A 144179-nucleotide genomic window follows, 5' to 3' on the forward strand; every position below is an offset into this window, starting at 1 on the left:
AGTTAGTGCTGGGGTGACCCATGGGCGGATGCAGGGAGGAGCTGATAGTTTTGTGGGCACTGGTCATATTCAGTGCCAACGTATGCATCTCTATTCAGACTTAATTCTGCTCACAGCTATCAGCTATCTCCTTTTTAAATGCCGACGCCAGCAGCCTGGTCCCACCCTGGTTAAGGTGGAGCCCATCCTTTCGGAATAGGCTCCCCCTTCCCCAGAATGTTGCCCAGTTCCTAACAAATCTAAAACCCTCCTCCCTGCACCATCGTCTCATCCATGCATTGAGACTCCGGAGCTCTGCCTGTCTCTTGGGCCTTGCTACCCTAGAGGATCTGGATTTGAGCTTTCTACCTAAGAGCCTAAATTTGGCTTCCAGAACCTCTCTCCCACATTTTCCTACGTCATTGGTACCCACATGTACCAAGACAGTGGACTCCTCCCCAGCACTATCTAGAATGCTATCTAGGTGACGCGTGAGGTCCGCCACCTTCGCACCAGGCAGGCAAGTCACCAGGCGATCCTCACGTCCACCAGCCACCTATATGCCTAATGATCGAATTACCAACTACAACAGCTGTCCTAACCTTTCCTTCCCGGGCAGCACTTGGAGACATATCCTTGGTGCGAGAGGATAGTACATCCCCTGGTGGGCAGGTCCTGGCTACAGGAGTACTTCCTACTTCACCAGGGTTATGCTCTCCTTCTAGGAGACCTCCCTCCTCCAGGGTGGCACAAGGACTACCAGACTGGAGGTGGGACTTCTCTACAACATCCCTGTAGGTCTCCTCTATGTACCTCTCTCCCTCAGCTTCATCAAGTCTGCTACTCTAGATTCAAGAGAACGGACACGTTCTCTAAGAGCTAGGAGCTCTTTGCATCGGGCACACACATATGACATCTCACCAACTGGGAGATAATCATACATGTGACACGCAATGCAAAAGACTGGATAGCATCCTTCTTGCTGCTGGACTGCTGACTCCATCTTAGTGTTTTTGAGTTTTTCAATAATTTAAAACTTGCTACAGTATTAAGGATATTAGCCTAATATAAAAGTGTCTTTTAGTTTATGTGGAGGGGCATAATCGAACGCGAACGCCTATCTCCATGGGCGTCTATGTCCAAAAACAGGTACGTGAACAGGCGGGACAGACCGTATTTTTGAAAAAATGGATGTTTTTCAGCTGGGCGTTTGTTTTTTTTAGCGATAATGGAAACTAAAAATGCCCAGCTCAAAAACGTCCTAATCCGAGCCATTTGGTCGTGGAAGGGGCCACGATTCGTAGTACACTCGCCCCCCTGACATGCCAGGACACCAACTGGGCACCCTAGAGGTCAGTGCAGTGGACTTCAGACAACGCTCCCACATGCATAGCTCACCACGGGTGCTGAGCCCCCAACCCCCCTCCCCCCAAAAACACTACCATAGCTCTTAGGGGTGAAGGGGGCACCTACATGTGGGTACAGTGGGTTTTGGAGGCCTCCCATTTACCAGTACAAGTGTTACAGGTAGGGAGGAGATGGGCCTGGGTCTGCCTGGCTGAAGTGCACTGCGGTACCCACTAAAAGTGCTCCAGGGACCTGCATACACGCAGGCCTCTAGGACTTGTTGCTGCTATATAACATTGGCACAGCAGTTGACACCTGAAGACTAATCTCTCCGAAAACATCCTTTATTGGAATAAGCACGCTTACTCATAGTTAACTGCAGATCAGAGGTTGTGCCCCACTGGCAACGAGTCTCCCTGGTACTGAGATGAGTAGTAGATCAGAGCTGGCAGAATGCTGTACAATGCCCTCTTTCAGCCACATTCAAGGTAAGAACTAAGTTCTGTAACGTGGCTAACACGTGAAAGGGATCTAAAACTGGCTTGCAAAAATGGCCACTACCTCATGGACTACCGGAAACAAAACAGGGCACACTCTGACCCAGTAAGCAGGGGGAAAAGCACAATGGGAGTAGAGCCTACCAACTACCAACATCGTGAGCATTTGCCACAAGCTAGTGGAATCACGGAGCTCAATACCCTACACCCACCACAATGCATTGCTGATGTGACTCTGCAGTGCGCATAACATAAAAGGTGTCACACTCACCCAAGAGCCACATCAGAACCAGGGAAAGGCTGTCACAGGATAGAACACATTCTGCTGTCATAGAGGTGGGTACGGCATTTGAGGCTGGCGTAGAGGCTGGAAAAAGTTTGTAAAGTGGGTTTTTTTGGTGGGAGGGGGTTAGTGACCACCGGGGGAGTCCGGGGAGGTCATCCCCGATTCCCTCCAGAGGTCATCTGGTCAGTTGGGGCACTTTTTTGGGACCTGTTTGTGAAAAAAGGGTCCAAAGAAAGTGACCCAAAATCGCGGTAAAAACGCCTTTTTTTTCGATTATCAGCAAAAGACGCCCATCTCTCGCCTTGGCCAATAACCGCGCCCCAGTTCCGCCTTCAGCACGCCTCCAACACGCCCCCGTTTCCGCGACGGATTGCAGTTGGAAACACCCAAAATCAGCTTTCTATTATACCGATTTGGGCGCCCACGGGAGAAAGACGCCTATCTCCCGATTTGGGTCGCAATATAGGCGTTTTTCTCTTTCGATTATAAGCTGGACAGTATATTGTGTGATTTATTTAGTGCTTCCTTCTTAGATGGTAATGAAATGTATTTAAAACTCTGTAAGAGCATTCCTTGCTTGTTACCCTAATTAAAATAGCTGACTATAAATGAAGAGTTGTCTTAGGGGAGGGTGGGTGGGAATACTAAATTAGATCCTGCAGTGGCTGTTAGATTCTATCTGTTAATGCTGTGGTACAAAGCTTTTAAAACTAAGTGGAAAAGACTATGGAGATTAGTTGTTAAAATTTGCTTTTTATGTTTTTATTTTTGCCTAACACTAACCTACAATTCCTCCTTTAAACCCCAATCTTTAAGTTCCCAAGGTCTTTTTCTTGGTGGCGGTTACTTCAGCTCGCAGAGTCAGTGAGCTTCAAGCCTTAGTAGCTCATGCTCCTTATACTAAATTTCATCATAACAGAGTAGTCCTCTGCACTCACCCTAAGTTCTTAACGAAGGTGGTGTTGGAGTTTCATCTGAACCAGTCAATTGTCTTGCCAACATTCTTTCTCCGTCCTCATACCCACCCTGCTGAACATCAGCTGCACACATTGGACTGCAAGCGAGCATTGGCCTTCTATCTGGAGCGGACACAGCACTACAGACAGTCTGCCCAATTGTTTGTTTCTTTTGATCCCAACAGAAGAGGAGTGGCTGTCGGGAAATGCACCGTATCCAATTTGCTAGCAGATTGAATTTCTTTTACTTAAGCCCAGGCTGGGCTGGCTCTTGAGGGTCATGTCACGGCTCATAGTGTTGGAGCCATGGCAGCGTCAGTGGCCCACTTGACGTCACCTTTAAATCTAGACTGAAAGCCCACCTCTTTAACATTGCTTTTGACTCGTAACCACTTGTAACCACTCGCCTCCACCTACTCTCCTCTCCTCCTTCCTGTACACATTAATTGATTTGATTTGCTTACTTTATTTTTTGTCTATTAGATTGTAAGCTCTTTGAGCAGGGACTGTCTTTCTTCTATGTTTGTGCAGTGCTGCGTACGCCTTGTAGTGCTATAGAAATGCTAAATAGTAATAGTAGTAGTAAGTCAGCCACTATTGAAGAGATTTGCAAGGCTGCGACGTGGTCATCTGTCCACACATTCACATCTCATTATTGCCTCCAGCAGAATACCCGACGCGACAGTCGGTTCGGGCAGTTGGTGCTCCAGAATCCGTTTTGGGTTTAGAATCCAACTCCACCCCCCATAGGCCCTTTTTTATTCTGTTCCAGGCTGCATTCTCTCTTAGTTGGATAAGTTTAGGTCAATCTCAGTTATGTCCTCACCGTTGCGAGGCCCAATTGACCCTGCTCGTTGTTTTGAGTGAGCCTGGGGGCTAGGGATAGCCCACATGTGAGAACAAGCAGCCTGCTTGTCCTTGGAGAAAGCGAAAGCTACATACCTGTAGAAGGGATTCTCCCAGGACAGCAGGCTGATTGTTCTCAGCAGCCCGCCCACCTCCCCTTTGGAGTTGTTTCTTCCCTTGTCTTGTTATTTGCCTTTCAGGTGCTGTGGAGGACTTGCAGCTCATCTGCATATCCTTACAGCCTTCTCCGGGGTGACACCCAGGTCCACTCCGATCCACTCAGGACCTCCGCTCTAGGTGCCACTTTTCTCTTTATATCTAATCTTCCCAGTTGCTAAAGTACCTCAGTCATTTATGGCCCATATTCACATTCTCTTCCTAGCCCTGTCCCTTCCTAATCTTTTCCCTCACCCCCTACCTCTCTCTGCTACAGGAACTCACTGCCCATCCATCGACTTCATCACCTCACCTTCTCTCCTACCCTCTTCCTCCCTCTTGGCTTTTAATCTCCGTCTCTTTCTTCCCTCCATTTTGCCTTCCCCATTCCACCTAAATACCTCTCGCCTTCGACACCTTTATGGCCACACCTCTCCTACTCTCCTCCGCTCTCTTTTACTCCTTCTCTTACTCTCAGCCAGTGACATCAATCCCAATCCTGGCCCTCCTCACCAACTATTATCCCAACTCTACAGATCTCACCGCGACCTCTCTAACCTCATCTCTATTCCTCTACTCCCCTCCTCTTCTCTGCCTTTCTCTTGCGCCCTATGGAATGCCTGCTCTATCTGTAACAAACTTTCCTATATCCAGGACCTCTTTATCTCGCGCCACCTCCATCTGCTCGCCATAACAGAAACCTGGCTCTGCCCTGATGACTCTGCTTCAGTTGCAGCCCTGTGCCATGGCAGTTATCTTTTTTCACATACTTCTCGCCCTGCTTGTCGTGGGGGCGGTGTTGGACTACTTCTCTCTCCCTCCTCCAGATTTCAACCCCTTCTTCCACCTCAATCTCACTGTTTTTCCTCCTTTGAAGTCCACTCTATCCGCCTTTTCTCTCCTCTGCCTCTTCGAATAGCGGTCATTTATCGTCCCCCTGATAAGTCCCTTTCATCCTTTCTCAGTGACTTTGATGCCTGACTTGCCTTCTTCCATGATCCTTCCTCCCCCTCTCTATTCCTTGGTGACTTTAATATTCCTGCTAATGATCCTTCCAACTCTTATATTTCCAAGTTACTCGCTTTAACATCCTCCTTTAATCTCCAACTATGCTCCACCTCCCCCACTCATCAAAATGGTCACTGTCTTGATCTCATCTTCTCCTCCAACTATTCACCCTCTAGTTTCCTTGCCTCTGATCTTCCCCTCTCTGATCACCATCTTATAACTTTCACACTTAAATCTCCTCCCTCCCAGTCCCATCCTATCTTATCTAATTTATCTAGGAATCTTCATGATATTGACCCTTCATCTCTATCCTCCCATGTTTCAAACCTCCTCTCTACTGTGGCACCATCCACGTCTGTCAACGAGGCTGTTTCTTCTTACAACAATACTCTATCCTCTGCCTTAGACACTCTTGCACCTTTGATGACCCGCCCTATAAGGAGTACAAAACCCCAACCCTGGCTGACTTCTAATATCCGCTACCTACGTTCCTGTACCCGCTCCGCCGAACGCCTCTGGCGGAAATCTCGGGCCCTTGCTGATTTCTTACACTTTAAGTTCATGCTGACCTCCTTCTAATCTGCTCTTTTACGCGCCAAACAGGATTATTATATCCAACTGACCAACTCTCTTGGCTCTAACCCTTGACTTCTCTTCACAACATTGAACTCTCTCCTCAAGGTGTCCCTCCCCCAACTCTCCCTTCATTATCTCCTCAGACCCTTGCTGAATTCTTTCACGACAAGGTTCAAAAGATAAACCTTGAATTCTCTATCTCGCCACCTCTCCCTCCACTAGTCCGTTCCCCTCTCTCTCCTTCCGCTCATTCCTTTTCCTCCTTTCCTGAAGTTACTATTGAGGAAACTACACTTCTCCTTTCTTCCTCAAAATGTACCACCTGTTCCATCTCACCTTCTCTTATTCCTTTTATCTGTCACATTCTCAACCTCTCACTTTCCACTGCAACTGTCCCTACTGCCTTTAAACATGCTGTGGTCACACCTCTCCTTAAGAAGCCTTCACTCGACCCTACTTGTCCCTCTAATTACCGACCCATCTCCCTCCTCCCTTTTCTCTCCAAATTACTTGAGCGTGCTGTTCACCACCGCTGCCTTGATTTTCTCTCCACACATGCTATTCTTGACCCACTACAATCTGGTTTTCGCCCTTTCCACTCAACCGAAACTGTGCTTACTAAAGTCTCCAATGACCTATTACTGGCTAAAACCAGAGGTCTCTATTCCATCCTCATTCTTCTTGACCTTTCCGCTGCTTTTGACACTGTCGATCACAGCATACTCCTCGATATCCTGTCCTCACTTGGATTCCAGGGAGGGGAGAAATTAGTAAGCTCGACTCAGGAGAGAGACCTTGGGGTGTTGGTGTCGGAGGATCTGAAGGTGAAGAAACAATGTGACAAGGCGACGGCTGTGGCCAGAAGGATGCTAGGCTGCACAGAGAGGGGCATAACCAGCATAAGAAAGGAGGTGTTGATGCCCCTCTACAAGTCATTGGTGAGGCCCCACCTGGAGTATTGTGTTCAGTTGTGGAGACCGTATCTTGCTAAAGATGTAAAAAGACTGGAAGCGGTGCAAAGAAAAGTTACAAAAATGGTATGGGATTTGCTTTGCAAACAGTACGAGGAGAGACTTGCTGACCTGAACATGTATACCTTGGAGGAAAGGAGAAACAAAGGTGACATGATACAGACGTTTAAATATTTGAAAGGTATTAATCCGCAAATGAACCTTTTTCGGAGACTGGAAGGCGGTAGAACTAGAGGACATGAATTGAGGTTGAATTGGGGCAGACTCAGGACTAATGTCAGGAAGTATTTTTTCACGGAGAGGGTGGTGGATATGTGGAATGCCCTCCCGATGGAGGTAGTGGAGATGAAAACGGTAATGGAATTCAAATATGCATGGGATAAACACAAAGGAATCCTGTTTAGAAGGAATGGTTCCACGGAATCTTAGCGGAGATTGGGTGGCAACGCCGGTAATTGTGAAACAAAACGGGAGCTGGGCAGACTTCTACGGTCTATGCCCTGATCATGACTGAATAGATAGTGATGGGCTGGAGTGTAAAATTTAAGGGGCTTCGATGTCAGCTTCAGAACTTAGTACAAGAACAGTGCTGGGCACACTTCTGCGGTCTGTGCCCTGAGAAAGGCAAGGACAAATCAAACTTGGGTATACATGTAAAGTATCTTGTTGGGCAGACTGGATGGACTGTACAGGTCTTTATCTGCCATCATTTACTATGTTACTATGTAGAGCAGATACATATGCAGTAGCATATATTACAATTCCCATAGTAAAATTAGAATTTAGATGTTTATGCTTGTTCTCCAAGGACAAGCAGGTCATGTTATTCGCACATGTGGGTGACATCATCCATGTCGCTGGTGTGGAACGCTTTTACAGCATACTAAAACTTTAAGAGCCCACGACAGCATCCCCAATGCATGTGCACGAGTGCCTTCCCATCCTCTGTGAGAGAGCAGAACCATTAGTCATCATCTGCTGTGAGGAGAGAACTTGCTGCTTGTGTCTCCTCACATCGTTGGATGAGTGATTCCTTTAGAAGCTTTTTGTGCTTTCCCTATGGGATTTTTTTCCTGCCTAATTTTGTTTTTTTTTCCCCTTTTTGGGACTCACTTCTACTTTACCCTTAGTGGTTTTAGTATTTTTTCTCCCACTTATAAGTTTTCTTCTTTTTTCTCGAGCTCACAAGTCTCTTTTAGGCCTGAGCTTCGAATGGGATTTTCTCCACCTTTTTTCTCAGTGACTTGCCCCTTTTTCTGTCACTATCGAGTCAATTTGGCCATGGCTGTTTTCTCTTCCATGTCATTGAAGGTTCCCAGTGGCTTAAAGTGCTGTGTTCGGTGCAATCAGGCCATCTCTTGAACTGACACCTGTTCCTGGTGTCTCCAGTGTTTGGAACCAGACCACAACTCTACCAACTATATTCTTTGCCTGCATATTCAGAAAAGAACACAGTTGTCCAGAGAGGCTCAAAGAGAGACGCTTTTTGGAGCCTGGTCCAAATCATTGGCATCGACATTGGAGTCGGTGCTTGCACTGGTATCGAGTGCATTGGTCCCCCATGCCTGCAAGTCCCATGTCTGACATGGGGAGTGGCTGTGCATCGAGCAGGTCTCCACCTGCCTCAGTAATGCCACTGTGCAGGGCCCCTTGGGCCAGTCAGCATTAGACCCAACACTGAGGACGTGTGCGGATTCAGTGTTATCCTTGTCATTACCGGTGCCAGGTGCACGGGGGCACCGAGGGATCTGGTACCCTAGCAGCATCGGCACTGGGAGGAGCACTCCCCCTCCATCGAGGAGGTGCTGATGCAGGGGTCTCCATTCAGCTGGGACCAGGTACTACTACTACTACTATTTAGCATTTCTATAGCGCTACAAGGCATACGCAGCGCTGCACAAACATAGAAGAAAGACAGTCCCTGCTCAAAGAGCTTACAATCTAATAGACAAAAAATAAATAAAGTAAGCAAATCAAATCAATTAATGTGAACGGGAAGGAAGAGAGGAGGGTAGGTGGAGGCGAGTGGTTACAAGTGGTTACGAGTCAAAAGCAATGTTAAAGAGGTGGGCTTTCAGTCTAGATTTAAAGGTGGCCAAGGTACTTGAGTTGACCCCGGCAGTTCAGCAGACTGTCTCTGTACCAACACCCCAGCCTTTTCCAATGTTTTCCTTCGATGAGCTCATTTGGACCATTCTCCAGGAGCACTTGGCAGGGATACTCCAGTAGAGTGAACTGGCGTCAGGGGTGCTTGCGCCAGCCATGCCTCTAGCTGCTGCCTCGCAAGGCCCTCAGCCTGTAGTGATGTCACCAATGCCAGTGCCAACTGCGGTACAGGCATTCACAGCCACCCACACTGGTCCCCCTCCTATGTCGATGGAGGAAGCTTTGCCAGAGTCAAGGGTGGAGCCTGCATCTCGATGCCATTCCAGGCAAGGAACAAGTTCCTCATACTTGAGGCAGGCTCAGTCTCAGCCCTCCCATGAGGAGTTCTTTGCTGACACCGATACAGAGCGCTCATGGGCGTCTGATGAAGATCCAAGGTATTTTTGGATGAAAACTCCTATGGTATCCCATCAGACCTCTCTCCATTAGAGTAGAGATGGAAGCCTCCTCCACTTGAGAGCTTCTCCTTCCCAGGTTTTGTGAAGGAAGTGGTGACTGCCATTCCCTTTCATTTAGAGAAGAAGGACGAACCCAGGGTTGAGGTGTTCGAGGTTGTGGACTATGACTTTCCTCCTAATGAGGCTATGACTGTCTCTCCTGAGAAGGTCTTGTGTGATGTTCAGGTGAAGAAATGGGAATCCCCTCTATTGGTCTCTGGCCTCCCCAAGAAAATTAATACCATGTATCGGATCCAGAGTTCCTCTGGGTTTGATAAGCCACAGTTGCCTGTCATTCCCTGGTGGTGGAATCTGTGCTGAAATGATCCAGAAGTTCCACAGACTTTGCTTTGGCACCCCCAGGCAGAGAATCTCGAAATCTGGGCTCCTTTGGGTGGAAGATGTATCAGGCTTCAATGCTCATCTCCCGTGTACAGTCATACCAGCTCTACATGAGCTTCTACTTGTGGAACCTGGTGCACAGTATGACTGGTTTGGCAGATTCTCTCCCACCAGAGCAGGCCGAATCGCTTTCTCCAGCTGGCCAAACAGCAGAAGGCGTGTTCTAAATTCCTGGCATGGGGTGTTTGATATTTTTGATGTGGCATCCAGGATTTCTGCCCAGAGTATAGCAATGCACATACTGTCATGGCTGCATGTCTCTGACTTGGACCTGGTGGTCCAGCAGAGGTTGTTGGATGTCATGTGCCAGGGGGATAACCTTTTTGGAGAGAACATAAGAACATAAGCGTTTGCCATACTGGGACAGACCGAAGGTCCATCAAGGCCAGTATTCTGTTTCCTACAGTGGCCAGACCAGGTCACAAGTACCTGGCAAGATTCCAAACAGTACAATTTTATGCTGCTTATCCTACAAATAAGTAGTGGATTTTCCCCAAGGCTATGTTAATAATGGCTTATGGACTTTTCTTTTAGGAAGTTATCCAAACCTTTTTTAAACCCCGCTAAGCTAACTGCTTTTACTATATTCTCTGGCAGCGAATTCCAGAGTTTAATTACACATTGAGTGAAGAAATATTTTCTCTGATTTGTTTTAAATTTACTCCTTCCAAAAATACTACGGGGCAAGCAAAGTAGTAAACATGTGATTCACATCTACCCATTCTACTCCACTCATTATTTTATAGACCTCTATTATATCCCCTCAGCCGTCTTTTCTCCAAGCTGAACAACTCTAGCCACTTTAGCCTCTCCTCATAGGAAAGTTGTCCTATCCCCTTTATCATTTTTGTCACCCTTCTCTGTACCTTTTCTAATTCCACTATATCTTTTTTGAGATGTGATGACCAGAATTGCACACAGTACTTGAAAAGAAGGCAGGGCCACCGAGGGGGGGGAGCCTGGGTGATCGCGTCCTGACAGGAGCAGGAGAGAGAAAACTCTGGCGCCGGGCCTCCCTTGGAGGCTGGGGAGAACCCGGAGGAGCAAACAGGCTGGCGGGGTGGCTCTGCGACCTGAGAGAAAAAGCAGCTGCAGGGACAGGCCACGCAGCAGAGTGAAGGAGAGCAGCGCTGGAGGAAGACTCTTCTGCTGGTGGGGCCTTGGGATCCCTGTCAGCCAAGGTATTTACAGTTGTGGTAGGCAGTAGGGAGTGGGAGCGGCGGCGGCAGCGACAATTCTTGTGGATGGGGGGCGGCGGTGGGCCTTGGGCCCGGCTCAGTCTCTTGACAGACCTGGGAGAAGGTGGAGGAGGTCACAGACCTTATAAAAAACACACTTCACACGATATTCATCCAGCGGCGGTCAGCGTTTTTTAAAACATTGATCATCGCTGGTTAAATTATCCCCAAACATTCAGTGCATTCACTGAATGTCAATTCACCAGCAATGAATATTGGGCAGGACTTGCATAACCTTGTTTTGTGTAAAAAAAAAAAAAAAAAAGCAGCCCCCCCCCTTATTCCAATGACCCCTCCTTCCCTCCCTCCAGCTCATATCAAGAAGACCCCCTCCCCAACAAAACCCCCTGACTCCCTTACCGTGAAGGTAATCCTACAGGTTTACCTACATCTCTGGTGGTCCAGTGGGGTCATTGGGGGCAGGATCGCAGCCACCTTGCTCCTGCCCCTTGCAGTTCCTCTGTAAAATGGTTGCCACTGCCTCTTCATGTAATAATGGGGCTTACCTTCATGGTTGGAGGGGTAAAGGGTCTTGCGGGGGCAGATCTTGTTGATATAGGCCAGGGGAGGGAAGGAGGGGACATTGGTGTGGGGTGGTTGGCTCTTGAGCTGGTCCTAAATTAAGCCGCTTAGCTATGCAGGTGCCGGCACTGAATATTGCTGGCATCCACATAACCTGGGGCTCCTCCCCAGTGCAGCCCCCATCCCCACCCCTGATCTGCCCATTTTTTGTGTGGGCGGTCTCAGGATTTTCAGCGGCACTGTCCGGTTAGGTGCTGCTGAATATCTCTGCCCGCTTAAACTGCTTTGCATATCGTCCTCACTGATACCATTGGTACTCTCTCTCACCACATGCCTTCTGCACCCTCCTCAGGTCAAAGAGAGGTTCCTACTACTCTTAGATGCACAGATACACTCTTCCTCGCCCTCCTCAGCAGTCTCTTGTTCTTATCAACAACATGAGCCTAAGGCCCAGCCAGCTCCCCAGTCAAAACAGAGGACCAGTTTTTGACTGGCTTCAGCAGATCATAGCCGCCGTAACAATGACCTTTCCGGATGTCCTACTGGTGGGGGGAGAGGCTAAGTTTTTTCCAAGAAAGATGGCCCCTTGTAACCTCAAACCGTTCTTCAGATAGTCTGTCTTGATTACACCCTGTGTTGGTATCAAAGACCACCAAATTGCACTCCGAGAGCATCTTGCTTCAGCTTTCATCATAATGAAACACTTGCAGGGGAACTCTTTGCCTTACTAAAGGCCCAGGTGTTCAAGCTCATTCCACCAGGGGAAGAAGGGAAGGGATTGTATTCCAGGTACTTCTTGTCCCAAAAAAGACAGGGGGGATGCATCCCATCCTAGACCTAAGGGCCCTGAACAAATTCCTAGTCAAAGAAAAGTTCATGATGGTTTCTCTGGGCACCCTTTTACCAATGATTCAGGCTCAAGAATTGGCTATGTTCTCTGGACTTTCAGTACTGCATGTTGGCTTCCCGTCAGCTCCCAGAGTTTTCACCAAATGTCTAGCCAGTAGTCGCAGCATCACTAAGCAGATTGGGAGTCCATATGTTTTCCTGCCTGGATGATTGGCTGGTGAAGAGCACATCGAAGGACAGCACTCAGGAGTCCATGCGGAAAACTATTTAGGTGCTAGATCTACTAGGGTTCATTTTAAGCTACTCCAAGTCACATCTGCTCCCAGTTCAACAGTTGGAGTTTACTGGAGCCCTGCTAGACACACAGCAGGTGCATTCCTTTCCTCCTGTTCTGAGGGAGAACACTCTAGTTGCACTTGCCACTCGGGTTTGAGCCAGCCAGCAAGTCACAGCTTGGCAGATGTTGAGGTTAATAGGTCACATGGCCTCCATTGTGCATGTCACTTCATTGACACATCTTCACATGAGAACTGCCCAATGAAATCTAGCTTTCCAGTGGTTTCAGGCCTCTGGGAATCTGGCAGCTATCATCCGGGTAACACCGGAGTTGGTTTGGTCCCTCCTCTGGTGGACAATTCTTTCCAATTTGACCATGGGATTTACATTACAATTTCCTCAACCCCAGAAGGTGCTGACGATTGATGCATCCCTGCTCGGGTAGTGAGCTCACTTGTATGGGCTTCACACTCTTAGTGCTTGGTCATCTGAGGAGACAGATCTTCAAATCAACCTTATGGAGCTACGGGCAATCTGTAACGCTGTTAAGGCTTTCAGACATTCACTATTCAACCAGATTGTACTCATTCAAACAGACAGTCAGGTTGCCATATATTAAACCAACAAGCAGGGGAGTACTGGTTCACACCCTCTGAGTCAGGAGGCCATATGGATATAGTAATGGATTGTCCAGAACAGGATAGTTTTCAGAGAGGCATATTTTCAAAGCACTTAGCCTTCCAAAGTTCCATAGGTTTGTATGGAACTTTGGAAGGCTAAGTGCTTTGAAAATATGCCTCAGAGCCACCTACTTGGTGAGAAAATCCAACAGCCTGGCCAACAGACTGAGCAGGGTCATGTTACTTCAGCTCACAGTCACTGAGCTTCAGACCCTAGTAGCAGATCCACCTTATATAAAATTTCATCATAACAGAGTAGTTCTCCACATGCACCCTAAGTTCCTGCCTAAGGTTGTTTCAGAGTTTCAACTGATCCAGTCTATCGTTCTGCCAACATTCTTTCCCGAATCTCATGCCCATCCTTGCTAAAGCGCACTGCACACCTTGGACTACAAGTGAGCATTGATTGGCCTTTTACCCGGTGTGGACTAGGTCCTATAGACAGTCCACCCTGCTTTTTCTTTTGATACCAACGGGAATGGGGGTTGCCTTCGGGAAACGCACAATCTCCATTTGGCTGGCAGATTGTATTTCTTTCAGTTATGCCCAAGCTGGACTGACTCTTGAGGGTCATGTCAAGGCTCATAATGTCAGAGCCATGGCATCATTTGTAGCCTACTTAATGTCAGTCTCTATAGAAGAAATTTGCAAAGCTGCAAACTTGGTCTTCAGTCCACATTCACTTCTCACTGTTGCCTTGAGAAAGATACCTGACGTGATAGTCAGTTTGGACAGATAGTTCTATAGAATTTGGGGTCTGGAATCCAACTCCACCCTCCTAGGCCCATTTTGTTCTGTTCCAGACTGCATATAGTTTCAGGTTAATCGCTATTTCAACTTTCCATTGCAAGTTCCAATTGTCCTACTGTTGCTGTTTTTGGTGAGTCTGGTAGCTAGGGATTCCCAGATGTGAGAATAACATGGCCTGCTTGTCCTTAGAGAAAGCAATGAATCTTACCTGTAGCAGGTATTGTCCGAGGACAGTAGGCTGTTAATTCTCATACCCTCCCACATCTCCTTGGAGTGTTCTCATTTAGCTATTATATTGTACTGCTGGTCCCGCACTCTTGTGGTGGGCGGGAAGGCCCTCGTGTATGCACAGAGGGGACACTGTCATGTGCTTTTAAAGTTGTAGTACTCTGTAAAAGCGGTCCACATTGGCAATGTGGATGACGCCACCCACATATGAGAATTAATGGCTTGCTGTCTTTGGAGAAAACCTGCTACAGTTAAATACCTTTTTTATAGACATTTATTTATTTTATTTATTTATTTATTGCATTTGTATCCCACATTATCCCACCTTTTTGCAGGCTCAATGTGACTTACAATTCATCATGGAAACTGGAAATGGAAAAGAATATACATTTGGTTTTACAGCAGGTGTTAGGTGCATGATGGTGAAATACATAGTACTGGAAATAGAAAAGAGTATACATTTATGTTAGCAGAATTTATGCCAGCTCATGAAGATCCAAAATATGAATGACATGCCTTTGTAATACTTTTTAAATTAATACAAATTTTTAAGATCCTCAAATTCTTTTTAGTGTTAGGGCATCAGAGATTAAAAAAAAAAAAAAAAGGTCAAAGGTCTTTCCCAGTGATAAAACCTTGATTAGTATTTCCAGACGTACAAACTTTTCTCAATCATCTGCCCATTAGTTTTTAACATAAATACTGCTTCAAATGCAGGTCCACAACTTGAAAAGATAAAGAAAATGATTAAACAGCAGGCAAGTACTTATCTGTTGCAAAGAGTCAGAGTTCAAACCACCCAGTAAACACCACAGTAACATAGTAAATGATGGCAGATAAAGACCTGCACACTCCACAAAGTCTGCACAGCAAGACCGGGTGAAGTTTACTATTATTGCTACAGCATAGTAACATTCATTATCAATACATGATTAAACCAACAATCCAACAATATTGCTAACTACTAACATTTTACTTGCTAATTTCAACCTTAAGATATATTCCCACCCCCACTGAGCTACACATCACCTGCAAACATGTCCTAATCCGAGCCATTTAGTCGTGGGAGGGCCAGGATTTGTAGTACACTCGCTCCCCTGACATGCCAGGACACCAACTGGACACCCTAGAGGTCAGTGCGGTGGACTTCAGACAACGCTCCCACATGCATAGCTCCCTTACCACGGGTGCTGAGCCCCCAACCCCCCTCCCCCAAAACCCACTACCCACAAATGTACAACACTACCATAGCTCTTAGGGGTGAAGGGGGCACCTACATGTGGGTACAGTGGGTTTTGGAGACCTCCCATTTACCAGCACAAGTGCTACAGGTAGGGGGGGATGGGCCTGGGTCCACCTGGCTGAAGTACACTGCGGTGCCCACTATAAAAGTGCTCCAGGGACCTGCATACACGCAGGCCTCTAGGACTTGTTGCTGCTATATAACATTGGCACACCAGTTGACACCTGAAGACTAATCTCTCCGAAAACATCCTTTATTGGAATAAGCACGCTTACAGTTAACTGCAGATCAGAGGTTGTGCCCCACTGGCAACGAGTCTCCCTGGTACTGAGATTAGCAGTAGGTCAGAGCTGGCAGAATGATGTACAATGCCCTCTTTCAGCCACATTCAACGTAAGAACTAAGTTCTGTAATGTGGCTAACACATGAAAGGGATCTAAAACTGGCTTACAAAAATGGCCACTACCTCATGGACTACCGGAAACAAAACAGGGCACACTCTGACCCAGTAAGCAGAAGGAAAATCACCATGGGAGTAGAGCCTACCAACTACCAACATCGTGAGCATTTGCCACAAGCTAGTGGAATCACGGAGCCCAATACCCTACACCCACCACAATGCATTGCTGATGTGACTCTGCAGTGCGCATAACAGAAAAGGTGTCACACTCACCCGAGAGGCACATCAGAACCAGGGAAAGGCTGTCACAGGATAGAACACATTCTGCTGTCATGGAGGTGGGTACGGCATTTGAGGCTGGCATACAGGCTGGAAAAAATGTTTTTAAAGTGGGTTTTTTTTGGTGGGAGGGGGTTAGTGACCACTGGGGGAGTCCGGGGAGGTCATCCCCGATTCCCTCCAGTGGTCATCTGGTCAGTTGGGGCACTTTTTTGGGACTTGTTCGTGAAAAAAAAGGGTCCACAAAAAGTGACCCAAAATCGCGGTAAAACGCCTTTTTTTTGATTATCAGCTAAAGACGCCCATCTCTCCTCGACCGATAACCACGCCCCAGTTCCACCTTCACCACACCTCTGACACGCCCCCGTGAACTTTACCCGTTTCCGCGACGGATTGCAGTTGGAAACGCCCTAAATCGGCTTTCGATTATACCGATTTGGGCGCCCACGGGTCGCAATATAGGCGTTTTTCTCTTTCGATTATAAGCAGGATATTGTATCTGGATTTTCAAAAGGTTTTTGAAAAAGAACCTAAACAAGAAACTCCAGAAGAAATTGTAGAGTCATGGGATAGGAAGTAGTGTTCTATTGTGGATTAAAAACTGGTTAAAAGAAACAGAGTAGGGTTAAATGGTCAGTATTCTCAGTGGAGAAGGGTAGATAGTGATGTTCCACAGGGGTCTGTGCTGGGATTGCTGTTTTTTTAAACATATTTATAAATGATCTAGAGATGGGAGTAACTAGTGAGGTAATTAAATTTGCTGATGACACAAAATTATTCAAAGTTGTTAAATCGCAAGAGGATTGTGGAAAATTACAAGAGGACCTTACTAGACTGGAAGACTGGGCGCCTAAATGGCAGATGTTGTTTAATGTGAGCAAGTGCAAAGTGATGCATGTGGGAAAGAGGAGCCCGAACTATAGCTGTGTAATGCAAGGAGTCACTGACCAAGAAAGGGATCTAGGAGTCATCTTTGATGATATGTTGAAATCCTAAAATAAAAAAGTCCATAAGCCATTATTAAAATGGACTTGGGGAAAATCCACTGCTTATTTCTAGCATAGAATGTATTCTACTTTTTAGGATTGTGCCAGGTACTTGTAACCTGGCTTGGCCACTGTTGGAAACATGATGCTAGGCTTGATGGACCATCAGTTTATTCCAGTATGGCAATACTTGTTATTAGGATAGAAGACTCATGCATAAACTGGTGGGGCTGAATTTAGGACCCAAAGAAGGTAATCTGGATAAGAAGCTGGTTGACTAACAGATGACAGAAGGTGGCACTGACTTGGATGAATATATTTCTGAGTGACAATGCCAAAGGATTGGAAGGAACATCTTGCGAATGGCACGAATACATGCAACAGAGTAGATGCCACAGAGGGAGTGGACAATATGAGAAGTGATCTATAAAAATTAAAAGAACAGTCTCAGATTTTAAATCTGAAGAACTGCAGAGTGATATACTTGGGAAATAGAAATCCAAAGGAGTTGTTTGTGCTAGGTGGCAAGAGACTTTTTTTTTATGCATGAAGGAGTGATGCTGTCTAAGGATTTCAAGGCAGTGAAATAATGTGACATGGTGATGACCATAGTGATAAGAGAAAGGCATAATCAGCAGAAGAAAAGAGGTATTAATGACCCTGTAAAAGTCATTGGTGAGACCCCACTTAGAGTATTGTATTCAGTTTTGGAGACCATACTCTACTAAAGATACAAAAAGATTTTAGCAGTTCAGAGGAGGACGACAAACATGGTATGGGGTTTGAGACAAAGGACATACAAGAAGAGACTTTAATACATGCATATGAATACTCTAGAGGAAAGGCGTGATAAGAGAGATACAGATGTTTAAATAATTGAAAGGTATTATTATAAAAATGAGTCATTTTCAGAGAACTAGAGAACATGAACTGAAATTGTAGGATGGAAGACTTAGGAGTAACGGTTTGGTTTGATATGACAGCTGAAGTGGAGGGCAGCCACTCAAAACTCAAAGTCCTGGATTTCAAGCGTGCTGATTTTAGTAAAATGGGGGAATACCTGAGGAAGGAACTGATGGGCTGGGAGGACATACAAGAAGTGGAAGGACAGTGGCCCAAGCTGAAAGAAGCTATAAATAGGGCCACAAACCTCTATGTAAGGAGAGTACATAAAAACAAGAGAAAAAGGAAACCGATATGGTTCTCCAAGCAAGTGGCTGAGAAAATAAAGGCTAAAGAGTTGGCGTTTCTGAAATACAGAAAAACTCAAGAAGAGGAACACGGGAATGAATACCGGATGAAACAGAAAGAAGCCAAGAGAGAGATACGTCTGGCGAAAGCGCAAGTGGAAGAACAAATGGCTAGAAAGGTAAGGTGGGGTGACAAAAATTTCTTCAGGTATATTAGTGAAAGGAGAATGACTAAAAAGGGAATTGTGAGACTAAAAGATACTGTGAACCACTACTATGTAGATAAAGATGAAGAAAAAAGCAAATTTGCTAAATAGATACTTTTGTTCTGTTTTTACAGAAGAAAATCCTGGAGAAGGACGATGATGGACTGGCAAAAGTACATTTGAGAATGGAGTGGATATAGAACCGTTCACGGAAGAGTGTGTGTATGAAAAACTTGATAATCTAAAGGTGGACAAAGCCATGGGACCGGACGGGATCCACCCCAGGATATTGAGGGAGCGCAGAGAGGTTCTGGTGGGTCCTCTTAAAGATTTGTGTAATAAATCCTTGGAGACGGGAGAGGTTCAGAGGGATTGGAGAACAGCTGATGTGGTCCCTCTTCACAAAAGTGGTGATAGGGAAGAAGCTGGAAACTACAGGCCGGTAAGCCTCACTTCGGTTATTGGAAAAGTAATGGAAGCGATGCTGAAGGAAAGGATAGTGAATTTCCTGAAAGCCAATAAGTTGCAAGTTCCGAAGCAACATGGTTTTACCAAAGGTAAATTGTGCCAAACGAATCTCATTGAATTCTTTGACTGGGCGGCCGGAGAATTGAATCATGGACGTGCTATAGACATAATCTACTTAGATTTCAGCAAAGCTTTTGACACGGTTCCCCACCGGAGGCTCTTAAATAAACTGGACAGGCTGAAGATAGGACCCGAAGTGGTGAACTGGATTAGGAACTAGTTGACGGACAGACTCCAGAGGGTGGTGATTAATGGAATTCGTTCAGGTGAGGGAAAGGTGAGTAGTGGAGAGCCTCAGGGATCGGTGCTGGGGCCGATTCTGTTCAATATATTTGTGAGTGACATTGCCGAAGGGTTAGAAGGTAAAGTTTGCCTATTTGCGGATGATACTAAGATTTGTAACAGAGTGGACACCCAGGAGGGAGTGGAAAACATGAAAAAGGATCTGCAGAAGTTAGAAGAATGGTCTAATGTTTGGCAATTAAAATTCAATGCGAAGAAATGCAAAGTGATGCACTTAGGGAATAGAAATCCACGAGAGACGTATGTGTTAGGCGGTGAGAGTCTGATAGGTACTGAGGGGGAGAGGGATCTTGGGGTGATAGTATCTGAGGATCTGAAGGCAACGAAACAGTGTGACAAGGCGATGGCCGTAGCGAGAAGGTTGCTAGGTTGTATAGAGAGAGGTGTGACCAGCAGAAGAAAGGAGGTGTTGATGCCCCTGTATAAATTGTTGGTGAGGCCCCACCTGGAGTATTGTGTTCAGTTTGGAGGTCGTATCTTGCTAAGGATGTAAAAAGAATTGAAGCGGTGCAAAGAAAAGCTATGAGAATGGTATGGGATTTGCGTTACAAGACGTATGAGGAGAGACTTGCTGACCTGAACATGTATACCCTGGAGGAAAGGAGAAACGGGTGATATGATACAGACGTTCAAATATTTGAAAGGTATTAGTCCGCAAATGAACCTTTTCCGGAGATGGGAAGGCGGTAGAACTAGAGGACATGAAATGAGATTGAAGGGGGGCAGACTCAAGAAACATGTCAGGAAGTATTTTTTCACGGAGAGAGTGGTGGATGCTTGGAATGCCCTCTCACGGGAGGTGGTAGAGATGAAAACAGTAACGGAATTCAAACATGCGTGGGATAAACATAAAGGAATCCTGTCCGGAAGGAAGGGATCCTCAGAAGCTTAGCCGAGATTGGGTGGCGGAGCCGGTGGTGGGAGGCGGGGCTGGTGGTTGGGAGGCGGGGCTAGTGCTGGGCAGACTTCTACGGTCTGTGCCCTGAAATGACAGATACAAATCAAGGTAAGGTATACACAAAAAGTAGCACATATGATGTTGGGCAGACTGGATGGGCTGTGCAGGCCTTTTTCTGCCGTCATCTACTATGTATCAGGAAATACTTTTTCATGGAGAGAGTGGTGACACCTAGAATACCCTCCTGGTGGAGAAAAAAGCAATGAAGAAATTTAAAACTGTGTGGGGTAAACATAGATGATCCAGATATACAGAAAGGAGATACAATTAAAACAAGACTTAATGATCTCATGGCTATTGATGTACTATGGTGGACAGGAGTGGTGCGTAGATAGCAACTCAAGTAGTTGGGAGGGAAGGCCAGTGCTAGGAAACCTTCTACAATCTGTGTCCCAAAAATAGGAAGTCAGATTAGAATGGGCTGGAGTGGGCTTCAACATCAATTCCAGTAGATGGGAGGTGAGGTCAGTGCCAAGCAAACTTCTACAGTCTATATCCTGAAAATGGCAAAAAGGCAAATCAGAATCAAATATGCATATTAAGTACATATTTTTATTTATTTTTAGATTTTTCTCACACCTTTTTCTGTAGTAGCTCAAGGTGAGTTACATTCAGGTACTCAGGATATTTCTCTGTCCCAGGAGGGCTCACAATCTAAGTTTGTACCTGAGGCAATGGAGGGTTAGGTGACTTGCCCAAGATCACAAGGAGCAGCAGTGGGATTTGAACTGGCTACCTCTGGATTGCAAGACCAGTGCTCTAACCACTAGGCCATTCCTCAGTAAATAAGAATTTGCCATACTGGGACAGACCGAAGGTCCATCAAGCCCAGAATCCTGTTTCCAGCAGTGCCCAATCCAGGTCACAAGTACCTGGCAAGATCCCAAAACAGTACAATACATCTTATGCTGCTTATTCTAGAAATAAGCAGTGGATTTTCCCCAAGTACATTTTAATAATGGTCTGTGGACTTTTCCTTTAGGAAGCCATTCAAACCTTTTTTAAACCCTTCTAAGCTAACCGCTTTTACTACATTATCTGGCAACGAATTCCAGAGTTTAATTACACGTTGAGTGAAGAAATATTTTCTCCAATTCATTTTAAATTGACTACTTTATAGCTTTATTGCTTGCCCCCTAGTCCTAGCATTTCTGAAAAGAGCAAACAAGTGATTCACTTCTACACGTTCCACTTTACTCATAATTTTATAGACCTCTATCATATTTCCCCTCAGCCTTCTTTTCTCCAAACTGAAGAGCTCTAGCCACTTTAGCCTTTCCTCATAGGGAAGTCATCTCATCCCCTTTATCATTTTCGTCGCCCTTCTCTGTACCCTTTCTAATTCATTATATCACTAATTTAACCAATTTTTAATCCACAATAGGACTGTACCTCCTATCCTATGAAATCACAAGCCAAATATATTCTGTGTATTAAAAAAAGCTGAAAGGAAGCCCATGAGAGCTGGCATGGTTAAAAAGTGAGGTGAAGGAAGCTATTAGACCTAAAAGAAAACCCTTCAGAAAATGGAAGAAGGACCCGACCGAAAATAATAAGAAACAGCATAAAGAATGGGAAGTCAAATGCAAAGCGCTGATAAGGAAGGCAAAGAAGGACTTTGAAAAAAAGATTGCGTTGGAGGCAAAAACACATAGTAAAAAAAGCAAGAAGCTGGCAAATGAATCAGTTGGACTGCTAGATGACAGAAGGGTAAAACGGCACTCAGGGAAGACAAAGAAATAGTGGAGAGATTAAATGAATTCTTTCCTTTATTCTTCACCGATGAAGATTTGGGAGAGATGCTGACGAGTCTGAGAAACTGAATGAAGTCTCTATAAACCTGGAAGATGTAATGGTGCAATTTGACAAAATGAGTAGCAAATCGCTGAACTGGATGGTATTCATCCCAGAGTACTGACAGAATTGAAAAATGAACTGGTGGAACTATTGTTAGTAATATGTACTTTATCTTTAAAATCAAGCATGGTACCAGAAGATTACAGGATGGCAAATGTAATGCCGATTTTGGTTCCAGAAGTGATCCGGGAAATTATAGACTGGTGAGCCTGACATCAGTGCCAGGCAAATTGTAGAGGCTGTTATAAAGAACAAAATTACGGAGCATATTGTATATGCTTCCTATGCTTGGCCTGTTACTAAGGGCTAGGCCTAAGGCCTGTACTGTCAGTTTGGTTCTCACATTTAGCCTACTAACTCGGCATCTTGTGTAACAATCATTGCTTTCTCAGGAGCTGAGAACTGACACTTCATAACATTTGTTTGCAGCTGAGTATGTTTTTCATATAGGGTGGGTGTAACCTTGTAAGTTGCTAGGAATCAGGCTGAGGACACTTTGAGGCTCATTTTCAAAGCACTTAGCCTCCCAAAGTTCCATAGAAACCTATGGAACTTAGCCTCCCAAAGTGCTTTGAAAATATGCCTCAGTGTGAGTCTAACATGTCCAGAATGTTTCATTTGGGGAGGTAGACAGAGAGAGGACACAAGGGTATTGTTCTGGCTGTGCACGCAGAACTGACACAGAACTCATAAGTAATTAACCAATGGCCACTGACTGGGCACGTGCAAACACATCAGGAGAGACTGATAGAATACATGACCAATCCATATATGGTATAAGACTACCCAATGGTTCTAGTTTATGGGAAATCACATGATTTATGAGAAATGAAATTTGCAACAGTATATATGTGATGTCCGGGAGGTGTTAGCTGAGCAGTCCCTTGTCTTTCAGGATGCGCAGTACTGACTGACAACCTGCTCCAGGGAGAGAATTATTGTTTGTATTTTTGGCTCTGTGGGATGCTAATAAAGGTAAGTACTGGCTGCGCCTAACAGAGTCTAAGTTCTCTTTATTATTTTTCCAGCTGTTGGGGCTGTAGTGCTTTCTCACCCTGTGGGGGCTAAGGGACAGAAATACATAATATTCAAAAGCATTGATTCATGAGACAAAGAGGGGCATAATCGAACGGGGCACCCAAGTTTTCATGAGGGCGTCCTCGCAGGACGTCCCTGCAAAGGGGCAGGGAAACCCATATTATCGAAACAAGATGGGCGTCCATCTTTCGTTTCGATAATACAGTCGGGGATGCCCAAATATCAACATTTAGGTTGACCTTAGAGTTGGTCGACATAAATGTTGAGATGGTCGACCTTAGAGTTGGTCGACATAAATGTTGAGATGGTCGACCTTAGAGAAGGTCGTCCCCGGTTTTCGGCGATAATGGAAACCGAGGATGCCCATCTCAAAAACAACCAAATCCAACTCATTTTGTCATGGGAGGAACCAGCATTCGTAGTGCACTGGTCCCCCTGACATGCCAGGACACCAACTGGGCACCCTAGGGGGCACAGCAGTGGACTAACTGATTCACTAACTGAATGGAAAAAGCCCTTCCCTTAGCGATTCGGAAAGGAATTGGCATGCATGAAGGAAACCGCATGGAAATGAGCTGCTCACTGTTAGTTCATTTGCACATGATTTCCTTCAACCTTCAATAAATTGCCGTCTACAGCCTTAGAAAAATACAAGTCCAGGTTGGACGTCTTTTTAATTTTTTTTTAGAGTATGGGTGAAGGACGTCCTTCGCTATGCCTCCGTCCCTGTGATGGCAGTTGAGGATGTCCAAAATGTGAATGTTTCTGTGAGAAGGATGTCCATGCCTGGATGTTTCTGTGAGAAGGATGTCCATACCTTTGCTATGCCTCAGACACTCCCTTTATTTATTTGGATTTTGGATCACAAGTAGCAGCAGTGGGATTTGAACTGGCCATCTCTGGATTGCAAGACCAGTGCTCTAACAACTAGGCCACTCCTCCACTCCACTCCCTTGAAATTTGGCCATCCCTGTTGGGTGGGGGCCAGTTCAGGACGTCCAAAATGTTTGAAAGAAGGACATCCACGCCTTCGCTATGCCTTCACTGACATACCTGAGTATGACATTTTAGGCTGGCAAAAAAAGTTTTTATTGTTTTTTTCAGGGTGGGAGGTGGTTAGTGAACACTGGGGGAGTCAGAAGAGGTCATCCCCGATTCCATCCAGTGGTCATCTGGTCAGTTCGGGCACCTTTTTGAGGCTTGGTCATAAGAAAAATATGGACCAAGTAAAGTCGCCCAAGTGCTTGTCAGGGATGCCCTTCTTTTTTCCATTATCGCTCGAGGATGCCCATCTGTTAGGCACGCCCCAGTCCCGCCTTCGCTACACCTCCGACACACCCCTGGGAACTTTGGTCGTCCCCGCAATGGGAAGCAGTTGGGGACGCCCAAAATCGGCTTTTGATTATTCCGATTTGGGCAACCCTGAGAGAAGGACGCCCATCTCCCGATTTGTGTTGAAAGATGGGCACCCTTCTCTTTCGAAAATAAGCCTGAAAGCCAACATGGTGAAGGGAAATCTTGCCTCACCACTCTATTACATTTCTTTGAAGGGATGAATAAACATGTGGATAAAGGTGAGCTGGTTGATGTGGAGGGGCATAATTGAACGCGAACGCCTATCTCCATGGGTGTCTACGTCCGAAAACGGGTACGTGAAGAGGCGGGACAGACCGTATTTTCAAAAAAATGGACATTTTTCAGCTGGGCGTTTGTTTTTTTTAGCAATAATGGAAACTAAAAACGCCCAGCTCAAAAACGTCCTAATCCGAGCCATTTGGTCGTGGGAGGGGCCATGATTCGTAGTACACTCGCCCCCCTGACATGCCAGGACACCAACTGGACACCCTAGAGGTCAGTGCGGTGAACTTCAGACAACGCTCCCACATGCATAGCTCCCTTACCACGGGTGCTGAGCCCCCAATCCCCTCCCCCAAAACCCACTACCCACAAATATACAACACTACCATAGCTCTTAGGGGTGAAGGGGGCACCTACATGTGGGTACAGTGGATTTTGGAGGCCTCCCATTTACCAGCACAAGTGCTACAGGTGGGGGGGGGGGGGGGGGATGGGCCTGGGTCCACCTGGCTGAAGTGCACTGCGGTACCCACTAAAAGTGCTCCAGGGACCTGCATACATGCAGGCCTCTAGGACTTGTTGCTGCTATATAACATTGGCACACCAGTTGACACCTGAATACTAATCTCTCCAAAAACGTCCTTTATTGGAATAAGCATGCTTACTCACAGTTAACTGCAGATCAGAGGTTGTGCCCCACTGGCAACGAGTCTCACTGGTACTGAGATGAGCAGTAGGTCCGAGCTGGCAGAATAGTGTACAATGCCCTCTTTCAGCCACATTCAAGGTAAGAACTAAGTTCTGTAATGTGGCTAACACGTGAAAGGGATCTAAAACTGGCTTACAAAAATGGCCACTACCTCATGGACTACCGGAAACAAAACAGGGCACACTCTGACCCAGTAAGCAGGGGGAAAAGCACCATGGGAGTAGAGCCTACCAACTACCAACATCGTGAGCATTTGCCACAAGCTAGTGGAATCACGGAGCCCAATACCCTACACCCAACCCTACACCCACCACAATGCATTGCTGATGTGACTCTGCAGTGCGCATAACAGAAAAGGTGTCACACTCACCCGAGAGCCACATCAGAACCAGGGAAAGGCTGTCACAGGATAGAACACATTCTGTTGTCATGGAGGTGGGTACGGCATTTGAGGCTGGCATACAGGCTGGAAAAAATGTTTTTAAAGTGGGGTCTTTTGGTGGGAGGGGGGTTAGTGACCACTAGGGGAGTCCGGGGAGGTCATCCCCGATTCCCTCCAGTGGTCATCTGGTCAGTTGGGGCACTTTTTTGGGACCTGTTCGTGAAAAAAAAGGGTCCAAAAAAAGTGACCCAAAATCGCGGTAAAAATGCCCTTTTTTTCGATTATCAGCTAAAGACGCCCATCTCTCCTCGGCCGATAACCACGCCCCAGTTCCGCCTTCACCACGCCTCCAACACGCCCCCGTCAACTTTACCCGTTTCCACGACCGATTGCAGTTGGAAACGCCCAAAATCGGCTTTCGATTATACCGATTTGGGCGCCCACGGGAGAAAGACACCCATCTCCTGATTTGATTCGCAATATAGGCGTTTTTCTCTTTCGATTATAAGCAGGATTGTGTATCTGGATTTTCAAAAGGCATTTGACAAAATACCTCTTAAAAGACTCCAGAGGAAATTGGACGGTCAGGAGATAGGTAGTATTCTATTGTGGATTAAAAACTGGTTAAAAGATAGAAAACAGAGAGTAGGGTTAGACTGTCAGTATTCTCAAAATAGAAGCGTAGATAGTGGAGTTTCCCAGGGGTCTGTGCTGAGACCTTTGCTTTTTAACATAGGTATAAATGATCTTGAGATGGGAGTAACCAGTGAGGTAATTAAATTTGCTGATGACACAAAGTTATTCAAAGTTGTTAAATCGCAAGAGGGTTGTGAAAAATTGCAATAGGACTTTATGAGACTGGGAGAATGGGCATCCAAATGGCAGATGACGTTTAATGTGAGCAAGTAATGCAAGGTTCCTCATTAGGAGTCACCAACCAGGAAAAGGATCTAGGCGTCATCCTTGATGATACATTGAAACCCTTTGCTGAGTGTGCTGTGGTAGCTAAGAAAGCAAATAGAACATCTATATAAATAAAATCCCCCCTCAAACGTTCTGAAGCTCACTCCGTGGCAGTGAAGCACACTCCTGTACTCTTTGTAGGCTAGGCTATGAGGACCACTCATCCTCACTCATAGACCCGCCCTCAGCCACGTCCCATCTGCACATAAAAAGCAACCTCAACGTTCTAAGCTTTGTGGCTTCAGGGTTTGTAAGTTTGAAGCTCCGTAACCACTTTTTTTAAAAAAATTTTATTTATGCATTTTCAATTTATATCCAAAGCAAAACTTTGTCCAGAAATATCAATAGTTAACAAAATAAGTACATACAATGGGAAAATCCCTTGAAATAAATTCTATATTAACATAGTCCTCAATTAGGAAGGGGGCTGAAATACATAAATCTTATAAGAGGATTAGGTACTATTAAAGCAACAGATACAAAGAAAAAGATGGTGGTTCCTGGTATGTTACATCAAAACTATTACAAGTCCATACTTAGAAGCCCTTATGGTGGTTTAGGAATTCTTGCGTTTAGGAAAGATCGAAGCTGTAAAGGTTAAAAAAAGTGGTATGTCTTAGTCTCATAGAACACTACACATTTACAGGGAAAACGCAGTTGAAATTTAGCCCCCAATTGTACTGTCTCTTGTCTCATTAGCAAGAATTTCTTTCGTCTTTGTTGTGTGGCTCTTGATACGTCCGGGAAGATTTGAACTTTTTCACCCTTAAAAGTAACCGAGGAAGTCTGTCTCAAATATAGCCTTAGTAGGGCTTCTTTGTCCGCAAGAAAGACAAATGATACCAATAATGTAGATCTAAATTCAGCTTCTTCTTGAGATTGTTCAAGGAGATCAGATACATCAAGAGCCTCAGAAGCATGTGCTATGGTTTTTACCTTTGAATCTCTCATGGGCAAAAATAAAATTTTTGAACAGGAGGAAGGAAGATTACCTTCAGAATACTTAAATACTTCTACCAAAAATTTGTAAAACACATCTCGTACAGAAGTATATTTAAGAAAAGGAAAGTTTAATAATCTCAGATTTAAACTCCTACTCCCATTCTCCAAGTTCTCTATCTTTCTCTGCATCAAGTCCACACTTTGAGAAAGTTTAAAGTCTTGATCTTTTATTTGAGATATTGAAGTTTCACACTTTTGTAAGGTTTTCACTTGGGTGGCTAAATCAGTTTGAAGAAGTTCAATTTTTAAAGAATTAGCATTTGAGTTTGTGACGAAATTAAGGCACACTTTATGCAAGGATTCCATAGCTCCCCAAAGGGATTCTAGCGTTACCTTTGATGGCTTCTCCAAAGGCAGCAGGGGCGTTTCTGGACAAGCTGTTTAACAAAAGATTGCTGAGCGGCAGATATATTCTCCAAGATGGTTTCCTCCGCCTTCTTTGGGAACATTTGCCTGATTCAAATCTTCGCGGGAAATTCCCGCTGCAGGAAGCACCGTCTCTCCAGGGGTGTTCTCCCTCCCCGACTCTACTGCCGCTGTCTCCAGCAGAAGGGCGGGACTTCCTCCCGGATCGTTTCCTGCTTCACGAATCTGGCAGGGACTTCGATGGCTTAGCGATATTTCGCTATCCAAGCCCGGACTCCTCTCAGACATGGGCAGCGGAACGCCCTGGGATGTAACCGGATCCATGAAGTCGGTTATAGGAGGCTGACTTCGGTTCAGGTCCGTGGAGGGTAGGGAGATACCTCCTCGCACTTTTCCTTTCCGTTTAGGCATAGTATCAAAAGTAGAAATAGATAGAAATTAGGAAAATTCTCTCCTGCTCCGTTTTCAGCGTCCTACCAGACCGCCATCTTAAGACACGCCCCACCACCACTCTGTAACCACTTTTACAAACCATCTAACTCTGCCCCGCCCTCACGTCAAAACGTTATGACGTCGAGGGCGGGTCATAATGACCACAACTACACTAAGCTAGGAAGCCCATTGCTTGATCTCTCTTTTCACTCCCCAACGCAGCCGTTATTCCCATACACTGTAAACCAAGCACGCGTCGCCCCCCCCAAATCCAAACCCCCCTCTCTCACAGATGCCCGTGCACGTCACCCCCCCTCCAAAAACGCCAAACCACTCCCATCTCTGTCTCACACATGCCTCCACCCGCGCAACGCCCCTCCGCTCCCCGACATAGGCTCCGCCCATCCCCAGTACGTGCACGTCGGCCCCCCCCTCCAAAATCGCCAACCCTCCTCTACTACCCTCCCCTCCTCTTACCGGAGTCTCAGCCGCAGAAGTGAAGGGCAAGGTAGTTCGGAGATTCTGCTGCCTTCCGTTTTGTTCGCTATGAGCTCTGTGCCCTGATTGTCTGGTCCCTCCCTTGCACAAACAGGAAATGAGGGCAGGACCAGACACAGAGCTCATAGCGAACAGAACGGATGAAGGCACCAGAATCTCCGAACTACCTTGCCCTTCACTTTTGCGGCTGGGACTCTGGTAAGAGGAGGGGAGGGTAGTAGAGGGGGGTTGCTGATTTTGGAGGGGGGGCCCACGTGCACGTACCGGGGATGGGCCTATGTCGGGGAGCGGAGGACCTTGCTAGCGCCCGTTTCATTTGTGCCAGAAACGGGCCTTCATTACTAGTTAGGTATTATTAGGAAAGGAATGGAAAAAAAATTGAGGATGTTATCGGTCCATGGTGCAACCGCACCTCGAATATTGTGTTCAATTCTGGTCGCCGCATCTCAAAAAAGATATAGTGGAATTAGAAAAGGTACAGAGAAGGGCAACGAAAATGATAAAAGGGATGTGATGACTTCCCTATGAAGAAAGGCTGATTTGGCTAGGGCTCTTCAGCTTGGAGAAGAGACGGCTGAGGGGAAATATGATAGAAGTCTATAAAATAATGAGTGGAGTGGACCTTGTAGATGTGAATCATTTGTTTACTCTTTCCAAAAATACTAGGTCTAGGGGGCATGCGATGGTGCTACAAAGTAGTAAATTTAATATGAATCGGAGAAAAGGTTTCTTCACTCAACATAAGTACATAAGTACATAAGTAGTGCCATACTGGGAAAGACCAAAGGTCCATCTAGCCCAGCATCCTGTCACCGACAGTGGCCAATCCAGGTCAAGGGCACCTGGCACGCTCCCCAAACGTAAAAACATTCCAGACAAGTTATACCTAAAAATGCGGAATTTTTCCAAGTCCATTTAATAGCGGTCTATGGACTTGTCCTTTAATGTAATTAAACTCTGAAATGCATTGCCAGAGAATGTGGTAAAGGCGGTTAGTGGGATTTTTAAAAGGTCTGGACGGCATCCTAAAGGAAAAGTCCATAGACCATTATTAAATTGACTTGGGGAAAATCCACTGCTATTTCTGGGATAAGCAGCATAAAATGTATTGAACTTTTTTGGGATCTTGCCAGGAATTTGTGACCTGGATTGGCCACTGTTGGAAACAGGATGCTGGGCTTGATGGACCTTTGGTCTGTCCCAGTGTGGCAATACTTATGTGCTTATATGTGATTTCCTGTAGCTTCCAGCTATTTCAGATCTGCGGCACTGAGTATAGATTAATCATCTGCCTCTTAAGCTGTCAAAACTTTTTTATAAATATTTAATTTTTGTTTCTTCCAGGTACTTGTGACCTGGATTGGCCACTGCTGGAAACAGGATACTGGTCTAGATGGACCATTGGTCTGATCCAGTATGGCTGTTCTTATGTTTGTTTGTTTTGTTACATTTGTACCCCGCGCTTTCCCACTCATGGCAGGCTCAATGCGGCTTACATGGGGCAATGGAGGGTTAAGTGACTTGCCCAGAGTCACAAGGAGCTGCCTGTGCCTGAAGTGGGAATCGAACTCAGTTCCTCAGGACCAGAGTCCACCACCCTAACCACTAGGCCACTCCTCTTAAATTGCTCCATTACATCTTCCATGTTTTCAGAGATTTGTTTCAGTTCCTCTGATTCATCAGCATTGAATACCATTTCTGGCACTGGTATCTCTCCCACATCTTCCTCGACCAAAGCAAAGAATTCATTTAATCTCTCCACTGTGGCCCTGTCTTCCCTGATTACCCCTTTTATCCCTCGGTCATCAAGCGGTCCAACTGATTCTTTTGCCGGTTCTTGCTTCTAATACACCTAAAAAAGTTGTTCTATGTTTTTGCCTCCAACGCAGTCTTCTTTTCAGAGTCTCTCTTTGTCTTCCTTTTCTGCGCTTTGCATTTGACTTGTCATTCCTTCTGCTGTTTCCTATTACTTTCAGTCGGATCCATCTACCATTTTTTGAAGGATTTTCTTTTAGCTCTGATAGCTTCCTTCACCTCACTGTTTAACCATGCTGGCTGTCATTTGCCTTTCTTTCCTCCTTGTTAAATACATGGATTATGTCTGGTCTGGGCTTCCAGGATGGTATTTTTTGAATAGCATCCACACCTGATATAAATGTTTGAGCATCTCAGCTGCTCCTCTAAGGTTTTTTTTTTTTTAAACCGTTTTTCTCATTTTATCATATTCTTTCAACTTAAAATCCATAGTCAGGGCTGTGCCAACCCAGTAAGCGGGGTAAGCACCGCAGGGGGGCGCTTGCCTTCAAGGGTGCCGCGCTGGCCGTCGAGTTGTATTAAAAAATAAACTTTACCACATTGGCGCGTCGGCGCCCATGCGCATGCGCTGCTGCCTTTCCACTCGCAACGCTGCTGCTAACATACTGCCGACATGAGCGCCGTCCGCCGGTGGCCCATCTGAGTCTTGGGGAAGGAAAGCACAGGGGTTGTCAGTTTGTTTTCATAGCTGTCCCCAGTGTATAAAGGAGGACAGAAGTGTGTTCCCTTGCTGACTGTTGTGATCAGGGGTTGCCCGACATCCACAGCTGCTCTCCAAGGGATAGAGTGAAGGAATAGCGGAATGCACATCACGGAGACCTGATCCTGTGACAGAGAGAATAAAAGAGTGAAGCTGTTGTCACAGGAGGATCTTTATTGGGGAAGGGACCTGGAAGCAGTAGAGTTGGTGAGAGCTTAAGGAGCAGGCGATAAAACATCCTTCCAAGGTCTTGTTGATTAACCTGTTCAGCAAGGCAAAATGAAACAAAAGGGGAGGTAGAGAGAACTCCAAGGAAGCAGAGCAAGAACTGTTATATACTTAAAAGTGGAAGAATTGATACCTTGGGCTTAATTGTTGTCCAGAATCAATATACTTGGAGATAAAGGCTACAGAGTCGTACTGAGCAGGATAAAGTTACCGGAAAGACCAAGGGGCATTTACAACTCTCCAGTCTATGAAAAAAATGTGACTGATATTGGAGTTTGAGATGAGTGACAATGAAATGTGAGTAACACTTGAGTTTGGGGTGAACGACACTGAAATATGAGTGATGTTGGAGTTTGAGTGAATGACGTTGTTCAGAGGAGACAAAGGGCTTTTTCTTTGCTGAAACAATTTGATTCGTGTTGAAACTCTGAATTTGTTTTATGGACTATTTGTCTTTTGGTTTACAGAATTTTTCTTTTTTATGTACATTAATAGAGAGCCCATTAAGAGTTTTCTTTTAATGTATTTTATTTTAAAGCTGTAACAGTCTCCAGACCCTTTTTGCAACTTCACTGTGCCAAATTACCATGTGCCATGTGAGAGAAAATTGAAACCTTTGAATTATAGTTTTGGCCATAGATCTTACTCTGATGATTATGTACCTGTCTCTGAGGTAACCCTCACCCTCAATACATGAGAAATAGCTGAAAAAGTATTGCAGGGTTTTATTATTTATTTATTTTAATTATTGCATTTGTATCCCACATTTTCCCACCTATTTGCGGGCTCAGTGTGGCTTACAATACATTGTGAATGATGGAAATACAATTTGGTACAGTACGATTATGGGTTACATTGTGAAGAGTTATGGGAAGACAAAGTCAAGTTTGTGGTAGGGATTACCACAGCTTTTTGGCAAATTTTTCCCTTTCTCTTACTCCAAGTAGGCAAGAGTATCTTAGATAGAGGTTCTCAACATTTGGTATATGTTTCATCTCCATTTCATCTCCACCACCTGCGGGAAGTGGTGGAGATGAAAACGGTAATGGAATTCAAACATGCGTGGGATAAACACAAAGGAATCCTGTTTAGAAGGAATGGTTCTGTGGAATCTTAGTGGAGATTGGGTGGCGATGCCGGTAATTGGAAACAAAACGGGAGCTGGCCCCTCCGAAGGGACACCACCTTGTAAGTGGTGGAGGGGCTTCCGTGTTTCAATGACTCAGAGGGCTATGCTGTAGGGTTACCCATATCAGACAGGCCTCTGAGAAGAAACCAGAAAAAGAGTGTCCCAACCTGGAGGATCCAAGATGGCGTTGAGGGAGGACGTACGCTAGTTGAGTTCCCGTTTTACACCAGAATGCCTGAAGAAGAGGGCGCGCTCCCCAGAGAATGGGGAAGAGAAAAGGCAAAGTCGTGGTGCTGTCCTCCTCGAACACGGCTGGGGTTCCCACCACTTCTCAGTCTATTTTGGAGAGATTCGGGGTCATAACGTCGGGGATATCGGTTCTTGCTTCGGGGAACAGCAAGGCTTTATTGCCGAATCTCAGTGGAGGGAGTGACTTTGAGTCCCCCTGTTGGCACGACCCCTCCAAGACCCGGAAATAGTAATGCTTCGCTATGGAGGTAAATAATGGAAACGCCCGAAGTACAGTGGGGGAAATAAGTATTTGATCCCTTGCTGATTTTGTAAGTGTGCCCACTGACAAAGACATGAGCAGCCCATAATTGAAGGGTAGGTTATTGGTAACAGTGAGAGATAGCACATCACAAATTAAATCCGGAAAATCACATTGTGGAAAGTATATGAATTTATTTGCATTCTGCAGAGGGAAATAAGTATTTGATCCCCCACCAACCAGTAAGAGATCTGGCCCCTACAGACCAGGTAGATGCTCCAAATCAACTCGTTACCTGCATGACAGACAGCTGTCGGCAATGGTCACCTGTATGAAAGACACCTGTCCACAGACTCAGTGAATCAGTCAGACTCTAACCTCTACAAAATGGCCAAGAGCAAGGAGCTGTCTAAGGATGTCAGGGACAAGATCATACACCTGCACAAGGCTGGAATGGGCTACAAAACCATCAGTAAGACGCTGGGCGAGAAGGAGACAACTGTTGGTGCCATAGTAAGAAAATGGAAGAAGTACAAAATGACTGTCAATCGACAAAGATCTGGGGCTCCACGCAAAATCTCACCTCGTGGGGTATCCTTGATCATGAGGAAGGTTAGAAATCAGCCTACAACTACAAGGGGGGAACTTGTCAATGATCTCAAGGCAGCTGGGACCACTGTCACCACGAAAACCATTGGTAACACATTACGACATAACGGATTGCAATCCTGCAGTGCCCGCAAGGTCCCCCTGCTCCGGAAGGCACATGTGACGGCCCGTCTGAAGTTTGCCAGTGAACACCTGGATGATGCCGAGAGTGATTGGGAGAAGGTGCTGTGGTCAGATGAGACAAAAATTGAGCTCTTTGGCATGAACTCAACTCGCCGTGTTTGGAGGAAGAGAAATGCTGCCTATGACCCAAAGAACACCGTCCCCACTGTCAAGCATGGAGGTGGAAATGTTATGTTTTGGGGGTGTTTCTCTGCTAAGGGCACAGGACTACTTCACCGCATCAATGGGAGAATGGATGGGGCCATGTACCGTACAATTCTGAGTGACAACCTCCTTCCCTCCGCCAGGGCCTTAAAAATGGGTCGTGGCTGGGTCTTCCAGCACGACAATGACCCAAAACATACAGCCAAGGCAACAAAGGAGTGGCTCAGGAAGAAGCACATTAGGGTCATGGAGTGGCCTAGCCAGTCACCAGACCTTAATCCCATTGAAAACTTATGGAGGGAGCTGAAGCTGCGAGTTGCCAAGCGACAGCCCAGAACTCTTAATGATTTAGAGATGATCTGCAAAGAGGAGTGGACCAAAATTCCTCCTGACATGTGTGCAAACCTCATCATCAACTACAGAAGACGTCTGACCGCTGTGCTTGCCAACAAGGGTTTTGCCACCAAGTATTAGGTCTTGTTTGCCAGAGGGATCAAATACTTATTTCCCTCTGCAGAATGCAAATAAATTCATATACTTTCCACAATGTGATTTTCCGGATTTAATTTGTGATGTGCTATCTCTCACTGTTACCAATAACCTACCCTTCAATTATGGGCTGCTCATGTCTTTGTCAGTGGGCAATCTTACAAAATCAGCAAGGGATCAAATACTTATTTCCCCCACTGTAGGTTAGGATTTTCACGTGACCCGAGGAGGTCCTGGCGCAGCATCGACTCGGATAATAAACTAACTGGGGGATTGGAGAGTGAGCTCTTCCCCCCGAAGATATCTGGAGTGGTTTCTGTGGAGAAATTGAACTTGGTGAAGCCAATAATGTCATAATGGACGTACTATAGGAACTGCAGCAGAATGTGAATAACTCTCTTCTTCAGATGTTTAAAATTTTTCACTATGTGAGTTAAAGAATTTATATTAATACTTATCTAACAAAGTGGAAATCCAAGATATAACAATAGAGACTTTGATTACTGAAATGGCTTCTCTATGAAAATCAGATAATTTGGTAATGAAGAATAGTTATCTTTCTTGTAAAAATTAGAATTTCTGGAGAACCAATTAAGGGAAAATAACTTGAGAATGATAAATTTACCTGTAATATCCTATATATCAGCTACTGAATTCTTGAATAAATATTTCCCTGATACTTTGCTAATACCTTCTGATAGCCACCTTTTGGTGACTAAAATTATATTTTCTTTAAAATCTTCTTTATCAGAGAAAAGAGATGTAAGTTTAACTGACATTTTGGAAAATTCAGAAGTTATAGATAGAGTTATATTATTAGTGAAGTTTGTCTTTGATTTAGATAGGAACCATGTTTTGAAATTGTATTCCCGATACATGGTTGATAGTTTTTTGGGTTCAAAGATGCGTATATTTGCTGACACATCAAGGGAATCACAGACTGGGAGGTGTGAGGTCTTGGCTTTTAAGCCAGGAATCATTGCCCTAGGTGGGACCTTCCTAGCGTGATCCCCTTGTAAGTGTTTTATTTCCTTATTACTTATTTGTTTGAACCTAAGAAATTATAAGAGTTTGTGGAAACAGATGAAGAATCCTCTGCAGCAACTTCCTTCAGTTACCACTGTACCGGCTGCAATAACCGATTAACCTTCCTCCCTCAGAAAATGTGAAGTGTAAGATTAACCATTTTGAGTTTTTCTTATTTTCTTTAAGATTGTTTTCCTGATCTTGGATCTTCCAATTGTGGACAATTATGTAAATATATATTGTTGAGAGAAAATGTTTTCCTTTTTAAATTAATTTCTGTATTTCCTTACATTTATGTGATAAATGTGAATGTGATTAAGTAAAATGATAAAAAAAAAACGGGAGCTGGGCTGACTTCTATCTGTTCTAGAAATACATTTGAGTTTTAGGCTCGGCCCTCTGGAGACTCGCGTATTTAGCCACTCACTCACTCACTCTTTTTTCTTACCTCGACTGTCAAGTGTGACATTGCTTATTATTGAGCTCACAGCTATGCTGGTAAACAGTTCCCTTACCCTGTGCATTAGGAGGAGAGAACTATGATAGGGCTATGTGCCTTGACAGTCGTGTTCTGCCTATTAATATTAAGATCATGGCGTGGTTTACTCAAGGTTAGCATATTGGGATTTTAATAATACACTGTTCATGGTGTCTTCACTGTGCTGGAATGGATGTGTTATAGAACATTGGACTAATCTAGGGGGGTTGAAGACAAGACAGCTTGTTGTTTAAATTAGAGAAGCCTATCAAAGATGAAAAATGCTTTGGAAGGTGAAGAATGTAATTATGTGACTACAAGCATGTGTTATTAAGATTTGCCAAATCGCATTTGGTACTAAAGCTTTTGTTCTCGTCTCTCCTGAATTCTATTAAACACCACATTAGGTGCTCAAGTGGTAATTTGGAGGAGGAGTGGCCTAGTGGTTAGGGTGGTGGACTTTGGTCCTGAGGAACTGAGTTCAATTCAGGCACAGAGATAGCTCCTTGTGACTCTAGGCAAGTCACTTAACCCTCCATTGCCCCATGTAAGCCACATTGAGCCTGCCATGAGTGGGAAAGCACAGGGTACAAAAATAAATAATTGTCATATTTTCCTAGTACAGGCTGTGGAAGAAAATGTACCAGATATGTTTATGCTAATATTTTGGGTTCTGCAGAATAGTTTTCCCCTGTTTGGAAACTTAAATCGTGCAATTCTCAGCCGGTCACCATGTCCACAACTCCTTTCTTCTTATGGGCCTCCAAGCTGAAGTTGAAAATGAAAGGCACTGTTGACTTTCCTCGTAACAATCTTCTTTGCAGGTATGACTCCTGTGAGAACGTTACCTGGATATCAGTAACTGGATAGTCAGCAAACTAAGAGGAATCTCAGCCCGCTAAATATTGTAGGTGACTTCTGTGGCTAAGTTATCTGCATAGTCTGAAGAATAGCAGGACATTGTTATGATCATCCCAGCTACTCCATACCTTTCCTTATGCAGATATCTGCCCAAAAGTTACCCATTTGCTCAACCTGAATTTTCAACTGAAGGGACTTAATGCAGTTAACAGCTACTGTTGATCCAAAAAGTATCATTTGAGCTAAGGAAGTGACATGTTACCATCTGTTTATGGAATGTGTCCTGTTTTAATGTTCTGGTATTAAGACTTTGTCATTAAGCATCTTCCCCTTGCTGCCCCCTCGAAAAATGAAATTCTAGGTGTAGCAGGCTACCAAATTCTGTTTTCTATGTAGTAGAAGAAAGAACATTCTGGGCCCCTGATTCAGAAAGGTGACGTTCAAATTTGAATAAAGGGAGGTCTAGCCTGAGAAAGTGGCTCAACAGAAATGAAGCTTCAATTTTTGGAGGGAGGTATAACACTCTTTAAGGGAGAGCCATTGTCTGTTCCTGCCTCCAGCTGGTCAAGTAAGGAACAGGTAGAACATTAGTAGAGTGATATAGGGGACAACCTTTCAAAATGATTGTGGGTACTAAAAGCAATATAAATTAACCTTAGTGCACACATAAAGGAGCTTGTTCAACATTGGTGTGGGGTGGTGGGCTCAGCACCCACTACTTCCACAGATCTGGCTTCTATAGTAGGTGGGCTACCAGTCGTACGCAGCGCTTTACAATTGAACATGAAGAAGAAAAACAGTCCCTGCTCAAAAGAGCTTACAATCTAAATCAGGACAAACACAGGGGGGGGGGGGGCGCCAACTGATAGTCTGCAGGGGGGCACCGGAGACCCTAGGCACGGCCCTGTCCATAGTTCTGGAGCCATAGCAGCACTCTTCCACTTAAGAGTTTCACACAGAATAATGTTCTGGTATAGTCATTAACAAAACAAACTCTTCTTTATAAAGATCCTTCAGGTCAACTACTCTCATCTTAAACGTACAAGTTGTTTTCCTTTATTCAAACCAGCTTTTACCAGAATCACCAAGTTCCTTTGCATTTCTGTTTCATTCTGTACACTAGCTAGTGCCTCTGTGCCCCAAAAGAGTCAGTTCCCCAAAGGACAGTCAAAGGCAGATGTTTCATCCTGGTCTGGCTCTAGAAGTTGAACAGTTTTATATGCTTCAGGTTTCCAGTACCACATGCAGCTTGTACGATTTCACAAAGACTTATACGACTTTTAAACCTTCCTTTCTCAGCAATCTTTAGACAAACAAAAGTACCAGCAGAATGCTTTGAGTCTAACTGCCTTTTATCTGCTTCACTGCAGCCAGTCTAAGCAGTTATCTACCCATTAGTAGTAAAGTAGTAAAGCCTGTACTCTATTACCCTTCCTCTCACTGTTCACAAGCACATTCAAAAGAAAAACATTAAAATAAAGCTTAAATGGTTCCAAAACAAACTTTGTCTTATAAGTGCCTTGCATTGGGAATTTAATTGAGTCAGATTCCTGATCTACTGTGCTGTATTTCCATCTTTTCAGGGGCTGCTTCTGGCTAAAATGGCTGCCATGGCTTCTCTGCAGCAGGAGGTCACACCCTCTCCTTCTGGGGCTCTAGAGAATAACCTATATCTTTCCAAGAAAATTGCTTTTACTCCTCCTCTTCCCAACTCACAGGTAAGCCTCTTGAATCAGTCATATTAGGAGCAGTTGTGTCTCTGCTACATTAGTTTGTCAGGCTCTTCTTTTTTCCAGTCCCCAATGGTATAGTTCTCAGGAATGCTGTTTCCCCCCCCCTCCCCCCCCACTTACAGCAACAGGGAATTCTCTTTTTCCTTTTGACTACTACTTAGAGGGGCATAATTGAATGGGGCGCCCAAGTTTTCATGAGGGCGTCCTCACAGGATGGCCCCGTAAAGGGGCGGGGCAACCCGTATTATCGAAACAAGATTGGCATCCATCTTTCGTTTCGATAATACGGTCGGGGACGCCCATATCATGAAATTTAGGTCAACCTTAGAGATGGTCGTCCTTAGGCCGTTTTTGAGATGGTCGTCCCGGTTTTCGGTGATAATGAAAACCGAGGACGCCCATCTCAGAAACGACCAAATCCAAGCCATTTGGTCGTGGGAGGAGCCAGCATTCGTAGTGCATGGTCCCCCTGACATGCCAGGATACCAACCGGGCACCCTAGGGGGCACTGCAGTGGATTTCAGAAAAAGGTCCCAGGTTCATAGCTTCCTTACCTTGGGTGCTGAGCCTCCCAAACCCCTCCCAAAACCCACTCCCCACAACTGTACACCACTACCATAGCCCTTAGGGATGAAGGGGGGCACCTGCATGTGGGTACAGTGGATTTTGGAGGGCTCACATTTACCATCACAAGTGTAACAGGTAGGGGGGGATGGGCCTGGGTCTGCCTGCCTGAAGTACACTGCACCCACTACAACTGCTCCAGGTACCTGCACACTGCTGCGATGGACCTGAGTATGGAATTTGAGGCTGGCATAGAGGCTGGAAAAAAAGTATTTTAAAAGATTTTTTTGAGGGTTGGAGGGGGTTAGTGACCACTGGGGGAGTAAGGGGAGGTGATCCCCGATTCCATCCGGTGGTCATCTGGTCAGTTCGGCACCTTTTTGATGCTTGGTCGTGAAAAAAAATGGACCAAGTAAAGTCGACCAAATGCTCGTCAGGGATGCCCTTCTTTTTTCCATTATCGGCCGAGGATGCCCATTTCTTAAGCACGCCCCAGTCCCGCCTTCGCTACACCTCCGACACGCCCCCATGAACTTTGGTCATCCCTGCGACAGACTGCAGTTGAGGACGCCCAAAATCGGCTTTCGATTATGCCGATTTGGGCGACCCTGAGAAAAGGACGCCCATCTCCCGATTTGCATCAGAAGATGGGCGCCCTTCTTTTTCGAAAATTCACCTGATATACTTCCTATCAAGGCTAGCTAGGGTTAGGTCCAGTTTCATATCACACTGTGTATCTTTATGTGGAGAAACTGTGAAAATTCACCTATATGAAAGCTGCACAGAATGCTAACTGAAAATAAACTTTTCGGGGCGGGTATTCAAAATGATTTTAACTGGCCCTGTTAAATTGTTCTGAGCAGGTCAGGAGGGGATATTTGGCAGCCTTAACCAGGTATTGTCACTGAATATCAGGGCAGTACGGTTTCAGAGGCAGGAGTTATTCAGTGCTGGTGCCTGCATTGCTAATCAGGGCGTTAGGTCTGTAGAAATAGTAGTCCTGTCTTTGCCTTGTTAGCTATGTGGGTATTCACTTAACTTCCAAGTACTGGCACTTACTCAGACATTTTTGCCAGTACCCAGATTATCTAGGGCTAAATTAACCAATGACAGTGTTTATCAACTCTGACCACTCTGGCCCAATATTGATCGATTACTCCTTTTTCAGCTTGTTAGTAGTTTTGGTTTTCCTTTATATATGCATAATCCTACTTTTTGCTGTTGCTCACTGGCCAGTGTCCTCTTTTTATTCTGTTTTCACATTTGAATGTGACTCTAAATTAGAATATTACTAATTTAGCTAGCTAAAATCTAGTCAACTAAATTGAATGCTCAGCAGTTTTTTAATATAGGGTTCCTAGAGAGTGGAAACCTTGATGCAAACTGAAAAAAATACCCTGACAGTATAAAGCCACCTCCACCTTCCAGCTCTGGAAACCCTGATCTTAATCAGGAGGATGTGATGAGAGAGTCAATCTTCATCTGGGCTACTGGAGCTCAAAAAGGGGTTATCATAGGATTTCAGAGTGGCCAATCATGTGGATTGGAAGTGCCAAGGTAATGTAGGGAGGGGATTACTGAGTGTTAACTAGTCACACCATGTGTGCCTGGCATATGGAGGGTAATTTTATAAAATGATGCCTTTTATAAGAGGGCAAATATACACCTACTAGTATAAGTGGCAGAATTCACACCTACCTTGTAGGTTCGGACATTTACATCTGCTGTCAGGCAAGTGTAAATGTCCATGCCAAGATTAATCATGCATGTGTATAAATTAGCTGTATACATTCTTGCACGCTTTGCACGTGTTTTGCTCAAACTTCACCTCTGCGTGTACCTACTGGCAAAGTACACACCATCATGTCATTGCGTGTACTTTTCCTCCAGTCAGTATTTCATGAGGTCATGTGGCCACATACACGCAAAATGACTTTATACAATTATATCTTAGGCGCCTAATGTTTATAATCTTCAGAATGGCTAAATTTAGCTTCTTAGCTCTGTGCAAGATTCGTGGGTGCCACTCACTGCTGAACCTCTGATGTCAGTCAGCTATAATTTTTAAAACTTGATGCCTTTGTAGCTATATTTAACTGCATAGAAATAATTAGATTTGTAAAGGGCTGATGCAGTCACCTAACTCATAAATTTGGATGGCAAGAGCTGTTGCAGCTATTCTCCGAGGACAAGCAGGCTGCTTGTTCTCACGACTGGGTGACGTCCGCGGCAGCCCCCACCAACCGGAAAGAAGCTTCGCGGGATGGTCGGCACGCAGGGCACGCCCACCGCGCATGCGCGGCCGTCTTCCCGCCCGTGCGCGACCGCTCCCGCCAGTTCCTTTTTTTCCGCGCCTGGAGAGAGTCGTGTTTTGCGCTCTCTCTGTTCAGCCGCCGGATCGTCGATCGCGTTTACGCAGATCGTGCTTGTTTAACTTTGTTTGTTTTTTCGGTTCTCGTTACCGCCCGGTTTCTTTAAAAAAAAAAAAAAAAAAAGAGAAACCCTGCGCGTGTGGGACACGCGCTCCCTTTTTTCCCTCGCTTCCAGCGGGGACGCCACGTTGCGGCCTAGTGGCCGCTCGGTCGTTTGTTTTTCGTGGTGTGATTTTAGCCACCATTGACGACTTTGACTTCGCCGACGTGATTTTTCCGTCGATGTCCTCGAAGGTCCCGAGTGGATTTAAAAAGTGTGGTCGCTGCGGCCGGCCGATCTCGCAGACCGACACCCACGCTTGGTGCCTCCAGTGCCTCGGGCCGGAGCACAATCTCAAGTCGTGTTCTTTGTGTCTCGGTCTCCGGAAACGGACTCAGGTTGCGAGGCAAGTTCTGCGGGACCGTCTTTTTGGAACTTGCGCCGGCCCCTCGACGTCGACCTCGACGGCATCGGTATCGACGCCCGGCCCTTCGGTACCGGTATCGATGCCCGAGACATCGGCACCGATGGCAGCGACCCCAGGAGAACAGGTCCCGTCGGCCCGCCGGTCCGCCGGTGAGAGTGGGGGTGAGAGGCCGCGTGGGCAGTCGGCCCCGGTCACGCCCTCAGCTCGTGGCCCACGGGACCGAACCCTGTCTGACCCGGTACCTCGAGACCGAGGGGGATCGACCTCTTCCTCCTCCATGCCCTCCGGCGCCGGTGACGTGCATCGGAAGAAAGATAAGAAGCGTCGTCACCGGTCGCCTTCGGTGCATCCCGAAGAGGAGGCGACGCCGAAGCGTCATCGTCGTGAGGAGAGGTCTCCATCGGTGGTGGAGGTACCGACGCGTCGGGGTTCCGGCACCTCGGTGCCGTCTCCTGGCCCCCAGCAGCTTCCAGCACCGACACCCTTACCGGCCCCACCGCCTTTCCCGGCAGCGGGCCTGGACGAGTGCCTCAGAGCCATCCTTCCGGGGATCCTGGAAGGGCTGATGCGCCAGGCTGTGCCGGCGCCGGGGGTGCTTGCGCCCTCGGCGCCGATGACTGTGGCGCCGGCGAGCTCTAGCCCGGCGCCAGGGCTGTCGACACCGCCGCCGCTTGCGGTGCCGGTCTCGACCGCCACGCAGGTGGAGTCCCCGTCGACGTCGATGGAGGGAGCTCCGTCCCCGCCGGCGCGGGAGTCCACCGCTCGACGACACCGAGACCTTGGTGCCTCGACGTCGAGCCGGGCCCGGTTCAGGACTCAGCTACATGAGCTAATGTCCGATACCGAGGATGAGGACTCGTGGGGGGAAGAGGAGGACCCTAGATATTTCTCCTCAGAGGAGTCTACGGGCCTTCCCTCGGACCCCACGCCTTCACCGGAGAGGAAGCTCTCACCTCCTGAGAGTCTCTCCTTTGCCTCCTTTGTGCGGGATATGTCTATTAGCATTCCCTTTCCCGTGGTCTCTGTGGAAGAGCCGAGGGCCGAGATGCTCGAGGTCCTCGACTATCCATCACCACCTAGAGAGTCCTCCACGGTGCCGCTGCACAATGTCCTGAAGGAGACGCTGCTCCGGAACTGGGTGAGACCATTAACTAACCCCACCATTCCCAAGAAAGCAGAGTCCCAGTACAGGATCCACTCTGACCCAGAGCTCATGCGGCCCCAATTGCCCCATGACTCAGCGGTCGTGGATTCTGCTCTCAAGAGGGCACGGAGTTCGAGGGATACCGCCTCGGCGCCCCCGGGGCGGGAGTCTCGCACTCTGGACTCGTTTGGGAGGAAGGCCTACCAATCCTCCATGCTCGTGACCCGCATCCAGTCGTACCTGCTCTATATGAGCATCCACATGCGGACCAATGTGCAACAGCTGGCGGACCTGGTCGATAAGCTCCCGCCGGAGCAGTCCAGGCCTTATCAGGAGGTGGTCAGGCAGCTGAAGGTGTGCAGAAAGTTCCTGTCCAGGGGTATTTTTGACACCTGTGACGTGGCATCTCGTGCTGCGGCCCAAGGTATAGTGATGCGCAGGCTCTCATGGCTGCGTGCCTCTGACCTGGACAACCGCACCCAGCAGAGACTGGCTGACGTCCCTTGCCGGGGGGATAACATTTTCGGTGAGAAGGTCGAGCAGATGGTGGACCAACTGCATCAGCGGGAAACCGCTCTCGACAAGCTCTCCCACCGGGCGCCTTCAGCATCCACCTCCACAGGTGGACGTTTTTTCCCGGGCCCGGCAGGCTGCACCCTATTCTTTTGCGAAGCGTAGGTACAACCAGCCGGCCCGAAGGCCTCGTCAGGCACAGGGACAGCCCCAGCGCGCTCGTTCTCGTCAACAGCGTGCGCCTAAGCAGCCCCCTGCGCCTCCACAGCAAAAGCCGGGGACGGGCTTTTTGACTGGATCCACGGGAACATAGCCGCCCTACAAGTGTCCGTACCGGACGATCTGCCGGTCGGAGGGAGGTTAAAATTTTTTCACCAAAGGTGGCCTCTCATAACCTCCGACCAGTGGGTTCTCCAAATAGTGCGGTGCGGATACGCCCTGAATTTGGCCTCCCTGCCTCCAAATTGTCCTCCGGGAGCTCAGTCTTTCAGCTCCCATCACAAGCAGGTACTTGCAGAGGAACTCTCCGCCCTTCTCAGCGCCAATGCGGTCGAGCCCGTACCACCCGGGCAGGAAGGGCAGGGATTCTATTCCAGGTACTTCCTTGTGGAAAAGAAAACAGGGGGGATGCGTCCCATCCTAGACCTGAGAGGCCTGAACAAATTCCTGGTCAAAGAAAAGTTCAGGATGCTTTCCTTGGGCACCCTTCTGCCAATGATTCAGAAAAACGATTGGCTATGTTCCCTGGATTTAAAGGACGCATATACTCACATACCGATACTGCCAGCTCACAGACAGTATCTCAGATTCCGCCTGGGCGCACGGCACTTTCAGTATTGTGTGCTGCCCTTTGGGCTCGCCTCTGCCCCACGAGTGTTTACCAAGTGCCTCGTGGTGGTAGCGGCCTACCTACGCAAGCTGGGAGTGCACGTGTTCCCATATCTCGACGATTGGCTGGTCAAGAACACCTCGGAGGCAGGAGCCCTCCGGTCCATGCAGTGCACTATTCAACTTCTGGAGCTGCTGGGGTTTGTGATAAATTACCCAAAGTCCCATCTCCAGCCATCCCAGTCTCTGGAATTCATAGGAGCGCTGCTGAATACCCAGACGGCTCAGGCCTACCTTCCCGAAGCGAGGGCCAACAATCTCCTGGCCCTGGCTTCGCAGACCAGAGCGTCTCAGCAGTTCACAGCTCGGCAGATGTTGAGACTTCTGGGTCATATGGCCTCCACAGTTCATGTGACTCCCATGGCTCGTCTTCACATGAGATCTGCTCAATGGACCCTAGCTTCCCAGTGGTTCCAAGCCACCGGGAATCTAGAAGATGTCATCCGCCTCTCCACCAGTTGCCGCACTTCACTGCTCTGGTGGACCATCCGGACCAATTTGACCCTGGGACGTCCGTTCCAAATTCCACAGCCCACGAAAGTGCTGACGACGGATGCATCTCGCCTGGGGTGGGGAGCTCATGTCGATGGGCTCCACACCCAGGGTCTGTGGTCCCTCCAGGAAAAGGATCTGCAGATCAACCTCCTGGAGCTCCGAGCGATCTGGAACGCACTGAAGGCTTTCAGAGATCGGCTGTCCTGCCAAATTATCCAAATTCGGACAGACAATCAGGTTGCAATGTATTACGTCAACAAGCAGGGGGGGCACCGGATCTCGCCCCCTGTGTCAGGAAGCCGTCGGGCTGTGGCGCTGGGCATGCCAGCACAGCATGCTTCTCCAAGCCACATACCTGGCAGGCGTAAACAACAGTCTGGCCGACAGACTGAGCAGAGTCATGCAACCGCACGAGTGGTCGCTCCATTCCAGAGTGGTACGCAAGATCTTCCGAGAGTGGGGCACCCCCTCGGTGGATCTTTTCGCCTCTCAGACCAACCACAAGCTGCCTCTGTTCTGTTCCAGACTTCAGACACACGGCAGGCTAGCGTCAGATGCCTTTCTCCTTCATTGGGGGACCGGCCTCCTGTATGCTTATCCTCCCATACCTTTGGTGGGGAAGACCTTACTGAAGCTCAAGCAAGACCGCGGCACCATGATTCTGATAGCGCCCTTTTGGCCCCGTCAGATCTGGTTCCCTCTTCTTCTGGAGTTGTCCTCCGAAGAAACCGTGGAGATTGGAGTGTTTTCCGACTCTCATTTCGCAGAACGACGGAGCGTTGCTGCACCCCAACCTTCAATCCCTGGCTCTCACGGCCTGGATGTTGAGGGCGTAGACTTCGCTGCGTTGGGTCTGTCTGAGGGTGTCTCCCGGGTCTTGCTTGCCTCTAGGAAGGATTCCACTAAAAAGAGTTACTTTTTCAAGTGGAGGAGGTTTGTCGTTTGGTGTGAGAGCAAGGCCCTAGAACCTCGTTCTTGCCCTGCACAGAACCTGCTTGAATACCTTCTGCACTTATCGGAGTCTGGCCTCAAGACCAACTCAGTAAGGAATCACCTTAGTGCGATTAGTGCTTACCATTATCGTGTGGAAGGTAAAGCCATCTCTGGAGAGCCTTTAGTCGTTCGATTCATGAGAGGTTTGCTTTTGTCAAAGCCCCCTATCAAGCCTCCTACTGTGTCATGGGATCTCAACGTCGTCCTCACCCAGCTGATGAACCTCCTTTTGAGCCACTGAATACCTGCCATCTGAAGTACTTGACCTGGAAGGTCATTTTCTTGGTGGCAGTTACTTCCGCTCGTAGGGTCAGTGAGCTTCAAGCCCTAGTAGCTCATGCTCCATATTCTAAATTTCATCACAACAGAGTAGTGCTCCGCACCCACCCAAAGTTCCTGCCGAAGGTGGTGTCGGAGTTCCATCTTAACCAGTCAATTGTCTTGCCAACATTCTTCCCCAGGCCGCATACCCGCCCTGCTGAACATCAGTTGCACACATTGGACTGCAAGAGAGCATTGGCCTTCTACTTGGAGCGGACACAGCCCAACAGACAGTCCGCCCAATTGTTTATTTCTTTCGACCCTAACAGGCTAGGGGTCGCTGTCGGGAAACGCACCATCTCCAATTGGCTAGCAGATTGCATTTCCTTCACTTACGCCCAGGCTGGGCTGACTCTTGAGGGTCATGTCACGGCTCATAGTGTCAGAGCCATGGCAGCGTCGGTGGCCCACTTGAAGTCAGCCACTATTGAAGAGATCTGCAAGGCTGCGACGTGGTCATCTGTCCACACATTCACATCTCATTACTGCCTCCAGCAGGATACCCGACGCGGACAGTCGGTTCGGGCAGTCGGTGCTGCAGAATCTGTTTGGGGTGTAAATCCAACTCCACCCTCCAGGACCCGAATTTATTCTGGTCAGGCTGCACTCTCAGTTAGTTGTTCTTCGTAGGTCAATTTCTGTTGTACCCTCGCCGTTGCGAGGTTCAATTGACCTGGGTTATTGTTTTGAGTGAGCCTGAGAGCTAGGGATACCCCAGTCGTGAGAACAAGCAGCCTGCTTGTCCTCGGAGAAAGGGTATGATACATACCTGTAGCAGGTGTTCTCCGAGGACAGCAGGCTGATTGTTCTCACCTACCCTCCCTCCTCCCCTTTGGAGTTGTGTGTTTCATCTTTTGCTAGTCATTCAACTGGCGGGAGCGGTCGCGCATGGGCGGGAAGACGGCCGCGCATGCGCGGTGGGCGTGCCCTGCGTGCCGACCGTCCCGCGAAGCTTCTTTCCGGTTGGTGGGGGCTGCCGCGGACGTCACCCAGTCGTGAGAACAATCAGCCTGCTGTCCTCGGAGAACACCTGCTACAGGTATGTATCATACCCTTACCCCATTAGTGATTGTTATGAACAGATTATAAACCATTGGACAGCTCTAGTGCTTGCTTCAGTTTTAGAGACTACTGTGGCTAAGAAAATCACTGTTAGCATAATCCCTTAAATATTGTGTGGATGATATCATGAGCCAATGAGGGATACTTACTGCAAATGAATGTATTCAAGCATAAATAATGTATTCTTCCTTATATTTTGTATAACAGGGTTCCCTAAAACCTGATTTGAAGAAGGATAAAGTTGGACAAGATATCATCAAAATTGGGACCCGATGGAGAACCTCAGGGGCAACCTCAACTTTGCTATCCTCTACTACATTTCTAGAAGATGTTATTACTAAGTTAATAGCTACTATGTTTCCTCCATCCCCTGGAATGACAGAAAAAGAACACCAAAGTAGTTTATCGGAATCTGCTTTTAAAGAAATAGTTCAAAAACTAAAACATAAAGTAATGACAAAAATTCCACAGCATGGAATATGGGATAAAAATAATTCAAATGTTAAGCAATATGTTCATTCACAAAGAGATGTTCAAAAGGTGACTGAATCCATATACAATAATATTTTGCAACTCTATGAATCTCAGCATGCAATTCAAGAAGATGTTACAAATAGCTGTGGAGTTATTTTTGACAGTTTAGCCAGTTCTATAATCATAGAAATTTATCAACATCTCCAGCCACATTTAGCTGGTGAGGCGTTACCTCTCTCGTGTAGCTCATCAGCAGACAACACCATTGATGAAGTTACTGATATTAGCATTCCTTCAGAACAAAGCTCACCCTGTAATCTGCAACAAGAATCATCGTCAACTGCAAATGTGTATCCTACCACATTTTTGGAGGATATTATTTCTGGACTTCTATCTAAATTATTTTCTTCTTCAGATGATGATACTGAAGCTAAGAGCAGGATGAAATTAGAACATGATCTCAGTGTAATGGCGATAAAATTAGTTGTAAATTCTTTGTTAATGGAGATTACAAAAGCTCAAATTAAAGTTACAAACAAAGTTGAGAAAGCACATGATCCTCTACCACAGAGCAAAGATGTTGAGAAGATTGTTGACTCAGTCTACCATGATTTTTTAAGAGAATATGGTTCTCTGGAAGCAGTTTATAGAAATATAACTAGAGATGATAATATTTTTGCTAGAAGAATGACTGGTTTGTTATTAACAGAAATTTCTGATTATCAGTTGCAGCTACTTCCTTCTCTGAACATATTGCCTGAACCATACACAGATTTAAAAGCAGATAATATTGTTCAGAAAGTATTAAATGATATAAACAAGACGAGCAATCAAAGTGAGCCTTATTTAGAAAATACTAGAAAATTTGCTTCTACAGTTTTAGAAGATGTTACAACCAGACTTGTTTCAAAAATTTTCCCTTCATCTTCCAACAATGCTACAATTGCAGAAGACCGTGATGGAAAAATAGACTCAGATGTAAATAGGTTGGCCTCTAGACTTATACAGGAAGTGATGATGGAACTGTTAAATCATGATGTTTGGTGCACACATGATGAAACAAATAAGCAGTATCTGCATTCAAAAAGAAATGTTCGAGATGTAGTTGACTCAGTTTGTAATAATATTTTTGAAAAGTTTGAATCTCAACAAATAATACAGGGTGAAAAAACAAGTGGAAACAAGTTTCTGGTTGAAAGCATATCTAATTTTTTATTAAAGAACTTGCCCAATTTAAGCCACCTTTGTATGAACTTCCCAATATAATTACAGGTGCAGCAGGAAAAAACATTGATGAAAGACAGGTTGCTGATCACTTTTCACCATCTTCAACCACAACTCTGGAGGCTAAAAATATTGTTCAGAGAATCTTAAGTGACATTGGTGAAAGTGGCAAGCAATATAGCTCTACAACTACAGACACCTGTGAGGAACAAGCCGAGTCACCTACAAGTGTTAAAGCTGTTAGTGTTGTTGACACCGTTCTTCAGGAGATGAAGCAGCCTCTTGTTGACACACTTAATATAGTTGAGTTTTCTTCTGCAATTGTAGAAGAAATTGTAGCCAAATTTTTATCTAAAGTTTTTTCTAGCTGTTCTAATTTAATTCAGAGCACAGAAAATGCTTTACTAGTATCTCAGTTGTTTCAAATAACAGAAAAGTTATTGAGATGTTTGCTAATTCAGGTTTCAGATCAAGCAATACATATTAGAAGTTATGCACGATGCATGTATCCTAAAGATAGCCAGGATATTGAAAAAGTAGTTGACTCTGTTTTCAATAGTGTTGTGCAGATATCTGGATCCCCTTTGTCTGTTTACAATGACTTATCAAGCGACAGTGAGACTTCAGCTCAAACAGTCGTTAGTTTACTAATAAGGGAAATGTCTCACTATCAGTTTCAGCAATTGCTTTCCCAAGAGTCATCATCTCCATTAACTGCCAGTCTGGACATTGATTATATAGTTCAAAAAGTTCTTTGTGAACTTGGAGTAAGGAAAAAGAAAAATGTGTTGTATGAACCATTTGTAGAAGAAATTGTAAGCAGGTTTTTAAACAAAATGGTTTCATCTTCTAATTACCTTGAAGGCAAAGAGCTCAGAAAAATGACCCTTGATGATGAATTGAGTACCATAGCCTCAGAGTTAATAAATTCAGTATTGAAGGGATTGTCAAGAATTGAAATTAATGTTGTCAGAGCTGCAAATGAAGAGCGGATTTTACATCCAGAAGATGAAGAGTTTATTGCTTTAATAGTTGACTCCGTTTACCTTAATGCCTTGCAAGAATATGGATCTGCTTGTGAAGTTTTTAAGAACCTAACAAACAGAAACAAAGTTTTTTCTGAACGAATTGTCAATCTAGTCATGAAAGAAATTTCCAATTATCAGCTTCAGCCTTTTTTTAGTGAAACTGAGTTACAAAATAAAGAGGATGTCTGCAAAATCATTACTTCATGTAGCGCAGCACAATCACCTTTAACAACGGGTGCAGAAAATATGTTCATTCAATCATGGAAAATTTTCAGATCAGGAAGCAGAATTATCAGTAAAAATAATTCCTTATATTAGAGAAACACCAGTTACAATAGATCCATCTATTATTTCAGAACATTTAGCAGTTATTTCAATTAAAACTCAGCTTTTTGACACCCTGAAAAAACAGTGTTGGGTTCAGACTGGAATGAGTTTAGTACAGCTAAGGAAAGCTTCTGCATCTGGGAAAAATATTTTACCTAAAATTATTGATACTTCACCACTTCCTCTTGACCTAGTGCATGAGAGAAAAAAGGAAAGGCTGTGCTTATTAGACAGATCTGGAAGATTAGATGTAAAGCCAAATGAGGTATGTGCTTAAAAGTTTTTTTATGTATGTTAAGAGCGAAGGTTGTTAATCTTTTGTTTTACTTCCTGAAAAATAATAAAACACAGAAACCATGCTATTAGCAGATATTTTGGAGGTAATTGTAGGAAGGCTTTCTGTGTGCAAAACTGAATTTTACATATGGAAAGAGCCATTTCTAAAATGGTATGGTGCATATATGTATGAATGCATGCGTAGGCAATAATCCTAAACATACCTTTAAACATTTTTAAGTGAGTGTTCCCAGTATGGAGTTTGGCAGAGTTTATGATTTACATGTATTTGCAGAATTTAAACTATATGGTGCTCATTTTCAAAACCCATAGATTTACAAAGTTCCATAGTTTGTAAATCTATGTGCTTTGAAAATGTGCCTCTAAATGTAATAATCTGGGTAGATAAGCATGTCTGTGTTTAGGTTTAAATTTATTTGATATGCTGCTGTTCCTAATATATAACACAGCAGTTTTCAAATCAAAAATAAAACAAAGGAACTCCAATATCGGCAGGACAGTGAAATATAGAATAGAGCATTCACACCAAATCACTAAAATAAGAAAAAAGGTTAAAATGTTACTCAGTCAACCAGTGCAGAACATAGGTGTCACGACTGTGGTCGTTACCCCATTTTCGGACTTGCCTTGTCATCCGGTGATCAGCTTCAGAGGTGGCTCCAGTCTGTTTTTTCCTTGCATTGTTGCCTCTGCTACCTCTTCTGTGTTTTAAGCCTCACTCTGGTGTTCAGTGTGTTTCAAGCCTCTTTCCTGTAGTCATGACATCATCAGTGAAGGCTTCATAAGGAAGTTGAGGACATTCATTCAGGGCCTTTGCTTAGCCAAAGGTTTCCAGGTTTGTCAGTGTGCTTGTGTAGCACTTCTGCCTTGTTTCCTACCTAGCCTGTGTGCCTGTGTGGGCACTTCTGCCTTCTTTTGTTTGCTAGTGTGTCTTTGTGGCATTTCTACCTTGGTTCTTATTTACATAAGTACATAAGTATTGCCATACTGGGAAAGGACCAAAGGTCCATCAAGCCCAGCATCCTGTTTGCCTGTGTGCTAGGGTTAGTACTTCTGTCTTGGTTATTGACTGTTTGCCTGTGTGCTAGGGTTAGCATTTCTGTCTTGATTTTGCTTGTTGTTGTGTGCCTGGTTGGCACATCTATTGTGTCCCGTGTGGCCCAGCCTTGAGTTGCTTTTCTGTGTGACCTCCCTTTTCCCTTTGAGTGCCCATGTGGCCCAGCCTAGTATTCTGCCTTGCCTGGTGTTCTGCCTAGTCTGCCTTGCCTTGAGTTCTGCCTAGCCTGCTTCTGCCTATGTGTACGTGCCTTCTCTTTAGCCTTCTGCCGTTGTGCTTGGGTTTCAGTTTATCCTTGTGGCCTGTATGAGAGGGCTCTTGTGTGCACGGGTTCTAGTTCGGCCTTGTGGTCCATTTGAGTGCCTTTATTGTAGCTTTACTTGGCTCTGCTCTGGTGTACCCTGTTCCTGCCTAGTCAAGCTCTGCTCCTGTGTACCCTGTTCCTGCCTAGCCAAGCTCTGCTCCTGTGTACCCTGATCCTGCCTAGTCAAGCTCAGGTCCTGTGTACCCTGTTCCTGCCTGTGTGCTTATTGCACTTCTAGTCTGTTCCAGTCTTGCCTGTTTAATCCAGTTCTGGTTGGAAGGTCCGCCTGCTGCTGCTGTTCATTGGCAGTGGCCCAAGAGCTCATGTTTCCCTGAATCCGTGACAGTTTGCAAAGACCCCGCGCTAGCGGTTCCTGCGCAGCAATGCCAACAGAGCCCATTCAAGTGAATGGGACTTTGTTGGCTCATAGTGTTCTACCATCCAGTGCTCGCCTTATCTCCCTCCATCTCCAAAAGCTAATCTAAACAAGCTTTATAAGGATAGTTCAAGGCAGAGATTAGGTGGATGAGAATTCCAAAGAGAAGGGACAATAAAATAAAATGCTGAACGTCTTATAACATGAAGTCTAGCCAGGGATACCGAAGGAATATGTAATCGTCAGTCATTTAGTGAGCGTAATAGTCTGGGAGGAGCATATTAGGTTATCATTGATGATAAATACAGGGGGATTCCAATGGCTAAAGTTTTATGGGTTAAGGTTAAGTTTTTATGTTGAGTGTGGTAGGTATGTGAAACCAATGGTTTTGAATATAAAAAGGTGTGATGTGATCATATTTCTTAAGCTCATGCAAAAATCCGTAAAGCAGTATTCCTTTTTTTGACACATGTCCCATTAACAACAAGTCTATTATATACAATATCCCAAAAACTATGATCTCCCACAGAAAACCAAGGGAACCCCCCCCCCCCCCCCCCCCCCCAAGATCCCCCCTCTAGAAATCACTCTTGTTTAAGATGAGTCCAGAAGTTCCCAACGTGTAGATAGGTCCTTTATGAAGCCGTGCAGCAGTGAGGGACTCCATAAGCACCATTCCCCTTAAGCTCCCCTTTTATGGATCTAACATAAGAATAGTGTGGAACTTCCAACATCTAGCCAAGATCTTCAAGCAGCCGGTTAACACATGTGCATTTGTACTCCCAGAGAAGAGTGTTCCCAGCTCACTCCCAATAAGCAGACTTCCAGTAATGAGGAGACGGGTTGACCCAATATCACATGCATTTCTTGTCCTACTTGTCTACAAAGCCTTTGAGTAACCGGGCAATCCCACCAGAGAGAAAATAAAGTACCAATTTCTCCACATCCCCACAAACAGCTGTTTGAACTTACAAGGTTCAGTTTTAAAGAGATGAACAGGGGAGAGGTGCCAGCGGAAAAGGACTTCAAATTAGCCTCCTTATTAGCAGCTATTGAAAACCTATGAGCACCCAATAAAATATCTTTCCATTGTACTACAGTAGACTCAATACCTAGGTCTTGCTCCCACACCAGCATATACCAGGAAAGCATAAATGGATGAAATTAAGTCCCTTTCCCCTGTATTGGTCAACCATAGTACTTCTCACCTGTTTAGTGGCCTACCCCAAACTGCAGTCCATTCCTTTTGGCATGCAAAATGCCTCACCTGTAAATAATTGTAAAACTCCCTCTTGGGGAGTCCATACTAGTTCTGCATTAGAGAAAAGTTTTCAAAATGCCTTGGTCCAATAACTGGTAACAATAAATCTATCCCATATTTATCCCAATCTTTACCCATCCCCTCCCCTTCATTTCCCAGTTAACAGGGGTTAATACAAATTTGATCTCCCGCCCTCATTTTCCACCATAAAGTAAGCAAATGTTTCATTAGTGGTTAGCTATTTCCTGACTTATAATACCAGGAAGGCAATTAAACATCTACAGCAAAGCTATAAAATATTGCCTGCAACATAGTTTTAAAGGAGTTCCTCTGGAACCCACAATGTATGCCTCACAGGATGTAGAAAAAAACCTCAAACTTAAGTGACAGGTTTAAACAATCTGGGCAATCCTGTTAACAACTATTGTCATCACTACTACTACTACTACTTATCATTTCTATAGTGGTACTAGACGTACGCAGCGCTGTATACTTGAACATGAAGAGACGGTCCTTGCTCGACAGAGCTTACAATCTAATTAGGACAGACAAACAGGACAAATAAGAGATAAGGGAATATTAAAGTAAGGATGGTAAAATAAGGGTTCTGAACAAGTGAATAAGGGTTAGGAGTTAAAAGCAGCATCAAAAAGGTGGGCTTTTAGCTTAGATTTGAAGACGGCCAGAGATGGAGCTTGACGTACCGGTTCAGGAAGTCTATTCCAGGCATATGATGCAGCAAGATAAAAGGAACGGAGTCTAGAGTTAGCGGTGGAGGAGAAGGGTGCAGATACATCAGTACTATCATTGGCATTAAAAAAAACCTATCATTCCCCAAGCACAAAAGCACTGTGGGCAACACAGGAAAAAAATCCAAGACTTCACGTGCACCTTGAAATGCAGTATCTGCAGTTACACTTCGCGGGGTGCCAATAAACATCCTGCAGTTCATAAATACCTTCTGAACTGGTGTTCCAATAATTAATTGAAACTGCAAGCAAAACTCCCAGACTGCACAACAAATTCCTGACAACGATCCTTGTTTCGCCAGACCTACTGGCTGCCTCAGGGGGAAACTCCAGCACACACTATATGGTGGTGGACTCTGGTCCTGGGGAACTGAGGAACTGAGTTCGATTCCCACTTCAGGCACAGCTCCTTGTGACTCTGGGCAAGTCACTTAACCTTCCATTGCCCCAGGTACAAATAAGTACCTGTATATGCAAGCCACATTGAGCCTGCCATGAGTGGGAAAGCATGGGGTACAAATGTAACTAAAATAAAATAAATATTCAAATAGCTAAAAGCTACAACCGGAAGCTTGTTTTCCTGTTCCGGCCCATGAAGTCACCAATTATGTAACTTCTCTTCAAAAAAATATGAATTCAAAAAAATGCATCATTGTTCCTTCTGTTGGACCTTTGTTTTCACATCCCCCTGACATTTAGACCAGGGCAATATATGTATCACAGCACATCACAGTTCTCTAAAACAGTGTTGACATTCAGTACAGTGGCAAATAAATGGGTCCTCCCCACGACAATGATTAACATTGTAGCGATGTTCAGATAACCAAACTTTTAATTGTCTAGTTGTCTGACCCACATACACAAGCTTGCATGAACATATCGGGACATAAGGGAAAACTAGGTTCTTACCTTGATAATTTTCTTTCCTTTAGTCACAGCAGATGAATCCATTAACTGATGGGTTGTATCCGCCTACCAGCAGGTGGAGATAGAGAACACTGAAAGCACATGGTGTTCTAGGACGCCCAACCCCCTCTGCCTTCAGTATATGAAATTTCCAAAGCAGAGTGAATAAAAAAAGGCAATATAACATAAACTTTCCTCACAGAGAACAAACGCCCCAGAACCGGGGCAATAACCAAACAAAGAAGGGATGTTATCAACCTCCTGCAATAAAAACAGCATGTAGAAACTCTGATAGCTTGTCTTCAAGTACTCCTGATGAGGAACAATGTCTGTATGCAACATCTGTACAAAAACTAAAGTCAGTCAGGGAGGGATCATGGATTTCATCTGCTGTGACTATGTTATGACCCCGGTAGTAGTGAGCCCCTGTGCCCCGACTGAGCACGGCAGAGATGGAGTGACGCCGCGCTCGGTCAGGCAGCCAGACAACCCCTAGCTTCACCTGGGAAGCGACCACCGTTAACCAAGAGTTGAGCTCCCAGCTGCAGGTGGCCACCAGGACTTCTGGAACCGGCAGGGTTGCACAGCGCTGACCAGGCTGACAGGCAAGCAGACACAGTCCAAGTAATCCGTAGGGCAAAGAATAGTCAAGTAGTCCAAGGTCTAGGCAGGCAGCAAACAAGCCGTGGTCAGGAAAACAAGCCGAGGTCTGGTACACAGGAAAACAGGAACTGAGGAAAGCCGGTAAACAGAACTCCAGCGTGGACCTCTGAGACAATTGAGGCCGAAGCAACGAAGGACTGAAGGCAGGGCCTTAAGTAGTGGAGGAATTAGGCTCAAGCATGTGCAGCTGATTCAAAATGGCTGCCCCCTTCAGCAGAGGTGCCTACATCCAAATATGGGCTACTTCCTGACCTCGTTACTCCAAGATGGCTGCCCCCTCCTGGGCTAGCCAAGATGGCTGCTGTCCTTGATCCAACCAAGATGACGGCTGCCAGAAACAGGAAACAGAAACAGACCCATCCTGGAGAAACCACATCCAAAATAGCCGGCTATCTCAGCCGGACCGCACCTCGCCGGCGAATTAGCTGCACAGGCCTGGAACCAGGTGAGGAACGTAACAGACTAAAGGAAAGATACAGTAGCATCTATTCCTCTGATCACCAAATTAACGGAAGGAATGGTGACCAATCAACTCATCAACTACTTAAATAAATTCTCCATCAGGATTCCGGTCTAACCACAGCACCGAAACAGTATTAGTTACTCTCATGGCTAAATTTAAACAATTGATCGCAACTGGTTACAACATACTTCTTCTACAATTTGAAATGTCCAGCGCTTTCGATATGGTTGATCATGGAATATTACTACACATCCTTGAATACTTGGAATTGGAGGCAACGTCCTCTAGTGGTTCAAAGGCTTCCTAACCACACGATCTTATCAAGTGATATCTAACTCGACCACCTCAGACCCATGGACACCTAAATGTGGAGTTCCCCAAGGATCCCCCCTCTCGCCGACTCTCTTCAACCTAATGATGACACCCTTGGCTAAACTATTATCCAACCAAAACCTCAATCCATACATATTGTAACCAGGCGCCTCTCTTGTGCAGCCAGGGATAGAACAATCTCCTCTAGCCACAGGCTCCCTCCTGGAGTTTCCTACCAAACTCAAGGCCATCGTTGGGAAATTCCATTAATCCCATTTCCCAGTATTTCTCCCTTGGGGCAACTCTCCCTGGTTCCCCACCACAATGGAAATACTGCCAGTTTTTCACCGTAGCATGGGCAGCCTACTCTTTCTTCAGCTGTCTCACACCCCTGCTCACAGTGTACCTGGACTTCCCCTACACCATCAGGACTACTTTTATCCTGTCACCTGGGAAGTCCTCCACCTGGGCCTACCCCCCCCCTTTCACTTTCCTAGAGGGTTTACCCCTCTTACTAGGACCACACCATTATCCTGCAACTGGGGTTTTCCTTCCTTGTCCAGGCACCCATCCTCCCTCTTGGCACTTTTTAGGTTGTGGCCTCCCCTCTCCCTGGGACATTGGGTGCTCTCCCTGCATCGGGTTCCTCCTGACCCTCTTCCCTGCAGACACCTCTTTTCCCCTTGGGTTCCCGGCTAACCATGAAGTCTGCCCCCGAGGAATGGGTCACCTCCGGACTCCCATGGCCTTTGGGGCTTTCTCTTGCCTGCCATGTCACTTAACCCCCACCACTGACTGTAGGATTTCCCTCCTCCCAGTCTCCAGTTCATCCTCTGAACTGCATACTGCCAGACACCACTCTCCAACATGGCCCATTTCCCCCACATTGGTAACACTCTGGCTCAATTACTTCTCTTCTCCTCGGGGTCCTGTCTTCCCCAGACACCCCTTCAGGCTTAAACAATGTCCCAACAGTCCCTGAACAACAGTCCCTTCCTCCAAGTCCCAGAACCTGGATCATGGTGTCCAACTCTGCCATGTCCATCCTTCTGCTGGCGACTGGGCTCCGGCTCCCGAGCCTCCGGACGCTCTCCCCGGTCTGAACCGTCTCCGCCTTCCCATGGCTCCGACGTCCTCCTCGACCGTCTGTTGGAGGCAGCCTGTAAACAAGAGAAATATCCAAGTGCGGACTGTCTGTTTCCCTGGCCCTACACTTGCGCTACCTTCTTGGGAACTCGTACCAGAGAATTCACATCAACCAAGCCTTTCTACAGTTTACTGGAACTGCCCTTCTCAGGTAGGATCCTCCCTCGCCTCCCCCCCTAGGTACCCTTTACCTGGGCAGGTGAGTAATGCACCTTCATCAGCGTTGGCCCCCTCGACGGGCTTCAGGACCTCCTGGACACCACCACTTCGACCCTGTAAAGCCAAAAAAAAAAAGAAAGGAACCCAAGTGCGATATCTTTACACTGGTCCCCCCTTTTCAGCCAGCCCGGTCCCACTCCTGGTCTTCCCACTTCTCTTTATCCAGCCTTGGCCCCCCTAGGTACCTCTTAACTAAGGCTCCAGGATTTAAGCATTCAGGCCCCCACGACCAGACTCTCCGGCTTGCAGGATCCATGATCAGTCCCATCTGGGGTGCCATTGTAACCAGTGTACCTCTCTTGTGCAGCCAAGGATAGAACAATCTCCTCCAGCCACAGGCTCCTGGTACAAGGAAGAAATAGATGTCCACCAGTAACTTCAATCTTAAGGACTTTTATTCCATGCAGGTTTCTAGTACACAGTTCCAACAGCAGCATAGCACATACCAGGATTCAATGCAGGCTTACGGGCTCCAGTCTGGGCTCTTTATTCAGTGCATAATAAACAGTAATTCAATTCGCAAGATAAACAGTTCTTTCAGTTCATCCTCACAGTTCAGTCACCAAGCAGCATTTCCTACCTTCTATCCTCTTTCCCTTCAGGAGAGTTCAATATTTTAGGGACTCCTTCTACCCAAGGGTTTTCCCCTGCATCAGCTTCACAGTGAATTCAATACTTTTGGGACTTCCTCTCACCCAAGGAATCTCAGCCTGCTTCAGTACTTTAGGGACCTCCCTGCCCAAGGATTTTCAGCCTGCAACTGCTTCTCTCCTTCAGCTTCTGACTCCTGAACTGAACTTCCTCAACCCCTGGGACTCCTTCCCACCTTCCTAATCAATCCCTGGCTTCAGCTACCACCACCAATCATTCTCCTTCCATTAGCTTCCTCACACCCAAACCAGCTGAGTTAAGCATTAGACTAATGAGACCAATGATGAGCTCCTGCACACAGGGTTTCCTAACTCTCTTTCCGCCTAGTGGCAGCCACTCTATACAACCTGTCAGCTTACACCCATGTCTTCCCTGATTGCATCTAGGAGTCTAGTCCGGGTTCCTCATCTCACCCCCTGGCTCCTTGCCTGCAATGCCTTCTGGGACTTGTAGTTCAGACTGAAACTGCCTTAACCCAACTATCCTGGATGTGACTTTATCACAATATACGCAGATGACGTAACGATCTACACATCCCGTTTATACACGATTTAACGGAAATTACCAACGACATCAATCAAGGTTTCCATATCATGCATTCATGAGCGGATGCATTTCAGCTGAAACTTAATGCAGAAAAAAACGCAATGCCTTATACTCACCTCACAACATAACATGAGCAAATTCACCACCATAAACACACCAAACCTATCCCTTCCTGTATCGGACACACTGAAAATTCTTGGAGTTACCATCGATCGACATCTTACACTTGAAAGTCATGTGAAAAATACAACTAAAAAGATGTTCTATTCAATGTGGAAACTAAAAAGGATAAGACCTTTCTTCCCAAGGACCATCTTTCTTAACCTGGTGCAATCATTAGTGCTTAGTCACTTAGATTACTGCAATGCACTCTACGCTGGCTGTAAAGAGCAAATCATCAAGAGACTGCAAACCGCCCAGAACACCGCAGTTAGACTCATATACGGAAAAACAAAATATGAAAGTGCTAAGCCCCTGAGGGAGAAATTACACTGGCTTCCACTTAAAGAACGCATCACGTTCAAGGTATGCTCTCTAGTTCATAAAATCATCCACAGAAATGCCCCAGCCTACATGTCAGATCTGGTAAACCTGCCACCCAGGAACGCTAAAAGGTCATCCCGCACATTCCTTAATCTTCACTTCCCCAGTTGTAAAGGCCTAAAATACAAACTAATGCATGCATCAAACTTCTCTTACCTGAGAACACAGTTATGGAATGCATTGCTGTGCAGCTTAAAAACTACTTATGAACTAACTAGCTTTCGCAAATCCCTGAAGACCCACCTATTCAACAAAGCATACCAATAAAAGCTGCAACTATAAATGTAATACATCGCAACCTTACCTATTATCAACAATGTTTTTGCTTAGATCTGCTTGTTTAAATTTCGATTACGTTATTTTCTATGGCATCTCCACCTTACCTATTATCAGTACTGTTTACTACATATTTTTACTTGTTTAAATTTCGATTATGCTATTCTTTATGTAACACTAACTGTTGTCTCCTAATCTACTACCTACCAATAACGACACATAGTAAGCCACATTGAGCCTGCAAAGAGGTGAGAAAATGTGGGATACAAATGCAATAAATAAAATAAAGAAAATTATCAAGGTAAGAACCTAATTTTCCCTTCCTTGTCATCAACAGCAGATGAATCCATTAACTGATGAGATGTACCAAAGCACTCCCTAAGTAGGGTGGGAACAGGCAACTCCGCAAGCAAGCACTTGTGCTCCAAAATGCGCATCCTGCCGTGCTGCCACAACCAGCCTTTAATGCTGCATGAAAGAGAGATGAGAAGCCCAGGCAGCTGCACGACAGATCTCCTGAAGAGAAAAAACACCCGTTTCAGCCCACGAAGAGGACATTGCCCTCGTAGAGTGCGCTTTAAACACTTCAGGCGGCGACTGCCCTGAAAGCAGATAAGCCGAAAAAATGAGTTCCTTAAGCCATCGGGCTATAGTGCCCTTAGACGCCGGAAACCCCCGTCGGGGACCTGCCAACAGAACAAATAAATGATCAGAATTCCTAAACTCATTTGACATCTGCAGATACTGTCACAGAGCCCTGCGGACATCCAAAAGGCGCAACTGCCCAAAGGAGTCCGGAAACGCCTCCTTAGAGAAGGAAGGAAGAAAGATGGACTGGTTGAGGTGAAAAGCTGAAACCACCTTAGGCAGAAAAGAAGGCACCGTACAAACAGTTACCCCAGATTCAGAGAACTGCAGAAAAGGATCCTGACAAGAAAGAGCCTGAAGCTCAGACACTCTTCTAGCCGACGTCACTGCCACTAAAAAAACTGTCTTGAGAGTCACATCCTTCTCAGAAGCCCGTTTAAGAGGCTCAAACGGAGATCGCTGGAGCGCCTTAAACACGAGCCCCAGGTTCCAAGCCGGACAAGGCGACCGCAAAGGAGGACAGAGACGAAGCGCCCCTCTGAGAAAACGGAGAATATCCGGATGAGCAGCAAGGGACAGGCCGGAGACTTTCCCCTGGAAGCAGGCCAACGCTGACACTTGAACTCAAAGGGAATTGTAGGCCAGGCCCTTTTATAGCCCATTCTGCAAAAAGTCTAGCAAGAGTGAGACTGTCGCCAGAGTCAGTGAGATAGACTTTGGCGTACACCACGCCTCAAAAGTGCGCCAGATCCGAGCATAAGTCGCAGAGGTAAATCGCGTGTGAGCCTGCAAGAGCATGGCAATAACCTTATTAGAATAGCCCTTGCCCCTCAATTGCGCCCTCTCAAGAGCCTGGCCGTAAGACTAAAGCGGCAAGGATCTTCCATAGTCACTGGTCCCTGAACTAACAGGTTCGAAACCCGAGGCAAAGGAAGAGGCGCGTCCACCAGCATCTGCCAGGGATCCACTTACCACGGACGCCTTGGCCAATCTGGGGCGATGAGAATCACCAATCCTCGATGCAGACGAATCCGAAGTAGAACTCGCCCTATCAAGGGCCAAGGAGGGAACACATACAGGGGGCCCGAAGGCCAAGGTTGAGCCAGAGCAACCCCGCCGAGCGAGGATCTCTCTTTCTGCTGAAAAAGCGAGGGACTTTGGCGTTTACGCTTGACACCATTAGATCCAAGCGTCCCCCATTTGGCACAAATCTGAAGAAAAACTTTGTCTGCCAGTTCCCATTCCGCCGGGTCGAATTGATGTCTGCTGAGGAAATCAGCTTGCACGTTGCTCTGACCGGCTATGCGAGCCGCGGACAGCAGCTCTAGGTGGCGCTCGGCCCAGTCGCAGATCAGAGACACCTCCACAGCCAGGGCCCTGCACTGAGTGCCACCCTGGCGACCGATGTAGGCCACTGCTGTCGTGTTGTCCAACAGAACTCGGACAGGAAGACCCTTTAGCGTCCTGTGGAAGGCCAGAAGAGCCTGAAATATCGCTCTCAGTTCCAAGCGGATGGACTATCCCGCTTCCGCGGTGGACCACAGACCCTGAGCATAGCGTCCCCGGCAATGAGCTCCCCAGCCCGAAAGGCTGGCATCCGTTATCACCAGACACCAAAAAGGAAGAGCCAGTGGCATCCCCTGCCGCAGCCTGCTGTCGGAAAGCCACAAATCCATACTGCGCTGGGCTGCAGGAAGCCACCATAGTCTGTGTTGGTATTCCTGGGAAATCGGAGACCATTGCCGAAGCAGAGCAAGGTGCAGCGGTCTCATGTGAGCTCTCGCCCAGGGAACCACCTCTATGGTGGCCGTCATCGATCCCAGGAGCTGAATAAAGTCCCAAGCTCGAGGGCGAGGCATCTGCAGGAGCAGGTGGACCTGATTCTGAAGCTTGAGCCGCCTGCTGTCAGGAAGAAAAACGAACCCCAAAGCCGTGTCGAACCGCACCCGCAAATACTCGAGAGACTGAGAGGGGGTCAGGTGACTTTTGGGCATATTGACTACCGAGCCCAGAGTCTGAAGAACTGTAACAACTCTGGCTGTGGCAAATCGACTCTCGTCTGCCGAATCAACTCTGATGAGCCAGTTGTCGAGATAAGGGTGAACTCTGATACCCTCTCGCCTGAGAAAGGCAGCCACTACCACCATGACCTTGGAAAAAGTCCGAGGGGCAGTCGCCAGGCCGAAAGGCAAGGCGCGAAACTGGAAATGTTGGCTCAATACCGCAAACCGGAGAAACACTGATGCGGCGGCCAGATGGGAATATGCAAGTACGCTTCCTTCAGGTCCAGAGATGTGAGAAACTCTCCTGGCTGTACCGCCGCAATGACGGAGCGCAGGGTTTCCATTCAGAAGTGTCGCACTCCTAAGGCCTCGTTGACTCTGCGTAAGTCAAGGATAGGTCTGAACAACCCGCCTTTTCGAGGCACCACAAAATAGATGGAGTAGCGACCACAGCCGCGTTTGGTGGGAGGAACCGGAACCACCACTCTGAGCTTCAGCAACACCTGCAAGGTCTCGCATACTGCCGCCCGCTTCACGGCAGTGCCGCATCGGGACTCCAAAAACACATCTCCTACTGGGACGGCAAATTCTAGCCAGTAACCTTCTCTGATCAGGTCTATGACCCACTGATCTGAAGTAATCTTGGTCCACTCCTCGAAAAAGAGTGAGAGACGACCCCCTACTGCGGGAACCGACGAGTGGACCGGCGCCCCATCATTGTGGAGGATGCCCCTGAACTCCTGGATTTTGCCCGGATGCCGCCGCGCATTTGTCCGAACGAAAGGAGTTCCTCTGCTGGAAATGGGTAACATAGTAACATAGTAGATGACGGCAGAAAAAGACCTGCACGGTCCATCCAGTCTGCCCAACAAGATAACTCATATTTGCTGCTTTTTGTGTATACCATACTTCGATTTGTACCTGTGCTCTACAGGGCACAGACTGTATAAGTCTGCCCCACCTCCCAACCACCGGCTCTGGAACAGGCACAGACCGTATAAGTCTGCCCAGCACTATCCTCACCTCCCCACCACCAGCCCTGCCTCCCAACCACGGCTCTGGCACAGATCGTACAAGTCTGTCCAGCACTATCCCCGCCTCCCAACCACCAGTCCCGCTTCCCACCACCGGCTCTGGCACAGACCGTATAAGTCTGCCCAGCCCTATCCCCGCCTCCCAACCACCAGCCCCGCCTCCCGATCTTGACTAAGCTCTTGAGGATCCATTCCTTCGGCACAGGATTCCTTTATGCTTATCCCACGCATGTTGAATTCCGTTGCCATTTTCATTTCCACCACCTCCCGCGGGAGGGCATTCCAAGCATCCACTACTCTCTCCGTGAAAAAATACTTCCTGACATTTTTCTTGAGTCTGCCCCCCTTCAATCTCATTTCATGTCCTCTCGTTCTACCACCTTCCCATCTCCGGAAAAGGTTCGTTTGCGGATTAATACCTTTCAAATATTTGAACGTCTGTATCATATCACCCCTGTTTCTCCTTTCCTCCAGAGTATACATGTTTAGTTCAGCAAGTCTCTCCTCATACGTCTTGTAACGCAAATCCCATACCATTCTCGTAGCTTTTCTTTGCACCGCTTCTATTCTTTTTACATCCTTAACAAGATACGACCTCCAAAACTGAATACAATACTCCAGGTGGGGCCTCACCAACGTCTTATACAGGGGCATTAAAACCTCCTTTCTTCTGCTGGTCACACCTCTCTCTATACAGCCTAGCAACCTTCTCGCTACGGCCACCGCCTTGTCGCACTGTTTCATCGCCTTCAGGTCCTCAGATATTATCACCCCAAGATCCCTCTCCCCGTCCGTGTCTATCAGGCTCTCCCCACCTAACACATACGCCTCCCTTGGATTTCTACTCCCTAAGTGCATCACTTTGCATTTCTTCGCATTGAATTTTAATTGCCAAATGTTAGACCATTCTTCCAGCTTCTTCAGATCTTTTGTCATGTTTTCCACTCCCTCCGGGGTGTCCACTCTGTTGCAAATCTTGGTGTCATCCGCAAAAAGGCAAACTTTACCTTGTAACCCTTCGGCAGTGTCACTCACAAATATATTGAACAGAATGGGCCCCAGCACCGATCCCTGAGGCACTCCACTACTCACCTTTCCCTCCTCCGAGCGAACTCCATTTACCACCACCCTCTGGCGTCTGCCCGTCAACCAGTTTCTAATCCAGTTCACCACTTCGGGTCCTATCTTCAGCCCTTCTAGTTTATTCAAGAGCCTCCTGTGGGGAACCGTGTCAAAAGCCTTGCTGAAATCTAAGTAGATGACGTCCATAGCACGTCCTTGATTTAATTCTCCTGTCACCCAGTCAAAGAATTCAATGAGATTCGTTTGGCACGATTTCCCTTTGATGAAACCATGTTGTCTCGGATCTTGCAACTTATTGGCTTCCAGGAAATTCACTATCCTTTCCTTCAGCATGGCTTCCATTACTTTTCCAATAACTGAAGTGAGGCTTACCGGCCTGTAGTTTCCAGCTTCTTCCTTATCACCACTTTTGTGAAGAGGGACCACCTCCGCCGTTCTCCAATCCCTCGGAACCTCTCCCGTCTCCAAGGATTTATTAAACAAATCTTTAAGAGGATGTTTTTCTTCTATGGAGAGGAGATCAAGAGGATCTTCAGATTTTTATGACATAGTTGAATAGGTGTAATCCAGCATTACAGTTTACACATGAAAGTTTATATACTCCCTTCATTTTCTGGATGTATTGATTACACAAGAAAAGAAAATGTTTGTACAAACATATGCTTTTAAAAAACACTGATTGTAATACCATGTTGCAATACAGGAGCTGTCATCCCATGAAATTAAATGACAGTTTGCTGCATTCACAATATCTAAGGTTTCACAAGATTTGTATAAATAATTGTGATTTTTTTGTGCAAGCCAAAGATTTATCTATAGCCCTGTTGAATAGGGGCTATTCAAAAAAAGTGGGTGATTTCAATTACCCTGATATTGACTGGGTAAATGTAACATCGGGACACGCTGGGGAGGTAAAATCAAGGACAGCTTTATGGGGCAGCTGGTACAGGAACCGACGAGAGAAGGAAAAATTCTAGACCTAGTCCGAATGTCAAGTCAAATGCAAAGCGCTGATAAGGAAAGCTAAGAGGGACTTCGAAAAAAAGATTGCGTTGGAGGCAAAAACACATAGTAAAAAGTTTGTATATTAAAAGCAGGAAGCCGGCAAAAGAATCAGTTGGACCACTAGATGACCAAGGAGTAAACGGGGCGATCAGGGAAGACAAAGCCGTAGCGGAGAGATTAAATAAATTCTTTGCTTCAGTCTTCACCGAGGAAGATTTGGGTGGGATACTGGTGCCGGAAATGGTATGCGAAGCTGACGAGTCGGAGAAACTTTATGAATTCTCTGTAAACCTAGAGGATGTAATGGGGCAGTTCTACAAACTGAAGAGTAGCAAATCTCCTGGACCGGATGGTATTCATCCCAGAGTACAGATGGAACTGAAAAATGAACTTGCGGAGCTGTTGTTAGAAATATGTAATTTATCCTTAAAATCGAACATGGTACCTGAAGATTGGAGGGTGGCCAATGTAACGCCGATTTTTTAAAAAGGTTCCAGAGGAGATCCGGGAAATTATAGACCAGTGAGTCTGACGTCGGTGCCGGGCATGAGTGCATAAGTACATAAGTAATGCCATACTGGGAAAAGACCAAAGGCCCATCAAGCCCAGCATCCTGTCCCCGACAGCGGCCAATCCAGGTCAAGAGCACCTGGCAGCTTCCCAAACGTACAAACATTCTATACATATTATTCCCGAAATTGTGGATTTTTCCCAAGTCCATTTAGTAGTGGTCTGTGGACTTTTCCTTTAGGAAACCGTCCAAACCTTTTTTGAATTCTGCCAAGCTAACCGCCTTCACCACATTCTCCCGCAATGAATTCTAGAGTTTAATTACGCATTGGGTGAAGAAACATTTCTCCTATTTGTTTTAAATGTACTGCACAGTAGTTTCATCGCATGCCCCCTAGTCCTACTATTCTTGGAAAGCGTGAACAGACGCTTCACATCCACCTGTTCCACTTCACTCATTATTTTATATACCTCTATCATGTCTCCCCTCAGCCGTCTCTTCTCCAAGCTGAAAAGCCCTAGCCTCCTGTCAGGTTCTTAGGTTCAGAGCCTGCGGGGCCGGGCTCTGGAGCAAATGTGAGCCCTTGGGCTGCTGACGAGGAGCGACAGCAGCAGGCAAAACCCACCAACCAACGCTGGGCAAGCACACCGGCACCGGCAGGGACTGCAGGCACCGCCCAGCGAGCCCGAACACACGGACTGGAATTCCCCGGACTGGAGGACACAGGACTGGAACACTGGACTGCAATCCCCCGGACTGGAGAACACAGGACTGGAACACACACTGGACCGGCACACACTGGACTGGAGCGCACCAGACTGGAGCACACACCGGACCAGAACACTCTGGACTGGAGCACACAGGGACTGGTCCGTACAGCTCACCTGCGCTTGGCCACTACCCCCCCCCCCCAAAGGGTTGAGCCCTTGGGTTCGAGTGGCCGCAGGACGTACCGGATACCAGATGACACAGGGACCAGGACTGGAAACAGAAGAGACAGCAGTGCTCCAAAGAATTGGACTAACCAGGGCACTCCTAGGCCTACACTAACAAAGGACTTTCTAGCCCTATACTAACAAGCTAAACACAAAACTACAAGCTTCCTAAGCACTACTCTAGCAAGCTAGATACAAAACTAACAAGGTGCTTCCTAAGCACTACCCTAGCAAGCTAGACACAAAACTAACAAGGTGCTTCCTAAGCACTACTCTGGCAAGCTAGATACAGAATTAACAAGGTGCTTCCTAAGCACTACCCTAGCAAGCTAGACACAGAACTAACAAGGTGCTTCCTAAGCACTACTAACAAGCCAAACACAAAACTAACAAGGTGCTTCCAAAACCAAGAGGGAAAAGCAGGGGAATCACAAGGGAAAAGCAGGAAAGCTAAACACACAGACACCAGTGCACACTGCACTAACAGTAACCTGGGCCTTAGCAAAAGCAAGCAAGGAAACTAGACACAAAGTCAGAAGTGCACACTGCACCACCCTACCTAAAGCAAACACCACCGTTGCAATGGCCTTGAAGGAAAGAACACCACTTCCTTATCAAGGCCCTCCCAGATGATGTCACACTCCCTAGCCCCAGGCAACAGCACACTGACCCAGAGAGCACACAAACCCATAGAGGCCCAATGCAGCACCGTGAAGCACTTGAAGCCAGTACACCCAAAGAGAGGTAGAACAACTCAGGCAACACCCACAGCTGCAGTAAAGTGAGACAATTAGAGTCATGCTGCTGGAAGCTGCCAGCACAGAGAGAGAGAGCCAGCTCAGACAGGACAGACAAACGAAACAGAAGCCAGCTAAGCTGACCACCAGGAAAAAGGTAAGTTTGAGAGGGGTTATGACCACAATCATAACACCTCCTTAGTCTTTCTTCATAGGGAAGTCATCCCATCCCTGCTATCATTTTAGTCGCCCTTCGCTGCACCTTTTCCAATTCTGCTATATCTTTCTTGAGATGCGGCGACCAGAATTGAACACAATACTCAAATTGCAATCACACCATGGAGCGATATAACGGCATTATGACATCCTCACACCTGTTTTCCATACCTTTTCTAATAATACCCAACATTCTATTCGCTTTCCTAGCCGCAGCAGCACACTGAGCAGAAGGTTTCAGTGTATTATCGACGACGACACCCAGATCCCTTTCTTGGTCCGTAACTCCTAACGTGGAACCTTGCATGACGTAGCTATAATTCGGGTTCTTTTTTCCCACATACATCACTTTGCACTTGCTCTCATTAAACGTCATCTGCCATTTAGCCGCCCAGTCTCCCAGTCTCGTAAGGTCCTTCTGCAATTTTTCACAATCCTCTCGCGAATTAACGACTTTGAATAACTTTGTGTCATTAGCAAATTTAATTACCTCGCTAGTTACTCCCATCTCTAAATCATTATAAATATATTAAAGACAGTGGCGTACCAAGGGGGGGGCGGTCCGCCCCGGGTGCACACCGCTGGGGGGTGCCGCGGCGCGTGCCTGTCAGCTGAGTTCACTAACTTCGCTGCAGCTCCCTCTGCCCCGGAACAGGTTACTTCCTGTTCCGGCCGGGGCAGAGGGAGCTGTAGCGAAGTTAGTGAACTCAGCTGACAGGCGCACGTGCCGCGGCACCCCCCCCCCCCAGCGGCGTGCAGCGGGGGGGGGGGTCATTTCGCCGGGGGGGGGGGCCCGCGCTGCACCCGGGGGGGGGCGCACATCGGCGATCCGCCCCGGGTGTCATGCAGGCTAGGATCGCCACTGATTAAAGAGCAGCGGTCCTAGCACAGACCCCTGAGGAACCCCACTAACTACCCTTCTCCATTGTGAATACTGCCCATTTAACCCCACTCTTTGTTTTCTATCCTTCAACCAGTTTTTAATCCACAATAGGACATTTCCTGCTATCCCATGACCCTCCAATTTCCTCTGTACCCTTTCATGAGGCACCTTGTCAAACGCCTTTTGAAAATCCAGATACACAATATTAACCAGCTCCCCTTTGTCCACATGTTTGTTTAATCCTTCAAAGAATTGAAGTAAATTGGTCAGGTAAGATTTCCCCACACTAAAGCCGTGCTGACTTGATCTCAGTAATCCATGCCCTCGGATGTGCTCTGTAATTTTGTTTTTATGTTTCGTTTGTATTGATGAATAAATACGTCATACATAACCATTGCATTAAATATACAACAAAACAGGTTGCCAGCCTCTTACATCAAGCAAAGGATAATATTTTTGAAACCGTTCTTCCACCATCATTACCCCCCCCCCCCCGTTACTCCCTCCCTCCCACCTCCCTGTAATTTTTGTTTTTAATAATAGCCTCTACCATTTTCCACGGCACCGACGTCAGACTCACCGAGCAAAATGGTAGAGACTATTATTAAGAACGAAATTACAGAACATATTCAAAAGCATGGATTAATGAAACGAAGTAAACATGGATTTAGTGAAGGGAAATCTTGCCTCACCATTCTACTACATTTCTTTGAAGGGGTGAACAAACATGTGGATAAAGGGGAGCTGGTTGATATTGTGTATCTGGATTTTCAGAAGGCGTTTGACAAAGTACCTCATGAAAGACTCCAGAGGAAATTGGAGAGTCATGGGATAGGAGGTAGTGTTCTATTGTGGATTAAAAACTGGTTAAAAGATAGAAAATAGAGAGTAGGGTTAAATGGTCAGTATTCTTAATGGAGAAGGGTAGTTATTGGGGTTCCCCAGGGCTCTGTGCCTGGATCGCTGCTTTTTAACATATTTATAAATGACCTAGAGATGGGAGTAACTAGTGAGGTAATTAAATTTAACTGATGACACAAAGTTATTCAAAGTCGTTAAATCACGGGAGGATTGTGAAAAATTACAAGCAGACCTTAGGAGACTGGGTGACTGGGCGTCTAAATGGCAGATGACATTTAATGTGAGCAAGTGCAAAGTGATGCATGTGGGAAAGAGGAACCCGAATTATAGCTATTATAGCAAGGTACCACGTTAGGAGTCTCAGACCAAGAAAGGGATCTAGGTGTCATCGTGATGATACGTTGAAACCTTCTGCTCAGTGTGCTTCTGCGGCTAAGAAAGCAATTAGAATGTTAGGTATTATTAGGAAAGGAATGGAAAACAAAAATGAGGATGTTATAATGCCTTTGTATCGCTCCATGGTGTGACTGCACCTCGAATATTGTGTTCAATTCTGGTCACCGCATCTCAAAAAAGATATAGTGGAATTAGAAAAGGTGCAGGGAAGGACGATGAAAATGATAAAGGGGATGGTACAACTTCCCTATGAGGAAAGGCTAAAGCGGCTAGGGCTCTTCAGCTTGGAGAAAAGGCGACTGAGGGGAGATATGATAGAAGTCTATAAAATAATGAGTGGAGTTGAACGGATAGATGTGAAGCGTCTGTTCACGCTTTTCAAAAATACTAGGACTAGGGGGCATGCGATGAAGCTACAATGTAGTAAATTTAAACGAATCGGAGAAAATGTTTCTTCACTCAACGTGTAATTAAACTCTGGAATTTGTTGCCAGAGAATGTGGTAAAGGCAGTTAGCTTAGCGGAGTTTAAAAAGGTTTGGACGGCTTCCTAAAGGAAAAGTCCAGAGACAGTTATAAATGAACTTGGGGAAAATCCACTTTCTGGGATAAGCAGTATAAAATGTTTTGTACATTTTTGGGATCTTGCCAGATATCTGTGACCTGGATTGGCCACTGTTGGAAATAGGATGCTGGGCTTGATGGACCTTGGTTTTTCCCAGTATGGCAATACTTATGTACTTATGTATGTCTGGTGGGGGGAGAAATGGTGGCTAAGATTTTAAAGTAGTTAGTGGGGTTCCCCAGGGGCCTGTGCTGGGACCGCTGCTTTTTAACCATATTTATAAATGACCTAGAGATGGGAGTAACTAGTGAGGTAATTAAATTTGCTGAAGACACAAAGTTATTCAAAGTTGTTAAATCGCAAAAGGATGGGAAAATTACAAGAGGATCTTATGAGACTGGGAGACTGGGTGTCTAAATGGGAGATGACATTTAATGTGAGCAAGTGCAAAGTGATGCATGTGGGAAAGAGGAACCCGAATTATAGCTACATCATGCAGGTCCACGTTAGGAGTCGCCAACCAAGAAAGGGATCTCGGCGTCATTGTTGATGATACGTTGAAACCCTCTTCTCAGTGTGCTGTGGTGGCTAAGAAAGCAAGTAGAATGTTGGGTATTATTAGGAAAGGAATGGAAAACAAAAATGAGGACATTATAATGCCCTTGTATTGCTCCATGGTGCGACCACACCTTGAATATTGTATTCAATTCTGGTCACTGCATCTATGCACCCTATGCTTGGAATAAACTTCCTGAGCCCTTATGCCAAGCCCCCTCCCTACCCATCTTCACATCCTTGCTCAAAGCCCACCTCTTCAATGTTGCTTTCGGCACCTAACCTTTATACCTTTCAGGAAATCTAGACTGCCCCTATTTGACTGACTGTACATTTGTCCTTTAGATTGTAAGCTCCTTTGAGCAGGGACTGGCCTTCTATGTTAAATTGTAAAGCGCTGCGTAACCCTAGTAGCGCTTTAGAAATGTCAAGTAGTAGTAGTAGTCACTGCATCTAAAAAAAGATATAGTGGAATTAGAAAAGGTGCAGAGAAGGGCGACAAAATGATAAAGGGGATGGGATGACTTCTCAGTGAGGAAAGGCTAAAGCGGCTAGGGCTCTTTAGTTTGGAGAAAAGACAGCTGAGGGGAGATATGATAGTGGTCTAAAAATAATGAGTGGAATGAAAAGGGTAAACATGAAGCGTCTGTTTACTCTTTCCAAAAATACTTGGACTAGGGGGCATTCAATGAGGCTACAATGTAATAAATTTAAAACGAATCAGAGAAAACATTTCTTCACGCAACGTGTAATTAAACTCTGGAATTCGTTGCCAGAGAATGTGGTAAAGGCGGTTAGCTTAGCGGGGTTTAAAAAAGGTTTGGTTGGCTTCCTAAAGAAAAAATCCATAGACCATTATTAAAATGGACTTGGGGAAAATCCATTGCTTATTTCTGGGATAAGCAGCTTAAAATGTTTTGTACTTTTTTGGGATCTTGCCAGGTATTTGCGACCTGGATTGGCCACTGTTGGAAACAGGATGCTGGGCTTGATGGACCTTTGGTCTGTCCCAGTATTGCAATAGTTATGTACTTATGTAAGGAAAAAAACTGGGAAATTATAAAAATACACCCAGTAATTTGTGATCGTTCATTAAGCATTGCTTATTCTAAAGGTTCAAACTTGAAAGAGATCTTTAGTCCAGCTATGCTGTCAGTAGAGAATCCAATATGTGAACAGGTGGGGAGGGGCGATAAGAAATATCCCATGATGATGGAGTGCACTCAATTTATTAACCCAATGGACAATAAATAATCCCAGGGTTTAAAATTGCTCATCTTTGGGCTGTCCCTAGAGCTCTTTCTTGGCCTTTTGTATTTAACTTATTAGAAGTAGGAATTAATGGCACATGATATTAATTACACTGGGAATACAGTTTTAGAAAAAATGTCAACTTTTGTACCTGCAGTCTAAATAGAGGGGTAAGTGCAAAACAAAAGCTCCCCTACTCCTTGGGACCGTCCTGCCATCAACCATTTCTCCCCCAGACCACCTGCCATCAACCATTCCCCACCAGACCTCTTGCCATCAACCATTTCCCCCCCCATAGAACTCCTGCCATCAACCTTCCCCCCCCCCCCAGAGACCTCCTGCCATCAACTATTCTCCCCAGACTTCCTGCCATCAGCCATTCCCCCCCCCCCCAAGCCTCCTGCCATAAGTACAAAAGTACCACCATACTGGGGAAAAGACCAAGGGTCCATCAAGCCCAGCATCCTGTCTCTGACAGCGGCCAATCTAGGCTTCAAAAACCCAGCAACCTCCCCCCCCCCCCCCCCCCCCAAAAAAAAAAAAAATTAATAATGTTCAATGGACTTTTTTCTCTCAGGAATCTGTCCAAACTCCCTTTTAATACCGTAAGGCCAGCTGCTGTCACTACATTCTCCGGCAACGAGTTCCAGAGTCTAACTACACACTGAGTAAAGAAAAACTTTCTCCTATTTGTTTTAAATCTACCATATTCTAGCATCATCTTGTGTCCCCTGGTTTTGTTGTTGTTTGAAAGTGTAAACAAACGTTCTCCGAGGACAAGCAGGCTGCTTGTTCTCACTGATGGGTGACGTCCACGGCAGCCCCTTCAATCGGAACACTTTCTAGCAAAGTCCTTTGCTAGTCCTCGTGCGCCGATGCGCATGCGCGGCCGTCTTCCCGCCCGAACCGGCTCGTGCCGGCCAGTCTTCTTTTGTCCACGCTCGGTACGGTCGTGTTTCGCCGTTCGCGCCCCTAAGTTGACCTCGCGCGTCGTTTATCGACTTCGTTCCACAAAAAAAAAAAAAAAAGGTGTCGGAAGGAGACCTTTATGGTTTTCTCCCTTCCCGTACTTCTAGTTTTGCCCCGGTAAGTTTTCTTTCGTCATCGGGGTAGGCCCTATTTAGGCCTCGGTCGAAGTTTTTCTTCCCCCTATTTTTGTGGTGCCATTTTCGCCATTTCAAGTTTTGATCTCGCCGGCGAGATTTTTCTGCCCATGACATCGAAGTCTTCCAGCGGCTTCAAGAAGTGCACCCAGTGCGCCCGGGTAATCTCGCTCACTGACAGGCACGCGTCGTGTCTTCAGTGTCTGGGGGCTGGGCACCGCCCTCAGGCCTGTAGTCTGTGTTCTCTTTTGCAAAAGCGGACTCAGGTAGCGAGATTAGCCCAGTGGAACGTTTTGTTCTCGGGCTCTTCGTCGGCATCGGCACCGGGAGTATCGACTGCTTCGATGTCGTCGGCGCCCGGACCTTCATCCTCGCCCCCGATTGCATCGAGTGCATCGAGGCATCGGCCCTCTGCATCGGGGCGACATCGGAGGGCTGCATCGGCGTCGGTGGTATCGAGACCTCCTCGTCTGCTGATGTCGTCGGACGGTGGTGCTTCGTCTGGAGTGCAGGTGAGGGCTGTCCATTCCCCTGCTGGTGGCGGTGAGCCTTCGGGTGGGTCTCCCCCTACCCTGAGGGCTCCTGCGGTACAGCCCCCCCCGAGACCGACCTTCTTCGGCCTCGGCCCCGAGGAAGAGACGGCTGGATTCTACTTCCTCCTCGTCGGTGCCGGGAAGCTCCGGTGACGTGCGTTCCAAAAAATCGAAGAAGCATCGTCACCGGTCCCCTTCCAGTGTCGGCACCGAGAGCTCTGGGTCGCCGAGGGAGTCGGCACCCAGTAAGCATCTGCACCGAGAGGACCGCTCGCCCTCTGTTCAAGAGGTGCCGATGCGCTCCCCTTTGGACAGCCCGGAACAGCCTCCACGCCCGGAACAGGTTCTGACATCAACTCCTGCATCGGCTTCCATGTCTTTTTCCACAGCCGCTCTGAACGAGAGCCTCCGGGCCGTTCTCCCAGAGATTCTGGGAGAGCTGTTGCGCCCTACCCCTCCGGTACCGGGGGTGCTTGCGCCACCGGTACCGTCGAGCGAGGTGCCGGCTGGCCCATTGTCCGGGGTGAGGTCTCCGACATCAGTGCCGCTTGCGGTACCGAGTGCGGTAGCCTCCCAGGAAGGCTCCCCGACTACGTCGGCAGAGGGAGCTTCGCCGGTGCGGGCGAGGGAGTCTACCTCTCGACGCTCCCACCGTGGCCGTGGTTCCACGGAGTCGAGCCGGGCACGGTTACAGACACAGGTCCGTGAACTTGTGTCTGACACCGATGGTGAGGCCTCGTGGGAAGAGAAAGAGGACATCAGATATTTCTCTGACGAGGAGTATGAGGGTCTTCCTTCTGATCCCACTCCCTCTCCTGAAAGGCAGCTTTCTCCTCCTGAGAGCCTGTCTTTCGCTTCCTTTGTCCGGGAGATGTCTACGGCCATCCCCTTCCCGGTGGTTGTGGAGGACGAGCCCAGGGCTGAAATGTTTGAGCTCCTGGACTATCCTTCTCCACCTAAGGAAGCGTCCACAGTACCCATGCATCATGTCCTCAAAAAGACATTGCTGGCGAACTGGACCAAGCCTCTAAGTAATCCCCACATTCCCAAGAAGATCGAGTCCCAGTACCGGATCCATGGGGACCCAGAGCTGATGCGCACTCAGTTGCCTCATGACTCTGGAGTTGTGGATTTGGCCCTAAAGAAGGCCAAGAGTTCTAGGGAGCATGCTTCGGCGCCCCCGGGCAAGGACTCTAGAACCTTGGACTCCTTTGGGAGGAAGGCCTACCATTCTTCTATGCTCGTGGCCAAGATTCAGTCCTACCAGCTCTACTCGAGCATACACATGCGGAATAATGTGCGGCAGTTGGCGGGCTTGGTGGACAAGCTCCCCCCTGAGCAAGCCAAGCCATTTCAGGAGGTGGTCAGGCAGCTGAAGGCGTGCAGAAAATTCCTGGCCAGAGGGGTGTATGACACCTTTGATGTTGCGTCCAGGGCCGCTGCTCAAGGTGTGGTGATGCGCAGACTCTCATGGCTGCGTGCCTCCGACCTGGAGAATAGAATCCAGCAGCGGATTGCGGACTCGCCTTGCCGTGCGGATAATATTTTTGGAGAAAAAGTCGAGCAGGTGGTAGAGCAGCTCCACCAGCGGGACACCGCATTCGACAAGTTCTCCCGCCGGCAGCCTTCAGCCTCTACCTCTACAGGTAGAAGATTTTTTGGGGGAAGGAAGACTGTTCCCTACTCTTCTGGCAAGCGTAGGTACAATCCTCCTTCTCGACAGCCTGCGGCCCAGGCAAGCCCCAGCGCGCTCGCTCTCGTCAGCAGCGTGCGCCTCAGCAAGGCCCCTCGGCTCCCCAGCAAAAGCAAGGGACGAGCTTTTGACTGGCTCCAGCAGAGCATAGCCGGCATCCAAGTGTCAGTGCCGGGCGACCTGCCAGTCGGAGGGAGGTTGAAAGCTTTTCACTTAAGGTGGCCTCTCAAAACCTCCGATCAGTGGGTTCTCCAAATAGTCCGGCAAGGATACACCCTCAATTTGGCCTCAAAACCTCCAAATTGCCCACCGGGAGCTCAATCTTACAGCTTCCAACACAAGCAGGTACTTGCAGAGGAACTCTCCGCCCTTCTCAGCGCCAATGCGGTCGAGCCGTGCCATCCGGGCAAGAAGGGCTGGGATTCTATTCCAGGTACTTCCTTGTGGAAAAGAAAACAGGGGGGATGTGTCCCATCCTAGACCTAAGGGCCCTGAACAAATATCTGGTCAAAGAAAAGTTCAGGATGCTTTCCCTGGGCACCCTTCTCCCCATGATTCAGGAAAACGATTTGCTATGCTCTCTGGACTTGAAGGATGCCTACACGCACATCCCGATACTGCCAGCTCACAGACAGTATCTGCGATTTCAGCTGGGCACACGTCACTTCCAGTACTGTGTGCTACCCTTTGGGCTCGCCTCTGCGCCCAGAGTGTTCACGAAGTGCTTGGCTGTAGTAGCAGCGGCACTTCGCAGACTGGGGGTACACGTGTTCCCATATCTCGACGATTGGCTGGTGAAGAATACATCCGAGATAGGAGCCCTGCAGTCCATGCAGATGACTATTCGCCTCCTGGAGCTACTGGGGTTTGTGATAAATTATCCAAAGTCCCATCTTCTCCCAGTGCAGAAACTCGAATTCATAGGAGCTCTGCTGGATTCTCGGACGACTCGCGCCTATCTCCCAGAGACGAGAGCCAACAACTTGTTGTCCCTCGTCTCGCGGGTGCGAGCGTCCCAGCAGATCACAGCTCGGCAGATGTTGAGATTGCTGGGCCACATGGCCTCCACAGTTCATGTGACTCCCATTGCCCGCCTTCACATGAGATCTGCTCAATAGACCCTAGCTTCCCAGTGGTTTCAGGCTGCTGGGGATCTAGAAGACGTGATCCACCTGTCCACGAGTTTTCTCGAATCCCTGTATTGGTGGACGATTTGGTCCAATTTGACTCTGGGACATCCTTTCCAAACTCCTCAGCCACAAAAAGTGCTGACCACGGATGCGTCTCTCCTGGGGTGGGGAGTTCATGTCGATGGGCTTCACACCCAAGGAAGCTGGTCCCTCCAGGAACGCGATCTGCAGATAAATCTTCTGGAGTTACGAGCGATCTGGAACGCTCTGAAGGTTTTCAGAGATCGGCTGTCCCACCAAATTATCCAAATTCAGACAGACAACCAGGTTGCCATGTATTACGTCAACAAGCAGGGGGGCACCGGATCTCGCCCCCTGTGTCAAGAAGCCGTCAGCATGTGGCTCTGGGCTCGCCGTCAAGGCATGGTGCTCCAAGCCACATATCTGGCAGGCGTAAACAACAGTCTGGCCGACAGGTTGAGCAGGATTATGCAACCTCACGAGTGGTCGCTCAATTCCCGTGTAGTGCGACAGATCTTCCAGGTGTGGGGGCACCCCCTTGGTAGATCTCTTCGCATCTCGAGCCAACCACAAAGTCCCTCAGTTCTGTTCCAGGCTTCAGGCCCACGGCAGACTGGCATCGGATGCCTTCCTCCTGGACTGGGGGGAGGGTCTGCTGTATGCTTATCCTCCCATACCTCTGGTGGGGAAGACTTTGTTGAAACTCAAGCAAGACCGAGGCACCATGATTCTGATTGCTCCTTTTTGGCCGCGTCAGATCTGGTTCCCTCTTCTTCTGGAGTTGTCCTCCGAAGAACCGTGGAGATTGGAGTGTTTTCCGACCCTCATCACACAGGACGAAGGGGCGCTTCTGCATCCCAGCCTCCGGTCCCTGGCTCTCACGGCCTGGATGTTGAGAGCGTAGACTTTGCCTCTTTGGGTCTGTCAGAGGGTGTCTCCCGCATCTTGCTTGCTTCTAGGAAAGATTCCACTAAGAGGAGTTACTTCTTTCTGTGGAGGAGGTTTGCCGTCTGGTGTGACAGCAAGGCTCTAGATCCTCGCTCTTGTCCTACATAGACCCTGCTTGAATACCTTCTGCACTTGTCTGAGTCTGGTCTCAAGACCAACTCTGTAAGGGTTCACCTTAGTGCAATCAGTGCATACCATTACCGTGTGGAAGGTAAGCCGATCTCAGGACAGCCTTTAGTTGTTCGCTTCATGAGAGGTTTGCTTTTGTCAAAGCCCCCTGTCAAGCCTCCTACAGTGTCATGGGATCTCAATGTCGTTCTCACCCAGCTGATGAAACCTCCTTTTGAGCCACTGAATTCCTTCCATCTGAAGTACTTGACCTGGAAGGTCATTTTCTTGGTGGCAGTTACTTCAGCTCGTAGAGTCAGTGAGCTTCAGGCCCTGGTAGCCCAGGCCCCTTACACCAAATTTCATCATAACAGTGTAGTCCTCCGCACTCACCCTAAGTTCTTGCCAAAGGTTGTGTCGGAGTTCCATCTGAACCAGTCAATTGTCTTGCCAACATTCTTTCCCCATCCTCATTCCTGCCCTGCTGAACGTCAGCTGCACACATTGGACTGCAAGAGAACATTGGCCTTCTATCTGGAGCGGACACAGCCCAACAGACAGTCCGCCCAATTGTTTGTTTCTTTTGATCCCAACAGGAGGGGAGTGGCTGTGGGAAAACGCACCATATCCAATTGGCTAGCAGATTGCATTTCCTTCACTTATGCCCAGGCTGGGCTGGCTCTTGAGGGTCATGTCACGGCTCATAATGTTAGAGCCATGGCAGCGTCGGTAGCCCACTTGAAGTCAGCCACTATTGAAGAGATTTGCAAAGCTGCGACGTGGTCATCTGTCCACACATTCACATCTCATTACTGCCTGCAGCAGGATACCCGACGCGACAGTCGGTTCGGGCAGTCAGTGCTTCAGAATCTGTTCGGGGTTTAGAATCCAACTCCACCCCCCTAGGCCCATGTTTGTTCTGTTCCAGGCTGCACTCTCAGTTAGTTGGTAAATTTTTTAGGTCAATCTCAGTTATGTCCTCGCCGAAGCGAGGTCCAATTGACCATGGTTGTTGTTTTGAGTGAGCCTGGGGGCTAGGGATACCCCATCAGTGAGAACAAGCAGCCTGCTTGTCCTCGGAGAAAGCGAATGCTACATACCTGTAGAAGGTATTCTCCGAGGACAGCAGGCTGATTGTTCTCACAAACCCGCCCGCCTCCCCTTTGGAGTTGTGTCTTCCCTTCTCTTTGTCTTGCTACATATGAGACTGGCCGGCACGAGCCGGTTCGGGCGGGAAGACGGCCGTGCATGCGCGGTGCGCATCAGCGCGCGAGGACTAGCAAAGGACTTTGCTAGAAAGTGTTCCGATTGGAGGGGCTGCCGTGGACGTCACCCATCAGTGAGAACAATCAGCCTGCTGTCCTCGGAGAATACCTTCTACAGGTATGTAGCATTCGCTCTTCACATCTCTCCGCTCTAATCCGCTCATTATCTTGTACACTTCTATCATAACACCCCTCAGCCGCCTTTTCTCCAAGCTGAAGAGCCCAAACCTTCTCAGCCTTTCCTCATAGGGAAGTCGTTCCATTTCCTTTATCATTTTCGTTGGCCTTCTCTGTACCTTCTCTAATTCCTTTATATCTTTTTTGAGATGCGGCGACCAGAATTTGACACAATATTCGAGGTGCGGTCGCACCATAGAGCGATACAACGGCATTATAACATCCTCGTGTTTGTTTTCCATCCCTTTCCTAATAATACTCAACATTCTGTGCGCTTTCTTAGCCGCTGCAGCACACTGAGCAGAAGTTTTTAACGTCATATCAACGATGACTCCCAGATCCCTTTCTAGGTCCGTGACTCCTAACGTGGAACCTTGCATGACATAGCTGTAATTCGGGTTCCTCTTACCCACATGCATCACTTTGCACTTGTCAACATTGAACTTCATCTGCCACTTGGACGCCCAATCCCCAAGTCTCGCGAGGTCCTCCTGTAATCTTTCACACTCCTCCTGCGACTTGATGACCTTGAATAACTTTGTGTCATCTGTGAATTTAATTACCTCACTAGTTACTCCCATCTCTAGGTCATTTATAAATATGTTAAAAAGCAGCGGTCCCAGCACAGACCCCTGCGGGACCCCACTAACTACCCTTCTTCACTGAGAATACTGACCATTCAACCCTACTCTTTGCTTCCTATCTTTCAACCAGTTCTTAAACCATAGTAATACCGTACCTCCGATCCCAGGACTCTCCAGCTTCCTCTGGAGTCTTTCATGAGGCACCTTGTCAAACGCCTTTTGAAAATCCAGATACACAATATCCACCGGCTCCCCATTGTCCACATGTTTGTTCACCCCCTCAAAAAAATGCAGTAGATTGGTGAGGCAAGACTTCCCTTCACTAAATCCGTGCTGACTTTGTCCCTTCAGCCCATGTTTTTGTATGTGCTCTGTAATTTTATTCTTAATAATAGCCTCTACCATTTTACCCGGTACCGACGTCAGACTCACCGGTCTATAATTTCCCGGATCTCCTCTGGAACCTTTTTAAAAAAATCGGCGTAACATTGGCTACCCTCCAGTCTTCCGGTACCACACTCGATTTTAGGGATAGATTGCATATTACTAACAGTAGCTCTACAAGTTCATTTTTCAGTTCTATCAGTACTCTGGGATGAATATCATCAGGTCCTGGTGATTTACTACTCTTCAGTTTGCAGAACTGACCCATTACATCCTCCAAGTTTACAGAGAATTCGTTTAGTTTCTCTGACTCGCCTGCTTTAAATACGCTTTCCAGCACCGGTGTCCCTCCCAAATCCTCCTCGGTGAAGACCGAAGCAAAGAATTCATTTAATTTCTCCGCTACAACTTGGTCTTCATTGATCGCCCCTTTAACACCATTTTCGTCCAGCGGCCCAACCGATTCTTTAGCCGGCTTCCTGCTTTTAATGTATCTAAAAAAATTTTTACTATGTATTTTCACTTCTAACGCTAACTTATTTTCAAAGTCCTTTTTTGCCTTCCTTATCTCCGGTTTGCATTTGGCTTGGCATTCCTTATGTTTCATCTTGTTACTTTCAGTCGGTTCTCTTCTCCACTTTCTGATGGATTGTTTTTTTGGTTCTAATGACTTCCTTTACCATTCCCCCTCCCCCCTCCCAGACCTCCTGCCATCAACCATTCCTCCCCCCCCAGACCTCCTGTCACCCCCCCCCCCCCCCCGCCACACACACACGCACACTGCAATTCCTGATATTTGAAGATATAGTTCACCTTGAAGTGGGAAAAAATTCTTTCAGTGCTAAGCGTTCAAGATCGTGAGAATTAGTCCAGGAGATAATTTCTCAGTTAGCAGTTGAGACCTTGAGATCTTCTCCATAGAAGGAAAACATCATCTATGAATCTCCACCATAGAAATATCTTGACTGAGAAAGGAGAATGGGTAATCCATTACTTCTCAAGAATAGTCATGAAGATATTAGCTACACTAGGGGCAAATGTCACCCCCAGAGCAACTCCTGATGTTTGAAGATATAATTCATCTTGAAATAGAAAAAATAATTTCTTTCATTGCTAACCATTAAAGATTGTGAGAATTAGTCCAGGAGATAGTTTCTCAGTTAGCGGCCGAGGGAGTTTACCAACTGTTAGAAATAAATCCCATAGCCAGACTACAAGAGGTGATTCAAGAATTAATTTATAAGGGATATGAACAAGGAAATTGCCTAAAAAAAAAGTAATTTCAAGAACTTTTTATCTCCTTTTACTGTGATATGTAACTACAATAACAAACATATTTTTAAAAAGTATGCCCTTATTTTGTCCATCAACAGAAAACGATTCCACAATATCAGTGTCTCTGGTAGCATTCAATAGTTTGTACACAAACCAGGACTGCAAACCACCATCTAATATAAAGTACTTGTCACAGCTCACACCAGTATAGTTTCATGCATAATTTTTTTGTATAGAGAACCCTCAGATATTTCCCACTATTCATGCAGACAATAATGCTGCTATAAAGTGGTATAGCACTTCTTTCATCGGGTTGCTCTAAAAGGTTTTTTGAGGGGAGCAACTCTTGCTCTTTATAATTTGCTTCCCAACACCACAGTGCTATTGAAATCACTTAAACTTTAAAATATATATACTTGGTGAAAAGCTGTGCACTTACCTTGCCTCGCTGGAAAATCTTCATCACACGCCTTCACCTGAAATCGCCTGACTCCGCGGGTTTCAATTCCTTTCTTCAGGGACAAGGGTTAAGGCAAAGGAGTTCTCTTCTTCCTTAGTCAATCAAAAAAATGCGAGACTTAACTCCTGATAATCCAATGTGGCTTATAAAGGCACCTGCATCCACGTAATGGCCGGAAATACCCTTAGAGTGACGTCAGAATAACAACTAACTTTATACAAAAGGATTGCACAAACAAATGTTACGGCCATACCACGCTGCAAACTTGAATATCTTAAATTATAGTATTCCATTCCACATTTTCATTTAATCCTTGAGGATTCACTGTCTTTAAAGTGAAAATCCACCACTGTTCACGATGAGCCAGTATGGTAGTCCGATCCGTTCCTTGAGAAGAAATTGAAACATGATCGATAATAAACCAATGTACAGTGGGGGAAATAAGTATTTGATCCCTTGCTGATTTTGTAAGTTTGCCCACTGACAAAGACATGAGCAGCCCATAATTGAAGGGTAGGTTATTGGTAACAGTGAGAGATAGCACATCACAAATTAAATCCGGAAAATCACATTGTGGAAAGTATATGAATTTATTTGCATTCTGCAGAGGGAAATAAGTATTTGATCCCCCACCAACCAGTAAGAGATCTGGCCCCTACAGACCAGGTAGATGCTCCAAATCAACTCGTTACCTGCATGACAGACAGCTGTCGGCAATGGTCACCTGTATGAAAGACACCTGTCCACAGACTCAGTGAATCAGTCAGACTCTAACCTCTACAAAATGGCCAAGAGCAAGGAGCTGTCTAAGGATGTCAGGGACAAGATCATACACCTGCACAAGGCTGGAATGGGCTACAAAACCATCAGTAAGACGCTGGGCGAGAAGGAGACAACTGTTGGTGCCATAGTAAGAAAATGGAAGAAGTACAAAATGACTGTCAATCGACAAAGATCTGGGGCTCCACGCAAAATCTCACCTCGTGGGGTATCCTTGATCATGAGGAAGGTTAGAAATCAGCCTACAACTACAAGGGGGGAACTTGTCAATGATCTCAAGGCAGCTGGGACCACTGTCACCACGAAAACCATTGGTAACACATTACGACATAACGGATTGCAATCCTGCAGTGCCCGCAAGGTCCCCCTGCTCCGGAAGGCACATGTGACGGCCCGTCTGAAGTTTGCCAGTGAACACCTGGATGATGCCGAGAGTGATTGGGAGAAGGTGCTGTGGTCAGATGAGACAAAAATTGAGCTCTTTGGCATGAACTCAACTCGCCGTGTTTGGAGGAAGAGAAATGCTGCCTATGACCCAAAGAACACCGTCCCCACTGTCAAGCATGGAGGTGGAAATGTTATGTTTTGGGGGTGTTTCTCTGCTAAGGGCACAGGACTACTTCACCGCATCAATGGGAGAATGGATGGGGCCATGTACCGTACAATTCTGAGTGACAACCTCCTTCCCTCCGCCAGGGCCTTAAAAATGGGTCGTGGCTGGGTCTTCCAGCACGACAATGACCCAAAACATACAGCCAAGGCAACAAAGGAGTGGCTCAGGAAGAAGCACATTAGGGTCATGGAGTGGCCTAGCCAGTCACCAGACCTTAATCCCATTGAAAACTTATGGAGGGAGCTGAAGCTGCGAGTTGCCAAGCGACAGCCCAGAACTCTTAATGATTTAGAGATGATCTGCAAAGAGGAGTGGACCAAAATTCCTCCTGACATGTGTGCAAACCTCATCATCAACTGCAGAAGACGTCTGACCGCTGTGCTTGCCAACAAGGGTTTTGCCACCAAGTATTAGGTCTTGTTTGCCAGAGGGATTAAATACTTATTTCCCTCTGCAGAATGCAAATAAATTCATATACTTTCCACAATGTGATTTTCCGGATTTAATTTGTGATGTGCTATCTCTCACTGTTACCAATAACCTACCCTTCAATTATGGGCTGCTCATGTCTTTGTCAGTGGGCAAACTTACAAAATCAGCAAGGGATCAAATACTTATTTCCCCCACTGTAGGTCTGCAAATGTATGATTGAATTGCTCGCAGTGGGTAACCATAGGAGCAGTCATAGTTTTGGTAGCTAATCTGCTTTTATGTTCCGTTAATCTCACCTTCATATGTCTGATGGTACGCCCTACATAATATAAATGACAGGGACATTCAATGAAGTAAATAACAAAAGATGTTCTACATGTAGTCCTATATCTCAATTTAAACGTCTGTAAAGATTTTTGATGAGTCCACTGTGTCATGGTATAAGTCTGACTGCAAAATTGACAAGTACCACAGAGTTGATGCAATCCATCTTCTCTGCTCTGACTTTCATGTGACATGGGGGTATGCACCAACCGGTCCCTAAGGTTCTGTCCCCGAGTATATGCAATACAAGGCTGCTCAGAAAAAACCAAATGGAAAGTTAAAACCTGCCAGTGTCTGTTTATAATTTGAGCAATTATGTTAATTTGTACAGCGCTGCGTAAGTCTAGTAGCACTATAGAAATGTTTAATAGTAGTAGTAGTAGTAGTAGTTTATGGTGTTTTTTTTTTATTTTTATTAACTCATTTGCACAAATAAGTACAAAAATCAAGAAGTTTCTAATGGGGGTATAAGCAATCTCTGGATACTCTTGCCAAAATGGCATCTTTGACCCTCTAGCAATAGTCTCTCATTACTACTGCTAAGTGTGAACCTTCAAAATAAAGGTACAAATCCTTTATTTTGCAGTTTGATCCAGTAGTGGTAATAGCCTGAGACCATAGCTAGGGGGGGTCAGAAGCATTAATGGAGCAGGAGTGTGCTTGAGGAATTGAGGAAGCTCCCTCCTGACCTGGATATCTCACTTTCCCTCTCAACAACCTTCTAAGGCCTTTTAGTATATATTGCTACATAAAACAGTATTCATTTCCAATAAGGCTGTTTCATAATATCATTTTTTTTCTTTCAGCCTATGAGTAGAAATTCCTTTTTGAATCTGGAAAAACCTGATATTACGAAGGTGGAACTTCTGAAAGATGTACAGAGCGCTCAGGACCTTATTATTCGTCTAGTAGCTCACGATATAGTTTGTTGTGATGAAGATGATGACATTGATGAAATAGTTTTAAAGGAAGAGACTTCTTTATTTGTGAAAAGTCAGTACCTTAGGGATCGCTTACCGAAAACTAAGCTAAGCTCGATCCTAAGTAGTAAAGATTTGTGGAAAAGTTGCTGCAAATGCAAATGTAAATGTAGTCCTTGCTGCAAGTCAAAGGTTCCCTGCAGAGGTCCTATTCCGACTCTCCAGAAAAGCTCCAGCAAGTTTATTTTAGAAATTCTTCCTGAACCAGAAACCTCACAAGTAAGTAAACGCTTTGTATGCTTATTCTCTGCAGCAATAAATTTACATTTTGGGGAGTACAGAATAAGCAGCAACTTGATTATTGAGTTTGGAAGTTGTATAACAATGACTGGGTAAGGAAGGTGCATATGCTATCCGCCTTATTTTTGAAAGAGAAAGACGCCCATATTTCGACCCAAATCGGGAGATGGGCCCGTGGGTGGCCAAATCGGTATAATCGAAAGCCGATTTTGGGCATCTTTAACTGCACTCCGTCACGGAAATGGCCAAAGTTGACGGGGGCGTGTCGGAGGTGTGGTGAAGGTGGGACTGGGGCGTGGTTATCAGCCGAACAGAAATGGGCAGCTTTTGCCGATAATAGAAAAAAATAGCCGTTTTTAGCGAGAATTTAGGTGCCTTCTTGGACCCTTTTTTTTCACGAACAAGTCCCAAAAAAGTGCCCTAAATGACCAGATGACCACCAGAGGGAATTGGGGATGACCTCCCCTGACTCCCCCAGTGGTCACTAACCCCCTGCCACCAAAAAAAAAAGAACTTTAACAACTTTTTTTCCCAGCCTGTATGCCAGTCTCAAATGTCATACCCAGCTCCATCACAGCAGTATGCAGGTCCCTGGAGCAGTTGTTAGTGGGTGCAGTGGACTTCAGCCAGGTAGACCCAGGCCCTTCCCCCCCCCCCCACCTGTTACACTTGTGCTGGTTAATGCTGAGCCCTCCAAAAACCCACAAAACCCACTGTACCCACATGTAGGTGCCCCCCTTCACCCCTTAGGGCTATGGTAATGGTGTAGACTTGTGGGCAGTGGGTTTTGGGGGGATTTGGGGGGCTCAGCACACAAGGGAAGGCTGCTATGCACCTGGGAGCTCTTTTACTGTTTTTTGTTAATTTGTAAAAGTGCCCCCTAGGATGCCCAGTTGGTGTCCTGGCATGTGAGGGGGACCAGTGCACTACGAATCCTGGCCCCTCCCACGACCCAATGCCTTGGATTTGTTCGTTTTTGAGATGGGTGCCTTCGGTTTCCATTATCGCTGAAAACCGATAGCGCCCAACTGAAAAAAAAGATGGCCGGCCATCTTTTTCAATAATACGGTTCCGGCCAGCTGTTGCGCCGCCGCCAAAATAGATCGCCAGCAATGTTCGATTATGCCCCTCCACGTTACTATGTAGTGTGTGCCTTTGTGCAGCGTCTTTGGGTGGTGTCTCGATCTTGGAGGTCAGTCAAGCAACTGCAAGTACTGTATCTAAGTCAATTGTAGTTCAGCTTGTTTTCAGGCTGAGGGCCAAAATGTCTTGGTTAATTATTCTCCTGTGTTTGGTCTCAGAAGGGGGTTTTAATAAGGAGGATATCAGTCACAGTAACGAGTCTCGAATACCGACACTTATTACTAAATCCTGGCGATTGAAAAATGTCATGTATTTTATTTATTTATTTATTAGGATTTATTTACCACCTTTTTGAAGGAATTCACTCAAGGCGGTGTACAGTAAGAATAGATCAAACATGTACAATAGGCATTACAGCAGTCAAAATATTCAAATAACAATACAAAGTCTGGCATATTATACTACTTACAATGTCAACACAATATGTAATAGAACTTTATAATTGATTGTGAACATATAGATAGGTAAGCGAGTAAGAAGAGCTAAAAAGTAAGGTAACCTCAGACAGCCAGATAACCTCATAGACTACATGTTGAGGTGTCCCAATCAGATCACAGTCCACACTAGTTCAACATATAGATCTTCTAGAACACATTGTAAAGGCAGATCTCATCAAAACCTAGTTAAGATCAACTGTGACAAGATTCTTTTAGTAGATACAGACTATATCGTGATGGAATGCTTATGTTTTAATGCATGGTCTGTCTGCACTGTTATTGCAGACTTTATTTCTAGTTTAAAAGCTGCTCTATCTCCTTTTTAAATGCCGACGTCAGCAGCCTGGTCCCACCCTGGTTAAGGTGGAGTCCATCCTTTCGGAATAGGCTTCCCCTTCCCCAGAATGTTGCCCAGTTCCTAACAAATCTAAAACCCTCCTCCCTGCACCATCGTCTCATTCACGCATTGAGACTCCGGAGCTCTGCCTTTCTCTTGGGCCCTGCTACCCTAGAGGATCTGGATTTGAGCTTTCTACCTAAGAGCCTAAATTTGGTTTCCAGAACCTCTCTCCCACATTTTCCTACGTCATTGGTACCCACATGTACCAAGACAGTGGACTCCTCCCCAGCACTGTCTAGAATCCTATCTAGGTGACACGTGAGGTCCGCCACCTTCGCACCAGGCAGGCAAGTCACCAGGTGATCCTCACGTCCACCAGCCACCCAGCTATCTATATGCCTAATGATCGAATCACCAACTACAACAGCTGTCCTAACCTTTCCCTCCCGGGCAGCACTTGGAGACATATCCTCGGTGCGAGAGGATAGTACATCCCCTGGTGGGCAGGTCCTGGCTACAGGCCAAACATATTCCACAAATTAGAAAAGAACGACGGAAGTCCAAAAGACAGCCGGCCTGGTTGAAAAGTGAGGTGAAGGAAGCTATTAGGGCTAAAAGAAATGCCTTCAGAAACTGGAAGAAGGAACCGTCTGAAAATAACAAGAGCAGCATAAGGAGTGTCAAAGCAAATGCAAGGCGCATATCAAGAAGGCCAAGAGGGATTACGAAAAAAAGATAGCATTAGAGGCAAAAAAGCATAGTAAAAATTTTTTCGATATATTAAAAGCAGGAAGCCGGCAAAAGAATCAGTTGGGCCGCAGGATGACCGAGGGGTAAAAGGGGCGATCAAGGAAGACAAAGGCATAGCGGAGAGATTTAATGAATTCTTTGCTTTGGTCTTCACCGAGGAAGATTTGGGTGGGATACCGATGTCGGAAATAATATTTCAAGCAGACGAGTCGGAGAAACTTACTGACTTCACGGTAAACCTGGAGGACGTAATGGGGCAGTTCAGCAAACTGAAGAGTAGCAAATCTCCTGGACCGGATGGTATTCATCCTAGAGTACTGATAGAACTGAAAAATGAGCTTGCGGAGCTACTGCTAGTGATATGCAATTTATTCTTAAAATCGAGCGTGATACTGGAAGATTGGAGGGTGGCCAATGAAACGCCCATTTTTAAAAAAGGTTCCAGGGGAGATCCGTGAAATTATAGACAGCTTTTGTGTGGGGAAATCTTGCCTGACCAATTTACTTCAATTCTTTGAAGGAGTAAACGAACATGTGGACAAAGGGGAGCCAGTTGATATTGTGTATCTGGATTTTCAAAAGGCGTTTGACAAGATACCTCATGAAAGGTTACAGAGGAAATTGGAGGGTCATGGGATAGGAGGAAAAGTCCTATTGTGGATTAAAAACTGGTTGAAGGATAGGAAACAGAGAGTGAGGTTAAATGGGCAGTATTCACAATGGAGAAGGGTAGTTAGTAGGGTTCCATGAAACCTCAAGCCGGAAACTTGAGGCGCCAGAGATGTCCGGTTTGGCCAGGAGTGTCTGGGCCGCCCTCACGTCATAATGTCATGACGTTGAGGGCGGCGCAATGGCACTCGGCCAAACGCCATCTCCCCCTGACCCTCGGCGGCCATTTCCCACCTCCGGACGACTAACATCGCCAGCACAACGTTGGAGGGAGGGAGGCAGTGACGCAGGCATCGGCGACATGAGATCTCCCTTGCCCCTCGGTGGCCATTTTCGAACTCCGCAGGACTCCCATCGCCCCGCACAAACTCGAAGACACGGAGGGAGCGACGCAGGCAGGCAGCCTGAACGTCAGACAGACGCAGGGAGCCAGCATGCCTGCCTGAACATGCCAGGAAGGGAGCCAGCTTCAATGTCACAGTTGGAGGGAGGGCCATGACCCTGAAAGGCGCAGGAAGGGGGGCACTCGAACCTGAAGCTGCGAGGGGGGGAGGGCAGGAAGGGGGGAGGGGGAAAACGCCAGGCGATGGAGGGACCACCATCCTGAATGGCCAAGGGAGAGGGGGCCAACACCCTGAAGCTGGGATTCCCTCTCACACACACACTCGCACATTCACTCTCTCTCTCACACTCACTCTCACACACACTCTCTCAAACATACACACTACGATGCAGAAAAACGCCGCCAGATGGAGGGCCCATGATCTTGGAGGCCGGGGGGGCCATGACCCTGAGGCTGGGAGGGGGGAGGGGGACGAGAAGGAAATGGGAGAAGGAAACAGGGGGGGAGCTGGAAGGACGCCAACACACATAGAGGGGACCCCTGCGGCACACTCTCTTTCTCGAACACACACTCTAGCACAGACAGTCTCACTCTCTCACACACACACACACACACACACACACACATACACACACACACACAGAGTACAGACCTGTGGTGAAGAGGTGCTGAAAGGAGAGCTGCTGTACCCTGTGGCTGCTGAACAATGCAGAGGGGAGGGGGCCCCCCTGCAGGAGGGCCCCAGGCTGAAAGGCCTAGCACACTTGGAGCTGAGAAACACTATGAAGGGGAGGCTTCCTCCACCCAAGCCCCAAGCATGCAACCAGGAGAACCAGGAGAGCCCAGGCCTGTGGACGGAGGAAGGACCAGAGCCCAGCAGCGCTTGCTGAGGAGCCAGCTCACCCTGACTGTAAGTCCTGGCCATAACATTCCTAAGCTGGGTGAAGAACAGGGGGCAAGAAGGCAGGGCCCGGGTTCCAGAGCAGGGTTCTCTGCATCCAGTATCAGAGGAGAGGTGGTGGAAGAGAATAGCGGAGAGTCTGAAGAGGACGTTAGTGAGGAAGAAGAGGAGGAGAAGGAATCCAGGCCTAGGGCCTGGCAGAAGAAAGAGGCCCAGCATATGACTCCTGAAGAGGTAATTAGATCAGTGAAGAAAATGAATCGAGTAGAAGGTGAAATAGAGGTACTGAGGAAGCGGCTGAAGCTAGCAAAAACTATGTGTAACCTGGCTTCCACTGGCCCACGAGACAAGTATGTTAAGGGAGTTGAAGCACTCCAGAAGCGGCTTACAGCAAAACAAAGGCAGCTGCAAAAACTAAAGAACTGCAGAGATAATCCCCTTCGTGAGGTTTTCCTGAACAGGGAACGCATGCAGCAGACCCAGACGCAGTCCCAGATCCAGCAGGAAGCAGAACCCAGAGACACACAGGACTCCGTGGTTCCAGACACCCCAGAGGCTATGCTGGAAGGGACAGCAGGGGAAGAGAAACAGCAGCAGCCAGAAGGAGGGAAAGACAAGACTGACACAAATAATTCCCAGTTATCACCAGTATTTTATTTCCTACAGGATTCCCAAGAGCTAGGTGCTCCATCCACTTACCAGCCTTGTAGAACAGAGGCTCCTAGTCCAGTTGTGGCAGGTACTGTGGATAAGGAGGGGCTCCAGCACTGCATGCAGCAAGAGAGCCTGGCAAGTTTGGAACACAAAAGAGCTATGAAACTGAAAAAAATTCAAAAACGTCCCTTATACTTAGAGAGCTGGCAGGGCATAGCCGAACCCACAGAGAAGAGCTCAGGTTTGCTGGGAGAGACAGAGAAGAAAGACAGCCTGGAGAATCAGAACAGTTTGAATGCTGAGGAGAATCAGAACAGTTTGAATGCTGAGGTAGGAGAAGAATCACTACACACTGAGCAAGTACAGAAGTTACCAGGAACAACGGGAGGGAAAGTAGAGCAAAAACAAGGGGTTTTGCAGATGGAGACAGAGACTAAAGAGGATGGGAAAGTACAGGAATGGAGTAGTGGAGTACTACAAGAGATGGAAGAAGCTGAGAGCAAATATGGTGGACAGAGGGCGGGAACATCGTGGGAACACCACAGTCACTCATGGACAGAATTGATAGGGCAGACCTCTGAGCAGGGCTGTCCAAGAGCTGCCATCCAATCTCAATCAGAAGTGCTGATGACATCATGGGGGAAGCTCAGTGACAGGCAGGGGCTCCCAATAGATTCTGCCACTCAGAACAAGAAGAAAGAGCAGAAGGGAGCTTCTCAGAAACTCATGCCCATCAAAGCAGGAGTCCCAGAAAGGAGAGAGAGAATTGTGGAGAGTGTCAGCTGCACCAGGAGGCGGAGCCAAGACCCAGATCGAGTGAGACAGGGCATGGAGGAGAGTGTCAGCTGCACCAGGAGGTGGAGCCAAGACCCAGACTGAGTAAGACATTGCCAGATACAGAGAGAGTACATGAAGGAGAGTGTCAGTTGCACCAGGGGGCGGAGCCAAGTCCCAGACCCAGTAAGACAGAGCATGGAGGAGAGTGTCAGCTGCACCAGGAGGCAGAGCCAAGACCCAGACTGAGTAAGACAGTGCCAGATACAGAGAGAGTACATGAAGGAGAGTGTCAGCTGCACCAGGAGGCGGAGCCAAGACTCAGACTGAGTATGACAGTGTCAGAAACAGAGAAAGTGCATGGAGGAGAGTGTCAGCTACAAGAGGAGACAGATCCCAGACCTGGTCTGAGTGGGACAGTTGCAGAGCAAGGGAACGAGTGCTGGTTGGGAACAGCAGCAACTGGCAAAGGACTGGAAGTAGAATATTGCAGAGGGGGAAGAGACAGAAACAGCACAAGTGAACTGAACATAGTGGGGTTAGTGGACATGGGAGAGGAGGGAGGGGAAGAGAGGGGGAGGGGAGGAAGGCAGGAAGGGAGTGGGGAAGGGGGGAGCATACTGGTATCAGCCCCTTTATCCTTTGCAGCAGTAGTACGGGGAGGAGGGGCAGAGACAGGGAAGGAGGAGGGGAGGCAGGAGTCAGACATGGAGACAAGGGGAAATCCATTTTCTGGTCCGTTGCGGGGTCCCGGGAGCGGTGTTACCCCAAAACGTCGAAATGTTGTCCAGCTGCGTTGGGTGGGCACAGGGGTAGCACCACCTAGAGAGGTTGTTTTAAGAATGGTATTCTCCCTTGGCTTTATCCCTGAAGATTTGTATGCATGCATACACCCTGTGGGAATCCCTGAATATGATATTAGTTTCTTAACAGGGCGAGGTTTGGACCTGTTTTGGGAAAAGTACACAGAGGTGCAGCATCAGGGTAGATGGGTGGATTTTAAGGCTGTCCCCATCAGTAGACAGGACGCAGTCCAGATTACCATTTTGGTACGTAATGAATCTCTTATGGCTGCAGACCTGTCATACTGGTTGGGACGGTATGCCGAAATTAGGACCCCATTAAGCAAAATACCAGACCAGAGTCGTGTGTGGGCGGGGGGGTGGAGTGCCCTTGTAAAATTAAAACAGGCAGGCTATGTCACCCAACATATACCTTCAGCCGCATACATTGGAAGGGATCGAATTCAATGCTTTTATGCAGGACAACCCAGACAGTGCTACAGGTGCGGATCTTTCCGTCACTTAAGCATGTCATGTACAGTGTTAAAGTGCTCGCGATGTGGTAGTACAGATCATGACACCAGCGACTGCACTACCATACGCTGTAACCTGTGTGGAGGCTTGGGGCACCCTTTTAGCAAGTGCCCACAAGCATCGCACAATCAGGTAGAGGAAGAGAGGAGGGGGGAGGAAGGGGCACAAGCAGAAACTACAAGGATACAAGGACAGAAGCGGGAAGCATTAAAGGGATTAATGGATAAATCAAATACCACTATTCATACAGAGGCAGGCACTAAGGGAAAGGGAAAGGGGGAGAAAAGGGCATCAGGTTTAGATCACATTCAAAGAAGGGGTATTTGTGAAAGGATGGAAGAAGGAGGTGGGGAGAAGGGGGGAGAAGAAGGGGAAGCATGGACCCTGGTAGGGAAACATGGAGGGAAGGGGGGTCGGAGGAAGGAGGGGAGGGGGCTAGCCCGAGCGGGGAGAACAGATATTCTGGAGAAGAGCCAGAGTAATCGATATGCAGTGTTTCAGGTTTCAGGTGAAGGAGAGGGTGATCTTGAGATGAATCCACCCCAAAGGGAGGTTTTGGAGGAGAAGAGGAGGGAGGGGAGGGGAGCAAGGAATGAATCATCTGAAAGACTTAACAGAGAGGAGCCAGCAGTGTTACCCCCCAGTCTAACATCACATCCTACTAGTTTAACGAAGGGCCTCATGCAGGAAATAGAGGAGGGTAAGGAAGGGATGAAAGGGGAAAGGGCTGGTCCAGAGGAAACCAAGAAAAAAAAGGGTAGAAAGAAAGCCGGGGAAGATGACTCAGAGTGGGAGGATTTGGAATTAGAAGAATTATAGAGGATCCTGAAGAAATGATGGGGGCAGGAATATCTGTGAAGAGGGATTGCGGTGAAGAGATGAGGAGGGGTAAGAAATTTAAGAAATAAACCATGGCTGCCTTGTCCTTAATCTTTGCAACTCTGAATGTAGCCAGCATAAAGGCAGAGAGAACTAGATTTGTCGCCTTTAGCGATTTGACCCAGTGCAAGGTAGACTGCATCCTGTTGCAGGAGACTCATTTGGATTCTTTGCAGCTCCTGCACCGGGCCAAGAGAGATTGGAAAGGGGGGCCCTCATTCTGGTCTCTGGCCAAAGAAAGATGCGCAGGGGTGGCTATTCTTTTTGCCACCCGAGAAGTGGAGATTACGAGGGAAATAGAGGTGGAGATAGGGAGGTGTGTTGTCTTAGACGTTTTCATTAGAGGGGTAGCAGTGCGAATCATTAACTTTTATGGGCCCCAGATTAGTTGGGAACGCAAGCAGCTGTTGCTCCGGGTGAAACCGTATTTATATACAAGCAAATTGGTGGTATTTGGAGGAGACTTTAATATGGTCTTACAGCAAGCAGATAGAAAGGGGTCCAGGCGTCAGGTGGGTTATGACAGCCTCCAGCTGGCAGCAATTGTAAAACAGGCAAGACTGGAGGTGGCGGGAGGGAAGGGGTTCACTTTTAGAAGGGGAGACACGGAGAGCCGTATTGACTGGCTCTTTGTAGGCGGGTTGGCTAAGTTTCAGGGGCAGCCGAATAGATGGACGGAATATTCAGATCATGCCTTAGTTTCCACAGTCTTAACAATATGCGAAGGGGCGCAGAAAGGCCCAGGATTTTGGAAACTGAGTGCAAAGTTATTAGAAGTAGAGGAAAACAGACAAATATTTGAGGGTTTTTTAGCAGACCAAGAAACACTATGGGAGGTGATGGATGATAAGGGAGCCTGGTGGGACATGGTAAAGGGGCGAGTCAAGGCCCTTTTCCGGTCCCTAGCCAGGAAGCAGAGTCTGGGGTTACAGGCACAGTGCTGTCGTCTTCGTAAGCAATTGGACCACGCGGTCTCCAACCATCTAGAGAAGGGAGAGATAGAAGCTTTGCAGGCCCAGTTTGAGGCTGTTGCAATATGATCGATACGCTGCTTTGCTTCTGGAAAGGGAATATGGGCATCGGTATTCCCCGGATCCTTTCCAGAATTGCAAGGTAGCAGTAGGACACAAGGTCATTTATGCTATGAGAGATGAAGCAGGGCAGCGATTGACGAACCAACGTTCAATCGAGGCCAGGGTCATTCGGTTTTACACCCAATTGTGGGGGAAAGAGAGCTTGGTTTCTAACTTCATGCTATCATACGTGCAGAGTGCCCCAGGCTTGGAAAAGGTTTCGGAGGGGGAGATGGAACAACTGCTTAGGCCCATTACCACAGGAGAGGTAGATGATGCTATTGATACGCTATCAGCACGTACAACTCCGGGTCCCGATGGGCTGACCCCAGAGTTCTACAAAAAATTCCGTGTGGTCCTGATTCCAGTGTTAGCTGCAATTTTTAATAATTGTTTGCAGAACGGGCGTTTGGCCCCTTCACAGCAGTGTTCTATTTTGGTTCTCCTCGCAAAGAAGGGAAATCTGGAACTTATCGAGAACTGGAGACCCATAAGTCTTCTGAATGTAGATAGGAAAATAATGGCCAGGATTATTTACAACCGCCTGGCTGGGGCAGTGGGTGGTCTCTTGTCCTCAGCACAGTTTTGCTCGGTGAAGGGGAAAGGGGCAGTGGAAGCAGTTTGTACCATCCGTGAAATAGTGGAAAGGAGTCAAGGTGGGACAAAGGGAAAGTATTTGCTGACCCTTGATCAGTCTAAGGCTTTTGACAGGGTGTCCCAGGAGTACCTATGGCTAGTGCTTCGGTGCTATGGGATACCCGACCAGTTTATAGGGTGGATCCAGACTTTGTATCGCAATGCAAGGAGTAGCACTCTAATAAATGGTTGGGTGGGCAAGAGCTTTGCAGTGAGGTCAGGGGTACGGCAGGGGTGTCCCCTCAGCCCCTTGCTGTACGTCCTTTCCTTAGATCCTTTCCTCAGAAGGTTGAGTGGAGGGTTTAGCGGTCAACTAGAGGGCATCTCTTTGGGTTCACACACATGGCGATGTGTCGCCTACGCAGATGATGTCACAGTAGTAATCAGTAGCAAGGAGGAAGCCGAGCGAGTTCAGACCTGGATGGCAGAATACACACAGGCTGCGGGGGCCCAGATAAACCAGGAAAAGAGCTCCGCAATTTGGGTAGGACAGGGCAGACCAGCTTTCAAACTTCCCAGTCAGTACCCAGTAGCAAGGGATGAAGTACGGATCCTGGGTCTCTGGGTAGGCAGACAGGACTATGATACGATCAACTGGGAGAAGGGGCTGGGGAGAGTCGAGGAAAGGGTGGCCCAGTGGAAATCATATAAGTTGCGGTTTGTGGAAAAAACTGCATGTCATTAAGACCTATCTGATACCCCTTCTCCTGTTCATATCCAAGGTCTGTTTACTGCCTATATCGTTACATGCCAGAGTATACAGCTTGTTTTTCCAACAGCTATGGGGGAACAGGATGAATATTATCCGGAGGGAGGTGACCTATTTGCCCAAAAGGGAGGGGGGGTTGGGAATGGTCAACCCTGTGGTACATTTTAGTTGTTTCTTTTTCCAACAAAATCTGGGAGGGGTCTTGCGGGAAGGGAGGCCGGCTTGGGCAGACTGCATGGCCTCCTGGCTTCAGCGGTACTTGAGGGATTGGGTGAGGGGAGGTCAGGCAATGCCCCTGCGAGGGAAGGCGGGATACTTGCCACAGTACATCTCACCTCTGTTGAGATTGGTGAAGAGATGGGGTATCACAGTACAGGAAATCCAGAAGGAGGACAGGAGGCAGCTACAACACCGCATTATTCAGACACACTTTTCAACACGTCTAGCCTTGAGGGACTGCCCAGGTCCACTACAGGAGGAAGGTCTGGCTTTCCTCAATTCATCACGCCTCCCCCGGAAGATTGCGGACATGGCCTGGCTGACTTTCCACAGCCGGCTTTATGTTCGAGCTAACATGAAAAATAGAAACAGCAATGATCGTAAGTGCCCGAGGGGGGAGTGCGTGACGGAGGATGAAACAATGGACCACTTCCTCCTCAAGTGCCCGTTCAATCAACAAGTCTGTCAGGCAGTAGCCCGCCAATTAGGGATTCCTTTCTTCCACCAGCTATCTTATGCAGAATGGGCCTATGGAGGGTTTCCAAAAGGAAAGGGGTGGTGTAGGGAGACACTGTATATCATCGCTGCAGCCCTTTGTTACTTCCTGTGGCAGGCACGCTGCCAAGCTTCATTATATCGGAAGTGGCTGTCTGTACAGGAGGTGACAGGGGATGTGGTACATTTTGTCCAGCAGCTGGCAGTGAGGGAGAAGGAGCATTGTTCTGGACTACAGTGGGCAAGGCATTGGAGGGGTTTTTCGTTTCAGCCTCCCTGAGTGGGAGGGTTTGTTGAGGGGCGGGGGTATTGGCCAGTAAGGTTTTATTTATGTATTAGTTAGCGGGTTTTATTGCTTGTTTTATCGCTTGTTTGTATGCTTGGTTTGTCTTGTTGCAAGTTTCAATAAAGACAATATGACACACACACTCGCACATTCACTCTGTCTCTCACACACTCACTCTCAAACATACACACTTCGATGAAAACCTTGCTAGCGCCCGTTTCATTGCTCTCAGAAACGGGCCTTTTTTACTAGTATATTTATAAATGATTTAGAGATGGGAGTAACTAGCGAGGTAATTAAATTTGCTGATGACACAAAGTTATTCAAAGTTGTTAACGCGCGACAGGATTGTGAAAAATTACAGAAGGACCTTACGAGACTGGGAGACTGGGCGGCTAAATGGCAGATGACGTTTAATGTGAGCAAGTGCAAGGAGATGTGGGAAAAAAGAACCCGAATTATAGCTACGTCATGCAAGGTTCCACGTTAGGAGTTACGGACCTGTAAGCATTTATAGGATGAATAACTCTTCTGGGCAAAGCTACCCAATGAGTAATTCCCAGGTTCCGTTTACAGGAGTCTGGCTAAACCAATTTCCTAGCTCTGTCCAGGGGTTATATATTATAAAGGAACCTGGCTGTTCTGGGCCTACACCAGAACTTTTCTTCTGTTAGAGAGAACTGGAATAAAAGTAAAGTCACTGCTGTGAAATATATTAATTTATTATATAGGTAAGAAAATAGAATAATACACCCTACACTACAGCTCAGCTGTACAAATGTAGCTCCCTTATGCTGATAAGCAACTGTAGAATGTATTGTCTAACTAAAACACTGATATCACTGGTTACTAGGTTATTACACAATCCTGATTAGTAATACTGACTAGGTCATGAAGTAATACAGTTAGCAGCACATCTTCCTGATCACAAAGTTCTGACTAACCTGCCTTTGCTGAGGTAAGAACCCACTAGCTAATCCCCGACTATAGGAAATAAATCTCTGTAATCCTCACCGAGCCGACTCTAGGTGGTCTCTCAGATGAAGTGGACACAGGTTTTTCCCTTTAGACTCCAGCTGTTTTCCACAGCGAGTCCCCGTCTTAGGAAACAGCACAGGCTCTCTGCAGCATGCAGGATTACAGTCTCTCTGACCGGTAGAGCTGAACCAACAGGTACTTTCTTCAGATGGTCAGTTCACAAGGTTGTGGACCACTTCAGGTCTCGCTGGTCTTCTTTTCAGCTACCCTTCTTCCAGTAGAACCAGACAAATTCTCCCTTTCTTCTTTTCTTTCTTCCTCTGTCTGTCCTCCCTGTACTTCTCTTTCTGCTCCCTGCTCCCTGGCCCCTGATTCCCAGGTGACCAGACAGCAACCAATCAGGATCTTGTCCAGCTCCTTCCCTGAGCAAGAAAAACCTTTTTGATCTTCCAGTTGTTACATTGTGGTATGCATTCCTGTCTCTCATCAGACTCGCTGGCACCATGGCCTTACCCCTTGTAGCTCATCAGGGAGGTGCAAGGGTCAGGTAGCCCACTGCATATCCTTGAATTTCCAGACCTGCCAGTTATTTACCACAAGCAGAGCTCAGCCACAAACAGAAAGTTGAATCTGCTTAGTCACTGAAGTGCAGGGTCTTAGTTCACAGACTCCATCTTGACATAGTTGTATACACAGGCTGAGATCAGCAGAGTGAGGCTCACAGGGAAATAGCCCTACAGACCAAGAAAGGGATCTGGGTGTCGTCGTCGATAATACAATGAAAGTGTGCTGCCATGGCTCGGAAAGCGAATAGAATGTTGGGTATTATTAGGAAAGGTATGGAAAACAGGTGTGAGGATGTTATAATGCCGTTATATTGCTCCATGGTGCGACCACACCTTGAGTATTGTGTTCAGTTCTGGTCGCCGCATCTCAAGAAAGATATAGTAGAATTGGAAAAGGTGCAGCGAAGGGCGACTAAAATGATAGCAGGGATGGGACGACTTCCCTATGAAGAAAGACTAAGGAGGCTAGGGCTTTTCAGCTTGGAGAAGAGACGGCTGAGGGGAGACATGATAGAGTTATAAAAAAATAATGAGTGAAGTGGAACAGGTGGATGTGAAGCATCACATTTTCCAAAAATACTAGGACTAGGGAGCAAATTTTTCTTCACCCAACGCGTAATTAAACTCTGGAATTCGTTGCTGGAGAACGTGGTGAAGGCGGTTAGCGTGGCAGAGTTTAAAAAGGGGTTAGACGGTTTCCTAAAAGACAAGACCATAAACCGCTACTAAATGGACTTGGGAAAAATCCATAATTCCGGGAATAACATGTATAGAATGTTTGTACGTTTGGGAAGCTTGCCAGGTGCCCTTGGCCTGGATTGGCCGCTGTTGTGGACAGGATGCTGGGCTCGATGGACCCTTGGTCTTTTCCCAGTGTGGCATTACTTATGTACTTATGTAATTCTTTATAACGGAAACATAGATCCCACACTACAGTTCACCACATATTCTGGCTATTTACCCAATCAGTTTTAAGGCCATGAACTGCCCAAGACAAAACAAGAAAGGGGGTGGGCTGGTCTTGCTGTATAAAGATTTCTTAGATATCCAATTCATACAATATTATGATGATGACGTTTTAGAAATTATGGTTTGTAAACTGTTATCCTGGTCGAAGACAGGTTCCCTGAACTTGCTGCTTATCTATAGACCACCTGAGCTATGGCAAAAAGCTCAAGAAAAATTATTTGAAAAAATGTCTTATTTTGCTATCAACTATTTTGATCTGTTGATCTTAGGAGACCTTAATCTATATCCATACGACCGCTCAGATTGTTATATGCCACAATTTACAACATTCTTTGTTTTTTTTTTATTTGCATGAAGTCTTTATTAATCATGAAAACATACAAGAAAGCTCACTGAGCTCAACTAACAGCACATTATATCATGAGCTAAACAAGCAAACAAAGGCGCCATAAGCACCGCTAACAAACATTTTCAACATCTATTAAATTGCCACAAAGAACTTCAACTTTTTTTTTGTAAAAGTGTTTTCTTAAAACATGGCCGCCCCATAGTTACCGTCCCCCCCCCGTCCCCCCCACCTCCCCCAACTTCCCCTCCCTGGGGCAAGTCCCTTCACCCAGCCATATCACGCTCAGCTCACTTCACTCATTCTGTTTGTTAGAATGAAATTTTCCAGACAGAGAACCATTGGCTTCTGTGTTGCCTGCGCTCAGCAATGAGCCTCTCCATTTTGCATACATAGCTCAATTTGTTGAGCCATCTTTTTTCTGGGGGAACCCCGGCCTGTTTCCAATAAGATGCTATAACCATCCTGGCTGCGCCCAGAGCTTGCCTCATTAGTGCCTTTTGGGCCGTCTTGATACCCACCACCCCTGCAGAGAAGAGAAATATTTCAGGAGCCCAAGGGATTGAACACTGCACCCATCTCTGCAGCCGACTGTGGACAGCCTTCCAGAATGCTCTAACTTTATGTTTCAATCTTTTTTATTGTAACCAACCACAGTAATACAATAAACAATGACTGTCCAACAATTCAAGCATGCACAGATATGCTCAACCATGAAAATTATGCATTTTGTCAAACTAATTTTTATCTGGTTACAGCATTTGCTTGATTCCCCCCTCCCCCCAACCTATCAATTCTTAACCCTTCCCACCCCTATCTCTCCAATCTAGGCATAAGAATCTAAGCATCATCTCTTCACGCTTCAATACAATCAAGGTAGTCTCTAGAGGTTTAACAGGTGACTCCTGGCTGCCAGTGTGAGAGTCTGCCATAAGGGCGCCCAGCATCATTGAAATTTCTTTCCCGCTACCGAGTAAGGTGGAATGTTCTTGACGCTCTAGGCGCATTAAATACAACATTCTGACTCTCCATGACTGCTTAGTAGGCGGTTTCCTTGATATCCACTCTGCCAAAATCGCTTGCTTGGCAGAGATGGTTGCTTTTGTCACAAATTCCATATATCCTTTGGGCCTAGGCGTACTCAGTCTAGGGTGCCCGAACAACAGGGCAGCGCCATATGTCCACTTTGAGCCCCATATCTGTGATACATAAGTTAAAATGTCTCTCCAAAATTCCTCTACTGCCCTGCAACTCCAGAACATGTGGCCTAGTGTTGCCCCCTCTCTTCCACACTTGGGGCACGAGCCCCAGGGGGACGCTCCCAAATGCAAAGCTCTACGGGGGGCAACATACAGTCGCAACACAAATTTGTACTGCACTTCCCACTGACTCGCTGCTTTAGTTAGGCGCCTGATGGATAGTATATGTGTTTTCACCTGTATATCTGTAATATCAATCAATAGGTCCTCTTTCCACTGCTCTGCCAGTCGCAGATAATCCACTTCCGCCGCTGTGTCCCGGATGTGTCTGTGGTGATAGGTTAGTGGCACTTCCTGCTGCACCCCCAGTGAAAATGCTGTTGCTAGCTCCTCTTGCACATCCTCTGCCAGCCATTCCCATGTCAGTGTTCCGATATAATGTTTGAGTTGTAGGTAGTGAAATCTGTCTCGCTCTTCCAGCCCATATTCCCTCTGTAAATCTGGGAACGGCTTTATCTTGCCCTCTAAGGTAAGTACCTGCAGCAGGTATTCCACCCCCTTTTGTCTCCACCTGTGGAATACTGCATATAGGTTTCCAGGTGCAAAGTCCCTGTTTCCACAGATGGACCCGAACGGAGTCACTCTTGCTGAAAATCTGTGTAACCGGCAGATCCAGGCCCACATCGCTTTAGCCGATGACATTATCCCTGAATACTTTAACACCTCTGGGATGGGGCCTCCTCCCACGTGCAAGTAGTTAGAAAAGTGTATTCGGGGTACTAGTTGTGTCTCCAGTATGGTGTTGGAAATCTCCTCTGTGCCCCGGTACCAGTCATTTATATGGCGCATCCCACATTCCACTGTTAGATGTCTTACACTTAGTAGTCCAAGGCCCCCATATTCCACTGGGATTGTTGAGGTGGACAATGGAAGGCGCGCCCTCTTCCCCTGCCAGAGAAATCTCTGTGTAATGTTGGTCAATTTCCTCTCGTCTTTCTTTTTCAAGTATAGTGGTATAGTCTGGAATACGTACAACCACTTAGGAATTATACACATATTATAAAGGGCAACCCTTCCCAAAAGCGTAATAGGCAGTGATCTCCACATGCTCAACTTCTCCTCTGTCTCTGTCAATAATCTCCTAACATTCTGTTTATATAAGGCTTCCAAGTTTGCAGGTAGCTGTATACCTAGGTAGGTGATTGGGTTTTGGGTCCATTTCAAAGGTCGGGGGCCACTCCACTTGTCCACCTCTCCCGCATTAACTGGGAGTATGAATGATTTGTTATAATTTAATCTAAACCCAGAGCAAGTGCCATATCTTTCAATCTCTCTCAGCACTGTTTCTAAGGAGCTGTTAGGGTCTGTCAGTGTCAGTAGCAAATCGTCTGCATATGCGAGTACCTTCAATGGGCGGCCCTGCATCTCCCTTTATTTCCTCGTTGTGGAGCAGGTGTTTTAGTAATGGTTCTAATGCCAATATGAACAACAGTGGCGAAAGCGGACAACCCTGCCTAGTGTCTCTGCAGATGGGGAACTCTTTCTCTCTCCTGCCATTGACTATCACACTAGCCGTGAGCTTTGCATAGAGGACCCCGACCGCTCTTGCAAACCAGCCCGTAATGCCTATAGTTGCCAAGACCTGAAATAGGAATTCCCAGCTCACCTGGTCGAAAGCCTTTTCAGTATCGAGGCTAACCACCCAAGCCGCCCCCCCCTCTCTTTACATATTGCCATCGCCAGCAACAATTTCCGAACATTCGTTTTTTATAAATCCCACCTGCTCGGGTCCGATGATGTCAGGTAAACACAGTGCTAGGCGATCTGCTAAGATTTTTGCTAGGAGCTTTACTTCTACGTTTAATAGTGATATGGGCCTATAAGACCCCGGCTGCTCTGTCGGTTTCCCTACTTTGGGAATTAGCGACACTAAAGCTGTGTTGGCAAAGGCTGGGAAACAGCCGTCATGAAGCACTTCATCATAGTAACTTAAGAGGTGCACTAATGCTTTGCGAGGTAGCAGTTTATAATACTCTCCGGAAAGTCCATCCGGACCCGGGGTCGATCGGAGTTTTAACGCCTTTACTGCCTTCTGTAGTTCCTTTATTGTCAGCGGGGCATTTAAACTTTCTAATTGGTGGTCTGTCAGTCTTGGGAGCTGAGCCTCATCAAGATATTTTGCCACTTCTGTCCCCTGGGCGGTCTGTTGTTTCTTATATAGTGTAGCAAAATACTCTGTGAACAGGTGGCCAATTTGCTCATGATCTCGTATTAAGTTCCCTGCTGGGTCCTGTACAGAATGCTCTAACTTTAATACACGACCACCACACATGCCCCATTGTTCCCCTCCTGCCACAGCCTCTCCAACACAGCCCTGAAGAATTTGGATATATACGCTGAAGATGATCAGGGGTGAGGTACCACCTAAACAGCACCTTCACTGCATTCTCCTTGAAAGGTACATGAGTTGACACCTTCGCCGCCGCCCTTTCTATTCTCTCCCTTTCTTCCCCCCCCCCCCCCCCCCCCCCCCACAGATCCATGGAGGGTGCATGATGAAGATTGCAAACTAATACACCGATATAGGTGGCTGATGCCACCACGGGAGGACAAAATTTTTTCACAAATCTCTTCCAGACTTAACTTTTCCGGAGTTACTACCAATCGGACTGCTGCTGTCTTTAGAAAGTGGGACAACTGAAGATACACGAATCTGTCCCTCCCGCCACAGGATACTTTGTCACCAAGGCAGAGAAAGACATCAAGGACTCACCCTCAAACAGTTGCCCCCAAGTTCTCAAGCCCTCACCATACCATCTTGTAAATACCCCCTTTGTGTTTCCCGGCAAAAACAGAGGATTAAAGGCTATAGGTGACAAACAGAACAGAACACATCGTCTATTTGGAAAAAGACTATCCCAGTAAGCAAGCGTAACAGATATAGGTGGACACATACCCGCCTCCAACAATCTATATGACTTCGGAAGCCAGATAAGGGCGCCCAACGGACTTGTACCCACTGAGTAGTGTTCCAAGTTTACCCACTGTCTGTCCGGGTATTCCTGATACCATTCAACTGCTGCACGCCCCTGTGCGGCTCTATAGTACCACAATAAGTTGGGTACTAAGTTGGGTTGCTCCTCCAAAAGGCGAATTCTCTCCAGACAGCTCGCTATTCGTGCCCTACGAACACGTGCCCGTTTAGTAGCTATTAGCAAAAAGCAACCTCTAGAAACCGCCTTCATAGCATCCCAAACTATATTAAGTGGAGGCCCCGATTCCATGTTTAATTCCAAATACTCCTTTAACAATTTCCTAAAGCCCTCCACCACCTCCCCTTCCTGCAGCACACTAGTATTTAGAGTCCACCCCTTTTCCTTTGTTTCCGCCCTAATAAAGGGCAGAGAGACCCAGATTGGTGCGTGATTTGAGATTGTCATACTTCCTATTCCTGCTTCCGGCCCATGCTCGACCAAAGCAGTATCAAGAAAAATGTAGTCAATTCTTGAGTAGGAATCATTCACTGGGGAGTAAAAGGTGAAATCTTTCTCCCTCACGTGCGTCAACCTCCACAAATTTAAGGTTCCCAAAGAATAAGCCAAAGACCCCAGAGCCTGTGACTCAGTAGTGCCCAAGTTGTTAGTGACTCCCGTATGGTCCAATACCGGATTTACCACAGCATTGAAGTCACCCCCTAAGATCAAAGAGCCTTGAACAAATGCAGCCAAAGAGTTCTTCACCTTGGCATAAAACTCCACCTGACCCTTATTGGGGCATATATAGACACCACCGTTAAATTCACTTGATCCAGGATTATATGTAAAAACAAAAAACGTTCTCCCAGGTCCCTCTTAACACTCACTACTTGGGCTGGCACCGAGGTGTGAATCAATACCGCCACCCCACATTTTTTAGAGCCCTCGGCAGAGGAAGCAAAATAAGCCAGTGGGTAGCTAGAATGTGAGAGAAGTTTTTCATGCTGCCGGCGAAGGTAGGTCTCTTGCAAAAGAACCATATGTGGCTTTAACTGCATTAATTGCTTAAAGAATTTCTGTCTTTTCTGAGGCATGTTCAAACCTTTAACATTATAAGATATTATCTTTAAATCTGTACTCATTTCATTTTACTTTAGAAAAAACATGACATTGTACACACATGAAACCTTTCATCACCCAAAATGTAAGCCTTCAATTCTCCTAGAATGAGCCAAAGGACCTCCCCCGCCCCCCCCCCCCCCAATATACCCTCCCCCCCCCGCAACCACCCTTCCCCACTTTCACACCCCCACTAGACAGCGCCCTAGAACCCTGAATGGGATATCCAGGAAGTTCCCCACACAGACCAAATAGACCCCCTCACTACTCACACAGTCCTCATATGCACCCCCACTCAAACCTTTTACCCCTGAACAAGAAACACTCACTCACCATCCTATTCCCACTTAACCCTGCTCAGCCCCCATCCGCAACTGTTCTGCAAAAATGAGAATTAACAGTAACAGTCCTCAATGACCATATCGCCCCCATAGATGACCCCTTTAGTCAGGAAAGCGAAAAAAAGAGAAAAAGGAAAAAAAAAGAAAATAAAGTCAAGTATGATCCCCTTGCTTCTTGGCCTTCTTTGGAACTCTTTTCCACTTCTGCAGCTGCGCTCTGGTCGTAGGAACCATGTCGCCCGGGGGTACCGCTGACGCAGCCAAACCTGCTTCATGAAGAAACTTCCAGGCCTCCACCATCTTGCGAAACCTGCCCTGCTTGCCACTAAGCACAAAGGAAAAGGGAATGTCCATCTGTACGAAATTTTTTCCTTCTGCAAAATCTCCAACACTGATTTCATTGCATGCCGTAGAGCCAGGGTGAACAAGGACAAATCCTGATAAACCGACACCCTCACCTCGTTATATTCCAGAGGCAGCAGTTGGCGCGCTTTCAACCATATTTGCTCCTTAAGGGCATATGAGGCAAATCTCACAACAATGTCCCGAGGTCTGTTATCAGTAGTTTTCCCAAGCACTCTGTGTGCACGGTCCATCAAAACTGCCTCTGGATCGAAGCTGTCGCCCAATATTTTCACACACAGCAATCGTACTATAGAGGGGACATCCTCCATGTTGGCATTCTCAGGAACCCCGTGGAACCGGAGATTATTTCTCCTGCCGCGGTTTTCTAAGTCATCAACTTTGTACTGGAACTCGTCCGCCTGCTCCGTCAGCTGCTTTAAACGCAAGTCCACCTGCTTAGCTTTCTCTACCTGCTCGTCAGCACGCTCCTCCAGTGCTTCGGCCCGGCCCCCCAGCTCGCGGAGATCAGTGCTGATGGCATCCATATGCTCCAGAATTTCCAACTTGGACGCCTTGATGTCCACCCTGATCTCCTCTAGGCACTTGGCCAACTCTTTTGGGAAGCCTTTTTTAGGCGCCGGACACTTCGATTCCAAACTTAAAACCTGATCGGATGGCGATTGATAAAGCAAATTAAATGCAGGGAACTGCGGGAGCTAAGAGCTCAGGCATCCATTCAGCTTCGTGACGTCACTTCCTCCCCAATTTACAACATTCTTAGAGTTCTTGAATTTGATCGTAGATTTCCGGGATGGTCACACATGTGAAAGGCCACAAATTAAACTTTGAGGCTTCCTCTAGAGGCTCTAAACATTTGCTCCTAGACCACTTAAAGTGAGCCCTGCTAATACGGTCAGACAATTTCTCCCTCTCGTTTTATCTAAAATTTATCAATTCAAAATCAAACCAAAAAGAGAATAAAGTCAAGTTCCAAAGAAACAAGATAGAACCATCTACATTTTGGGATTTGAGTTTACCCAAACTAAGGGCAGATTCCCATAATTATGACACTTGTGTTTGGGATACTACCATCAATGATATACTTGAGACTGAAGCTCCTGTCAGAACTAAAAAAAAACCAGTGAGACAGATAGCTAATCCTTGGTTCTGAAACTCACTACCAATCAAAAAAGATATTGCAGGCGCTTAGAGCATACCTGGAGAAAGGCAGGGGATAGCTCAATCTATGCAAGTTGTAGTAAAGAAATAAAAGAATGTAAGTATCAAGTAGCACAGGCCAAAAAGAAATTTTATGACCAAGAAATTACCAACTCATTCAATCCATCAGAAGTCTTATTTAAAGTTTATGAGAACTTGAAAAATATTGATAGTATACTGATGATTCCAAGATTCCTGCAGAAAAACTAGCAAATTTTTTTCAGGATAAAGGTAAGAAAATCAGACAGACCTTCATTCCGAACAATTGCAAACCAGTAACTGCTTCATCCAGTAATACACAAATAGATATTCCAGCGGTAAGAAACTGAGTCGTTTTTGAGATGGTCACCCCAACAACTGTTAAAAGGAATCTGATCAGACTTTCAAAAATTCATGCAGCTTATACATCTTCATACTTGCTGTCTGAAATGCCAGCATAAGTATTAAATTGACTCACCGAATTTATTAATGTCAACTTCCAACTGGGTCACTACTACTACTACTATTTAACATTTCTAAAGCGCTACCAGGGTTGCGCAGCGCTGTACAATTAACAAAGAAGGACAGTCCCTGCTCAAAGGAGCTTACAATCTAAAGGACAAAAAGTGCAGTCAATCAAGATTGAGGCAGTCTAGATTTCCTGGATAGAGGTACAATGGTTAGGTGCCGAAAGCGACACTGAAGAGGTGGGCTTTGAGCAAGGATTTGAAGATGGGTAGGGTTGGTGCTTTTACTCATCTCTGGCAACGAATTCCAGAGTTTAATTACACGTTAAATGAAGAAACATTTTTGCCAATTCATTTTAAATTTACTACTTGCCCCCTAGTCCTAGTATTTTTGGAAAGAGTAAACAAGCGAGTCACGTCTACCCGTTCCTCTCCACTCATTATTTTATAGACCTCTATCACAGATCCCCTCAGCCATCTTTTCTCCAAGCTGAAGAGCCCTAGCCACTTTAACCTTTCCTCATAGGGATGTCATCTCATCCCCTCGGTCATCTAGCGGTCCAACCGATTCTTTTGCCGCCTTCTTGCTCTAATGTACCTAAAAAAAATTTACTATGTGTTTTTGCCTCCAATGCAGTCTTTATTTCAGAGTCCCTCTTTGCCTTCCTTATCAGCACTTTGCATTTGACTTGACATTCCGTATGTTGTTTCTTATTATTTTCAGTCTGTTTCTTCTTCCATTTTCTGAAGGCTTTTCTTTTAGCTCTAATAGCTTCCTTCACCTCACTTTTTAACCATGCCAGCTGTCGTTTGGTCTTCCTCCCTCCGTTTTTAATACAAGGAATATATTTGGCTTGGGCTTCCAGGATGGTATTTTTGAACAGCATCTACGCCTGATGTAAATTTTTGACCTTTGCAGCTGCTCCTCTTAGCTTTCTTTTCACCGTTCTTCTCATTTTATCATAGTCTCCTTTATGAAAGTTAAATTCTAACGTATTGGATTTCCTGTGTGTACTTACTCCAAAGCTGATATCAAATCTGATTATATTATGATCACTGTTATCAAGCTGCCCCAGCACCATTACCTCCTGCACCAAATTATGCTCTCCACTAAGGACTATGTCTAGAATTTTTCTTTCTCATGTCATCTCCTGTTGCAGCTGTTCCAAAAAGCAGTCCTTGATTTTGTCAAGGAATTTTACCTCCCTAGCATGCCCTGATGTTACATTTACCCAGTCAATATTGGGGTAATGGAAATCACCCATTATTATCGTATTCCCTAGTTTGTTAGCCTCCCTAATTTCTGTTCCACTGGTTAGGCTCCTTCCACCAGGTCTCAGAGATGCCTATTAAATCTAATTTTTCATTTAGTGTAATATATTCAAACTGTCCCATCTTATTTCTTAGACTGCTGACATTCACTTATAGACATTTCAAGCTATGTTTGATGTTCCTGTTTTCATCTTGCTCAGTAGTTGATTGATGAGATATTTATAATAACGGATGTGTTAAACAGGAGGCAGAACCCTTTTTACAAAATACAGCATTATGATGGGGAAACCGTGGAAGGTTCTTTTTACCTCGAAGAACTGTTAAAAATTACAAAGGACCTCACGAGACTGGGAGACTGGGCGTCTAAATGGCAGATTATGTTTAATGTGAGCAAGTGCAAAGTGATGCACATTGGAAAGAGGAACCTGAACTATAGCTACATAATGTAAAGTTCCACGTAAGAAATCACCGACCAAGAAAGGGATCTCAGCGTCATTGTTGAAGATACGTTGAAACCCTCTGCTCAGTGTGCGGCGGCGGCAGCTAAGAAAGCAAATAGAATGTTAGGTATTATTTGGAAAGGAATGGAAAACAACAGTGATGCCTTTGTATTGGTCCATGGTGCGACCGCACCTCAAATATTGTGCTCAATTCTGGTCACTGCATCTCAAAAAAGATATTTATTTATTATTTATTTATTTGTAGTATTTGTATCCCACATTTTCCCACCAATTTGCAGGCTCAATGTGGCTTACATTTACCGTGATGGCAATTGCCATTTCCGGTTGACAGAATTACAAATGGAATTGCATTAAGGTGCGTACATACATTGTTAAGAAGAATGCATTATGGTACATACATTGTATGTATCATAAATAACTTGGACTGTAACAAGTGATGAGATCGGTTCTGTCTAGTTCATGATCAGTCTTGTTGTTTATGGTATGCCTTCTTGAACAAGTCAGTTTTCAATAGCCTTCGGAAGATAGTTAGGTCTTGTGTTGTTTTTATGGCCTTCGGTAGTGCGTTCCATAGTTGCGTGCAGATGTAGGAGAAACTGGTTGCATATGTGGACTTGTATTTTAGTCCTTTGCAGTTGGGGTAGTGGAGATTGAGGAATGTGCATGCTGATCTTTTTGCATTCCTAGTAGGTAGGTCTATAAGGTCTGACATATAGGTCGGGGCTTCTCCATGTATGATTTTGTGGACCAGGGTGCAGACTTTGAACGCAACTCGTTCCTTTAATGGAAGCCAGTATAGTTTTTCTCTTAGGGGTTTGGCGCTTTCGTATTTCACTTTCCCAAATATGAGTCTGGCTGCTGTGTTTTGAGCGTTTTGAAGCTTCTTAATGATTTGTTCTTTGCATCCAGCATAAATGGCATTATGGGGAGTTTGACATCAGGATGCTACTGGTCGATAGTTGGTTGTGCCGTTAATTTTTTCTTTAAGTCTTTGTGTATAGGTGTGAGCAGTATGTTTCCTTTGTCCTTGAGGAAAAGTCCGTGTTGTAGCATGTAATTCAAGTATGACGTAAGTTCTGTGATGAAGCGTTTGGGGCGGACCTTATTAGATTGCTGGGGCAAATATCCAGTTTGGAGTGGGTTTTGGAGAATTTGTTGATTGCTTGAGTGATGGTTTCTTCAGTTAGTATATCGAAGTTAGTCCAGATTCGATCTGCTGGGTATTCATCGGGAGTTGAGTCCAGGCAATCCATAAATTTTTCGTGATCAGTAGTGTTAAGTGGTAGCGTGGATCTTAGTTTGTAATTTTCTCATTGAAGTATTGGCAAGGTTGTCTGCCGATGGGGTGTCTGTGCTGGTTGTGGTAACTGGTGTGGTGTCTATTAGTTTATTCACGAGTTGGTAAAGTTTATGTGTATCTTTGTAATCAGGCCCTATTTTGGTTTTGTAGTATGCTCTTTTAGTTTGTCTTATTGTGTATTTGTATTTTCTTTGTAGTTGTTTCCAAGCATTAAGTGTCTGCTCATCTTTCACTTTCTTCCATGCTCATTCAAGTCTCCTAACATGTGTTTTTAGTAGTTTCAGTTCTTCGTTGAACCAAGGTATTGAGTTTTTTCTTCGTGTAGTCCTTTTTTGTAGTGGTGCAATTTTGTCTAGTGTGTTCCTACATCTGTCGTCCCAGTTTAGTAGAAAGTGTTTGGAATCTGTTCGTGCTGTCCATTCATTTTTGTAGATCTTTTGCCAGAATGTTACAGGGTCAATTTGGCCTCTCGTTTTGTAGGTTGTGGGTTCTTGTTTGATGTGCGTACCTTTTCTCCGCCACTGTAGGGTAAGGTTTAGTTTATAATGGTCTGACCATGGTATCTCTGTCCATTTTGTATCTGTTAGTGTGAGGTTTAGGTCTGAGGATAATTTGTGTGTGATGAGGTCAATTGTGTGTCCTTTGACATGGGTAGCTTGCATGCTAGGCCAGCTAAGGTCCCATAACTGGAGGAAGTCCTTGCATTCGTGTACATTGGTTGCATTAGAGTCCTCTAGGTGTATATTTATGTCCCCAATTATGATTAGGTTGGAGTTAGATACACAGGTGTTCGATATGAAATCCATAAAGTGTGATTGGCATTCTTGCCAATTGCCTGGTGGTCTATAGAACAAGACCACATTTAAGTTGTCGATCAGGTCAGTCTGGTTAATTCTAACTGAAGCGATTTCAAGTTTCGGTGTTATAGATTCAGCAGTTGTTGTTATAGTAAAGTGAGATCTGTAAATTAGTGCTAGGCCTCCTCCTCTTTTTTTCTTTCCTTGTCCAGTGTGTAATTTTGTAGCCTGGGGGGCAAAGTTCCAAAATTATGGGGTCCTTTTGGTTGTGGATCCAAGTTTCGCTGATAATTAATAGGTCAAGATTGTCTGTTGTAATCCAGTCTGTTATGGTTATTGTTTTATTTTATTTTTGTTACATTTGTACCCCGCGCTTTCCCACTAATGGCAGGCTCAATGCGGCTTACATGGGGCAATGGAGGGTTGTGACTTGCCCAGAGTCACAAGGAGCTGCCTGTGCCTGAAGTGGGAATCGAACTCAGTTCCTCAATTCCCCAGTCCACCACCCTAACCACTAGGCCACTCCTCAACTACTGAGCTGGCGTTTGTGTATCCCACTTGAATTTTTTGGTATAGGTCCGTGTTTGGTGATTTGTGGATTTTTATTAGTTGTCGTTCCTTTATTTTGGTATTACCTATATTTCCATTCTGTTGTGGTTGTCCACGTATTGGACTTTTTTTATTATTTGAATTCTTGTCGGATTGATAAGGTGTTTTATGTCCTATCAGTCTTTGGTGTGTGTAATATGGGTATCATGTTAGCTTCTGTGAGTGGGGTGGTTAGAGTAGTGTGAATCAGCATTAAGGAGTAAGTTGTTAGGATCAATTTAAAGGTATTCATTTGGCTCAGGGATTTATGTAGTGGTCTTTTTTTTTCTCTGATATTTCAGTTATTAATAAGTGTAGATCATTTACTCACGGTTTGACGTTAACTTCAGATTTTATAGAGCAAGGACAGTTCTGGGCAGACTCCACCAATCTATGCTCTTCCTGAAGGCTGGGATAGAGTTGAGTTAGCACTCAGCCCGCTCGGGAGGCACAGTCGGATCGAGTGTTCTGTTGCTCGCTACTCTGAGTACCAGTCGTCATTGTCGACCTGGAATCACAGCCTTCAACTTCCGTAGTCCGTAGTCCTTGTCTGGGTCTCAATCTGTGGCGGTCTCCAGTCTCGTGATGGACCTCTCTTCCGCCTCTCCTCCAGCCTGTGGTGTTGGGGGGTAGAACAGAGTGCCACTGCCTGAGCTACACCGATCTCTGTTGGTTGCAGTCTATCTGGGGAAGGCTTCCGGAAGAAGCCGTTTAGGTCTTCTCTTCTTTCCTGGGACGAATGAGGGTTGCATTCACCCAGGGCAGCACTTCTTGTGCTGTCTTGTGCTGTCTTGTGGCAGATCCTGTGCTAGGATCGAGCCCCAGTGTCCATTTGGTCGCACTGGCAACCCGTGAAGAGTTCCGTGTGCGTGGTTATTTCCAGCGGGTTGTCTCACTCCGCCTTGGGGCTGTCGGCGGTTGTTCCCATTCGCCCTCGCTCGGGGTAAGCGCGGCTGGTCTCCGTCTACTGCTCCGTCGGCGTGCAGGTGTGGCGGTGCGAGGCTGTTGGCTGGGGTCGGCCACCGCCACCCACGTGTGAGGGCACCTGTGCCGGGTGTTGGGCTGCTGGGGGCCACTGGAGCAGCCTGGAAGCAGCCTGCAAGTCTGGTCCTTGTCCTTGTCCGCCTCCCAGTCCGCTGATGGAGCTCGTCTGTGCCTGTCCCCACAATCGTCCTCTCCGTCTGTGAACACGGGCTCACGCTCCACCGGTGGGGTGGGCGCTGTCAGTCAGTAACTGGGGCCAGGCTGCCACGCAGTCCTGGATGTACCTGTAAGGGTAGCCTTATCTGGCTCCCAGCGATGTGCAGGCTCGGGCCAGGCGATCGAGAGGTAATTCAGGATCCGCGGTATCAATCACTCCACGCCTCAGCGATTTCGGTCAGTGTGGGCCAATCCTCAGCCAGCATTTGCTGAGGGCCTTCGAAGCTAACTGCTCCTTCGACCACCTATATCGCGGCCATCTTAGAGCAGTGGAATTAGAAAAGGTACAGAGGTGTGGCAGCTTTGTTAGTCCACTCTTAAAAGTTATCAATAGAAATCAAACAAAATAAAACATGGAAAAGAAAATAAGATGATACCTTTTTTATTGGACATAACTTAATACATTTCTTGATTAGCTTTCGAAGGTTGCCCTTCTTCGTCAGATCGGAAATAAGCAAATGTGGTAGCTGATAATATATATAAGTGAAACATCCAAGCATTCATTGACAGTCTAGCAGGGTGGGGGTGGGTAGGAGGTATGCATGGGGACATCAAAGCATTTCATTGATAGTCTAACAGGATGGGTGTGGGTAGGTGAGAGGAGGGTGATAAACAGAGAAATACAACTTTATGGTTTATAATGGGCTAGAAAACCCAGATCTTTGTTAAGTCCTGTCTGTTGGGTGTCAAAATATTCAATCATTCTGACTTCAAAGGTCTTACGTTCCTGTATTGTTTTAAAGTTTCCTTTCAGGATTCTTACTATGAAATCACTGGTACAGTGTTCTGGTCTTGTAAAGTGCTGGCCCACAGGGGTGGGAACCTGACTGGCACCAGCTTTCTTCATGTTATGTCTATGTAAATTAAATCTTGTCTTAAGCATCTGGCCTGTTTCTCCAATATAGCATCGTTCGTTACATTTTTTACACTGAATGATATATACCACATTGGAAGATGAGCATGTGAAAGATTCCTTTATGTTGAATATTTTTCCTTTGTGAATGACTGTGGGGTCCTGTGAAATGTTTTGGCATAGCTTGCAGCTGGATATATTACAGGGAAATATGCCCTTCTCTTCCTTTTCAGTCTGTGTTGGGAGTTTACTTCTGATTAGCTTGTGGTTTAAGTTGGGTGGCTGTCAGAAGGCCAGCACTGGTGGGGGATGGGAATATCTCTTTAAGTAATTCATCCTCCTTGAGTAGAGGCTGTAGATCTCTTATGATTTTCCTCAGTTTCTCCAGCTCTGGGTTATATGTCACTACAAGGGGGATTCTGTCTGTGGCTTTTTTTTTTCTTTGTACTGTAGCAGATTTTCCCTGGGTGTTTTGAGGGAGGAGGTAATATTCTTGGAGATTATTTTGGGGTTGTAGCCTTTCTGTTTGAAGGATGCAGTCAGGATTTCAAGGTGTCTGTCTCTATCCCCTGGGTCAGAGCAAATACGGTGGTATCTTATGGCTTGGCTGTAAATAATGGATCTTTTTGTATGTGAAGGATGGAAGCTGGAGTTGTGGAGGTAGCTGCATCTGTCTGTGGGTTTCTTGTATATAGATGTTTGTATACAGCCTTCACTGATTGAGACCGTGGTGTCCAAAAAATTGACTTTTTCTAGGAAGTAGTCAATTTTGAATCTGATTGTAGGATGGTATGTATTGAAGGAATAGTAAAATTGTTTCAGAGTTTCTTCCCCCTCCGTCCAAATCATAAAAATGTCATCGATGTACCGGTAGTATTTTAGAGGTTTGGTCTGGTATGTATTCAGAAATGTCTCTTCTAGCTCAGCCATAAAAAGGTTGGCATATTGGGGTGCTGTCCTGGTGCCCATCGCAGTGCCCATTATATGTAGATAGATATCATTGTTAAAGCGGAAGTAGTTGTGAGTTAAAATAAATTTGATTAATTTTGTAATAGTTTCTGGTGAGTATTGATGGTCCAGTGTGGATGTTTTTAGGAGTCTCCCATATGCAGCTATGCCATCCGCATGTGGAATGTTGCTGTATAGTGATTCTACATCCATCGTGACCAGAAGGGTGTTTGGTGGTAATTGCTTGATATTTTCAATTTATTCAGAAAGTCTGTGGTGTCTTGTATGAAGCTGTTAGTTTTGTGCACGAGAGGTTTCAGAATTCCCTCTATGAGTCCAGATATTTCCTCCGTGAGTGTGCCAATACCTGATAAGATTGGTCTGCCAGGGTTTCCAGGTTTGTGGATTTTGGGTAGCATGTAGAATGTGGCCACAGAAGGTTGGTTTGGTATGAGTTTCTTCAGATGTGGCTGTGCTTGTGTAGGAAATGTTTTGATAAGGTCTTTTAGCTGCTTTGTGTAATCCTGTGTCGGGTCCTCAGTTAGTTTCCTGTAGTATTTATTGTCTGAGAGCTGTCTGTGCCCCTCTTCAATGTATTTTTCTATGTCCATAATTACCACTGCGCCTCTTTTGTCTGCGGGTTTGATGATAATGCGTTCATTAGTTTGTAGAGTTCTTATGGCCGCTCTTTCTGGTGGGGTAAGATTGTACAGAATTCTCTTTCGTTTGTTGGAAAGTTGTGATTTTACCCTATGTCTGAAACTTTCTATGTAATTGTCCAGCTTGTAGTTTTGTCCCTCCTGTGGGGTGAAATAAGTGTTCTTTTGTTTAAGACTGTATTCCGGTCTGTTGGGGGTCCCTTTATTGTGGAAATGTGCTTTTAGACGCATTTTTCTAAAGAATTCTTCTAGGTCTGAATATAGTTGGATTTCGTCCAGTTTGCTGGATGGGCAAAATGAAAGTCCTTTGGAGAGTACAGAGACCTCATGCTGTGATAACTGATGGTTTGAGAGGTTTATTATCCCTATCTGATCTGCATCTCTAAAGTTGTGATCAGTATTTATTGGTTTGTTTGGGCTCTGATTTTCACATGCCTCAGATGTATATCCAAGTGTCTCCAAGGTGTCTGGGGATGTTGGTTCTGCATAGTTGTTGCTGTTCCAGGATAACCTGTTTTTCTCTCTGTGATTCTGCAAGAGAGAAGACAGCTTTATTTCATTTTTGCGGATAGCAATGTATTGTTTTTCTCCTTGGATGTTATGCAGGTCCTCTTTATTTATTTATTTATTGCACGTGTATCCTACATTTTCCCACCTATTTGCAGGCTCAATGTGTCTTACAAAGCCTGTTATGGCATCACCATTCCAGGGTATAGAATACAATTGGTGTTATACAAACGTCAAGGAAAACAAGAGGATCTGGTCAAGTAGTTATAGAAAGATATTTTCTGAATATAGGTAGATAGGTGTAGTGTCATAGTTAGTTATGGGTTCTCCTGGTAAGCCTTGTTAAAGAGGTAGGTTTTCAGAGATTTGCGGAAGTTACTTAGTTCGTTGATCGTTTTCAGGTGGGTTGGGAGTGCATTCCACAGCTGCGTACTTATGTAAGAAAAGCTGGTCGCGTGCGTTAGTTTGTATTTTACTCCTTTGCAGCTGGGGAAGTGTAGATTAAGAAATGTTCGGGCAGATCTTTTAGCATTTCTGGGAGGCAGATCAACGAGGTCCATCATGTACGATGGGGCATCTCCGTAAATGATTTTATGAACAATTGTGCAGATCTTGAATGTGGTCCGTTCTTTAAGTGGTAGCCAGTTTAAGTTGGTTCATACGGTGTGGATGTAGTTTCTCCATGTTCCTCATGATTTCATCCCTTTGGGTTTGTATTATTCTCTTTTTCTTGTAGAGTTGATGTATAAATTCATTTCTTTGTTTCTGACTAATGTGTTTGCAGAGTTTCTCTGCATAGTCAGAATTGTAAGTAGTAGCCAAAGGATTTTTGATCCTCAGTCCTTTGGGAATGATGTCATTCTTCTTGCAGATTGTCAGAAAGTAAAGATGACTGTTCACTTTTGTTTCTTTTTCCAAAAGTTTGTTCATTTGCTTTTTCATGCGGCTGTATGCGGTATCTTCCATCTTAAGTAGAGAGGTGTAGTAGCCGTGTCAGTGCTGTAGCGAGGTCAGCTAACACCCGGGGCGGTTTGCTGCGCACCCCCCCCCCCCCCCCGGGTGCAGCACGGTGCACCCTACCCCTCCGGAGCGCACCCCCCCTCCGGAGTGCGCACTTACGATGGAAAGCAGCGAGGGATGGGCAGGAGGGCAGCACCGCCCCGAGTGCATGTCACTGGGAGCTGCGTCGGCTCCGCTGGTTCCCTGCTGTCTCTGCCCCAAAACAGGAAGTAACCTGTTCCGGGGCAGACGGAGCAGGGAACCAGCGGAGCCGACACCCCCCAGCAGCATGCACCCGGGGCGTACCGCCCCCCCCCCCTTCCTAAGCCACTGAGCCGTGTTAGTCCACTCTTAAAGGTTATCAATAGAAATCAAACAAAATAAAACATAAGTACATAAGTACATAAGTACATAAGTAGTGCCATACTGGGAAAGACCAAAGGTCCATCTAGCCCAGCATCCTGTCACCGACAGTGGCCAATCCAGGTCAAGGGCACCTGGCCCGCTCCCCAAACGTAAAAACATTCCAGACAAGTTATACCTAAAAATGAGGAATTTTTCCAGTCCATTTAATAGCGGTCTATGGACTTGTCCTTAGGAATCTATCTAACCCCTTTTTAAACTCCGTCAAGCTAACCGCCCGTACCACGTTCTCCGGCAATGAATTCCAGAGTCTAATTACACGTTGGGTGAAGAAAAATTTTCTCCGATTCGTTTTAAATTTACCACACTGTAGCTTCAACTCATGCCCTCTAGTCCTAGTATTTTTGGATAGCGTGAACAGTCGCTTCACATCCACCCGATCCATTCCACTCATTATTTTATACACTTCTATCATATCTCCCCTCAGCCGTCTCTTCTCCAAGCTGAAAAGCCCTAGCCTTCTCAGCCTCTCTTCATAGGAAAGTCGTCCCATCCCCACTATCATTTTCGTCGCCCTTCGCTGTACCTTTTCCAATTCTACTATATCTTTTTTGAGATACGGAGACCAGTACTGAACACAATACTCCAGGTGCGGTCGCACCATGGAGCGATACAACGGCATTATAACATCCGCACACCTGGACTCCATACCCTTCTTAATAACACCCAACATTCTATTCGCTTTCCTAGCCGCAGCAGCACACTGAGCAGAAGGTTTCAGCGTATCATCGACGACGACACCCAGATCCCTTTCTTGATCCGTAACTCCTAACGCGGAACCTTGCAAGACGTAGCTATAATTCGGGTTCCTCTTACCCACATGCATCACTTTGCACTTGTCAACATTGAACTTCATCTGCCACTTGCCACGCCCATTCTCCCAGTCTCGCAAGGTCCTCCTGTAATCGTTCACATTCCTCCTGCGACTTGACGACCCTGAATAATTTTGTGTCATCGGCGAATTTAATTACCTCACTAGTTATTCCCATCTCTAGGTCATTTATAAATACATTAAAAAGCAACGGACCCAGCACAGACCCCTGCGGGACCCACTAACTACCCTCCTCCACTGAGAATACTGGCCACGCAATCCTACTCTCTGCTTCCTATCTTTCAACCAGTTCTTAATCCATAATAATACCCTACCTCCGATTCCATGACTCTGCAATTTCTTCAGGAGTCTTTCGTGCGGCACTTTGTCAAACGCCTTCTGAAAATCCAGATATACAATATCAACCGGCTCCCCATTGTCCACATGTTTGCTTACCCCCTCAAAAAATGCATTAGATTGGTGAGGCAAGACTTCCCTTCACTAAATCCGTGCTGACTTTGTCTCATCAGTCCATGTTTTTGTATATGCTCTGCAATTTTATTCTTAATAATAGCCTCCACCATCTTGCCCGGGCACGACGTCAGACTCACCGGTCTATAATTTCCCGGATCTCCTCTGGACCTTTCTTAAAAATCGGAGTAGTAACATGGCTACCCTCCAGTCTTCCGGTATTACACTCGATTTAGGGACAGATTTGCATATTTCTAACAGTAGCTCCGCAAGTTCATTTTTTAGTTCTATTAATACTCTGGGATGAATACCATCAGGTCCCGGTGATTTTACTACTCTTCAGCTTGCTGAACTGACCCATTACATCCTCCAAGGTTACAGAGAATTTGTTTAGTTTCTCCGACTCCCCCGCTTCAAATATTCTTTCCGGCACCGGTGTCCCCCCCAAATCCCTTCCTCGGTGAAGACCGAAGCAAAGAATTCATTTAATTTCTCCGCTACGGCTTTGTCCTCCTTGATCGCCCCTTTACACCATTTTCGTCCAGCGGCCCAACCGACTCTTTGGCCGGTTTCCTGCTTTTAATGTATCTAAAAATTTTTTTAGATACATTAAAAGCAGGAAACCGCCAAAGAGTCGGTTGGGCAGGGTCTACCTATTGAAAATGTTTTAGAAGGAAAGAGTCAGAACAAAAATGTCTAGTGAAATGGAACAGGTGGCCTGAGAAATTTAACAGTGGGTGTAGGCCAGCGAGGTACAAGACATGAAAGGATGTGCTGAGGACCAATATGGATTAATAGGGTTCTACATTACAGTCTCTAGAAACGCCTCTGCAGAAATATTCCTGAAAACATCAGTTCTATATTACAGTACGATTAGGAATTCATCTGGATTTATAAGACCCTTGCGAAGTGGGTTTAGTGGAAATACAATGCCCATGTGGGACAACATTAGAAAAATGGATTTGGTAGAAATGCAATACCCACGTGGGACTACGTTAGAAAAGTGGGTTTGGTGGAAATACAACGTTACAAAAGTGGGTTTGGTAGAAATATAATACCCACATGGGACAACATTACAAAAGACCAATTTTACGTCTTGATGGTGTATGGCTTACTGGATGAAACATTTGTGGTACAGAAAGGTTATTACTCGAGCATGGAAGTTTTAGTGGAGATTATGAATGATGAACATCGCCATTCGCTATGATAAGCAACCCCTGTTAATTTCTTAAGACCCATCGGCGTAGAACTGTAATGAGAAATTCGGGCCATACCGCACTCAATCCAAGCAGATGAAGAATTAGTGATCATTTTAGGGTTAGAACCTAATGGTTTTACTAAGTAGTGTGAGCTTGCCCGCTGACATCACAGCTAGTTTTAACACCTTGTACCTCTATACAGACATCATGGAGTATCAGTTAGTAGTTGATCATTTTGGTACCACCGTTGCGTTGCCTACTGGCTAAAGGGAAAAAGTAACAAGTTTTCCACCTTCACATTTAATAAACCTTATTATGTCCCTGTGAACAAGAACCACATCGATACTACGGCCTTTGAAATAAAGACAGATCAGAGCAGGCAAGTCTCATTTTGCTATGAGAAGGTGATCCTAAGCTTCACTCGCAACCTCAGAAAGTGAACATATTTTAATATGGTAGTGATTAAAACATACAGCAAACCCGGAAGCATTCAGAGTTAATTTTGTAGGCTATGCCGGTCATGGGCTCCCGGGCTTTTAATGATCACCCTTATGTATGGAGCGGGGGATCAATGGTGTGTTTTTTGACTCTTTAGAAAAGCGCTACCGGTACTGAGAAGGGGCATTGAGATTGTTAAACCGCATGTGAAAAGCTTCTAAAAACATAGCCAAAGATGAGATGGGTCACGTTACCACTGCCGTTCTGAATAACATGAACAACAACAATGTCATGGCAGACTGGATCAGGACTAGCGATCATGAGAAAAGCCTAGTGGCTAGAGCACCAGTCTTGACATCCAGAGGTGGCTGGTTCAGTTCCCATTGCTGCTTTTTGTGATCTTGGCAAGTCATTTAACCCTCCATTGCCTCAGATGCAAATTAGATTGTGAGCCCTCCATGGACAGAGAAATACCCAGTGTACCTGGATGTAACTCACCTTGAGCTACTACTGAAAAAGGTGTGAGCAAAATCCAAAATAAAAAAAAAATAAAGAGAGGAGTGCAGACGCTTTTAGAAGGACCTCTTCCTTAAAGAAACTGAACTGTGTAACGTCTCGGATGCCTAACCGCAATGCTAAGAAGAGAGACAATGCTACAGAGGCAGACGATATATTTTGAGTATAATCATGGTTTTGTGCATGATGGCTCAGAAGAATGCATTAAATCAGAACTGGACCTCTTTCAATTGTCACCCTCACAAACCAGTATCGAAAAAAGCATTTATGAGAATATACTGCCTTTATCGGCCTTATGGAAACTGCACCACTAGACTTTTTCATAGCTAGTCATGGAAAAGATTGGATTTGAACAACACGTTGTTGTATCTAACCTGCAAATCTTGAAAGAAGATGGAACGGATATCGCAGGGGTGGCCAAACCAGCGCTAGTAAATTATCCAAGAATGTAAACCCCCTGACCACCTCTGGATATAAATTCTGCTTAGGATTTCTTTTGCATATGACTTCATAGGGCAGCAGACGTTTCAACAGTAGCACTATAGGGTTGGGGGGGGGGGGCATAGGATTAACCGCACATGCATGTTGCATCTCTCTAAGTACAACGGCCTGACTGCAGCCAGTTTAGCTGATGGTTTTGCTAAACCAGAGGTAGAGGCAGAATCTGGATTTTCCTGTAAGTTTGCTGATGGCCAGGGAAAAAGGGAGGGGGTTGTGAAGGAGGATGCAGACCTAGGCACAGCTCAAGTGCTTCTGCCTGTAAAATTTAGCACATTGCTTTATGGCTACTGAGTAACTCCTGTATAAAAAGCATTTGTTCTGCCATTCAACCTTTTTTGTTAAACTTGTCTGTTCTGTTAAGTGGAGGAGTGGCCTAGTGGTTAGGGTGGTGGACTTTGGTTCTGAGGAACTGAGTTCAATTTCCGGCACAGGCAGCTCCTTGTGACTCTGGGCAAGTCACTTAACCCTCCATTGCCTACCGCATTGAGCCTGCCATGAGTGTGCCTGCCATGAGTGGTAAAGCACAGGGTACAAATGTAACAAAAAAAGTGTAAGACAGTCCCTGTATAAAGCAGAGAGAGAGGTTGCTTTGTATGTTTCTTAGGTGAACACTGCTAAAAGCAAAATAAAGCATTCAGATTTGTATCCTTTGAAAGGAAACAAATGCTATTTTTTTCTGTGGTGGATGGCTATGGAGAAGAGGGGCTGTGGTGGATGACAGTGGAGAAGGAGGGAGGCTGTAGGTGGGTGACTGGGAAGAAGGAGAGGCTGCGGTGAATGGCTATGGAGAAAGAGGGAGCTGGATATCTGTGTAACTTTTTCTGTAGTTCTGAAAAAGCAGGGAGAGAACTGTTGCTATCTCTCTTACTATCTCTCTTGAAAAGTAGGGAGGAAAAGTACATCTGCCTTATGTTACTGCTTAAGTCCACACTTCTTGGAAATGGGCAGATCCAGGATTCCCTGTAAGTTTGCTGCTAACAAGCAGAAAGGGGAGGATGCTACTGACCCTATTGATCTCACACAGACAGAGAACATATTGCTTGCTGGGAAAAGCAAACAGCTCTTGAAAAAATGCAGAACCATAAGAGTGCTTGGAGCAGCCCCATAGGGTGGCTGCAGACTGAATGTGGCTGATATTCAAAGCGATTTAAGCAGGCAGGAGCCTCTCCTGCCCACTTATATAGCTTCCCGCCACCTAAACGGGGATATTCAGTGGCACTTAACTGGACAGTGCTACTGAATATTACTACTACTATTTAGGCATTCCCCTGAGACTGCCATAACAGGTCTCTGTAAGCCACATTGAGCCTGCAGATAGGTGGGAAAAAAGTGGGATACAAATGCAATAAATAAATAAAACAAAAGTTGGCAGGTCAGGGGTGGCACTGGGGTGCAGCCCCAGGTTATGTATGTGCTGGCAGTATTCAGTGCCTGCAGCCACATAGCTAAGCAGCTTAATTTAGGACAGCTCCTAAATAAGGCCGCTTACTACTACTACTACTAGTTAACATTTCTAAAGCGCTACTAGGGTTACGCAGCGCTGTACAATTTAACATAAAAGGACAGTCCCTGCTCAAAGAGCTTACAATCTAAAGGACAAGTGAATAGTCAGTTCAATAGGGGCAGTCGAATTGGGGCAGTCTGGATATCCTGAAGGTAAGAGTTAGGTGCCGAAGGCAGCATTGAAGAGGTGGGCTTTAAGCAAAGACTTGAAGATGGGCAGGGAGGGGGCTTTGACGTTAAGGGCTCAGGAAGGTTGTTCCAGGCATAGGGTGAGGCGAGTGCAGAATGGGCGGAGCCTGGGAGTTGGCAGTGGTGGAGAAGGGTACTGAGAGGAGGGATTTGTCCTGTGAACGGAGGTTTCGGGTGGGAACATAAGGGGAGATGAGGGTTAGAGAGGTAGTGAGGGGCCAGCAAACTGAGTACATTTGTAGGTAAGAAGGAGAAGCTTGAACTGAATGTGGTATCGGATTGGAAGCCAGTGAAGTGACCTGAGGAGAGGGTGATATGAGTATATCGGTTCTGGGTGGAATAGAAGACGTGCAGCAGAGTTCTGAACAGATTGAAGGGGGGATAGATGGCTAAGTGGGAGTCCCGGTGAGGAGTAGTTGCAGTAGTCAAGGCGAGAGGTAATGAGAGCGTGGACGAGAGTTCGGGTGGTGTGTTCAGAGAGGAAAGGGCGAATTTTGCTGATGTTGAAGAGGAAGAAGCGACAGGTCTTGGCTATCTGCTGGATGTGTGCCGAGAAGGAGAGGGAGGAGTCGAAGATGACTCCGAGGTTGTGGGCAGATGAGACGGGGAGGATGAGGGTGTTATCAACTGAGATAGAAAGTGGAGGAAGAGGAGAAGTGGGTTTTGGTGGAAAGACGATGAGCTCAGTCTTGGACATGTTCAGTTTCAGGTGGCGGTTGGACAGCCATGTAGCAATGTCAGTTAAGCAGGCCGATACCTTTGCCTGGGTCTCGGCGGTGATGTCTGGTGTGGAGAGATACAGCTGGGTGTTGTCTTCCTAGAGATGATACTGGAAGCCATGAGATGAGATGAGGGAGCCCAGGGAAGAGGTGTAGATTGAGAAGAGAAGGGGTCCAAGGACAGATCCCTGGGTAACACCAACAGATAGCGGGATGGGGGTGGAGGAAGATCCTTGAGAGTGAACTCTGAAGGTGCGGTGGGAGAGATAGGAGGAGAACCAGGAGAGGACAGAGCCCTGGAACCCGAATGAGAACAGTGTGGCAAGGAGTAAATCATGATTGACAGTGTCAAAAGCGGCGGATAGATCGAGGAGGATGAGGATGGAGTTGTGGCCTCTGGATTTGGCAAGGAACAGGTCATTATAGACTTTAGAGAGTGCTGTTTCTGTCGAGTGTAGAGGGCGAAAACCGGATTGAAATGGATCGAGGATGGCATGAGAGGAGAGAAAATCAAGGCAGCGGCTGTGAACGGCATGCTCAAGTATTTTGGAGAGGAAGGGTAGGAGGGAGATGGGGCGGTAGTTGGAGGGACAGGTAGGGTCAAGTGATGGTTTTTTGAGGAGAGTCTACGGCGTGCTTGAAGGTGTCAGGACCAGTTGCAGTGGAGAGAGAGAGGTTGAAGATATGACAGATGGAGGGGGTGACAGTATGAGAGATGGTGTTAAGTAAGTTGGTGGGGATGGGATCAGAGAAACAGGTGGTACTTTTCGAGGAGGAAAGAAGGCGAGCGGTTTCCTCCTCAGTGATGTCAGGAAAGGAGGAGAAAGAGGCCTGGGTTGGTTGGTCGAGGGAGAGGGTTAAAGGGTGAAGAGGAGGAGATGGTTTGGTAGTGAACTCAAGGTTGATCTTTTGCACCTTGTCGCGGAAGTAATCGGCCAGTGATTGAGGAGAGAGCGAGGGGGGGTAGGAGCGGATGGCACTTTGAGGAGGGAGTTAAGGGTGGCGAAGAGACGACGGGGGGTTGGAGCTGAGAGAATTGGTCAGTTGGGTGTAATAGTCCTGTTTGGCAAGGAATAGGGAGGAGTGGAAGGAGGATAGCATGAATTTGTAGTGAAGGAAATCTGAATGGGTGCGGGATTTCCTTCAGAGGCGTTCGGCAGATTGGGCGCAGGAACGAAGGTAGCGGATGCAAGGGGTCAGCCAAGGCTGGGGATTAGTACGCTTTGTGGGACGGGAGGTGGATGGAGCGAGGGTGTCCAGAGCAGAGGAGAGAGTGGCATTGTATGCGGAGACAGCCTTGTCGACAGACTCGGAGGACAAGATGGAGGGGAGGAGATTAGAGATACAAGAGGATAAGGTGGGAGGGTCAATAGCCTGGAGATTCCTGGAGGTAGTGGTTAGAGTTGGACAGGGCCGAGGTTGGGGGTGAAGAAGTGTGAAGGTGATCAGGTGATGATCCGAGAGAGGAAGAGCTGAAGCGTGGAAATTGGAGGGGGAGCCGGAGGAGGAGAGGACAAGGTCAAGACAATGGCGGTGTAGAGTAGAGGCGGTGTAGAGTAGAGGCGGTGGAGCATAGCTGGAGGTTGAAGGAGGATGTTAGAGTGAGGAACTGAGAAGCGTGAGGGTCGGATTGGTCATCAACGTGTATGTTAAAGTCTCCGAGAATGAGGGACGGAGATGAGGGTTCAAGAAAAACGGAAAGCCAGGCATCGAAGTCGGTGAGGAAGGAAGAGAGGGATTTATTAGGGGGCGGTAAATGACTGCCACTCTGAGTGGCAATGGGTAGAATAGCCGGATGGAGTGTGCTTCAAAGGATGAGAAGCAGTGAGACTGCGGTAGGAGGAGGGGTTGGAAACTACAGGAGGGCGAGAGTAGTAGCCCGACGCCTCCACCGCAGCCAACTGGGCGGGGAGTGTGGGAGAAGAGATAACCTCCATGGCAAAGGGCCGCGACAGAGGCCGAGTCGTCAGGGGAGAGCCAGGTTTCAGTTAGGGCGAGCAGTTGAAGTGAACGAGAGATGAAGAGATCGTGGGTGAAGGGCAGTTTGTTGCAGACCGAGTGGGCATTCCAGAGGGCACATGAGAAGGGCAGGGAAGAGGGGGGAAGGAGGGGGATAGAGACGAGATTGGAGACATCACGGAATCGTTTGCATGGATAGGAGGAGGACAGGTGAGGGGGGGCCTGGATTAGGATTAATGTCTCCTGCGGATAGCAAGAGGAGGAGCAAGAGAGTGCGGAGGAGGGTGGGGAAGGTCGGGTGACGAAGGCGACGAAGACGGGGTGCACTTAGGAGGAACGGTGATGGGTTAATGGCAGGAAGGAAGTGTTGAAGGTTAAGAGCTAGGAAGGAGGAGGGGGACAAGAGAGATGGTGAGGTGGTGAGGGAAGGGGGTGAGTAGGGTATTGCCTTAGCGAGCAGGATGGGAGGGGACATGGGTGGGCAATGAGTTCCAGCGGTAGGCAGCGGTGGGGGGAGGGGAAAAAGATTAGGAAGGGACAGGGCAAGGAAGAGAATGTGGACAGGGGCCATAAGTAGAGATTGAGGTGTAACAGGTGTATGTGTAGTGACTGAGGTGTGAAGCAGATAGAAAGAGCTGAAAAGCTGGAGGCTTGGAGTTGATGGAATTGATGGACTTGAGAGCGGGTAAGTCAGTGGTTGACAAGTTGGCAGGCAAGTACGTCAATGGCTGAGAAGCTTGCAAGCAGGCAGGCAGGTTGGTGGGTTAACAGGGAGGCAGGCAGGCAGGAAGGAGCAGGACTGGAGTCAGCTGGACAGGTTGGCAGGCAATTAAGTCAATGGCTGACAAGCTAGCAAGGAGGCAGGCAGGCAGGAGCAGGACTGGAGTCAGCTGGAGCAGACGGATTGAAGTAAACTGGAACGGATGGGCTGGAACACGCTGAGGTAAATGGACTGGAGCAGGTGACAGGACTGGAGCAGGCTGTAGCACTTTGGAGGTTGGTTTGATTAGCTAGCAGGCAGGCAGGCAGGCAGGAACAAGCTGGAGCAGACGCACTGATTAGGCGGATGGGACAGGCTGGAGAAGCTGGATCAGATGGGCTGGAGAAGCTGGATCAGGCGGGCTGGAGAAGCCGGATCGGAGCAGATGGACTGGAACAAACAGGAGAAGCCGGATCGGCGGACTGGAACATGCAGGGAGAAGCTGGATCAGGCGGGCTGGTACACGCTGGAGCAGATGGACTGGAACAAACAGGGAGAAGCTGGATCGGTGGAGTGGAACATGCAGGGAGAAGCCGGATCAGCGGACTGGAACATGCAGGGAGAAGCCGGGTCAGCAGACTGGACTGGAGGAACAGGCTGGAATCCGCAGACAGGAACAAGCTGGAGAAGCTGGATCAGGAACAGGCTGGAGTTGGCAGACAGGAACAAGCTAGAGAGCTGGATCAGGCGGGCTGGTACACGCTGGAGCAGATGGACTGGTATAGTCTGGAGCAGATGGACTGGAACAAACAGGGAGAAGCCGGATCGGTGGACTGGAATATGCAGGGAGAAGCCGGATCAGCGGACTGGACTGGAGGAACAGGCTGGAATCGGCAGACAGGAACAAGCTGGAGAAGCTGGATCAGGCAGGCTGGAGCAAGCTGGGGCCGATGGACTGCAGAAGCTGGAACACGCTAGGGCAAGCTGGGTCAAGCAGATTGGAACAGGTGGGGACAGGTGGACCGTAACGCACTGAAACAGGATGGGCCAGGTATATGGAACACGCTGGGTCAGGTGGACCGGAGCAGCCGGGGCAGGGAAAGAGCAGCCGAGCAGCAGGGCTGGGACAATCTGGGGCACACAGGAACTGCAGCACAGACACTGGCTGCAAGGCTAGGAGGGCCCAACGACAGACCCTCAGGCCCTGGACGATGCCACAATGTGGTCGGGTCCGGTCAGGCGAGGCGATCCGCCACGTTGATCTGCCAGATGAGGTGATCCGCCACGCCGCAGGAGTCATCCCGTGGGCACAGAAGGTGCTATCGCAGCTCACCTCAATCTGGTCCGGTCCCACGGGCAATCCTCCCGCGATGGTGCGCCCCCGATCCATGTTCAGTGAGTCCGCGCCCGGGCCGTTCCAGCCGGGGTGTGCGGCGGTAGCACACTGAGACACGCCAGATCTCCGTTCGCCCGGCACTGGGGGTCGCCTGGAGGGATCAGACCACGGCGGAGAGGCAGCTGGGGACGCAGCGTGACCACGAGGCAGGCCCGCTGCCGCAATCAACCCTGACCGACCCCGCGACCAGACCCGGCCCACCGCCGTGCAGCGCAGAATCCAGCGAGGCCGCCACGAACCTGCGGTCCCCCACCCAGCAGCCGGTCGGCCCCAGGCTCCCTCCGGCCCGACCGGAGACAGCGCGGCACGGTCCAGGCAGACCAACACCCTAGACCTCGGGAGCTCAGTCTCGGAGCTCCTTACCCGTCAGCCATCTTGATTAGCTATGCGGGTGCTGGCTTTGAATATCGGGCTGGCACCCACGTAATTGTTTTTTTATTTTTTTTAACTAAAGCCTCCAAGCCTCCCTTTACCAATGTTCCTTTCTTTCCCTCCCCTATCCCAGCCCACATCAAGACCCTCTGCCCTGGAAGACCACCTGGGGCCCAGCCATGCAGGCAGGCTCTCCCTCTGGTCCTACCTGTAAGCCTGGTTGTCCAGCGGGTTGTTGGGGGCAGGAGCACAGCCCTCTCCTGCCCCTTGTGACACTGGTCTAAAATGACTGCCACGACCTCTCGCAGCAGCTCACGTTACTTTGTGCCATCCCTGCAACCTCGCCTTTCTGTCTTGCTGTACTGCTTCTTCACCCTGTCCTCTCCTGCTCCAGTACTCCTTTGTGCTGGGAGTCGGGACCCAGATGATTGCATTAACACATTATTGTGTTAATGTAATCATCTGGGTCCTTGGCAGCACACAGCAGCAGGAGGGGACAGACCCGGAAGCAGGCAGGAAGAAGCTTGCTGGAGCCAGGCCCGAAACCGCCCCCCCCCCCCCCTTTGAGGCCAGGCTCAGGGAATTTTGCCCCTTGCCACCCCCTCCCCCTGTGGCCTTGGATACACTACTTGCCTTATTAAGTTGTTAAGTTATGCGTTCATCTGCCCTGCACGCTCAATTTTTGACTCAAATGGATTAGGAGTCCAGTTAAACTTATTTGTATTTTCAGCTTTGTTAAGAGGCTCATTTTCAAAGCACATACTGACCAATGTTCAAAACCATTTAACTGGCCAGAAACAGCACTTGGCCGGTTATTTGGTGTTAGCGCGTCACGGATAGCCATTTATATTGTGCGGTATAACTGTGGGGATTAATCACTATTACCCAGCCCCAGGTAGAGAGTGGGCGATGAGAGAAGATAAAAAGATCTCCTAATATATATCATAATAGAGCTATAGGTAGTCCTAAATATGATATACTACCACTCAGAATATAGGGGACTCCTATGTATATCGTGTCCTACATGAGATGTTCTCAATAGAGGAAAAAGCTTCAATCAGGACATATGCTCCTTTTGTTATACAACTGTAGGGAGCACTGACCGATCATCACTGGCTTAAAAAACCTCTACTAAGTGACCTATTTATTGTTAAATTTTCTTGAAGATAAAGAGTTACTTAGCTGGCTGCTGAAAAATTTTTTCTATGCAGTCCCATCTCAAAATACAGTCGCTCGTGACCCATCCACGGCCTGACTTCGGCCCAAGTTTCACCACCTTCTTCAGGGTCTGTGGGTTCTCCGGCTGTATCTATTAAAAGATATTGCATAAATTGACGCTCTTATATCATAATTTGTTAAACATACCACCAACCTTGACTTCCAGCTCCTTACTTCAGACGAAGCAATGTTCGCTTCAGTGTAAACCTTACAAAATGGCGTCGGTACATATCCTTATCTGACGTCAGACGTGCGTTAGTGGGCTCCTCGTACCTAACAGCTGAGTGTGACATAACTTGTTTAATTACCGTCTTGCGTCTAAAGCCTGGTCGGTAAATAATTTACTGACGACATCAGTACTCAATATAGATACATTTGAAGTACACACAAGTATTTTTAGAAGAACTGGTTCCATTCTATTCTTGTGTTTAAACCATCGGGTTGTAATGTATGTAGACGGTAAATCCATCTTTGCTCTTGTTGTACTAGAACTAATTTCCTGTCTCCACCTTTTAAATCCCATTCATCTGTTGTAGAATAACACATTTCAACATGTTAAAAGTATGATCTTTCTCAATACAATGGGCTGCTAAAGGGGCAGCTAGTTGTTTTGGTGTTAATATTACTCTTATGCTCTGTGAGTCTGGTAGTGAATCTTCATGATGTTTGACTCATATAGATCTTGTTGCATGGGCATATAATGGCATATACCACCCATTGTGAATTACATGTGGTATTTTGATGAAGAGTATAATGTCTATTAGTCTTAGGAACGTCCTTGGTGTTGATCATCATCTCGCACATATTGCATTGGCCACAACTTCTATGTCCCAGTATTTCTAAATCTGTTAGGTGGGGCTTCCTGAGTACAGCTGGAGCCAAGATCTCTTTAAGATTTCTGCCTCGACTGTAGGCTAGTCTTAAATCCATGTTTTGAAACGTAGGTAATATTTGAATGATATACCAGTTTTTCCTCAAAATCTTTGATAACCTAGTTGTCTTACTAGTGTACCGTAGTACACATGTCGCGACATCTTTCTCTGCCGCTGTTTCCTTTTGCCTAGGTAAAAGTAAATATTGCCGATTGTTGTATTTGGCTCTCCTGTAAGCATTCTGTATGACCTTACTAGGATAGCCTCTGTCTCTTAGCCGTTGTCTGAGGATTTTCGATTTTTCTTTAAATTCTGATTCGCGATGAGATCACGTGATGCTTTGAGGGAGCAAGACCTGTTTCCTTTGCTCTCTGGGACCCTCGCTCCTTAACATCATTAAAGTAATTGCCTTTAACACCTAATCAGCATTTTATTGCTGTAAATTTGCAACTCAATGGACAGATTCTTGGCAGCCTCCCCGAGTAGTATGGTAGGGAAAGGAAATCAAGGAGAGAAAAAGAAAGCAAAGCAAACCGGAAATATGGAGGCGAAAAAACAACAAGAAGGGCAGTTCTTCTCCCCAGAGCACCTGCAGCAGCTAACATTAGCAATGTCGAAGGTTTTGGAGCCTCAGGTGAGAAAACTGACAGAGCAGCTTGCTTCATTTGAGACACTTTTGGCTGCAATGGGAAACCGGACAGGAGACCTAGAGCGGAGGGTCTCTTCTCTGGAAGATGCAGGGCCTTCAGCTGCGGAAGAAAGAAGCAAGCTGGCCAGCACAGTGAGGATGTTATCAGAAAAGGTGGACGATCTCGAAAATCGCTCCCGGAGGTCGAATTTAAGGCTTATTGGAATACCAGAATCGATCGGAGACGCGGTGCTTCCTACTCGTATTGGAAGCTTGGCTGAAGAAAGAGTTTGCCTTATCCGACAGTGCGGGGCCGCTGTGTCTGGAAAGGGCACACCGAGTGGGCAAGAAGCAAGATGGCCGCAGAGCACCAAGAGCAGTGCTTATTAAACTACATAACTATGTCCATAAAGTGGAAATATTATGTGGCTACAGAGTAAAGAAGGACACCTTACAATATGAAGAACACCAAGTTCGCATTTTCCAAGATTACTCGTTTGCTGTGCAGGAGAAACGGAGGCAGTTTACACCACTATGCCGTCAGCTGTATGAGAAAAACATCAGGTGCATGTTGTAATACCCGGCCACACTAAAAATAATGCAGAATGGACACTGGCAACTTTATGATTGTGCAGAGACTGCAAAGGCTGGCGTGGCAAAAATTTTACAAAGTTTGCCGGATGCTCAGGCAAAAGGCTGAATCGGGACATGCACAGTGAGTGTAGAAGGTAACCTGTGAGTGTCGCTACAATGACAAAGTTATTATATGTAAAGATTGGTTTATAGACATGTTGGGTTTGAAGGTATGTTGAATTTAGAATGTTAATTGTAGGGCGCAGGGGTCCCTGGCAAATTGTATGTGATCTCAGTATCTATCTTGTTCGGAGATGGATAAATGCAAGGGTTTAGGGGGGGATGGGGAAGAGTGGGGAGGGATGGGAGGGGAAGTGAGAGGGGGGATGGGAGAAGGACATAACACTGCAGAGAGTACATGAGTGGAGGGGAAGGAGTAGAGGCAGAAGGAAGAGTGGGGGGACTGGGTGGAGCTGGGCGCCTAGACCCCATACTGTTAAGTTTGAACGTGGAAGGAGAGTAACCTTACAACATTATGACCCAACCTAACACAACAAGATTCATAACATGGAATGTTGGGGGTTTCTCATCACCAATTAAAAGGAAACAAATTTTAAATGCACTTAAAAGACATAAGGCGGACGTAGCTTGTCTGCAAGAGACACGACTAACAGTGGAAGAGCACCAAAAGTTAGCTAGAGACTGGGTGGGAGAGGTGTATGCAGCTTCTTCAGAAGGGAGATATGGGGGAGTAGCTATTTTAGTACGCAAAGGCCTGGCAGCCAAAACGAAACTGCTGGTACAAGATCCTCAGGGCCGTTACGTGTTGGTGCGCATGTGGCTCCAGGGCCTGGATATGTTAGTTGCGGCAGTATATGGCCCCAACACATATAACCAAAAATTTTACCATGAATTAATCCAGCACTGTAATCAATATTCGGGACTCTAACGGTTGATACTGGGAGATTTGAATATGGTAGCAGACCCCCAGTTAGAGTGCTCACACCCACGGAAAGCCCATAGGGGGGGCCCTAAAGCTAGAGCGCTATCTCGCCTCATGATAGCAACAAATACAGTGGATGTTTGGCGTGTCCTGCATTCCGGTGAAAAAGACTTTACACATGTCTCGAGAGCCCATGGCACCCAATCTCGAATAGACTATATTCTAGTCGGGCAAAAACCATTTCAAAAAGTTTTATGCAGCTGAAATAGGGCCAGAAGAAATAACAGATCATGCCATGGTATGGCTCGATTTAGAGGCGGGAAAGTTTTACCAGGGGCAAGCAGGGTGAAGATTCCCAACTTATTTGGCGACTGATGCAAATTTTAAAGCATATGTGAACAAAAAGTGGGAGGAGTTTGCCAGTCAAAATAAGCAACATGAACAAAATCCAGAGTTGTAATGGCCGACTGCAAAAGCGGTGCTGAGAGGAGATATAATAGCATTTGCCTGTGCGCGGAAAAGAAAACTAACCGCAGCTATAGTGAGGTTAGAGGCAAAGGCGAGGAGGGCCAAACGCAAGTACACCCAAACTCCAAATAAAGAGCATAGGGAGCAACTGCAAGCAGCACAAGTGGCACTTAATTCCCTGCTGCAAGAAAGGGCACTTAAGGGGGCCATATATCACAAGTACAGGCTGCATAGGTTTGGCAATAAAACTGGGACCCTGCTTGCCCGAGTGGTGAAAACATGGGGAGGAAATAGAGTGCTATCAGCCATAAAGGACGAGAAAGGAAAAATACATACGAAAAGCGAAAAAATAGCAAATATATTCCGAGCACATTTCAGCCAAATATATCAAAAATATAAAGACATAGATAAAGAATCCCTCATGAGTTATTTAGAAGCCTCCAAGTTGCCAAAACTCTCTGCACTAGCATTACAGACACTGAATGGCCCAATCACTGGTAAAGAGCTCCAAGCCACCATAAAGTCATTGCCACATCACTCTGCCCCGGGCCCCGATGGATTCACGGGAGAATTTTACAATATGATACCCCAGAAAGCGTTATTGGCACTGCATGACTATCTAGAGGACGCAGTGGAGACAGGAAGGTTTCCCATTCACAATAATATGGCATTAATATCATTATTACCCAAACCAGGTAAAGAAAGGGACAAACCGGAGGCCTACCGACCAATTTCATTATTGAATGTAGATATAAAAATATTAGCAAAAATCTTGGCCACCAGGTTGGCTCAATACTTACCTGATATAATTGGGCCTGAACAAGTGGGCTTTGTGAAGGGCAGACATTCTTCTACTAATGTGCGTAAGTTGCTGATGGCAATGAGCTACAGCCAAGTAAATCATGTACCTGCAGTCCTCCTCAGTCTCGACGCCGAAAAGGCATTTGATAAAATAGGATGGGAATTTTTGTTTGGGGTGTTAAAGTATATGGGCATGCATGGCTGGTACCTTCAGGCCGTACAGACATTATACACTAAGCCGACGGCCTCTGTATTAATTAATGGAGTGCGAACAGACCCTATAGTCATAGAATGGGGTACTCGTCAGGGGTGCCCCCTCTCACCCTTATTGTTCTTGCTGTCTATTGAGCCACTGCTCCGCACGTTGAAGACGGATGAGCAGATAAAGGGGCTAGAGGTGGGTGGAGAGGTAGTGCAGACTTTGGCATTTGCGGATGATTTGTTGGTGGTGATGAGGGACCCCCAGAATTCATTGAGGCAGCTCTGGGCACGGATAGAACAATACAGTGCTCTTTCAGGGTTTAAAATAAATGCACACAAATCACATTGCCTCGCCATCTCTCCTGGGGTGGGAGGCACAGGGTTAGAGGAACTGGGAGTGGAAGAAGCTGAAGAGGCAATCAAGTACTTAGGAGTCCAAATCCCCCAGAACCTGGCTCAAGTGTGTGCCCAAAATGTGAACAGGCTATTGGAGGATATGGTGGACAAGTTGAAGCTGTGGCAATCCCTCCAGCTCTCTTTGCTTGGCAGAATAGCGCTATACAACATGATGATTGTACCCAGATGGTTATATGTGTTCCAAACGCTCCCACTTTATCTTCCAAGGAAAGTGGAATGGCAAATAAACAAAATATTGCAGAAATTCCTTTGGAAAGGAAAGAAAGCAAAAATTGCTCTGCGGATTCTGCAGATCCCAAGAGAATACGGGGGCCTGGGCCTCCTGAGTTTGCGATACTTAACAGTAGCCTGTGGAATCAGGCACCTAAATGACTGGTTTCGAAAGACAAGTGAATACTCTGCTACCACTATGGAATTAGGCTTGTTTGGCCCAGACAACTTTACAGGATTTCTGCATGGTAGCAAGCAACATCCCCCAGCAGTCCTACAGAAGTCACATATTTTGCCTACGATGAAAGCGGTGTGGAATTGGATCTGCCGCATGCATGGCTTTTCGCCTAAAACTACCCCCTACCTGTCGATTTGTGGCAACCCGGGGTTCGAGCCTGGGACAAGTTATACTGTATTCAACAGATGGAAGGAAAAGGGGATAGAATACCTATATCATGTGCTCACAGACGAAGGGCGTATCAGAACGTTTCCAGAACTGAGAGCTCAGTTCAAAATAAATTCAGCGGACTATTTCCATTATTACCAGCTGAGGCACTATGTGTCCAGTCTGACTTGGACAGACCTCACCGAGGACGTGAGGGAAGAACTGGCTGCTGCTATGTCGCTGGGGGCACAATTGAAAGTGCCCATGGCCTACCATCATCGCCACATCCGAGATACAATGCCAGAATTGGATTACAGGGGCTACGCGGCAAAATGGAGCCAAGATCTGGGAAGCCAGATAAGTGAGACTATGTTTAAGGACGATGTGCGGTCGCTCTGGCAGACCACAAAACTGGCAGAGCACTGGGAAATACAATATAAATTCGCACTAAGGATATATGTGGCGCCTAGAAGAGCTTTCCATATGGGAGCATCACCGGATGGAGCATGTGGGAAATGCCATCAAGAAGGGGCTACATTGGCTCACATGTTTTGGACATGCCCAAGAGTGGTTTGGTTTTGGAAAAGTATACTACAACAAGTGACAGAACTCTGGTCCCGAAGATGGACATATGATCCAAAGTTGCTTTTTGGACACCCAAGGCTAAGCAAGCCAACGCCGAAGGGATTCACAGACTTTGTAAAAAGAGCTACAGTAGTAGCGAAAAAAGCAATCCTGCAGGAGTGGCTGGGGAACAAACCACCATCACTGCAATACTAGCGAACTCAAATGCTTATACTTTTACGTACAGAACATCTGGCAATGCGGAACCAGCCACGGATAAGAAGACAACAATTTGAATGCAGATGGGCACCCTTTTGGGAAACCTTGACCCCAATGGTCCGGATCCAGATATTGAACCTATAATCCCCGTTGCTGCTGCTCCTGTAACCTCTGCTTGTTATTGGATATATAAGGGAAAAAAGGGGGGGGGGAGGTTTTGGGGAGGGCAGGGGGGTAGGGAACAGGGAGGGGAGGGGGAGTAGTTTAGGGGGGGAATACTAATATCAATAAAAATACAAAATGTGAAGATATGCCAATTGCTGTTATGGAACTTGCTTATGTAATGTGAAATGTTACAGCTGATTATGTTCACTTAATAAAAATGATTGAAACATAAATTCTGATTCGCTGGAACAAATACGTCTATAGTGTAGAAACTGCGAGATAGGTAAACTCTCTTTGAGTTTCTATGGATGACAACTACTGTAGTCTAGAAAAGTGTTCCTGTCAGTTGATTTGTGAAACACTGTGGTGTCGAGTTTCTTCTCTTTCTTTGAAATTAATACATCGAGAAATGACATTCTATTTAAATCATGTTCACAGGTGAATCTTAGTGTTGGATGGCAGGTGTTGAAATAATCCAACATTTCTTTCAGTTCTTGTTCTGAACCTTTCCAGATACAGATCGTGTCGTCTATGTATCTGAGCCAAATCTGTATTTTAGCAAACCAGATAGATGTGTAGATAAAAGTTTCTTCAAACCCGGCCACAAACAGGTTGGCTACCGAGGGGGCTATAGTTATTCCCATGGCCACACCGTTTTTTTGTTTAAGTAGACGCCCTTTGAATTGAAAGTAATTGTTTTTCAGGGCCATGTCCACTAGCTCAATTATGAAGCCTGTGGGAACTTGGGATTCATCTCGTGTTTCCAAAGCCCTAGTTATAACCTCTAAGGCTTCCTCCTGAGGAGTGATAGTGTAGAGACTAACTATATCCATTGTGACCAGTCTCCAATCTTCATGTACTTCTTCGATCTCTTGTATCCGATTCAAAAATCTGGTATTTTTAATATAAGACCTTGTTTTTTCTACGAAGGGACGTAAGAAAGTATCGACGTACACGGAAAGAGGTTCTAGTACTGAATCACGACTGGAGACTATGGGCCTCCCAGGTGGATCTTGTAAGTTTTTATGGATCTTGGGTAAGGTGTAGAAGACAGGAATCCGGGGGGGGGGGGGGGGGGTTCTATTTAAAAATGCAAACTCTTTTGTGTTAAATAACTACGTGCAAAACCTGCACCTGTTATAGAGAAGATTTCTTGCTGTAATCTAGCTGTTGGATTGGAGTCTAATTCCTCATAATCGAATGGATTCTCCAGTTGTCTTAATATCTCTTTCACATAATCCTGCGTATTCTGTAACACCACTGCTCCCCCCTTGTCCGCTCTTCTAATCACTATTTCTGTATTGCTTGTGAGTGCCTCTATTGCTGTTCTTTCCTGTTTAGTGCAATTATGAAATTCTTTATATTTAGTGCTCTCCAGCTCTTGTAATTCTTTAAGCACTACTTGTTTGAAAATAGTGATGGCAGGTTCCGGGGGAGTTGGGGGTACCCATTTGGACTTCAGTTTTACTCTGGAGGTATCTGTTCTCGCCTCCTCACCAGAAAAAAATGCTTTGATGTGCAAACTCCTAAAAAACTTTTCTAAATCTACCTGACTCTGAAAGGAATCATACATCACCATGGGTACAAACGTTAAACCTTTAGCCAATACCCCATGTTCTACTGTGGATAGACTATGTCGTGATAAATTTACCACGACTGATTCCTTTATTGTTGTGATTGTCTGTGAGGTCGATCGGAGAAATCCTGAGGGTGACTTCATTCTTGTCTGCTCCCTCGCCGGGGTCCTCTCCCTCTGCCCTTCCTTTGTCCTTTTTTCCCTCGACCTTGTCCTAAAAAATGTGTATCACCGCCAGATCCGCTTGAGTCTGTATCTCCTGACTCCGTCCCTCCTTCTTCAAAAACAGGTCTTCTCGACTCGTCTTCCCTGTTTAACCACGGATAAATTGCTTTATCGATAAGGTCTTTCTCGTCTCGGTGGAATTTCTTTATTTTCGTTCTTTGTATCTCATATCTGAATTGGTCCATTTTAATCTTCAATTCATCATGTTGTTTATTGAAAAACTCAGCCGTCTCTTTTTGTTTAAGTAGATTAAGTGTAGATTCTATATCAGTTTTGATCTGTGCTGCTATTTCTTTCGTTTTGTCAATGATCAAAACCATGAGGTCTAGAGAACATTTGTTTAATATTCCCGCCCACTTTTCTTTGAATGTTTTATCCTCCAGGAATAATCTTGGTTCCTTGTTGATTCTTAATCGTCTCAGTATCAGTTCTTTCTTACAATGCTCAATCATTGTAGCTCCATGGAATTCTGCTTTTATCAGTCTACGAGTCAAATTTTGAAATACACTCCATGAAGCTGCTGGTAGTGTTCCGTCATCTAATTGTAACAAGGATAATCCTTGTAGGGAACCTTCTACATGCTCTGAAGTGAAGCAGTGTCCTGACTTCCATGTTTGAGGTTGTGAGGTCATAATTAATGCTCTAAATAGATACTAGAAACTCCTAATATATATCAGAATAGAGCTATAGGTAGTCCTAAATATGATATACTACCACTCAGAATATAGGGGATTCCTCTGTATATCGCGTCCTACATGAGATATTCTCAATAGAGGAAAAAGCCTCAAACAGGACATATGCTCCTTTTGTTATACAACTGTAGGGAGCACATATTTGTTCCAGCGAATCAGAATTTAAAGAAAAATCGAAAATCCTCAGACAACGGCTAAGAGACAGAGGCTATCCTAGTAAGGTCATACAGAATGCTTACAGGAGAGCCAAATACAACAATCGGCAATATTTACTTTTACCTAGGCAAAAGGAAACAGCGGCAGAGAAAGATGTCGCGACATGTGTACTACGGTACACTAGTAAGACAACTAGATTATCAAAGATTTTGAGTAAAAACTGGTATATCATTCAAATATTACCTACGTTTCAAAACATGGATTTAAGACTAGCCTACAGTCGAGGCAGAAATCTTAAAGAGATCTTGGCTCCAGCTGTACTCAGGAAGCCCCACCTAACAGATTTAGAAATACTGGGACATAGAAGTTGTGGCCAATGCAATATGTGCGAGATGATGATCAACACCAAGGACTTTCCTAAGACTAATAGACATTATACTCTTCATCAAAATACCACATGTAATTCACAATGGGTGGTATATGCCATTATATGTCCATGCAACAAGATCTATGTGGGTCAAACATCACGAAGATTCACTACCAGACTCACAGAGCATAAGAGTAATATTAACACCAAAACAACTAACTGCCCCTTTAGCAGCCCATTGTATTGAGAAAGATCATACTTTTAACATGTTGAAATGTGTTATTCTACAACAGATGAAATGGGATTTAAAAGGTGGAGACAGGAAATTAGTTCTACTACAACAAGAGCAAAGATGGATTTACCGTCTACATACATTACAACCCGATGGTTTAAACACAAGAATAGAATGGAACCAGTTCTTCTAAAAATACTTGTGTGTACTTCAAATGTATCTATATTGAGTACTGATGTCGTCAGTAAATTATTTACCGACCAGGCTTTAGACGCAAGACGGTAATTAAACAAGTTATGTCACACTCAGCTGTTAGGTACGAGGAGCCCACTAACGCACGTCTGACGTCAGATAAGGATAAGTACTGATGCCATTTTGTAAGGTTTACACTGAAGCGAACATTGCTTCGTCTGAAGTAAGGAGCTGGAAGTCAAGGTTGGTGGTAAGTTTAACAAATTATGATATAAGAGCGTCAATTTATGCAATATCTTTTAATAGATATAGCCGGAGAACCCACGGACCCTGAAGAAGGTGGTGAAACTTGGGCTGAAGTCGGGCCGTGAATGGATCACGAACGACTGTATTTTGAGATGGGACTGCATAGAAAAATTTTTTCAGCAGCCAGCTAAGTAACCCTTTATCTTCAAGAAAACTTAACAATAAATAGGTCACTTAGAGGTTTTTTAAGCCAGTGATGATCGGACAGTGCTCCCTACAGTTGTATAACAAAATAAGTACATAAGTACATAAGTAGTGCCATACTGGGAAAGACCAAAGGTCCATCTAGCCCAGCATCCTGTCACCGACAGTGGCCAATCCAGGTCAAGGGCACCTGGCACGCTCCCCAAACGTAAAAACATTCCAGACAAGTTATACCTAAAAATGAGGAATTTTTCCAGTCCATTTAATAGCGGTCTATGGACTTGTCCTTTAGGAATCTATCTAACCCCTTTTTAAACTCCGTCAAGCTAACCGCCCGTACCACGTTCTCCGGCAATGAATTCCAGAGTCTAATTACACGTTGGGTGAAGAAAAATTTTCTCCGATTCGTTTTAAATTTACCACACTGTAGCTTCAACTCATGCCCTCTAGTCCTAGTATTTTTGGATAGCGTGAACAGTCGCTTCACATCCACCCGATCCATTCCACTCATTATTTTATACACTTCTATCATATCTCCCCTCAGCCGTCTCTTCTCCAAGCTGAAAAGCCCTAGCCTTCTCAGCCTCTCTTCATAGGAAAGTCGTCCCATCCCCACTATCATTTTCGTCGCCCTTCGCTGTACCTTTTCCAATTCTACTATATCTTTTTTGAGATACGGAGACCAGTACTGAACACAATACTCCAGGTGCGGTCGCACCATGGAGCGATACAACGGCATTATAACATCCGCACACCTGGACTCCATACCCTTCCTAATAACACCCAACATTCTATTCGCTTTCCTAGCCGCAGCAGCACACTGAGCAGAAGGTTTCAGCGTATCATCGACGACGACACCCAGATCCCTTTCTTGATCCGTAACTCCTAACGCGGAACCTTGCAAGACGTAGCTATAATTCGGGTTCCTCTTACCCACATGCATCACTTTGCACTTGTCAACATTGAACTTCATCTGCCACTTGCACGCCCATTCTCCCAGTCTCGCAAGGTCCTCCTGTAATCGTTCACATTCCTCCTGCGACTTGACGACCCTGAATAATTTTGTGTCATCGGCGAATTTAATTACCTCACTAGTTATTCCCATCTCTAGGTCATTTATAAATACATTAAAAAGCAACGGACCCAGCACAGACCCCTGCGGGACCCCACTAACTACCCTCCTCCACTGAGAATACTGGCCACGCAATCCTACTCTCTGCTTCCTATCTTTCAACCAGTTCTTAATCCATAATAATACCCTACCTCCGATTCCATGACTCTGCAATTTCTTCAGGAGTCTTTCGTGCGGCACTTTGTCAAACGCCTTCTGAAAATCCAGATATACAATATCAACCGGCTCCCCATTGTCCACATGTTTGCTTACCCCCTCAAAAAAATGCATTAGATTGGTGAGGCAAGACTTCCCTTCACTAAATCCGTGCTGACTTTGTCTCATCAGTCCATGTTTTTGTATATGCTCTGCAATTTTATTCTTAATAATAGCCTCCACCATCTTGCCCGGCACCGACGTCAGACTCACCGGTCTATAATTTCCCGGATCTCCTCTGGAACCTTTCTTAAAAATCGGAGTAACATTGGCTACCCTCCAGTCTTCCGGTATTACACTCGATTTTAGGGACAGATTGCATATTTCTAACAGTAGCTCCGCAAGTTCATTTTTTAGTTCTATTAATACTCTGGGATGAATACCATCAGGTCCCGGTGATTTACTACTCTTCAGCTTGCTGAACTGACCCATTACATCCTCCAAGGTTACAGAGAATTTGTTTAGTTTCTCCGACTCCCCCGCTTCAAATATTCTTTCCGGCACCGGTGTCCCCCCCAAATCCTCCTCGGTGAAGACCGAAGCAAAGAATTCATTTAATTTCTCCGCTACGGCTTTGTCCTCCTTGATCGCCCCTTTAACACCATTTTCGTCCAGCGGCCCAACCGACTCTTTGGCCGGTTTCCTGCTTTTAATGTATCTAAAAAGTTTTTACTATGTATTTTTGCTTCCAACGCTAATTTCTTCTCAAAGTCCTTTTTTGCCCTCCTTATCTCCGCTTTGCATTTGGCTTGGCATTCCTTATGATCTATCCTGTTACTTTCAGTTGGTTCTCTTCTCCACTTTCTGAAGGATTGTTTTTTGGCTCTAATGATTTCCTTTATCTTACTGTTTAGCCACGCCGGCTGACGTTTAGTCTTTTTTCCCTTTTTTCTAATACGTGGAATATATTTGTCCTGAACCTCCAGGATGGTGTTTTTAAACAGCATCCACGCCTGATGCAAGTTTTTTACTCTGCGAGCTGCTCCTTTCAGTCTTTTTTTCACCATTTTTCTCATTTTGTCGTAATCACCTTTTCTATAGTTAAACGCTAGCGTACTTGATTTCCTAGTTTCACTTCCTTCAATGCCAATATCAAAACCGATCATATTATGATCACTGTTATCAAGCGGCCCTCGTATCGTTACCCCCTGCACTAGATCATGAGCACCACTAAGGACTAAGTCTAGTATTTTTCCTTCTCTTGTCGGCTCCTGAACTAGCTGTTCCATGAAGCTGTCCTTGATTTCATCAAGAAATCTTATGTCCCTTGCGTGTACAGATGTTACATTAACCCAGTCTATATGCGGGTAATTGAAATCCCCCATTATTATTGTGTTGCCCAGTTTGTTTGCGTCCCTGATTTCCTTTAACATTTCCGCATCCGTCTGTTCGTCCTGGCCAGGCGGACGGTAGTACACTCCTATCACTATCCTTTTCCCCTTTGCACATGGAATTTCAATCCACAGTGATTCCAAGGAGTGTTTTGCTTCCTGCAGAATTTTCAATCTATTTGATTCAAGGCTCTCGTTAATATACAATGCTACCCCTCCACCAATCCGATTCACCCTATCACTACGATATAATTTGTACCCCGGTATGACAGTGTCCCACTGGTTATCCTCCTTCCACCAGGTCTCAGAGATGCCTATTATAATCTAATTTTTCATTTAGTGCAATATATTCTAACTCCCCCATCTTATTTCTTAGGCTCCTGGCATTCGCATATAGACATTTCAAACTATGTTTGTTGTTCCTAAGTACATCATGCTTAGTACTTGACAGTATTAATTGGCAATCTTTTGTCTGATTTTTATATGTCCTGATTGAGGCTTTTTCCTCTATTGAGAATATCTCATATAGGACGCGATATACATAGGAGTCCCCTATATTCTGAGTGGAAGGTAAAAAGATGTCAGAAAGTAAAAATTTAGCATTCTAGAATGGATGGGTCACAACCTCCCTCTTACAGATCTGAATTCTTAGTCGTAGATAACACTGAAATAATAGGACAGAAGGGTCAGATGTTATAAGAAAAATAGAAAAGCTGATGTATTAGAAATATTTACAGCAGAAAGCTTATTTATTTATTTATTTATTCGTACTTG

The sequence above is a fragment of the Microcaecilia unicolor genome, chromosome 7 (assembly GCF_901765095.1).
Source record: "Microcaecilia unicolor chromosome 7, aMicUni1.1, whole genome shotgun sequence".
Lineage (NCBI taxonomy): Eukaryota > Metazoa > Chordata > Amphibia > Gymnophiona > Siphonopidae > Microcaecilia > Microcaecilia unicolor.